This window comes from Lycorma delicatula, chromosome 5 (assembly GCF_047948215.1).
Source record: "Lycorma delicatula isolate Av1 chromosome 5, ASM4794821v1, whole genome shotgun sequence".
Classification (NCBI taxonomy): domain Eukaryota; kingdom Metazoa; phylum Arthropoda; class Insecta; order Hemiptera; family Fulgoridae; genus Lycorma; species Lycorma delicatula.
In genome coordinates this window covers 144708021-144852199 of record NC_134459.1, presented here as the reverse complement: position 1 = coordinate 144852199, position 144179 = coordinate 144708021, and the positions used below count along the sequence as shown (strand labels likewise).

Here is a 144179-nt window from a genome sequence, read left to right as displayed (position 1 = left end):
TTGCTGGGTGACCATGTCCACTGTTGCCAGGAGGCATGATCTAGCAATGCTACCATACACTATTCTGTCACACAAAAAATTACCCTAATTTTTGAAATTCCTACAAAACAGAAAAATTTGGGTTGCTCGACTTTACGATCATTCTGTGTGTGCGCACGTGTAATTAAAAAATATGTGGTAGAAAAAAAAATAGTTTCATTACTTAATTATTTTAGTCGAGTGTGGCCTCTTAAGGTCCACATTCGGCTAGGTCTAAGGATTATGCCCTCTATAGGGAAGAAAAAGCTATTTTAAAAATCTAAAAGCTATTTTAAAAATCTGTACCGGAAAGTTTCCTTTCCTGAGGCTTGTCGGGGAATATAAAAAATCCCTGAACATGAGGGATCCAGTGCAACCCGGTGCTGCTAGTTATGTAACAAAATAGAAGCAAAATAATTCATTTATTTGTGTAGTAATGAAACATAAATAGTAAGTTAGTAAGTAATAAAGTAGGATAGTCGGTGGATGATGAAAAATATGAAAATTAATTCCATAATTCTGAAAAGGTTCTTGCACACAGCAGTGTAAATTTCATACTAAACCATTGGCAAAATAAATGTTAGGTGTATAACCAAACTATAAGTTTTGTTACAAATCAATACAATAGGGATACAAGTCACTACTGAAACTGGCAGAGCCATTCCAAGATACTAGTATCCAGCGGCAAGCTTATCAGGAAGGTAAAGAAGAAAGTGGTTTCCTGTATACTTTTTTCACTGAAATAAACGTATCACTCCGTGAACGGAATAAGCGTGGTGCCCTACACCATTCGCTTGCGTGTTCCACTGATCAATTGTCTTATATTACTAAAATGGGTAGGCGCACTCAATCTCCATACTGAAATATATGACTTGTCAATAAATTTATTTCGTCAAGGACAGCAATTTGCTGCCACGCCTAGGTCGCTGAATGCCAGCAAGTACCAGTCCACCATATTACAGCACTCGGAGCTATATTTGACCGATGGCCAGCCATTTCTCGAGGGCTGGAGTCTCAGGTAACATCTGGAATTTTAGCTAGTAATGAGAGGTTGCTCCAAAATATAATAACCTGTTTAGAATCGTGGTGTAAAACGACTGGATTCACGTTTTCTCCGAAAGTAAAGACCCTCAAGTGTTTTTATATGGTGAACCAATTGAAGCATGCACACAGCTTAGATTTTTAGGAATGTCGTTTGGCCAACGACTAATGTGGTTAACACATTTAAAGGAATTGAAGGTTAAATTTTTAAAAATGCTGGACCTGCTGAGAGTTTTATCTAATAACTCGATGGGGAGTTGATTGAGTATGCATGTTGTGCTTCTACCGAGCTCTAGTCCGTCCCCGCTTGGACTACGGCTGTCTGATTTATTCGTTCACTCGGATCACCACCCTTAGAGTGCTAGATTCCATGCATCATTCATTTAGCCATCTTGCTATAGACGCTCTTCATTCAAGACCTGTAGTAAGTTTGCTGGTGGAGAGTGTTGAGCAATCCCTTTCCAACAGGAATCAAATGATCTGCACTTAGCTTGTATTAAAGTGCAACAAAATCATCCAATATTTGATGCGGTGTTCTCTAACCAACATCTGATTCGATACGAAAAACAGCCGAGATTCACTGCTCCACTAAGCATCAGAGCTCACCGCCTTTTCTCAATTAAAAATATAAAATTACCTCCAGTCCTTACTGTTGCATGATGTTATTTACTCCTTTTTGCAGCCTTATTTCGTTAATTACTGATTTAACCTTTGTCAGAATAATAAAAAGAACACTAATTTGCTTAACATACAAAACGAATTTTATAATATTATAAATAACATAAATCCTGAGTCTTCAGTTTATATGGACGGCTCTAGACTCGTTAATTCGGTTGGTTGTGGTTGGCAACGGAACATATATGTTTGGCTTTCCCAACATCACCAGTATTTTCATTGCAGAACTGTATGTCATTAATAAGACCTTACATTTGGTTAGCCCAAAATTTTGACATGTCCTTGTTTGCTCAGATTCCATGAATGCCTTACAGGCAGTTAGTGATGTGTACTTCAGACACCTTGTTGTTTGTGAGATTCAGTGTGTCATTTTGTAAATGACTAGATCTAATACAACAGTGAGCTTCTGCTTGATCCCCATCCATACAGGGATTTCATGCATTGAACACAACAGATAGAACAGCAATAGAGGCTTGTTTTCAGCTACTTTTACCAGTTGCATTGCTACTAACAATGTTGCCTGTTTCCTGAAAAGAAACATATAAAAGGGTGCCTGTTTCCAGATGCACCCTTTTGTGCTCGCTCTGACTGCCAACTAACAGTGCACCACATCCTTGTGGATTTTATCTGTTTTGCGGCATTGCATCATAAATATAAACTAGGAGCTAACATGCAAACTATTCTAGGTGATTATGAAATGAAGCTATCTTATGTTTTACGATTCTTTAGGGTCAACCATTTATATTCAAATATTTGAATTACTGTGTTTCAGCAATTTATGCAAAGCAGATTGTAATTTTATTACAGGTGTTTTTTTTTTCATTTTAAGATGGATTTTAATTGTTTTTAAAGATTTATTTGTTTTTAATTGTCAATTTTTAACACTTAGTTTTTTAAAACACATACATCATGTCTGGAAAATGATAACAAGTGTTTTTCACTCTGAAAAAAAGGGCAAAGTAGTGATAAAAATGTAACATCAACTGGTTGAATGAAAATAACAAGACAATTACATTCATCTGATGTTTATTATTTTGCTTCACTAGTGGTACACAATTTGGATAGTTCTTAGTAATTATTTCTTATGAATAAATATGATCTCTTTTTAGCAATTTATGAACAACCTTAGTTTCTGAATACAACATACTGATGTTAGGTAATTATGATTGGATTATTTAACATGAAGCTTAAATTATACATAATTTACGTATGTTTAAATTTATATAATTATATCATGAAATTTATTTGTTTGAAAAGCACCAAGATTTTATTATGTTGTTTAGATATAACATATTTTATAAAATTATATTAAATATTTTCAGCAAGATAGAAAAAACACCTGCTTTAATAAAACTGATAAAACATTAATCGGCCTTAGTGTAACAGTGCATGCCAACAGTTTAATATTTTTAAATTTAAACAACATAATGAAGTATAAAATGGGAGCAGAAATTGCTGATCATTATACACAAAATAAACAATCTTCTTTGCTATCTCGAGAGGTTGCTGATATTATAACCGATATATTTGGTAAAATTCTATGGTAAGTTTGAAAAAATAATTTGCAAAACTTATAAATAATTAGTAATGTGCTGATATCTATTAAATTATGAAAACAAATTTTAAATTAGTCACTTTGCCAGGTTTCAGATCTATCATGTAATACCTTCATTAGTTAAAATAGTTAACTGTGTAAGTATTTAGAGCTGTATTTTTTTTTAAATGCCTTTGAATAATTGTATAAAAACAATAGCCCACAATAAATAATAATTAGTTAACCATTGAAATCGACAATTTAAACAATGATAATTTCTAGAAACACTGAGTTCAGTGATGTCAGCTTGTAGCAATTGATGGCTCCTTCCACAACGTTTAGTTATATGTTGATCCTGAGCCATTAAAATCTGACAATTTTGAAGCAAATGATTATTATTTATTGAAAAAAGCTTCTATGAAAATGAATATGTTTGAATCACTAATTCCTCAAGATCTATTTTGTTGTAAAGTCATCCATTTGCTTTTTATGTATTTCTTTTCACTTGCCCCAGTATTTGAATGATTGTTTATAACAGTTTACAGAATACAAAAAATCACTGTCGACAAAAAAAAGTTTACAAGCATAAAAATCACTGTTGACTACCTTTATTTTTAATGTCATAAACATAAGTTTTTTGTGGTTGAACATTCAAAGAAATTAATCATTAATAATTTACATATATACAACACCACAAACACTACACAAATTACAACATACACCCTTACACAACAACATAACATCTTACACTTACATTCTGTGATGTTGCAACACCTTATGAAATGCAATTGTAACCCAAGTGGAAACAATTGTGCTGAAGGGTGGATGGCTCTATGTAGCGAGTTTCAAATGATGTCCTCTGGGTACCAGGGTGAACAAAGGTATATGCAGTCCTAGCTCCAATATATGTGGACTGTGCTGGAGTGGTTAATTAAATTGTCACTACTTGTGGGAACAAGTTTTTGGTCCCAAATAAATCTTTCAATGGCTATTGATCCACTTAGAAATATAGAAAAATCTTCGACTGATGTTGCTAGCCAAAGTAACACGTTGTCAGATATATTGGAAGATATGGAAACAAGAAATGTAACAGGGATTAATTGATACAAGGGAACATCCTAACATTTATCAGGGAAGTTTTCTCAGTTTTCGAGTTTGAGTTAAAAGATGGTATCTGAAAACTTTACACTAGAAAACTGAATTCCTCAGGGAAGTGTTACCTTATTTGCTGTAGCAATAAATACTATAACAAACTGGGTGCGAAACTTGTTATATGTTGTTTATCTGTTGATGATTTTCTCAATTTACGTAATATCTAGAACTTCAGCTAGAGCGAGAGGTTGCTCCAAAATATAATAACCTGTTTAGAATCGTGGTGTAAAATGGCTGAATTCACGTTTTCCCTGGAGAAAAGGAAATGCATTTGCTTTTCATGCTTCAGGGAGGAACATGTTGACCATCAACTGTTTCTACAAGGTGAATCAGTGGTTGGACTGATGCAAGCATGCATGGTGGTTGGACTTTTGAGATTGTGGTTTGACAAACGACTAACATTGATAACACATTTAAAGGAGCTGAATGTAAAACATCTAAAAATGCTAGACATGTTGAGAGTTCTATCTAATATTCGTTTGGGAGCTGATCGAGTATGCATTTTGTGCTTCTACCGAATTCTGGTCCATTCATAATTCCTGTAGCTGATCAGTTTCTGTACACTTCCATTATCTTGATTTTCCATACTTTGAGCACAATTTTAGCTTCTATCAAATAAAGAAGCCCTCATTTGTTCTGGAAGGAATATAAGTGTCAAAATTACTATAGGTTTTTATTAATATATACTCCTTTTGCAGTTTGTGATATGGTTAAATTTCATCACATTCTATGTTCCTTACACGTTCATAGTAGAAAATCACTGTTCAAATAGTTTAGTGTTTTAAATAGCTCAACAGTAACTGGATTGTAGCCTAAAGTTAATCACTTAGAAGAGCAGATGACTTTATTTATTATTACTACACTTATTCTACAACCTTATGGCCATATGTTTCTACCTAAAGGAAAAAGGTGTTACAGGATATGTAACAAGGTGAATGAAGAGGTACATATTTAGTGACAGTAGTTTATGAATAATAAAAAGAAATACTACAACCAACCCTGGCCACAGGGATTAGTACTTCTCCTACTTTCAAAAGTTAAGAGCCCTGAGGGGCATGAATATAGCATACTATAAATGAATATGATATAAATGAAGCATGTTTAAAATATAAGTTTATATGCAAAATTAACAGAACTTTTGATATAGGGTACAGGTACGTTTGATATAGCTTTCGTGAAATGTATTCATAACTATATAGTACTTATTGATTAATATTTCTTTAATGATGATAATGAGAATTCCAGTACGACTTCAGAGCAATGTCTCCTCAATTATCAGAGAAATATGAAATTAATCCAGACATATCATTTCAGTGAAACATTTATTTCCAAATCACATAATCACTACACATTGCATAATAAAATTGTCTACAAGATCACCTGATCTCACACATGTGGTATTTTTATTATGGAGTGATTATTATGTTTATTTTTGAGTGAAATGTTATGCGATCCAGACATAAAAAAATACTGAGGAACTGAAAGAAAGAATTTGTAACAAAGTTGTAATTTCTGTGGACATTTTGTAGCATGAATCTAGATTTGAAGAATAAATGGTGTGTTTGTTTCAAACATAATATTTAGAATATCTGAAAATAGTATAATTATTTTTTCTATCACTTTAGATAGTGATACTTCTTCAAGTAAAACATATTTATTGTGGAGAGTTATAACCAACTGAATTAAGAGTTAAACTTTGTTGTCTTGAGCGCAAGTGCAAGTGTCTTGAGTACAATTTGCTTTCAAATTTAATATACATAACATCTACAAATGTGTAGATTTAATATTTTACTTGTTAAAAGTTTATTTAAATACATCAAGGGTTATGATTTAGTGAGGAACGTAAATTTAGTGACCTTATTTGAAACTAACTTTTTATTTCCAGATTTCTCAATACTTTAAAACTACCTTTACTACAATCAAACAGAGTTTACTATGAGTAATTATTCTGATTAATTCTCTTTTCAATATTTTCAGGAATATAGTATCCAGTCCATATGTTCAACATGCTCTAGAAACTGGATATCCACCAATATACTATGAAGAATTTTTACAAAACAAAGAAAATGATAAGAGAATTGCTAAATGTCCACTTGATGTTACTAGACAAATATTTAGTAATATTATATCTCAGTTAGTGTCAGAATGTTTTATTAGATATTTACCATAATTTAAAAAAATAAGGAACTAAATATGTGTAAACAAAAATTTTTTGATGTAATTTATATTTAGGGTGCTGATTCACATTAAGTAATTAAGAACACTGTTTATTCATATTTCAATTATATTTTTATATAATATGTAAATGTTGAACAACAGTAAATATATCTATTTATATTGAAATAAAGAGGAGGAAATTTTTGGGACTGAACAAGTACATGTCAAAATTTTGTATACTCCATAAAAAAAACTATGTTGAAGCTAGAAGTCTGAATCTTTTCACATTTATTCAATGTGAATGCATACACATGAAGAATATTAGAAATCATACACATATTAGAAAATCTGTGTCTGGTTTATTTGTAACAATACATAATATATAATCGAATTATACAACCTGTATTTTGACAAAATGTATAACTAAATCAGAAATTTGAAGATCGCTGTGTTTATATAATTAACAAAACCACTGGTTGAATGACGAGTACAAAAATATGAAAAATTGATGGTCATGTAAGATCATCAATGTCTAGAAACAGTACAAGAATAGTAAAGAGAGACTGAAAGTTGCGGCATGCATTTATTTAAAACAGTCCTGGACTGTTTATATGAGATACAGACACAATTTGTTCTATCTTAGCAGCTACTTAGTGCAAATAGTGAAAAATCAACTTGCAAAACTTCTGTAAATATTTCCTTTGAGAACTGAGTAATCTTCTTTTTATATAAAACATTATCTGTAGAGGGAGATGGATGACTGCTAGTTTTCTGTTGTGAAAATTAGGAATTAAAAACTGCTAGTTAGCTATTTTCTCTGGTGGACAAACATAAACATAAACAAATCTTATGTAGATGAGTACAATCGGTTGTTCTGAGGAAAACAATACTGTGTTTGCAAATCATGTAAAATGTTACAGTACTTAACACACATTAAGAACATTTGATATCCATGTACTAGGTGTAATGAAAATGGATAAGTAGCTTTACCAACTTCATATCACAAACAAAAATTCATTAGAAAAAATTACCAGACATTAAAAATTGATTAAGCAGACTTTTAAATTGCTAGATACCATTTATGTTGGTATGACCTCTTCCACTTTTCACTTACTTGTTAGACTTCTGAGTATCAACTGTTTCTGAAAATACACTCGGTTGTTGAACAGAGCTTTCACAAAGGTGTTGCCTTATTTCCATAAAAATACAGAATGAACAATATGCATAATTTCATCATGCAGTATTTAAATCATATTGCAGAAAAAATATGTAAGATAACTACATAAAATGTATGTTTTCTGTAACTATGATTTTATAATGGTGTATAATATTCATTCAGGAAAAGGAGTGAAACCAAGATATGTTATTTTTTATTCACCTACTGACAAAAATAATTTTGTTTTTTCTTTTTTGGGAGGGGGAGTAACCTGTAGGCATTTCAACCATATTAGGCTTATTGTGCAGCCATGAACAAAGAAAGAAATCACATATGTGAAAACAAGTTGGACACAAAGTGATTAAAAAATTACTGAGGTGATTAGTTTTGAAGAATGTTGTTGATTTTAAATATTTTTCAAAATAACAATGTTTATATCAACAGCAAATAGTTAGAGGGAGTCTCCCTCTGACTATTAATTATCTCTCATAATTAATACTACTCTTAAATAAATTGATATTAACTACATCTTGATAGATGATATATAAAATAGTTCCATTGTTGTAGTATTCATCTATGTTAATGCTTGTAACATAAAAAGATGTTGGTCTAGTTAAAAAAAAGCTAAACTTCAGCTATTTATTGGACTGAATAAATGGTAATTTTGACAATTTTCAGGAGTAACTTTCAATTTGTAACCCCCAATATTGTTTTCATATTTTAAATATTATAATAGGAAAGTGGTTGTTCCCTATAGTTTATAACAGCCATAACTCACTGAGTGTATTTTCAATCAGTATACCGGTTTACAAAAACATAACTTACGACTGCTGTACTTACTGATAAGATGGGTTTTAATAGCACAAATAATGACAGTAACAAAAAAAAAACATTTATTAACATCAATCTATATATATATGTATATAACTTTATAAACTTTGACAAAAAATTGAACACATGTGGGAAAATTGCAACTAACATAAACACACACACATACATATATATATATATATATATATATATGTATATAATTTAATTAGTATTTTAAAAGTATATAAATAATTAAAATTACCCTAATATAAAATATTCAGCGAACATATATATTCATTGAATAAAAAAAAGAAAATTATGATGTTTAAATGGATAATTCTGATTACAAATAATTGTATTCATAGTCAATAACAATAATTCACTAAAATATCTTACTGTTTTTTCTTGTGTTAAAATAGAAATCAAAATAAGAGTATATATCACACATAAATATACTATTCACATAATGTTATGATTAATTATTCGTAGTTTATCGAAAAGGCCATGAAATATAATACAGTTATGAATATATCATATTGAATTTGGCAAATATGTATAAAATCTTGATGACTGTTAATAAGTTGCACTACTGATTAATGGAATTGAAATTATTTCATAAATCACATTTTAATTGTTATGAAATTGAAAATTATGTAAAATAATACTGTAACACAACATATATTTTAAAATAATGTTAATGTTAATCTTTAAAAATGATTATTTATTAATAATAAACATCAAGCAAACAAGTAATCTGTTATAATGTTGAAATAGCACTTACATCTAAGTGCTATTTTTAACATAATTATAAAAATTTAGCTGTTGCATTTTTGTCATTATTTAATGGATAACATCGATATAAAACTATTAAAAAATTAGTTTTATTAATTATAGAAAATATAAAACTAAAGAAGGCACAAAAATTAGCTAGTACTACTCATTAAAAGAACATTTCATCTTTTTGTAAAATAAGAGATGCAACATAACTGACCATTCTTTTGTAATTCGATGAGAATTTTTGATGAAAATTCACCTTGTTATTTGATGAGAATTTTTTCATACTGCAGTACAAAATAAAACCATCATTCACAAGTGTTCTGTAATAAATAACTGGTGACTTTTTTGGAGTAATGATTGAAATCAACAAAAAAGATCTATTTCAAAAGCAGTCTATAAAAAAAATGTTAATTACAGCCATGTATTGTAAATAAAAACTAATGCTTGCTTTGTATGATGCAACAAAATCTGATCAGTAAATATAAAATATACATGATCCTCAAAATCAATAGATATAACTTAAGGTTAGGCGCTGCACAATATCACAAGCCTGTGGGAGTACTACATTTGGATACATAAATGGATGTCTTAATTATGTTACATGGGATGAATAATCTTATTTTCAAAAGTCAATCCATATTTTCAATTAAAATGATACGTCATTTTAATTGAAAAAAATATTATTCATTATTATTCTTCCATAACATATCACAAACTAAAAAGTTTATAAAAAATATTTCTTTATTACCCAAATTTTCTAAAATGTATATTAATAAAACTTTGTTTAATTACCTAAAAATCTTTTTTTTTACTTTTAAATTATTGCGTAAAGATGATTACATACCAAATAAATAGTATGAGAAAGTCTACATGAACTAAACAAAAGAATGGTCTGAATTGCTATTACCAGCTACCCTAACATTAAATGTATTTGCTTTGTATTTCATGCATTTCACAGCAACAAAAATTATACACAGCACCTTTTAGTTGCAGATAATAAATAAAAATAATCCCTTATCAACATACAATTTTATGAAAGTAACTTTTAATGGCAACAAAAAATGACTCATCTGCAAGGGGCCATGACACACATTTTTCTTACAAATTTCATTTTAATTAAAATGGCATATTTAATTAAAATATGTAATCCATCAATCTAAAATATCTTTTTCATAACCTCTAACAAAATACCACCCATCTTTTTGGTTTTTGAATATTTACAATAAAAATAATAAATTGTTAACCATTTGATTACATGACTTTAATCAGCCTGACTTTTATATATTAGATTAATATTAGTTTTTGATTTTAAAAAAAACGACCCAAGAAAGCAGGTGCTATGGAAATTTTTATATAGAGTATAGAACATAATTTACAGAAATGGATGTAAGCTGTCTGAAAATACTTTTATATTATTCTTAAGTATTTTCAGACAGCTTACATCCATTTCTGTAAAAAGCATCTTTGTGATATATAACATGACAAAGGCAAACAGTTAATTAAATGTGCATTATTTATGAATGGTCTTAAAATAAGAAATACATAGATACTGCATAAATATTGAAATGAACATACATAAATAAATAAACATACATAAATTTTCCAACCAAATAGACCCAAACCAAGAAAACCCAGAATAGATAATGAAAACATTAACATATAATCAATAAAAGTATTTGACACGACTGAACAAAAAAGGTTTAGGCAAAGACTGGAACAAAATTTAAGAAACCCCCTACCAAGGCAACGAAAGGAATAGTGAGACCAATACTAAAAAACAACAAAGCACCAGAAGATAGTGTCATGGCAGAAATGTTAAAAAACCATTGCGAAGAAAATACACCAGATCTGAGAGGAGATCTGAAGGAGAAGATACCAGATGACTGAAAATATGTGCTCATACATCACTGCACAAGAAAGTTGAATGGACACCAACTATAGAGGAATATCACTTCTCCCTGTAACCTACAAAATCTTATCCAAGGTACTATTAAACGAAGTTACTATAATACTAACCAGCACCACCCTGCAAAGTTAAATTCAAGCAAACATAGGGCACATTAAAAGATTGGAATGGGTATGGAATTACACAAATTTCAGTCACAAAGGCTGGTAAGAATAGTTATATAGAAAGGAAAAATATAAAGGTTTTTTAGTAGAAATTTTTTAGTAGAATCTTGCGTGCCATATATGGCGATAAGATATATGATGTTTAGTCAACTTGGCAACAGAGGGATGTGAAAAGAGTAAACCTGCAAATGATAAAATTGTTATACATAAAAGAGATAAGTGTACAAAGTAATTAGGTTGAAATTAAAATTAGGTTAAAAGTTCATATTTTAACTAATATATTTAAATTAAAAAAAAAAAAAAAAAGCAGATGAAGTCTGATTCAGGCTTATTACTGCAGTTAAGAAAAAGTCCAAAATCCAAATATTTTTGGATTTTGGGCTTTTTTTGGACACGTTCGGTTCAGTGGACACGTTCTGCAATCAAAAGAGGAGGTGTACAAACTGTTGAATTATGACAACTCAAGGAAAAAGAAAAGGTTTTTATGCAATCACCTTGTTAATAAAATTATCATACATTAATGCTGTGCCTGTAATTTGGATTAGTTTTAATTTTTAATGTGAAGTCCTGAGCAGAACATATTATCTGGGTTTTACTGTATGATCACAAGAAATCTAAAATTTTACTATTAATGCATTATTAACTGAAGTTAAGTTGGCTAAGTTAATTATTTTCCTAAGAATGTAGATTTATGAAATTTGTTTATATTTACTTTGAAATAAATTTTACTGCACAAAATTATTATATGTTGTTTTAAATATCTGTCACTATAACATACAGCCTTAGTTATCTTCTTCACTGAACTGATAAATAGTAGATCCTCCTAATTAATGACTATTAACTTAATTTTTTAAATCTAGATAAATGAATGATCACACAAAGATTTTAGCTACTTATTAATATGGTCTTTCCCCTTATCCATAATTTACTTTATTACTTTACTTTAACCACTTATTAACTTATTTACTTTAACCACATATTTTCAATATGTTTTACCCTTCAGTACAATATTTTTACACTGCTGCCTGACCAGCATAGTGAACCCATTTCTCATATTTAAATTTAATTCAAATATCAGATCAGATGTGCTTGATGATAGCCATGCTTTCACATGCTTGTTCAGTAGTGTACATTATTTACAAAGTCCAAGCGTACCATAGCATGTCCTGCAGCCTTGCGGACGAGATTAGTGTCCAAAATTGATTACTTCTTGTATTGATACAAAGAAAATTATAAATTTAACTCTAGAAATTGATACTAAGGAATCGGGATTTTCTGCTAGTGATCAATACACTCCAGTGCCTACTTTATAGTCTTTACTTACTTTATACTTTACTTACTTTTAGCTGTACTAGTGCACAGGTTTGAGCATGTTTGGCGAAAGATCAGATCAGTACGTTTTACAGTGGGTGAGTGCAATAAAAAATATACGGCTATGTACCAGATGCGTTAAACAATGGGTACCACTGGGAACGAATAGGGCAGCGTCAAGGGAGGGGGCCAGAAATCCAGAGGACTAGGGATCAACTGTTTGAGATATTTGCGATTTTCATCTAAGAACAGATACTGTTCAACAAATTGGATTTTCCGCTCATGATCGCTACATTCCGGTGCTAAGCTAAGGGGATGCACACACAGACATACTTATAAATGCCATTTAGTAGTGTAGGATTAGGATAAACAGGAGTTCAATTGCTGATTATTATTATCCTAACAGAGGAATAATCTCCTTGACATTTAATGTAAATGAAATAGGATCTCATGTGGTAGCCATAAAAAAAATATGGCTGTCTGATAATAAACACTTCCGCTTCCTCCACCACAGGTATTTTCATATCATAGCCATAAAGTGACTAACATAAGTAACTATTAAATATTCTCCTTTCTATCAAGAAACAGGGTCTTACACAGATTACTTCAACTAAATATTTAAATACCTAAGAGAAAAATGAGATATTCAGCTACTTATTTAATAAATTAGTTGTACCAGTATGATCTACATTTCTTATTTAAGTGTGTCTTAAAGACACACAAACAAGACTTTAAAGACACATTAAAACATTTATATCTGGCAATAATGATCTGCTAGTTGCTTTCAGAAACATTTCTGGTCTTTAGTAATTATAGTAATGTGAATGCTGATGGCCTTATTGTACAACCCTGTGATGTTTAATAAAAATTTTTAATAAAACATCTATTAATAATGGCAAAGCTTTCCTTTGGCAACAGTTTTTTTTTTTGGATAAATTAAATTTTACATTACTTTTTCCAAAGGATGGGTGAAAATTGAATGCTATACATTACTACCAATAAAATTATAGTTAACTGGCAATCATAATCTAATTGTACAAAAAGAATAAATAAATTTAAAAATAATTGCAGTAAAAGGGCATGCATTATATTGTACAAAATACAATCAGAAGATATTCTACCATTTAGAAAAAAAAGTACAAAAAAAAAAAAAGATATGAACATCTTGATGCCAAAAAGCATATTTAATGTTGCTACATAAAAAAACCAAATACATATTTACATTAAAATACAAATAATCTATATAAATAAACTACCTACATAATTAACACTGAATTAAGGAAAATATTTTATGTATATACTGTACAAAATTTTTTTAATAGTAAAATTTGTTCCTAGATGATAGAAAGAACAATATTTATTTTAAATTTTACAGCATATAAAATTTTAAATTTTTTTTACAGCATAAAAAAGACAATGAATAGATTTACGTTAAATGATGAAAAGAATAGGACTTTCATTATAAAATAGGGAATTATGTTTAGAAACAAAGTTGTCTTTTATTAGTCACAATTTTATCTATCAATGCATCAACTAAAAAAATATGCAATTTTTTGAAGTTAAACTTCTTTTGGCACATTAGGAGAAACTGATCAGAGTGTATTTTCAGCAAGTAACAGAAGTTGCACACGCCGATGTAACACCATGAAGATTTGTGCAGGCACAAGTGGATCAGTTGGCATGCACATGCATGTAGTGTCTAATTCAATCAGTCAGTCGTTAAATGCAATTACATGATTAGCACATGTTGTAAACATAATAAATATTGAGTCTTAATAAATGTATAATTATATATACACATGGATTTCTGAAGATGGATATTTTAAACTGTGAATATTGTGTTCATATTCATAAAACTTTTTTATATTGCAGCATATATATATTTTTTTGTGAAAAAAGATTTGAGGTTATATTTATGCAAGTATTATTTTTTATGAGTAAAATTATATTTTTTAATAACATAGAAAATAGAATCAGATAAATTCTTGAGTTTGCATAAATAATTTTAATTTATCAAAAACAAAATTTGATAAAATACACTATTATAAAAGTGTATTTTGTATCATATTTTTCATATAAGCCACTGATAATCCTTATGCCTACTCAATCGTCATCCGAAGAATTAATGTTTAAAATTAACAGTCTTCAGAAATCCATGTATATAAATATATATTTATTACAACTCAATATATGTTATGTTTACAGCACATGCTTATCACTTAATTGCATTGAACGACTGACCAAATTAGACGCTACACTCATGTGCGTGCAAACTGATTTACTAGGGCCTGTTAAACTTCCATAACTTGCATTAAAATACACTCTTTATCAGTTTCTCCTAACGCGCCAAAAGTAACTTCAAAAAATATAAAAAATTGCTTTATTTTTTGCAATCTTAATAAAGCTTCCAATTTAGTTCTACACTTCTTAGAAACGAAAAATTTATGGAATTAACAATGGTATCCAAAATAAATTGTAGGTTCTACTTCAAACTGTAGAATTTGTAACTTCCCAGAATTGATCTCAGTCTCTTGCCATTAATACTTAATGATCTCCCTCAAAATACTAACCATTTACTGTTACAGTTTTTGGAGATTGTACAACTATTTTGCAAGACCAAACAATGTTGTTTCATTTTGATGCATCTTAATTATTAAAATCTATGTGAATTACTGCCTTGATTCTTTAAAAAACCAGGGTGGGTTTTCAGGATATAATAATAGGTTGTCAAATCTTTTTTGGCTAGTTATAATATTCAGAATTTTAACATTTAAATATTACAAATACGCAAAATAAAGTAATTCCTAAAAAAATAACATTTACTTGTCATAACACAACTGTTTTCATGTTACACAACCTAAAGACCTTATGCTATTTTTATTTTTAATAAATTAGATTTAAAATCTTTTATAATAAATTTCTTTAAAATTAAGTAAAAATTTCTCTTTTACAGAAAACAATATAACTTAGTTTTAATTTTAAGTAATAGCCAATAATAAGATAAAATTTAACTTTTTATACTCTTTGCTTAACATTTGAATACGTACACAAATGTCATCAACTTAAAAAAATTGTTATTTTATTGACTACCAATTTCATTTATTTATAAACATGATTTCATTAAAGTAATTATTTTTAGGAATCTATGTATCTTTTTATTTATCCTTTTTGTTGATTGTGGAAGAGTATTCCTGACATTTTGTATTTAATGTATGTATTCTTCTGTTATGATCTAAATAAGATAAATATACATTAATTATATTGTTCAATACATTAAGAAAGAGGAAGATCCAATGACAGCCTCAAAGTATACAAAAGCAGCAGAGGATAATTCAAAGAATAGAAACCATAGAAAGAAAAGGGGTATGAATAATTGTTTCTTAAACTATATATTTTAATTTTTAAGCACATATCTCTTAGATTTTCAGTTTCATATTTACTGGAAAAAATACTTATGGATCTAGTTATATAAATGTAACAGTTATTGTCTTTCCTAATCTTGTGAAAATGCTCAAAGTCATTTGAGTATAAATTTTTCATTTACTTTCCTCAAACATCTGAATGCATCTCCCATAACCAGAGTCTATGAGTAAATTCTTCTCAATAATTTTTGTTGGTAGCAAATTTTACTGTGCAATTAGTTTATTTATTAAATGTTAATCTTGTTATTCTGTGTGTGAATGTATGTGCGTTTTATTCTTCAAATAAGTTAGCTTTTTATCAATCATACATTATATGAGTTAATCGATGCTACTAGGTTCAGTTTTCCTGTATGATGCAATTAGTATGATCAATCATAGAAAAATTTTAATTAAAGTAGTTGGCTTTCGATTTTAATTTAAATTAATGATACAATTTAATTTATATATTACAGTTTCTTAATAAATAAACAATACTCAACATTTATAAATTAAATCTTCTTTGTAAACTATGTTATTTTTAAAGTAAAATAATTAAATTTCCCATTCTTATTTACATACTTTATATATGGCAGTATTACCTAATCCATTCATGAAAATCCAGGACCCATCCTTACCTGAAGCTATGTGGATTAGAAATTGTTTAAATACTCTTAGTTGGAAGGGAATGGGAATTTTATTTTTGAAAATTTCACACAAAATTTTACTTTGTTACTTTTTTATAAATTTAGTCCAGTTTAGGTTCTGATAAAATTTTTCAATTTCTCATTATACTTGGGTATAAAACTACGTTCACCCATGTTAAAAAGAATCAAATTTTAGGATTGAAAAATTTTGTTATATTTTAGGTATGATATTTTTTTAATTTATGAAATTCTTCACTCAATGGTTGTAGTTCAACAGACTAAATTATCACCTAGAAACATAAATTTCAATGTTAATAGAGCAAGTAGTTTATATAAATGATGTATAAAAATATAAATTCTTTAATGTACCATATAAATAATAATACAATTTATTCCCAATAACTTACAAAAAGCAGTGAACACATAAGACATATGAACAGTGTTGACAACCATTCATCATACATTTATAATAAAAAACAACAATAATTAAATAAAAAGGGCTAACGATCACAGGTGATTAATAATTTTAAATTATTTACTTTTCATGGCCGACAATAACTTTAAATTCTAAACATAACAAATATAATAAATTAAAAAATAAATAAAATATACAAAAGAGTCAACAAATCACAGTCAATATTTTAAATTTTAAAAATTAATATGTATAATTTTTTGATAAATTAATTTCAAAATAAACTAATAATACTTGTAATTTTAATAAAATAAATTTTTAATTTAAATTGTTTGCTAAAAAAATATAAATAATTGAAAACAATTATTTACATTTCGATTAATCTAAAAACAAAAAAAAAAAATTAACCTCTGAACTGGCTGTTACAATAACGCAGTATGATACAGATTTTAAACAAATAGTAAAAATAAAAATAAGAAAAACACAATAAAAAAAATTAATATTTATTTAAAACAGTTGGTCTCAAACTATTCTGCAGGCAAAATTTCAACTGTAATCAATTTTTAATGAACTAAAACAGTACAAACAAAATTAAAAAAAAAAAAATCAAGAGTAACAACTGCAAAGTATAAGCTACCCAGTAAAGAGGTTAAATTTTTAACAAAAATAATATAGTTTAAATAAATAATTATAACAAAATTACAAAATGACTAAATAATACTGAAATAATATACAATAAATATTATGGTATTAAATTCTTAAATTTAAATATAAAACAACTTTTAAGTAACAAAGATTACAGCAATATAATAGTGTTAATATAAATGTAAAATTACAATGTACAAAGGTGGCCCCAAGATAATTATTATTCATCATTCATTTTCAATTCCAGGATAATAAAAGACAAATATAAAAGATTACAAAATTACAGTGCCAGTACATAATGGTTTCATACTTGTGAGATATTTAAGAGCTGCTGTTGCATCTCTCTGGATGTCGCTTTCTGTGAATTTCCTACTAGCTACTTGTATAATAGTGTTTATGCACACAAACTCAGTAACAGCACATGATCTACCAATTTGGTTAACTTGTTAAAAAAAATTAACTAAATTTAAGATTATCATTATTTACAAAATTACCTCAATTTTTAAGAAAATAAGCTAAATTTTATTTTTAAATTTATTGCTAAAAGTAATTATTAAAATTTACTTTATTTTTATAAAAATTTGGAAAGGTCTGCAAAACATTATGATTTCCATTGCTTTATTTTCAATATCTCTTCTATTTTATTTAACTTTTACTGATATTTTTCAACTACTTATTTTGTATCAGTCCTTCTAAAAAAAGAAAAAAAATATTGGACATATATACCGAAATACTTTATAAAAGGAAATTAAAGGTTGTAATATTTCAATGAAGGTTATAGATTTTTGGTTTGTATGATGAACATGAAAATTAGAATTAACCTTAACTGCATTATTCATATCTGATTTTTTTGAGAAGTATTTTTTTATTAAATAAATCATCTTTAAGGTGCCAATAACACAATTGGTGTGAACAACTGATAATTTATGTAAAGTCCTAACCGAAAATGAGATGCACAGCCCGGCAAGCAGTAAACTAAAAAGCAAATGAAAAAAAAGATCCAAAAAAATTTTAAATAATTTTTATAAAAAGATAAAACAAATTGAAAAAAAATGTTAACTTAATTGAAATAAATAATGAGATAAAGTAATAATTTTTAAACACAAAATAAAGCATTATTCTGAGAGATTATTAAGACAATTTTTAAATATTAAATCTATTACATGTGATTTCTGTGAAAAAATGTTCAATCCATTTGATCCAATAGTTATCATTTACATGAGTATGTACTGTCTAATCTGTGTAGGAAACAAGCCACTCAATAATTAACCTAAATTTCAGGGCACTATGAAGAAAACTACAAAGATACTTTGATGCAAACAATAACTATAATACTGATAATTAAGTTAAGTTAAATTAATTATTTCAACATACAGAAAAATCAATGTATAACAAAATACAAATAAAATAAATAAATACATAAAACAAACATGCAATACATAAATTACTTGTTACTAATTCTACAGTTAATAACAAATTGTGTATAAGAAAGATGAAATGTAGTGTAGATGTAAATAAAAGTGAGAATGAATTTTTGAATGTTCTGAATGATAATTTAATTCAGCAACACACTAAGAGTTTAATGGTTTATATGCTTCTTTAAATAAAAAAAACACTCACATTAAAAAATACAACTTTTTTTGTTCAGACTGAACAAAATTTACAAAACCTGGCTTTTTATATAATTATAGTTTCATTTATACATAGTAAATATGTTAAACTACTTTTAAATATGTCTATTGCTTATTTATGGATATTATTAATATAAATTATAATTGCAGTCGCTAATCAACTTAATATTAGTAATTTACTATAATTTTTTAATATTATAAAAATTATATTAGCGATTACAAATATTATTTATTACTATTACTATTATTTCTATTAAAAATCTAAATGTTGGATGAATATATTTTATGGAGAAAAATGACAATAAAGAAAATTATTAACAAAAATACATTACAATATAATAATCTAGTATAGCTGTTTACTATTAACTGGTTGAAAAATTATGGCCAATAATGAAAAATATAAATGTAAAAAAATATTAACAAAAAATATAAATATATGTACATTACATATTAAAATATAATAGAAAAAATTAAATACAGATACAAAAATAGAAAATTATTATTATTTATTACTTTAGTGACAGAATTTTAATGAAACCAGATAAAGCCTGTTGCATGAAAAAACACACACGACTTTAACAAACAGTTACTGGCAATTTCTTTCATTAAAATGCAAACTTTAAGTATTACAGGATGATAATCCTTTTGGAAGAAAGAGATGTGGACCTCTCCTTTTGTGTGTCAAAATGTTTTATTTTTACAATTTTTCAGGTTTTTTTTTTATTATGGGTTTAGCATTTTAAAAAAATATTATTTCTTAGCATACATCATTTACATTATGCAGCTGCTGTTTATAAATCAGTTATATAAATAGAAAAAATTCTTTATACAAAGAGGTTAAAGTATTTTTAGTGAGGTAATTCTGTAATTAAATGTTCTTTTGTTTATTCCGATCAGGGCTATGAATAAAGTGGTTAAAGGAAAATATAAAGTATCGGCCGATCTCCGTGGTGGATTGTTAGCATCTCGGCCTTTCACCGAGGTCCCAGGTTCAAACCTCAGTCGGGCATGGAATTTTTCATGCACTACAAAATGTCTATTTCATATTCCTATGCACAAGGTTCAAGCTTATACGGTGGATTAACCATCAAAAAGAAAGTTCTGAAAAGAAGTGATTTCTTTCACATATCTTTGACGAAAATAACATTTCCCTAGATGAAGAAATGATTGTACTTTATATCTGAGGTTGCATTGGCTTAGCTGCTTTATGAATCTAGGATGAAATAGTAGGGAACTCAGTGATACAAAAAGAATAAATTTATGCAATTTAAAGGAATTTTAGAAATAGAAATACAAAAATGTCAACCATTAAATATTTAATATCCTTTTCAAGAAATTCTGAAAAATATGATGACACATTATGATACATTTTGACATATATAATCTCCTATTCATCTGGTTAAGGATTATCTCAAAAAGATCCTGATTTAATAATTTCAATGGTTGTGAAATTAGGCAGGTTTTCTGAGAAAAACTGTACTTTTAAGAATTTCTGAAAAATATATTCAAGGAAAGACTTTGAACAGCATAAGAATTGTTAAAAATCAGCCCAGTAGAACTTTACTGACAAGCATGTTTTAATAAAAAATATTATCATTATGATAATAGTTATATCACCCCTGTACTACAGTTAGACATTATATCAGTACGGAATCCATCCCTCATTAATACAGTAAGTAATTACGAGAGTGCATCCCATTCATCATTACTGAAATTACTACATACTACCATAGTTACAAAACAATATCAGAAGTTGTAGCAGAAAAATTGGCTTGAGATAATCACATGAAAAGAATATATTACTAGATTTTTAAAAATGTTAGATTAAGTAATCCTGGGTTAACATAATGTGAAAAATTTAATTCTGAGTCAGTAAATATTTTATAGAAAACTGAACATATAAAAAACTTATTTGTGACTTGTTAACAAACATTAACAATTAAAATATAAATCTTTCATCTTTTGGAATTCTTTATTTCCTAAAATTAAATCTTTTGAAAAGAAATAAATAAATACTTGGAAATAAAAAAAAAATAATCACAGCATTCTACCATTACAATCAATCAGTAGGCTTACCATACGTCTGGGATTAACCTGAACAGTACTGGCTTTTTAGTGCGATCCGGGGTTTGAGAATTTTATGACTGTCCAGGATTTTTTTAAATTTTTGACCTATATGTTTAGCATCAGGTATTTAAATAGCATCAGGTATTTAAATGCACTCTTATGGCCGTGCATTTCTCAGCTGACTTGGAGCAAGTGCTGACATCGATTTTAATAGAGGGGTGGCTACCGGGTTCTCGCCACAACGTTTTCTCAGTCATTTGGCAACACAACAGGGGGTAATGTGTTTATGTTGTTTTCGAGTGTGAAGTAACCCGTCTACACATTTTTTATCATTTTATCTTATTTGCTTTTTGTCACATCGTTTGGCAATAGGCAAAAGAAAATGTGTGTTTAATGTTAACCTGCAACAGGAATACAAATTTTTGAATTGTGTAATGACAGTAACAATGAATGTGTTTATTGCACGCTATGTACTGGAGAGTTTACTGTTGTACATAAAGGAAAGGGTGATATTGAAGACCACATCAAAACAGCTGAACACAGTAGTGCTATTAATGCTACTGCTTGAGCAAACATAAGAGATTTTTTTAAAGCCAAAGATGGGAAACATTAACAGTAATCTGGAGTGTGCTGCTAAAGAAGCTACATTTTCATACCACACTGCTAGACACAGACTCAGTTTCAAAACATCAGACTGCAAATCTAAACTGGCTAAAAAATTATATGACTCAAAACTTTCATCTGCTAGAACCAAAACAGAGGCAATTATTATAATGTTATTTCGCCATTTATACTTGATAATGTGTTGTGTTCTTTGGAAAACATTAATAATGTAACAGCAATGACGGATAGCTGAAACAAGTGAAGTAAAACTTGTTCCATTTGTTTTAAGATATTTCAGTCTGGAGGAGGGAATTAAAATTGAAGTGTCAGGTGAAAGTGTTCAAATTTTAACTCTGTATCTTTTGAAGTGTGTGAAAAAATGCAAACTTGAAGAAAAGTTGATTTTTATACTGTTGATAACTAAGCAATTTTGGTAGTGTGAAGAAAAAAGGGAACGAAAATGTATTCAGAAAAGTTAAAAGTGATTTAAATAGACTTGTTTTAGGAATTGGTTATTCAGCCCACATTGTACACAATTCAGTATAAACAGCAAGTGATTCTCTACCCCTGGACATAGAGATATTGTTATAAAAATTTATAAATATTTTCACATATATACAGTAAGAGTAACAAAAGTTAAGGGTTCTGTGAATTTGTAGAAACAGATTACAAACAAGTATTATCTCATAACAGAAACAATTCTTTCCATTTTTTATGGCCTAAAATCATACTTCTTATCTTGTGACAAAGGCCCAAAATTACTATTTGATTTTTTGAAAATCTAGAAAGAACTGTTTTTGAAATTTTTATATGGTAATCCACAGCAGTTATTTAATAATGTAGTTCTGAAATTGGATGCTAATTCTATCACAGCAACAGAAGCATTTCAGACATATTCTGAATTTGTCAACTTCAGGAAATAAAAACCCACAAATTTATACCATCTTCTGCCAAAGAATTGCATGATGTTCAGGAATAAAAATTCTTCTCAAAGGTAGGCAATTTTATAATTCTAGTATCCAGTACTTAAAGAGTTGTGAAGAACTAGTTTTGATAAAATTGGTAAGTTTCAGTGGATAAATCTACAAACTGAAATTGTCTAGTCTCTGGTTTAGAAGAGAGCACACAAGTTGTTAATGAAATTATAAAAGCTACCATAAATATTGATGACCTATGACCTATTTGATGAACATACATTGTTGAACCAGGTAATTCAAAACCAAAGAGTAGCTGGTTGTGGTTCAAGTTCTGAAAAAGAACCAGATATTATTGAAGAGAAGAGGAAAGCAATTTTTAAGGAGTTTCAAAAGACTGATATTTCATGTTGCAATATTTCTCAAATGGTTGAGTTTGCGATGTCTTTGCCTAGGACATCTGCTCTCTAGGAGCAGATGAGAGTTTTTCTTCAATTACGGGAACATTTGGTCTGCAGTAGGTACCTTCAGTACCTACTGTTAAACATCTGTTAAATGTTAAAATTAATTCTGAACTTTCTTGTTGTGAATTTTATGATGTAATTAAAACAAACAAACCATTTCTGAAAAAAGTCATGTCTAGTGAAAAATATAACTGAATAAATAAAGTTTAATGTTTCAAAATATGTCCTGGGTTGGACCCAAAAAAATATGATAAGCCTATGTTTAGAGGATCTCCCTAAATTGCAATATCTTGCAAAAATATTTTCTCATCTAAAAATGCTGCATTTTGCAAATGCTAATCTCTATTCTAATTAAAATTTATAATACAGTAATATTTAATTATTAAAATACTGTACTTTTATACTGAAATTCTAGAATATCTGATCTTTCCTAATAGAAACAACTACATGACAAATTACATTTTTAGATCTCTTTTCAACATTTTCCTAAACTTTACTAAAAATATTATTCCTATTATTGTTATTACACATCACACAAAATAATAAAGTTTTATTTACGTAGAATTAAATTTAAACACTCTAGAATAATAACTATTTAAAATATAGTAAACTTATGGAAATAATAAAATAATTAAAACAAATTTATAAAGATATACTGATAAAAAGTAATTCCTCTAAATAATTAATAAACTATTCTAATATATAACAAAATTAGCTGTGTTAATCATACAAATAAACCAAAAAGAAAAAAAGTACAACAAAATTAAATTAGTTTTTAATATAATCCAACAATAACTGAACTGCTTTGACATTTCATTTCACATACATACTTAAGATACTATGTTTCATAGTTTAACCGATCATTTTAAAAGAAAAATTAAAAAAATTTTTTAAATATTTTAGTTTAAGAATTTTCTAAACCCTAGTTGAGAATTGACCCAATTACCTTCAATGTAGCAGTAACCACACAACTAACTGAACCACCGAAGTTGTCAAAATGCCAAATTTATAAAAAATCTTAAAACAAGTTTTAAGATATTTAGAAAAAAATCAGTGAACTTGAATTTAATATTAGTTCAATAAAATAAATTCAATATTTCCACAAGTATAATTTTAAGACTGAATTTGATAGTAAAATGGCTAGGGCCAAATTTCTCATGGTGTTATTCTATATGGTGTTGTTTTCAATCTGTACAGTTTAGTGTATGAGGGGAGTAATAGCAATTATTTCAGTTACTGCTCTTAGGATTTGATTAACGGCAATCTGGTTAAAGAAATTTAGAAAAATTTAACTGTGAATGGATGATGAAAGTATCATAAGTTCACAGAAAAAATAAAACTGATCTTTTAAAAACTGATAAATATAAATTTTATTAATATTTTTAAAGTAAATTAATATTATTTTTACTTAAATTATCAGGAAAAATTGATAACAGTAGCAAGATGAAAAACAAGGAAAAGTAATTTTTCTCCAAAAATGTACATATATTTGTGTAAGTTTTGATATAAAAATGTAGCAAGTCTTGATTATCAGATTGTTAAGTCATAAGGATTGTAAGATGCTTAATCTTTTAATGACATACTGTCCTCTTTCTTGTATTCTTAACTTCAACTATATAATTTGCAATAAAAGCATTTGGTTTTAAAAAAAATATTATAAAGAAATAATTTTTTTATACATTTATTACTTCCTAATAAATAAATCTGGAGGAATCTCTTACTTTACACATTTCTTAACCTAAATCTTATGCAAAAAGATCTTTTTTATTACCTTTTCATCAATGTATTCATTACTATAGCCTACTGAATACTAGAAGCAATTTGTCAAGTAACTTTTTAACCATTGTTAAATTTAAGTTTATGCACTAAGTGACATTACAGCAGAGTGAGTATTTTTGTTCATCTGTTCGACAATTTTTGATCGACAAAGCTAACACCACACCTTTATATGGAATTGTATGCACTAGTGATTTTTTTGTTGCCATTCACCTGCCATTCTTTTGTTAGGCTCATCACATTACATTACACTAGTAAAAATATTTTTATCATTTGTACAGTAAAATTGTGATAAATGTAAAAATGATGGAATTTTTATAATTTTCCTTATTTTTTACAAGGTTAGAGCATCTAATTACAGCAACTTATTTTTGAATTGAAGACTTGACAGAGTCTTTTTGTCAGTTGTAAATAAATACTGAAAGTAAAATAATAGTAAATAATTAGTTATTTTTAAAATTATTACAAATTACTGACACAGCATAAAGTCAAAGTAACAGTTATAAAAATAAAATAAATACAAATAATATAATATAGACTCCAATTTGTAATAATTGAAATAAAAAAAATATTTACAGGATAATCCTGCAAAATATTTACAGGATAATCCTGCAAAATATTTACAGGATAATCCTGTAAATATTTTTTTTCATTTTAAATTATTTAATAAAATTACAGCAGGTCTCTGGGTGGAATTGATAACCAAATAATTGTTATGCCTTTCCTGTAAAAGGTATAACAGTACAGAAACGAGCAACATATGATAATATTATCACAGTAAATAGATTTTTGAGCAGAGCTATAGTAAAAAAACGACAGGAATAACATGAATGAGAGGAAGGAAAAAATGTAGTCTTATTAAAAAGAAATTATAGGAGAGAGCAACTACTGGATGATTGGAAAAGTGTACAATGCATATTTACATAATATAATGAATAAACATATAGAATATTGAAATTCATACGGAAACTGGTAAATAATAAAGAGACGAATGAATAAATTGATACATATGTTCCAGATATAACATCAACAAAAGAGAAGTAGAAAAATTCTTAAGTTGCAAAATATCCTAGAGGTTGAAGATATTTGTTAATATATGTAAAAAAAGGGGGGCTGAGAATATGAAAATTGGAAAAAATAAAGGAGAAAAGTGAGTAAGGAGATATGGCAGGGGGTAAGGTACAAGAGGGAAAAGCTGCTTGAGATTTGAGGGTAATCCTTAATTCATACTTAACACTTTTATTCAAAAGTATGTACAAGAAATCATTGATACGGATCAGCCCAATTGGTCAAAGTGAAATTGACTAAATGATGAAAGGCAAAAGTTTGTATAACCTAACCCCTAAGTAGTGGTGGTGGTGTTGAAAAACTGAAATAAATAAGGTAAAGCAAGTGGGGTAAGTGACATAATGAATGAAGAAAAAAAGCTGGAGGCAATACTATTGACAAATGGTAAACTGCTAACAACTCCCACTAAATGGGAGTGGTGCCTGTTATGGTTGTTAGCAAAATTATTATTCAAGAAGGGAGAAAGAACCACTAGTATGATTTCTGCTGTGCACAAAGTTTTCAACACAATAATAACCAGGAAGATAGACAGTTAGCTATAACCAATGATCAAACTAGGTTTAAAAAAAATTTTCCTAGACAACATTTTAGTTGCAAAGGAACCAATTAATTGCACATTTAAAGTTTTCAACTTGTTTGCTATTTCTTGATTCTGTTAAAGCTTTTAGTAGAATGAAGTTGGTTGCAATCATAAGATACCTTGGAAAATTATATATTTCAAAATATATTATATATTTTGATATGTTTTGAAATATGTACAGTAATGTCTGCTAACCTTATATTTGTGCTAAGTGATAAAAGTGAAGGGAAATTAAGTCAAGGATATATTCCATCAGCTAAGATTTTCAACACTATATTAGGCTGAAATTTGTAGGCAATGTGGGAGAGGTTTGGAGGAAGTATATGAAGTGAGGGAGGAACTATTAGGGGATGCTAAGAAATACAGTTTATAATAAATGTAAGGAAAATAAAAATTAATGCACAAGTGTAAAAGAGAAGGAAAAGTTAAGGTGAAAGGAAGAAGTAGAAAGTGTACAATACTTAGCATAGAGTATAGGAAGAGAAGGGCAGCTAATATAAGGCAGAAGAAAGACAATAAATATATATAAATATATATATATATATATATATATATATATATATATATATTTATATATATATATATAAATCGGGTGTAAAAATGAAAAATAAATAATTTTTTTTAATATGTGTGTGCTGCCAATGATTTACGGATGCAAAACATAAATGCTGATACAAAAAATAATACAGTAAGTAAGAAGTCAAGATCAATGATCAGCCGGCCTCCATGGCGCGAGTGGTAGCATCTCTGTTTTTCATCCGAAGGTCCCGGGTTCGAATCCGTCAGGCATGGCATTTTCACATGCAGCAAATCATTCATCTCATCCTCTGAAGTAATACCTTACAGTGGTCCTGGAGGTTAGAAAAAGAAAGATCAATGATCAGAAGTACCTAGGAAATTACAAAGTTGGATAGAAGAACTAAGAAATGGATTACAGGAAACAAAGTTTTTCAACATAGGGAAAATATTATTCAAGATAAAATGGAATCAGGTCGGCAAGATAAGGATGAAAGTTGATGCTGAAAATATTAAATTAATACCCAAGGTAGCTCAAGAGGAACAGGGAAAAACTGTTGTGCAGATGGGGCAAACAATTTAGGAGAATATGCGAAGGCGTGATAAGGCAGAGAGTGGCTCAAGAGAAAGAAAGGAAAAACATAATATGAATTACTTAGATATGTGTGAATAGATAGAAGATTAGTGTAATCAGAATTAGTTATGCACTTATAAAGTTTCTTTATTTTCAAATATGAAATCTTTTTAACCTTATACAGTTACTAAGTCTAATAGCAAAGTTGATGTTTTGTTCTTTAGGCAGAAAATTACTATATAATTGTAAAAGAAAGAAAAAGTATTAATGATTTATTTATCACTGGCTGGATGCTGGGAAATAAAATCTTAGAAATAACATTTTTCTGGCATGAAAACAGGCCTATATTAATGTTATTCATTTAACACGCGGATGTTACTGATGTCACTGCTTGAGTTAGGTTGGAACATGTAAATCAATTCTAATAAATTAATTTTTATTATTCTGATAAACAGAAATTCAGTTTACTGTTGTTCAATTATTAAGGCATAATGATAAAAAAGATTGACAAAGAATATGCTGGGTGGATGATCATAAATATAGCAAAGAGGGGTGGTATTGAAAAAGAAACGAAATTATGCAACTGGCAAGTAAATTTTAAGGGTTTATGAAATTCATGTTACATAATAGAGAACTGAATTTTCATTATTACAAAACCTGATAATGCATATTTAGCTTTGATCATTATTTAAATTATTATTGTTAAAGAATGTTTGCCACTCTTCTCTTGTGAAACATCATACAACAGATTATACCTCACTAACTTTAATGATATCAGTTATACTCGCATAAGAAGAATGAATTTTATAATTAAAAAAATAAAAATTGATTTTCCAATAACAAAAATAAAATCAAAAATAACTTTTGATAAATAAAATAATTTAACAACACCATGTTTAAAAAGTATATTCAGAAAATATTCAGTAGATTCTTAAATGAGTAGTTATATTTGAGTATTTCATTGTTGATTCTTAGCAAAAATTTTTCCTCATCAGTTATAAAATTATTTATAACTTCCAAAAATGTATCAACAAAATTGAGTATTTTTAACAAGTAACCCAAACAAATTTACAATACCTGAATTGAAGTAATAAGATACCTAAAATTATCACAGCATTACATTTTAATTTGCTGTTTTAAATAAATTACCAAAATGAATATAACTCTCATTTACAGTCATTAAGAGAGAGGGTAGAGAAGCACCAGTTTTAAAAGTGATTATTATGTTATTTACTTTTTTTTAATTAAAGCTGTGCAAATTCATCATTAAAATATTATACTATGATTTCTTATGATTGTTATCATAAATGAATTATTTTACAAAAGAAATCCCCCAAAAATTATTAAAATAACTATCTTTAATTTCTGCATATTCTAATGAAAAATTTTCATTCTTCCCAAAGAGAGCATCTGACTCCAGAGTCACAAGACTTTCAAGGAATACATTTTAAAACAAATTAAAAAAAATTTTGGTGAAAGTCAGAAAATAAGGTTTGGTATTCAATTTCTACTGATAGTTAATGTATAGTATGATGGTTCTTCGGTAAAAATAAGTTCAAATTTTGTAAAGAAACTAATTAACTCTCTATTCCTGTTGTAGATAGTTTAATAATGGTGACTTTTCTTTCAGTCTACACACAAGAAGAATGTTAAACCTATTTTTTGGTTTATTAGGGGTATAGGGATGGTACCAATTAAAATTCATTATGAATTTGAATCAATTTTAATTCTTAATGCCATTAGTGTAGAGCAAATGTGATATTTATGCCCAGAATTTTTTAATAAACAAATGTAATGGATCAATAAAGTACAAGTGTCCATCCATATCAGTAGATCTAATCCTAATAATCAAAGAATATTTTATTTGCATGGTGTTCACTGTATGATACTCAAGAAATTTTGAAGTGAAATTGCTCTTTCATTTGGCATTATCTGGGACCCACTTAACAATTGGTTATGCTACCGAATAATGCACAGCAGTGCTTCCCTTGACAAGTACAAAGCACACAAAAAATTTTATGGGTTTGTCCCACTCATCTTCTCTAGTTTAAAAATAATGAAAAATGAATTCTCAAAATGAAAAAAATAATTACTGGTGATGAAATAATGCATGGTTATTCTACTACTGTCATGAAAATCACCTATAAGAATGTAATTGTACCAATTACATTCATAAAGTGCAAATGTGATTGCATTTTCAATCCCATATTCTATCTACTTGCAAATTCTACATCTAGATAATGCCATCATCTAGATAATGAGGGTTGATGCACACTTGAAAAATTTGTTAGCGCTTTTAAAAGTAAATATCAAAAAAAAAAAGTGAGTTAGTAATAAACTTATTTTCTGACTTTTCATAATACAAGTTATTGAAAAATAAAATAAAATTAATACCCTGTTATCTTAAGTCTAATATGTAAATGGTAAAAATTCACAAAAAAAGAATTATATTAAATATAATATTGTAAATAGATGATTACATAAAAATTAAATATTTTCATAAAAATATGAATTAGTATTTTAAATATAGTATTTAAATATTAAACGCTAACAATAATTTATAATTTACATTATAAATATCATTTATTTTATAATACAATTTTTTTAATTACAATATCGAGTACGTTTTAAAATAAATATAAATAAAATTTCAAACTTAAAATTATTCTCTTTAAAAAAAATAATATTAAAATAAAAATAAATTAATGTTTGATACATTATACAAAAGTGATAATATGATCATAATATAATTAGACATGAATAAAAAAATAACAATTTGAGATCATTACAATGTGCGCAGCGTAATTGACATATCAGAATGTACCACATACTCAACTATGACCAGGATTTGTAGAACTTTCTGAAGGGATATCATCATTATTTATTTCATTGTCTTTATCTCTCTCTTGGTATAATATACTGTTTGATATCGCTTGATCTTCAACATTCCTAACGACAAGAAAACACAACACAATAATGATTTTTTTAAAATAACTTAAGACATCTAAACATGATAAATCACCCTGCTGCCAACTGCAAACTCATTCTACATATGACTATATAATATGTTTTATTATCCCTCTCAGTGACCTCTGTACAAATGGTGGTTCTTGCAGTACTTCTAAGCAATTAAAGACACATTCATGTGTTTCCCTGAAAACTAATTGTTTAGAAGAGTTTCCCTTTTTTTGATAGATGAGCTTTATAGTATTTAAATACATATTTTTTTCTAGTCTTCTATTCTTTTTAAAAAAACAAGTGTAATTCATTTAGCACTGCTTGTTTACAGGAACACAAATATACCAAGAGTTTTTACAAATACATTTTTTTTATGAAATTTGGAAAAAAATCATAAGACTGGGTTCATAACTTAAAATTTTATTCAAAGGGAAGGTAAATTTTGTCTTATAATTTTTTAGAAAGACTTCTGAATATCAGTCATTAACACCACTAAATTTATGGTAACAACTATCAAGGGAGTGGGTAGACACGGTTCGCATGCATCACCTATCTCAAAATTTCATTCACAGGAGAATCATTTTTTTCTGGAATTCTTTACTTGTTTGAGAGTGAAATCCTCAGTAGCCAGAGTTGCAACACGGGAAGTTATGGAACTTTGCGATTTTGGTCATATGACTACTAAATTAAAATTATTTTAGTATTACTAATATAAAATTAGTTTATAATTCTTCATCTATCTTTTACCTTTTTATAATCTACAGTAAAAATACTAATTGTTGCCAACTAGGAATGATAAAAATGTACGTACTTCTAATCAAAAATTCAACTAGTACTTTGTATAAAAATTAATTTCTTACAACTCTGCTAACATTTATCACATATTATTAAGTAATATTTTTTATTTATAATCTATATTTGAAACTTTTAAAAATAGATCCTAAGGAAATGTTTCCATCATAAGATATAAAGCAAACATGTAAAATATGATAAAAGTCATGAGATATTTTGGTTAATTTATTTTTATTTTAAGTCAGACAGAAGGATCAGCACTTTCAGTTTGCGTGAATTCTATTATGATAAAAAAAAATTTCAGAATGGCCCCATATAAATTTTAACCAAATCTGATGATAATCTTAGGAAAAATACCAAAAAACCAACGGCTCGACACCCTTAGACTCTGACTGCTTGCAAAGTACAAAAGGAGGAGACTTCATAAAATAATTTATAAAAAAAAAAATAAAACAAATTTCAACAAATAATAGTACTAAAAGTTAAAAATAATTATATTATAAATACTAGCTGTACCCGCCACGCTTCGCTGTGGCACATTGTGGTTGCATGGATGAGAAATGAGAAACAAAGCATATGTTTCATAGAAGTTTAATTTTGCAATACTTGTGGATATACAATATTTTTTGTTCTTCCACTGTCTGCATAGATATAAAGGCTATCTGGTTTGCCACACAGGAACACGCACATACGTCCATGTGAGAATCACGTCCATGTGAGAAGCAATCCGCATCTAAATCTAAACCACACAATTCTAAAGATTGACCTTGAGCTTTTTTGATTGTGATTGCAAATGCCAATCGAATTGGGAATTGCAATCTTTTAAATTCAAATGGTGTATCGGTTGGGATCATGGGTATTCGAGGAATGAGGACATCTTCACCTTTGACAGGCCCCCTTAAAATCGTTGCTTCCACTACGTTATTCAATTTCTTAACTGCAAGTCGCGTGCTATTGCAGAGTTTTGGCTGATTAATATTCCGCAACAGGATAATTTGCACACATATTTTCAATTTTAATATGTGTGGTGGCATCCCTGGCAGATCAATTGAGTTTAAAAATTCTGTTGGATAATTAACTACTTCATCTGCTTCCACAACGGTGTCTATCGACTTATGTAATTCCCTCACTTTGAATGCTGGATTGAATAACATTATTAAGTTGATAGACATCTTTATTCTTTGCAGCAAGGCTAGCTCGTTCACTGAGCTAATCGTGATTTCTATGATTAATTTGAAATATCAGGAAATACTTTTTCGATCAGTTCTTCTTTCGATGTTACTAAATTACAAAAATTATCAGGAAATGATAATCTCGTCTAGACATCTCATCGACTGGCAGCTGTCCGTTTGCAATGTCCAGTAATTGTCATGAAAATACCTCAGCTGATGGATCATTCTGCAACTGGACATGCATATTCGTAGTCAACTACAATGTACGTACGTGTCGCCACAGTGTTGAATATTTCAGGCAAGCATTTATTTCGTCTGCTGGTGTCGATCGAGAAATTACAGGCAATGTTTGCCTAAAATCTCCTGCGAGCAATATCAAACCATTCCCGAATGGTTGAACATTTCCACGCAAATCTCGTAACGATCGGTCAAGAGCTTTAAGCAATTTTTTATGTGCCATCTTGCATTCATCCCAAACAATGAGTTTACATTTTTGTAATACCTTTCCCATACAGGATATGCTTTGAAAATATTGTGGGAGTCTCGATGATTTGCATGTTTAATGGCAATTTCAGAGCTGAATGCGCAGTCCTTCCACTTGGTAACAATGTCGCAGCTTTCCAGACGAAGCAAGAGCTAAGGCTATGTCATTTTTTGATCGAACCGTTGCTAGAATCAATCTAATCAGGAATGTTTTCCCAGTTCCTCCTGGCGCATCCAAGAAGAAGGTCCCCCCAACTCTGTTATTTATCATTTGCATTATGCGATCATAAATGCCTTTCTGTTCACGCGTTAATTTGGGAATGTTTGATTAGACATACGACTGAAGATCACCAATGTTGTAACTTTGTTCTCGGCGTAAATCCACATCAAATGAAGCAATCGCAGCTCGGGTGGGTGCTGGCATTCCCAATTGACTAAGAACTTTATTTGCATTAGCTAAGCACTTGTCTTCAATATTTATCAATGCTTCGTTGTAAATGCCTTCTGTAAATTCAGACAAAAGTGAATATTTAACCTAACAAAGGCTTTTTGGTCATTATGTAGGGATATTATTTTCTGTGTATTTGGTTATTTCGACTTTTTTTGTTTGCATAGTGTTAAGTCTATCTGGGCTATAAGAAGGTTTGGTGTTTTAATTTATTTACTGTAAGTCATCGTTCTTGGTGGCTTTTCTTTTTGTTTTGGTGTTTTTTTTAATAATAAAATACAGATGTTTTAGCTGTTAAATATAATTCAAAGAAATTTGTTACTTCAATTGTGATTTTGTTTACATTGGCAACGGCCATATGGGCTGTTTGTGATTGGTCGTTGTGTTTGACAGCGGCCATCTTGCATTGATCTGATTGGTTTTCCTTTGTTTACATTTCCAAATTAAAAATAGATAGATAGATTTATTAAAAATAGATGAAAACAATCTTTGATGCGGGTTATATATCGTGCTAAAATTTGAGCTCAATCGGTGCAGAACATTTTGATTTTTTGAAGCGTACACAAACGAACTTAACATTTTTATATATATAGGTAATATATTATAATTATAATTTAAATTGAAGATAAAGTTATGTAAAGTTAGTACCTCAACTGACCACTAAGTGGCTAAACGGGGTTCCACACGTAAAATGGGATCTCAAGAGCATGTAAGAAAGAACGTTTCATCATCGACACTTCATCTTGAACTTGCTAAGGCATATATACATGATAATATATGTATAATAGGGTCATTCTAGCAAGAGGCTTTTTCCTCTACTTACAGCCGTACATCTAGTACCCTCTGCAAGCAGCTTGCTGTAAATGCTTGGCTACACCTAAGCATCTATAAGTATTCTTATATCATATTCTTCTAAGTTACATTTTATTCTTATAATTTTTAGATCTCATTTTATTGTAGTAAAACTTCTATTACCAATTTTGCATTTTATTATACACATCATAGGTTCTTTTTTTGTTTGCCAGCCAAACTTGTGTTTGGCTGACACAGACTCAAAAATAGGTATTTGTTGTAAATACTTTTACTTCAGTTAATAAATAAAAATATAATTATTTGTAACTTTTAGCACTATTATTTTTTGAAGTCAGTTTTATTTTTTATAAATTATTTTATATAAAAAAATATAAAAATGAAAATTTGTAGACTATAAGGACATTTTAAGATAGATTCTTCAAATGCTTTATAATCTGGGGAAACAGCAGCAAGCAACAGCCTTCCCTTTTTAACATAATTAACCCTAGATGATTGCAGATTTAATAATTAAATCTCCCTGTTCATCCCACAACAGGCTTTATTCAGAGAACTAGAGTAAGTTAGCTTGAAAGAAATCCTCAAATTAATACCAACCATTCTCATATCATGAGCAGAAAGAATCACCATCCAAAATGCTTATCACTGACTGTCAGCAAAAACTTGATTCCTAGTCAATTATCAATCATGACATCAAAAACTTACAGGTGGTTGTGAGATAAACTTGAAACAATTCTCTTCATAAACTTAACACACTTTTCAAGTCAGACAGAAGGATCAAATCAAGTACGCTTTTTATAAAGCATTAATCTTAAATCTACAAATGAAATTAAATTCTTAATCCTTAAATTTTTGCAAGCTTAAAAATTTAACAGGTGATGTATTTGCAGTCAAATTCTTGTATACTTCTCAATTAAGGACCACTCAAATCAAAGGAATGGGCAGTTTCATGATTTCCACTCACTTGAAATAGGACTATAAAATAGAGAAATAAATAGGACTCTATAAAATACTGTAGTCAACAGATGTTATACAAATGGAAATACAGATTTTTTGTTCTGTCCATTTCTAATTTATGTATTACATTCTTATTTGAGAAGGGATTCTTCATTCTTTATCTTCTGCAAATAAAGAATGAGACTGTATAAATCATCATATGAATGTTATAATATTTATTAAATCAGTGTCATACACAATGGTGACAACTCCACGCACAGTTCAAACTAAAAATTTTATACTCATTTAAAATTAAATGTTTTCATAAATCTGGGTATTTGAAGGAAACACAAATTTTGATGTAAACATGTTATATGACCTTGATGTTTATAAATGTGTAAAATACCCTAAGTAACTAAGTCGAAGGAAATACATTTTATTTACATTAACAGTAAACTGAGTTAAAGTGTAAATTATATTTTTAATTTTATTCCTAACATTTTGTAACAGAATGACAAAAATATTTTTTTAATCTATTACGTGTTACACACTTTGGTGAAAGATGTGCAACAGAAATAATTGACATTTTCTTCGGCTAAAAAATATATCAAATAATGTTTGTTTTAAAATAATTATACTCATTTTTAACTTTCAGCGTTTTTTAATGAGTTAAAACATGTTGTGCAATACAATTTTTATTCCAAGAGATTTATTGCAGAACATAAAGGCCATTTTTTTTTTTTTTTTTTTTTTTGAAAATAGGGCTGGCCTGCTAACTACTAGATGACATTAACTTTGCTACATAATAACTAGATGTTTTCACACATGACTGAAAGTGCCTGATTTAAACAGGACAGATATATGTAGCATATTGAATATTGACATCAACTGTATGACTATTTAATTTAAAAAATTCACAATGCATCACATGCTATATCAAACACCATTCAAAATGGCAATAAAAAACCGCAATAATGTGTGCATGAGACAGAGCTCACCTGTAAGATGTCATCTTCAAGAAATAAACTTTTTGTATATTAGTTTATGCGATACATTCTATACTATTATATATCACGAATAAATTTATTATCAATATACATAAAAATTTCCAATTTCATTGAGATATCTGTATTTCATTTATTTTTAGAATACAGTGTAGAGATATAAATTTTTTTATTAACACTAGAACAGTACTAAAATATTTTTTCAAAACCTTCCAATAAACTACAGATACCTTCAAACAGCATATAAGAGATTTTTTCTGGCCTCAAAACTGTAAAGAAGCTTGTCATTAAATGTTAGATTTAAAAAATATTTATAACTAAATACATATAGTAAGAGGCTTTAAAAATTAAATCATTTAAAATATTCTTACTTCTGGGGGTGACAATTTTCATCAGACTGACTCACATTATGAGCCAGTTTCTCTCTAGCTCGTTTTCTCTGCACAACAGCCCAGATATCTTTAAGTTCACCAGTTAGATCTCGATTATTCAAAACAACAAATCGTCTTGTAAATTGAATATCAGGATTCATAGCTTCAACAAATTCGAGCATTAAATCTATAAGAGTATCTCTGTCCTGAAATAAAGACAAAATATTTTTAAATTAAAAATGTTCCAGTGACAAAAACAATACACAATGGTCATCTAGAATTAATAAATTTATCTGTGATAAGTTTAAATTAACTGTAAAAAATTTGATCTTCCCAAGTGGGCTGTTAAGGTAGGAAAGCCTTACATTTTTGTAATGCTAATTTATGTTTAAGTAGAAGTACTATAACTCTTAGACAGATCAACAGATTGATCTGTTTGGGGGAAAAAAATAAAATTTTTTTCCCCCAAACATAATAACACAACAGAATATGTACATAAACATAATTTAAGAACATGTTTAATTCTGGTATTAAAACAAAAACTAAAAAATAAAATAACAGGCAATAAGATATTAAATTAATATATATTAAATTAACATTTAATGAGAAAACGATATTATACAATGTGTTTACTCATCTCTGATGTTTGGTACTGGACTCTATGGTTCACATTTCTGCCTTTAATTCAGTAGTTTCTATGACTTAAATCCCAGTAAACTAATAAATCCCAGTAAACAATAGTGAATGCTATATGAGAATGGAATTTGCTGCACTGAAAACAGGAGGAGATTAATTAGATCACCCATATTTTTTTAGTACAAACAGGGTTTTTTTTTAGTTTAGTCAATTATATAGTAAATAGAGATAAGTAATTTTGATTAATAATATTTTATTAATTCATTACAAAATTCATTTCTGAAATTAGATAAATTTTTTCTTATAATGTGTATTTCTATAATAATATATTGTAGAGTGGTCACAAGAAAAAAATTAAATTTGAAAAGTTACATTTCATGTACAAGTAGGTGGAAAAAAATTTGTTTTATACTATGAGATCTTTTACTTTTTGCATTAGTCTTCAGTTTAAATTTATTTGAAGAAACACTGAAAATCAGGGTAAATTACATATAAAAAATTCAATTTTTTATCAGTTTTGTGGTAATGCATTTTTAAAGTTCATTAAAAAATTATATAAAAAATTACTTTTTCTAATTTTTAAGGAAAGAATGTTGTCTGTTGTTAATAAATTTAAAAAAAAATTCTCTAATGTTCTGTATCAATTATAATAGATCTATTTTAAATAAACTTCAATGTGGTACCAGAGAAATTTTGGATTCTATCTTTGCAAATTTTTGAGATTTGAAGGTAATAAATGAATATAATTTAATACTACCAATCAATCTATACATTTGTTATGTTAATTTAAAGTACAGCTTTTACAACTTTTTTTTGAATGAATCAAATAATTCTTTTATTCATGATTCATATTTTTACCTTCTGTTATTATATCAGTTAAAAGTAACGAAAAGATTTGAATCAACCTTTTTTTTGTGTGGTTGAGAATTTATAGTTTCCTTAAACTAATAAAACATGTTTGAAATTCTAATATTAAAAATATTACTGCTAAACTGATAGGGAAGAAATTGTACAATTTTAATTTCTAAAAAGTAAAATGAAAAACCATTTTACAAGGAAAACTTTAAATTATCCAAGGTTTTTAAAACATGCTTTCTTTCATGTCAGAAAGATAAGTATATGTATTATTATTTATTCATATATTAAAGATAAGAATGAGTCTATAAATAAAAATTATAAAGTTAGAAAATCAAATTATCATTGTGATTTGTTGTTTTAGATATTAGGATTCAAAATATTTTATTGAAAGCTTTTAACAGAAAAAATGAGATCTACCATGCTGGGACTATTGATATCCTGGTCTGTACCTCATACGTCAATAGTTAATAGGTTACCGTCTTTAAGCCAGTTACTGTCTATATATTATATATAATTAGTTTTTATAACAATAAAAATATATACCACCTTATACTGAGTTGACAAGAATGTAATTTTTGTTTTGTAGTGTGAAATAAAACTCAATTTTTTTGTACAAAGAATGAACTTAAATCAATTATGTATTTCCATTTTGTCAAAAAATACATTTTTTGTCTCAGGAAGAAAAATATGTGATTATGGTAGTATTTTTTCTCCTGAATTCAAATACGATATCGGTTTTCCCCATCATGCAAGTTTTCCGAGAGACAGACATTTATAATTTCCAACATTTTAATACTTTCTACATTCTTAACTGCACAATATTCAAACATTTGACTCACCCAGAACATAAGAAATTACGATTTCCTGCTATACTTCTTGATGTTCCAACAATGATCGGTCAGCATATTAGGATTCCATTTGCCTTGATACCTTTTTCCATAGCTGAAATCTCCTGATGAAAATGCTTTCCATGCTCATTGCTCACTACACCAAGATTCTCCAGGAAGAAATCTAGGTGCAAGTGCAGGAAGTGTACTTTTAAGAACATATTACAACCCAAATTTTTATAAGATGTTATGGGATCATTGACAGTATCATGGTAATTTTCTGCCTTTCCATATCCCAAAACACTCCAAGTAAAATTTTTGAATGCTTGCCCAGGTGCTTCCTCCACTGGATTCAATAGTTCCTCAAACTTTTCATCAGGCATGAGTGATAGAGTTTGTAGACCCACAAATATTCCTTCTTTAATTTTTGCATTGCTAATTTAGGTAACTTCTGTTTTAAGTACATGAATCCAGGAGTATTGTCCATGGCCTTAACGAAATTATTCATTAATCCTAGTTTGATAAATAGAAGTAAGTACACTTTCTTAGGATTACACAATGGGTCATGTTTTGATTCGCGTTTAGGCCATTCTTTTCTAATGAAATGATTTTTTCTATCCCTGCAGACCGAGAATAAGTGTAGTTCCCTTCAAATCACCACAAATATTCCATTCATACACTGCATATTATATTGAAGCTTTTTATAAATTTAAAATTTTCATATGTTTCTTTCATAATAGCAGAGTGAGCCACAGGTATTGGTGGGAATTTATTGCCATTATGCAGAAGTACAGCTTTTAAACTAGGAATCAATGAACAAGCGCTATTCTGTTGATTATGTTCATTAAAAAGTGTCTCAAGAAGAAATGTCATTACAAAACACTTAGCCATTTTCTTCAGAAAATAGTCTTTAAAATCAGAGTGAAGATTACGATAAGTACATATCTTTGTATTCTTTTGAAGAAGGTTCCATCCGTTTAGCTGGGAAGCAAGCATTTCAGACTGTTTTTTGGATAACTTTAAATCTTTTTACTGACTTTTTCTTAAGTCAGTAAATGAGGCTCAGATGAACTGCTTTGTTCAAAAATTATATCACCAGAATCTGTTTCTTTTTCTTCCTTACTTCCATCAGACTCTGAGCTTTCTTCATCTAATGTCACATGTTCTGGAGGCTTTGGTATGGGCAATTCTTTGCAGTGTAAAACTGGTCTCATTGCAGATTGCAAGTTAGGGTACACCACTGGATGTTTTGATTTTGAGATAATCCCTTTTATGTTTGTTAAGCAGAAATACCAGTCAGAAGAGTGATCTTTGGATTCCCTCCAAATCATAGGGATAGAAAATGGAATGTGACATGTCATTTTTCCATGCAGTGAGAAGCCTATAATATGATAAACAACAGATATGTGGGGTCCAGGCCCTTGTTTGGTCCCAGAATTTATACCCAAAATAAAGTTCATAATACTTTTTTTACTAATGGAGTAAGGTTTTGCCTTTGGGACTTTAGCATCACTTCACTACATACATAACAAAAATTGTTAGATGATTTAAACAAACTCTAGACAACTTGTAACTAACGACTAATTAAAAGAAATAATGTTGTAAATATGTAATACACAATAATCAAACACACAAAGCACTCACAATGACATATCTACAGTTCACTACTATCTCACAACTGGTATTGTTCTGATGAATGTGTGCTACCCTAGATCATGTTTGTACATGTCGATACCATGTCTGAACCTGCACAACAGTAGCAATGCTATCCTTTGAGTTAGCTCACTTGGTTCCATCATATTTACGATGGTCTATGAGATTTCACTTGACAATGGACAAATGAACAAAAAACATTTTAAAATATTTAAAGAAATGAAAATAAAAACACTGTGGGTTATGGAGAAACTTATATTTGAAAACAGGATAAAAACTGCATTAAGTACATTATTTATTGGTACTCATGAGACAAAAATCATGTTGACAAAAACTGAACTGATTGAAATTTCAGGTCATCTTCATTAGTGAAAATTTTACCATTAAAAGAGTTTTGCAAACTTCAAAATAAATAGTAATCTGATGGTGCAAGATGAGGCCTATATGGAGGAATGAGACTTCACTTCCCAAGCAAAGTTGTAACAATTTACTGAAGTGAGGCCTTGTATGTCTAAGTAGAAGGCCTGATGATTCCTTTGTGATTTGCCAATTCTGGCCATTTTATTTTGATTGCTTCCTCCAGTTTCATTAGTTGTTGTAATAATCATGATTGTGTTCAATTGATGTCATCGTAGACAATCCATTTTTCCACCGGTTATGATTCGTTTCAAAAAAGGACCAACTTCATTGGGTTTGAGATTCATATCGCAAATATTAATTTGTTGTGTTATATGAATTTCTTTCAATTCACGCAGAACCCAAATATCACACTTTTTATCAAGTCCAAGACATTTGATGTAACTTTGAATTGGTGTGTGTGATGATGATCAGATTCAATTATGGCTTTGATCTGCTTTTCATCAACTTCAGTAGGTTGAAAAGAATCTTGGACATCTTTGAGTGAAAAATTTCCCAAATGGAATTTTTTAAACCAACTCTGACACACATGTTCTACTAGACAACTGACACCATAAACTTCAAAATATCTCTTTGTGAGTCTCAGCAGCTTTCTTACTTTTATGGAAATAAAAATGTAAAATATGCAAAAAATGTTCATTTTTGCACTCTATGATAAAACTGAACATAAACTAACAAGGAGCACACAAAATTATGCATAATTTGTTTCCAATGTATTTAAAAATGAGAGCTATCAAATGCAAGATAAATAAATTATAACACTGACATAAGTCTTTCAAAACAAACATAAAACTACCTATTCATGAAAACCAAAATTTCTTTTTATCAAACTAAAATTTCCAAAAGTTTGCCTTTGCACTCTTTTTGTAAATATATGTATTCCTGTAAAAGTTCAGCAAGTTATTTATTTAATTCTATTCATTAATGCTAATAAATACTTTGAAAATAAAAATTTGACTTCATTCTGTTCTTTCAAGAGTAATTGTTATAAATGTCCTATATCAAACCAATTTTCAATTAAACATTAAAATTGGTATGATTCCGTGTACTATCGGATCACCCATTACATGATCAGGAGTACCAATGCTTGTTTAAAAGTTTGAGGAAACAACACACATCCAACAAAAGATCATTTCTATATTTAATTTATTTTCTATCCATTTGAATATTATGTTTAATTGTGATTTTTTTAATTTAAAATATTGGTGGAACAATTCTATTTGGACACTAAAGTAATTCAGTAATATTCTAATTGGTTTGAAAGGTTAAATAAACAATAATTTTTAGTTTATTACAATTTTTTTCTGAAGAAATAATTTAATAATAAAATACATTACTCTAGAATGAAAAAGACCCATGATTCTTACGTTAGTTCAATATATATTAAATATTAACAATAATTCAGTGAATTGAATTTTACCTGTAAGTTCTGAGCAGTTTTTCCATTTTTCTTCAGTATTTCTGGATTTGCCATAACAGCAAAAACAATTGGTTTCTGTTTTATATTATTGCACGATTTATCATTGTAGGGTACTTGCATGCCTCCGTATAAAGGTATTGGTGCATCAGGGCGTAAAGGCAACCCTACCCTACTCCATGACATTACATTTATGTAACATGGAATGTGTGAATCCTGCAATATAAAGGCTCATAAGACTAATAACTGCTGAAAAAGGTAATATTTTTGCAAATAATACATTCTAATTTTCAGTCATCAAGTTGGCTCACACAGAAAGTTAGGCTAACAAAGGTGGTGGTGAGCTTGCAATGTTATTTATTAATGCTATTTAGTAGGATAGTATGAAGGGGGTTTTTCCTTTCCTTTTTTAAATACAGATTGGCAGCTTTTCAAGTAGCTTATTTGCAAACCTGCTGTCACAATGTTGACAATAGCTGAGTTGCAATCATTCCAGTCTCAGAACTGAGAAAGAAGTCTTGCGATTTTTTTGTAACATTTCTTTTTTTCACATTTACACCAACACAGATTTTGATATAATATAAAGTATTTATAATAATTAAATATCTAAAAGAATGTATGAAAAAACTGTATGAATTTCATATCTGTTGATCATTACTTTTATTTGAATACGTAACTTCAAATACGTAACTTAAAAATTTTTATGACCATGCTGGAATAGAGCCCAAATGGGGAATGAAAGATTAACAAAGAGATTTTGTTTTATAAAACTTGAAAAAATTAAATTAATTATTTTAACTATTACATAGCTTGCCTATTACAAATCCTCAGATTGATAATTCAAATTAAACATACATATAAAAATAAATATAAAATGAAACATGACAAAAACGAAACAAATATTTTTGACACCAAGAACAATAAATTGATGCATGTAAATGTTTTTGACTATTGCAGATTTAAAAAAAAATTCCTTAAAGTAAAAAGAAGTAACAAGTCAATCACTAGATACAAAGAATAGTAACAACAATTTTTGTATATTGTAATAAATATTATATATTATAACATTATACATATCATTATTATTAATCTAATATTAATTAATATCATTGTTCTTAGTACTGAAAATATTTATTTATGTTAATTTTTTTGATAATTATATCATCCTATGAAATGTAACAGGCAAGTTAGAAAATAAAATAAATATTTTTCTAGTTCTATAAAACAAAATCTACTTGTTGACTATTTCTTAACTTTTCAATCCCCATGTGGCACCAATTTCTATACCTTCATAAAAATATTTAGGTTAATAATTATTATTTCAAATAAAACAGTAATCAGCAAACATGAAATTCATAGTTATTTTATAGATTTATAAATATTATTATTATAAAAATTATGTCATAATAAATAATCTGCATTACTGACATGCAAAAAAAAAAGTTAAAAAAAAATTGACATGGAGGTTTGAACCAGAGATATCTTAATTATGAGTTCTGGAATGCTTGCTTATTGGCTGCTGCAGCTCCTTTGAGTGAATGTATACAAATAAGTTACTTAAATTATTGCTTGAAAATCTTTGGGATAGAGTTTCCTCTAAAATGGGGCCAAGTTGCAAGCTACCATTCTAGATTTAATAGACAGATATCCTCCTACCACCCTGCAAAAGGGCATCAATAAATTCAGTTGTAAGCTGAATATACTGGCCTTGTAAGTATGCTTTGCTGCACCACATTATTATTTTTTTTTAGCAATGGTTGTGGTAACTTTCAATCTCAGACTTTCATGCTTTTTAATAGTACAAGTTTATAATGCGTCTTGGAACATGATAAAATTTTAGTGCAATGCTGGTAACAGATACAGCATTGGATTGTTGAAAAATCACAAACAATTAAATTAAATACATATAATTTGCACGCGCACATACACACACTCATGTATATAAAATTTGTGAATTTAAATGTATTTTTCTTTTGTGAAAAATGCTTAAGTAATGAGAAATGATGAAGAGTCTGTAAACATCTAGTAATTATCTTTCTTAAAATTTAATTCATACTTTATTTTAGGGTAAATTTTGTTGGAATGATGATTTAACTTTAATATTTATTTTATTATTAAATTAAGAAATCTTAGGAATAACAGCTTTATGTTCATAATGGTATATCTAAGGTTGCTTTATTTTACTGAATGACTGCACTGACGAATGACTGATGATATAAGATATAAATGTTTCTATCGATAGATTAATTTGTTTCTGATATAGGTATCGAACTAAAAATTTCTGTGGATTAGATTTTAGAGTTGATAGTTTGTTCTGTCTATAAAATTTTATATATATATATATATATATATATATATATATGATCTTATTTTTATGTTTTATTATTTTAATTTCAATTTTATAATTTGGTCATACATCTTATGTTTCAAGTCTTAGTCCCTGTAGTTCAGTATAGGAATTAAACATGGAATGACAACACTTTCTTTATAAAAACAATACATTTTTGATAATATGTCATATCAAAATTACTAAATTTCATGGAAGCAGAGCAGAAATAATAATGAATTTGGGAGATAAAACAGGAACCGTAATAGCTTAGCTTTCTGTGTAATCCAGCCTAAAGGCTGTTTTTTTGTTTTTATGTTAATGATGAAACAAATACATTCTCATTAATAGACCTTAAATAAATTTTTTTTTGGGTTGAGTGATAATAGGTTTAATTATTTTTATTAATAAAAAAAATAATTTCTTTCTAATATAATAAATAAAAGGAGAATAAAAATTCTGAGAAATAGAGTACAGGAATACCAGATGAAGGCTGTGAAATAAAATAAATCGGGTACAATTTCTACGAACCAATATACTAATAGAAAGTTAGCATGTCAGGTGTCAATGTCAATTTATAACTGAAAGGTAAATTAATGAATATTGATTTTTTTCAATAACAATGAGGAAAATCTTTATTATTTTTCCTGGTTAAATACACCAGTAAAATATATTTTAATACTAAGGAAAGTTTTATATTTACAAGAAGTTTCTTTACTTCATAATAAATTTTTGGTATACATATAAAAAAAGTATTTTTTAATAGAATACAACACAACTATATTATAAATGCACACATATAATACAAATGATACAATAATTTATGTTACTTAACATTCTATATCACAAATTCAATTTTTTTTTATTATTGAAATGAATTTGATATCAAAATTTTTCCTTTATCTGCGATTCAAAATTTGTGCTGATACTAAGCAAGAAGATTGCAAGCTAAATAGATTCAATTTCTCAAAAGAACAGAAGAGAAAAAAGCTTAAAAACAAAAAAATTGAATTTCTCTAGATGCCAGACACACTTACTTAATATCACAAGAACAACAAAAACACTACCTTTGGTCATGAACTTGAAAAAGGATGGATGAAATAAGCTAATATTTAGGCCTAACAATAACATATAACATAGGCTTAATCACATATAACATCATATCTTCACATAGTGATATATCTAAGGATAAATCTGATCATGCCAACACAAACTAAAATACAACGTTTACATGCTCCGTTATTAATTTTTTGTAATATTTTTTTTTCATTCAGTTTCTATGAAGTAGGTTTCTATTCACACTCTATGAAAGAGTGTGAATTCTGTAGATATAATTTTTCTTGTGTCATTCTTTATAATTAAATTTTTCTTGTAGAGGGGGATGCTATTTTTTGAGTATTTTGGTGTTAAAGCTACATTACAACCTTAATTACAAATGTTACAAATTACAAAGAATAAGTAAATTTATTGATATTTTGCAACCCTGATCTGCTGCATTGACAAAACCAGAATTGATGCCTCTGATGCTTTCTGTCTTACATCCAACATGTAGGACATTCTTGTGGCTTCATGAGAAGTTCTGATTTATCTGGAATATTCTGGAACGACTGTACAAACGTGTATAAATGCTGCACCTCGTTCAATTCCAGCCAGTCAAGTTGATCCTTCTTTTGCTAAAATCTATCATGTATGTCTATGTTGTAATTTGTGTGTTAATTGCAATTCATGGCAGTAGATTTATACAGAACCATGGATACATTTTTATGTGGCCGTAAACGAGCATTAGATGATAGTGAAGCATCAACAAATGTGCAGACAAGCACGATTCTGAAAATAAAATCAAAAAAATATTCTAAAGAATTCTTAAATTTTGAGTTTACCAGTACTGAAGTAAATAAAGAAGAAACGCCCCAGTGTGTCATTTGCCCAAAACTTTTGGCACCAGACAGCATGAAATTCAATTATCTGGAAACACTTCATAGAGAGTATGTTAGCAAACCCTGAGAATTCTTTGAATTAAAATTAAAAGAAAAGAAAACATTTAAAAAAAAAAACTTTGTGAATGAGAAAGCTTTACTTGTCTCTTACAAAGTTTAACATATATTAGCCAGATGTAAAAAGCCTCACACCATTGGTGTAGGGCTTATTTTACCAGCTGCAACTGAGATTGTAGAAATTACAATTGGAGATAATTTTCAGGAAGTTACAAGAAAAACTGTTTTCAATTCAGCTAGATGAGGCAACAGATAGCAATAAAGATGTTCATTTCATTGCCTATGCTCGATTTTGTGATGGTATGTCAGCAGTAGAAGAACTCAGTTTCTCAGTAGTATTATTTCCATTTGTCATTCAACATCAAAAGTATAAGTGGGGTGGTTAGCTTGACCCTTACATGATTCTGAAAAAGAACAATTTTTTTTGCTCAATATGAGGTGATTTATCCCTCTTCTATTTTTTCTTGCGATTTTATCTCTATCTTTCCATCAATGGCACTCTGGTATGACCATGCAAGTGTGCATTTTTATATCTGATGGATTGTAGATGATTGGAGATTCCTGATTTGCTGAATTGAGTCATAATTGGTTGACCTATTATCCAATTATTCTAAATATTGTGAGTCTGATTTGCTGAGTCGAGTCATAATTGATTGACCAAATTATTCTAAGTGGTTGTCAGGATTTATTTATTGCATGCCACTGAAAAAAATAGTGAATCTCCATGTTGTCTGTAGTTCAACCGGTTACTAGAGTAATTTAATGATATTAGCAGTTGACAATGGCTTCCTCCAATAGGATAAATGGACTATGAGCATCATACTTTAATTTTATAATATACTGAATAAATTATATTGGACATTAAACAAGAAAAATAACGTAAAATGTTGAATAAATCAGAGAAAGAACTATATAATAAAAATGTAACGCAATATACAAAATTATTAATATTAGCAAAAGTAATTTCATTTTACAATTATTTTAATAACTAAAAATTTTCTCTACATAAATCAGACAATTATTACCTGTAAGGTAGCATGAATGCACATATGAGGTTGAGGTGGGCTACGAAACAAGCGAGGTGATTGTTTTGTTGGTGTTCTGTTACCTAATGGTGCTAATATGTAGTCTTCATTGTTCATCATCACAGCTTGAGTCATGTTGAAGAAAGGTTATACCAGTGCTTATGATAAGTTTACCAGCGTCTACTTAATCTAAACAAAAATAAAACAAAGGGAGTGTTACAATTATATAGATGTCTGTCGGTTATGTGCTACAACAAATGGTTAAAGGCAAAACAAACAAGTCATTCTTAAAAAACGATCATTCTCATGAACAACAAAAACTACGTCAGGGTTACTGGATAAAGTAAAGAGTGAAGTACTTTCCATTGCTTTCACTGAGCTGAATATATTTTTTCACATCAGTAAGCCATTTCACTGAAATGCAGGTGATATTCAGCCCTGGAAGTAATACCTATACAATGTATCTACTTTAACATCTACAAAATTAACAACATAAATCCTTGAAAAATCAGTTCAGACTGGTGTCTCTAATATCTTTTAAAACATATGAAATGCTTTATAACAATAAGAAAGCATGTGACTGATAGTGCAAGCAACAGATTACTATATTTTCTTCAAATGAGAAATAATACAAAAAATTCATCTTCTCAGCAGATAAAAACCATAGTCACATACATCAGTATGTGACTATGGTTTTTAAAATTATTTTAAAAACCAGTATGTGACTTGCTTAAAAATTACCTTAGCTGTAAAAAAACATATCCATAATGGTAGATAGCATATTATTAAATGTAGTTGTAACTCACCTGCAATAAAATTCAACTGTCCCTTAAAATAGAATGACTCAAAGTCCATCAAACATATAAAATAATTACAATCAAAAAATACTAAATTGCACCATATTAAAGTGAAAGAGAACTCTTCAATTGAGAACTGTTAAGGAAACTGCATGCATGTAACTGCTACATGTCAGTAGTAGCAAAAATGGTTCAGTCAACATAAGAAAAGGTTCTCAGTGTTAGAATATATGAAAACCACAACCATTGTGATGCTTGGAGAATTATGAATAGAATTCCTTTATACTACAATATGATGAGATAAGTACAAGGAGTAACAGTACAAGGTGAAAAGATAAAGATGCTACGATTTGCTGATGATATAGTAATTCTAGCCGAGAGTAAAAAGGATTTAGAAGAAACAATGAATGGCATAGATGAAGTCCTACGCAAGAACTATCGCATGAAAATAAACAAGTACAAAACAAAAGTAATGAAATGTAGTAGAAATAACAAAGATGGACCACTGAATGTGAAAATAGGAGGAGAAAAGATTATGGAGGTAGAAGAATTTTGTTATTTGGGAAGTAGAATTACTAAAGATGGACGAAGCAGGAGCGATATAAAATGCAGAACAGTACAAGCGAAACGAGCCTTCAGTCAGAAATATAATTTGTTTACATCAAAAATTAATTTAAATGTCAGGAAAAGATTTTTGAAAGTGTATGTTTGGAGTGTCGCTTTATATACAAGTGAAACTTGGACGATCAGAGTATCTGAGAAGAAAAGATTAGCTTTTGAAATGTGGTGCTATAGGAGAATGTTAAAAATCAGATGGGTGGATAAAGTGACAAATGAAGAGGTATTGCGGCAAATAGATGAAGAAAGAAGCATTTGGAAAAATATAGTTAAAAGAAGAGACAGACTTATAGGCCACATACTAAGACATCCTGGAATAGTCGCTTTAATGTTGGAAGGACAGGTAGAAGGAAAAAATTGTGTAGGCAGGCCACGTTTGGAATATGTAAAACAAATTGTTAGGGATGTAGGATGTAGAGGGTATACTGAAATGAAACGACTAGCACTAGATAGGGAATCTTGGGAGAGCTGCATCAAACCAGTCAAATGACTGAAGACAAAAAAAAAATGATTATAATGAAAAATTTTGGAATGAAGGCTGTTGCTACATAGCTCCTAGGACAAATGTCCAGGTCAAGTGAGAGACTGCGTATACTGTTAGAATGGTTCTACATAACCCTCACAAATCTACTACACATAAACGCTTATAATTCTAGATATTTTTCAACTGATAGTTTGGAATATTTAAAGAGATTGCAGATTAAATCCTACAATATAAGCTTTAGCTGATGAAAGATTTCTGTACCGATAAGGAACTGCATTTAAAGTGCTGAAGAGGTCTGAGGTCAATGATTTGTAGAATCACTACCTTTGGTGATGTGTATGTCTGTGGATTAACATAACGTGTAAATACAGAGAATGAAAATCCTCTAAAAGTTACCGAATACATGCAAGCCTAAGGTAAAAGTGCTTAGTGCAGTTTCAAAGGCCAAAGAAACAAATTATTTTTCTCTGCACTATTTACTATGGCAAGGATATTGTTTTAAGATAATACTGCATTCTAGGTAAACTGGCTGATATCACAACTTAATGAAGCTAAGAATGATTACATCTACCAAGCTGCCTCTCCTACTATCATAATGAGTTCTGACATCTCTATGTAAACTTTCCATAATATTGAATAGGATTTAAGCCTGTGCAATTATTTTAGAGAACTTTTTGATCTCACAGAATTTCCAAACTATAATACTGCATGTTAATACTGATCAACTTAATATTATTTCCACACTTGTATGAGATGAAGTGGAGTAACATTAATATTGATACACAAAAAACAATCACAGAGTTTACCTTATATTTATGAAATACAACTGAGAATCTATTTAGTAATTTGTTAACAATAATTAATTTAAATGTTTCACACTTTTAATGTCAAATACCAAGTCATTCACACAAAACTGGTGCTAGGTCAGGCTTGGAAGGCTTATTATATAATTTTTTTATTAATAATGTGGTTTGCATGCGGCTTAACCAAACAGTGTTTCTACTATACTATCTTTTACACATATTCAACTTTTTTGCTGGTAATGTATTGTTAATATATAATCAAATGTTACATGTAACATCACACCATAAAGAGCTTGTTTACAGCACTGGGTGTTGTAATCTGTTTTCATTATTAGTCTATTCCATGCAGATAAAAGCTCATTATTAATGTAAAGGCAACTTAAGTTTTTTTAAGATATTTGATTAAAATTATTATAAGTGATGAAGCAGATAAATAATTATACAATAGTTAAAACTTTATAAATGTGTGACGGTTACCATAACAAAGTTTCTAGGTGGTGACAAAATAAGAGTTACAAGTCACTTCCAAAAATCTATTTTTAAGAATAATCAGTATACTAACCCAAATCTACTTGGGAAAAAGAGGAGAGTGAATTAGTTTACCAGTATCTGGGGCACTTATACACTGCTGCTTAATAGCATATCTAGCCTACCAAAATTCACTAGCTACTTGTCGTCTGCTACTGGCAACTTTTTTCTGCATGCTTTATAGTGGTAATAAAGTTTTGGAAACAGTAATGCAAGAAATTATGGAACTCCTTACTGCTGTAAAGGAGTATTTACTGTCTTGACTCTACAGAGTGAGAATAAATAATGATAGATTTTAACAAAATAAAAAAAAATAAGAAATTTTCATTACAATTTATAGGAAAAGTTCCATACTGTACATACAATTTAAAAAAAGATAAATAAAATTGTAGTTCCTACCTTTTGACACAAAAATTTGAACAACCAAAACAATTTTAAACAAATCAAAGTAAATTTCTACAAATAATTAGAACTGGCTACTATACTAAAAATAATAATTTATTCTTTAATGCTCTAAAATACTCACTTTATATTATGATTTTTGCTAACTGTAGTTCAAACTGTCAGATAGTAAAATACAAGGTCACAAAACATATGATAAAAGCAAAATACATTCTTCCCGCAGAATATAATTAAATAATATTTTTAATGAAAAATAATAAAACTCGGAAATTTGAACATTGTTTTTAACACAGGAGTTCTTGAAAAAAAGTTCAATCATTACAGTTGCAATAAAAATACTGAAATTAATATCGGTATATAAAATAATTCATTTTTTCAATAAAAAAAATTGTAACATCCCATTCACTTTTATTATTATAAACAATTAATATGTTTATTAAAATAATACAGACAACCAATCATAAAAATACCTAAATTAAATTACTAGTATGAATAGTTAAAACCGATTTATAAAAAAAATATTTGTTCATGTATTTGTCAGTAAAAGTCATCAACTTTACAAAATAAAAACCTACTGGTAATAATAAAAAAAAAAAAAATTACTAATTAAAAACAAAAGAAATTTCCAATGACGAAAAATTTTAGTCACTTGTTAGAGCTGATCAGCTGTTTTGGATGAAAGCAATAATACAAGTAAAGTCTAGTGAAAAATCACTAAGATAAAATATACAAAAAAATAACTCACCAATCACAGCTAAATGTAAATCATTTTACTAGTAACAAAATGTTTAGCAAATACTAAGTGGGCCATTAACTCGAACAGCATATATTTCACACAAAGAAATCATAGACAGAACCTTCTTATTGTTTGTTTTGAATCGATTAGATACCATTACCAACTTATGACAGCTAGTTTATTGCGTAAATGAATGTGAAAAAACGAAAGTTATATGTCACTTAAGATTTATTTATTAAAGTGAGAAAGATTTTTTATATTTTGTTCATTTTTTGTAAACATTTAATTCAATTCAATATAAGTTATACATAGTAAGAAATGAAATTTCGAATAACGGAAAAACTGGTAGATCTAGCAATCATGCTGTGTCGTGCTGCACTCTAATACTCAATGTGATAACTAGTTCGCCCATAATATTAATTTAGTAACATTCCGATGATTTAAAAAAGTTATCTTTTTTACTACAAGTAAGTTTTTTTTCATTAAAGTTCGAACTACAAATTAACTTAATAATTAGCATACATATCTGGGTTTTCTTTTAATTTGTATTATTTAAAAAATTCATCGACGGAACAATGTTTCTATAAACGAAAATAGTTTAACTGTATTTTAAGAAAATTCGAGAAAATGTTTTTCCTAGTGATTCGTAATTTTTTAAAAATGACAACAGAAGCAAAGAATGCACTTTCTCGTTACCCTAACTAATTACGTTGAGTTATACGAAAATAGTTGTCTGCTTTGATAAAGGTGGATTTTATATTTAAGAATAACAGACCAATCTTTTTAGCAGATTGCTCATTCAGAAATATAAAGAAGGGTAAGTTAACATCTAATTTTCTTAATATCGGTCTGAAAGATTTATACTTTTGAACGCCAGATAATGTTCTGATGGCATATTTTTTAATGTTTAAAACTTGTTCTGATTTTTTGGGGAAGCTGAAACGACTTTATTTGGCTATATGTTTAGGTATAATAAATATTTACTAATAATGACAAGTTCAGCCATTTATTACGTAAATTCAGAGAATAACAGTACATATTAATTTTATGTACGAAATCAATTTCATCATCGAGACTTGTCATCTTTTAAAATACTCAGAAATTTTGCTTTGTGGTTATGTAATCACGCATAATTACTGGATTAATCATATTAACCTATTTTATAACCTGTATATTAACTATATTTAACCTATAATTAACAATAGTTGACTATTAACTATTGTACTTAAATATTGTAACAACTATTTTTCAGTTTTTGAAAAATATTTTAAATTTTGTAGATAACAAAAAGATCTTTTGTCATCCAGTATCTAATTTAGTTTTACATTTTCTAATATTTTTTTAAAAAACTTACTAGCAATGATATCAGTGGGAGATGCTTACCAATTGTAAACAAGTAGTTGAAATTTAATTTTCTGATCAGAATACATATGTAATAAATTTTGGGTAAATATTGTTTTACAGGTGGCTGAAGTCCTTGTTGTTCTAGTTCACTGGTAAATATTTAGACCTGCAAACTCAAACTGAGTTGATGTTTCATTTGTTACAGGACTAGAATTGTCTGGAAAACTAACATTTAATTTCCCACATACTATGATACTGATATTTAGAAATTTTAAAGAGTCTGTTTATGTAGAAAGGATTCAAAAGAACCAGGAGGAGATCTATAAATTACCATCAATATAAATTTTAATGTAATAATTCCACAGCATTTGCAATTAATTTCTTCTGTGATTGTATAGTAAGTTTCAACCTTATTAAAATGGTAGTTTTTAATAAAAATTGAGACCCCAATTTTTATTTACGGTTCTATAACAAACTTGAAATGAATGAGCTCAAAAATTATCTTGCTTCTATGTTTGTCAACTAATGTTCTGAAAAACATGAAAAATCTGGTGACTGAAAAAAATATTTTGACTTTTTCTGTTTTATTTTTAAGCATTGAATATTTACATGGGAAATCTGAATGTTAGTGTGGTTAAAATTATTCTGAGAGGAGAAATCGAAGACAGAAAAAGGATCACCTTATAATTTATAAATAATAATTTCTCAGAATTTCCAGCAATAGGAAAATAAGTTATTTTTATGTTTATTTCCTTTTTTTGTTGTATATTCAAGCTTTATCTTTTACTAAATCTATACTGATTTTGTTTAGGAATTACTCCCAAACTTTGTCCAGTAGGTTTCTTCCTAGATAGCTTAAATAGAATATATATTTATCAAATTTTTGATGAGTTAATGGATGAAATAGAAGCAGCAATTTTTAAATCTAAACTTATATATGCAGTAAAAGAAGCAGCTAATGGAAAAGCTGATAGATAATAGATGATCTGCCGATAGAGGTGATTAAATGTCTTAATCAAGAAATATTACAAGTGGTGATGAAATTTTGTTAAGTGATCTACAGTATAAAGATTATGGTCAGACAATTTTCTTAAAACATCTATGATTTCAGTTTCAATCGATTAAAATCAAAAGGGGAGGTGCACAACTAGATGTTATAGCAGTCCTAAATCCAAAATTTCAACCGACTATGACTAATCGTTTTTGAGTTATACATATGTACATACAAATGTCATGCCAAAACTAGTCAAAATGGATATTTCTGTTGAAATCTGAAAACCAAAGTTTTTGGTTTTGGAAGTAAAAATAAAGAAGTAAAAAAATAAAAGCTTGATCAGAACAATTCAAAATAGGAAAGCTAATTGGCTGGAAGATATCTTAAGAAGAGAAGAATTCATTAATATAGTGGTTAGAAGGATCAGAAGATACATAAAAAAGAGGCTGGAAAAAATAAAAATTTCAGATAATTTAAAAAAATGGAAATTGTTAGCTCAGATTACAGGAATAATGAATATGATCATAGCACAAAGACCTGCTTAATGGCAAATAATTGTATGATGATGAGGAGGAATGAATTAGAAGCAGTAAGTAGTACAGATTTGTTCTGAGGAAGTTATTGAAATAATAAAATTATACTGATTAGATGAAGAGGAAACATCTGTGCAGTTTTTCCTGAAAGATCTAAGGATTAAAATATTTACCATAATCACTTCTATGAAAATTAACAAAATTAAGTACGGACTGTAGATTAATATTTACTTACTTATTCATATTCGGCTGAAATTTGTTATATTCAATATTTTGCGTAGGTAATCTCATACTTGTCATTTTCCATAATTATGTATTTGCAACATCACAAATTTTAAGAGATTACAACAGTTCATCATCCTGCATAAATACAAAAGATTTTTCCAGGAAGCCCGGTTTCTATAGATTCTCTGAACTATTTATTTTGAACTATCATTTCATTCTGAAAACTCTGTAATACTACAACCATTTATTCTGTATTATGATTGAATAATTAACTGAAAAACTTGTGGAGTAAAACTCAATTATTATATAAGTTAGGTTAATTATAAAATAGATTTTTAAATATTGTTTTATGTAGTGTATAAAAATATTACATGTTTTTGTATAAATTTGACATAAATTATTAGGTAAGATAAATATAATGTATTTGTTTATTTGAATTTTTTTTTGTCTTTAGTCATTTGAGTGGTTTGATGCAGCTCTCAAAGATTCCCTATCTAGTGCTAGTCGTTTCATTTCGGTATACCCCCTACATCCTACATCCCTAACAATTTGTTTTACATACTCCAAACATTGGCTGCCTGCACAATTTTTTCCTTATAACTGTCCCTCCAATATTAAAGCGACTATTCCAGTTTGCCTTAATATGTGGCCTATAAGTCTGCCTCTTCTTTTAACTATATTTTTCCAAATGCTTCTTTCTTCATCTACTTGCCACAATACCTCTTCATTTGTCACTTTATCCACCCATCTGATTTTTAACATTCTCCTATAGCACCACATTTCAAAAGCTTCTAATTTTTTCTTCTCAGGTACTCAGATTGGCTAAGTTTCACTTCCATACAAAGCTACACTCCAAACATATACTTTCAAAAATCTTTTCCTTACATTTAAATTAATTTTTGATATAAACAAATTTTATTTCTGACTGAAGGCTCGTTTTGCCTGTGCTATTTGGCATTTTATATAGCTCCTGCTTCATCCATCTTTAGTAATTCTACTTCCCAAGTAACAAAATTCTTCTACTTCCATCATCTTTTCTCTTCCTATTTTTACATTCAGTGGTCTATCTTCGTTATTTCTACTACATTTCATTACTTTCTTTTTCTTGTTTATTTTCATGCAGTAGTTCTTGTCTAGGACTTCATCCATGCTCTTCATTGTAAATCCTTTTTACTCTCAGCTAGAATTACTATATCATCAGAAAATTGTAGCATCTTTATCTTTTCACCTTGTACTGTTACTCCAGATTGACGAATTGATTTCTAAATCTTTACTTAACTATGGTATAATCTATCTGATACCTTGCAATATCACCTGGCTTTTTCCATGTGTATATTACTCTGTTTTATTTTTAAACTGGGTGTTGGCAATTACTAAATTATACTTTGTGCAAAACTCTGTAAGTCGGTCCCTTTTTCATTCCTTTTGCTCTCAGCCTGTATTCACCCACTATATTTCCTTCCTTGCCTTTTCCAATGCTTGCATTCCAATCGCCAACTAAAATTAAATTTTCATCTCCTTTTATGTGTTCAATTTCTTCGTATGCACACTCTACTTCATCATCATTATGGGCACTTGTAGACATATAGAAGTTAACAATCGTTGTCGGTTTAGGTTTCGATTTTATCCTTATTATAATGATTCTGTTGCTATGCATTTTGAAATACTCTACTCTTCTTGTTCATTACGAAACCTACTCCTGCCTGCCCATTATTTGAAGCTGAGTTAACTATTATAAAATCACCTGACCAAAAATCATTTTCCTTTTCCCACCGAACCTTGCTAATTCCTATTATATCTACATTTATCCTATCCATTTCCCTCCTTAAATTTTCTAACCTACCAACCTTTTTTAGACTTCTAACATTCCATGCTCCGACTCGTAGAATGTTATTTTTTAATTTTCTGGTGACCCCTTCCTTAGTGGTCCCCACCCAGAGATCTAAACGGGGGACTAGTTTACTTCTGGAATATTTTACCAAGGAAGGCGCCTCCATCATTTTTATATGAAAATGCAGGGAGCTACATTTTCTTTGAAAAAAAGCAGCTGTAGTTTTCCATTGCTTTCAGCTACGCAGTACTCAGAGGATTTAGTGATGTTAATATGGCTATTTAAGTAATCCTAACCTACACCCTTAATAACTACTGAAAGAGTTGCTGCCCTCTTTCAGGAATCATTCCTTAGTCTGGCTCTCAACAGATACCTCTCCGATATGGTTGCACCTTTGGTCCAGCTATTCTGTATCACTGAGCACTCAAGCCCCCTCACCAACGGCAAGGTCTCAGGATTCATAGAGAGCGATTTGAATAATAATCATTATTTAAATAAATAATTCTTAATTTTAGCAGATTTTATTAGTAATTGTACCATAGTACACAAGTAAAATCTATTCATAAGATCTTGGCACATATCGTAAGTGTCTCTTCCCTGGTAAAATTTTTATGAAGATAATTCAGCTAATAGCAATAACACAAAAATATGATAATGTCATAATTTTTTAAGTTGTCAAAATGAAAAATCTGTTATTAAGAGAGCATTAATTAATTAGTTAATTTTTTTTGGTATAGTAGAGCTGTAAGGAGACAAACCTCCTCCTGGTTGGACAACATTAAGGATTGGACTGGTATCCAAGGGACAGAAGCACTTATGCGTAGTGCTCAGAACAGAGAGGAATACACCATCTTTATAGACGTCAGGGGGACCTGAAGTGACACTTTAAGAAGAAGAATACATACTTTAAAAAAATAATAAAGGTAATTTTGTGTTATTTTATAATAATTATATCCTTTTTATTATTTGTTTTTAAAATCCATATTAGTATTAATAATTCATGTATATTAATTACCTGTAAGCATTTCAGTACTTTTTCTTGTCTATAATGAACATATGTTACATTTTTCAAAATTCATTATTTTCTGTAGAAAAGTTTTTCAAAACCTGCTACTGGTTATCTTAGTGAAAGTTATCAAAATTTTGCCTATGTTGGAGCTACAACATAGCTCCAATATGTCCATTGTGTCTCTGAAGAAACTAACTTGAGCAGAAGGTAGATCAGACATAGATAAAGCTTTTATAACTTTCATCTTAAAATAATATTTATAATTTTAAAAATATTTTTGAATTATAATATTTATCATTGCATAACAAAAATTTTATTTTCCAATTGTTAGAAGTGGAACATGTGGAATAAGTATTTTATTGATTTCCAAAAAATGGGAAGGTCTACTACATGAATTTGTTTCTTATTTCTGAATATGTTAATTCAGAGTTTGTGAACTTGATTAATTTTAATGAAGGTTTGATATCATGTTGGCCCCATAAGAAAATCTTTAAAGAAACTTAAATTCATATACACTGAGAGTTAAATTTTAATCATTATTAACCAAGTATATTTATTGAAGTTATTGGTGACTAGTCTATTGTATGAGAGTCAAACAAGTCTACGAACAGAATTTATTAAGCAAATAAGATGAATATCAATTAAAAATTACTGTGAAAAATCTTCTAATCTTTCTCTTTTACATATTTTGAAGTTTTGAAATCCCAATACAGGTGTGGTGTACAAAAATAAATTTAAATTATGTTGTTCAATATGAATAATATTGTAATTTCTTATAACTTTTAGAGACATCCTCACTCCTTTTTAAAACTAAAGATGTTTTGCTGGGAGTAGTTAACAAGATTTCTATGCTGGGTATATAAAAATAGTTGATGCAATATTTTGCAGTTTCTCACATTGTATAAAAAAAATGTAAATAGCCTGAATTCATATGTCTCAAGTAGAGCATTCTTATAATAGGTTGTTTTTTTACAGTTATATTCTGCTTAAAAAGGAATATTTGGAGACAGAATGTTATAAAAAGTTATAGAGAAATCTATACTATAACGAGAAAGACCATATGACTATCCCTACCATATAGTCTGTGTATTGACAAATACGTTGTCCACATCAATGACAGAATAGTAGTATTTCAGATTTTTAATCCAGAAAGTCTTATGTTCAAATCCTAATCAGGCGTGGCACTTTTCATATATAACAAACTTCCATTCCATATTCCTATGCACAAGCTTTTAGCTTATATGGTGAATTATTTGTAAAAAATTCCATGTACGAGTGAAAAATGTCTTTATGTCTGAAATAACTTTTCAATCTAGTACAATAATGAACAACAAATTCATACAGAAAAATTAAATTAATATTTTTCTTCTCAAGTATAAGTCAAGATCAATCCTTCCGTCTTTTATCTTTGAAAACTGGTCTCTCCATCTTTTCATTGGCTGGCCCAGGCTTTTTCTACCCTTTGGACTACACTTCTCATACATGGAATTATTGTTAGACTCATGTGCCTTACATGATTTAATCACTTCCCTTTATAGTCCCTAATGCTGTACATGATTTAATCACTTACCTTTATAGTCCCTAACCTTCGTTAAAGTGCATATACCCAACTTCCCATGAAAATCCTCATTCCTTTTCCTATCAAGTCTGTTATACCCAGCAACCTACCTTAGAAATCTCTTCTCAGTACCTTGCAGCCTACACTCATCAACACTTGATAATGTCAAGTTTCCCCACTGTACAAACAACTAGACACTGATAACACTCTATAGAACTTCAATAACATCTCTATTCTCTCTCTATTCCGTGAAGTATATTTGAGCCTATTAAATCTTTCAATTTTACTGTAAATATATATATAAATATATACAGTACATATATATGTACAATAAAAAAAGATTGAATTTAGTAAAATTCAATCTTTTTTTATTGTATTTGTCTATATCTTCCTCTGTACTACTAATTATATCAAAAACAAAAGTAAAACCTAGTTTTCCAACAGCAGTACAGAATCTAACAATGTTTCTTACCTTATCTTATTTTTTCTCCAATTTTTACATTAAACGCACTTTCAAGGGGTTCCCTCATCATCAGTTAATCAAAATTGTATAAAAAATTACACATTAGAATTAAAACATTAAAAATTGTCACACGTTGTAAAATATGTAGCAACATTATGTAATTTAATGTGTAATTTAAAAATAGTAGGATATTTTTGCCTGGTAGGCATTCATAATTAATTTAGTAAAAATAAATCTTTTTGTATTGTATTTATCCATAATAAAAATTTTGATTAACTGACGAGGGAAACCCTTGAAAGTGGATTTAATGTAAAAATTGGAGAAACAATAAGATGAAACATTGAAACAATAAGAAAATAAGGCAAGAAACATTGTTTGATTCTGTACTGCTGGTGAAAAGGTAGGCATGTGTAATATCATACCTCGAGGTTATGGTATAATACATCCCAAAAAATTAAATGATGACACCTGTTCTATTATGTGTCTTTAAGAACAATCTTTGATCTTATGGGGACATGTTTCACAAAATGCCATTACTCTTTAGATTTTTCAACTGAAATCATTAGATTGTCAGTAGATTGTCATGAGCTTAGCCACCCTTTCAAGCTCATCAAAGCAGCTGCAGAGTCTCTTCTTTATCTGATAATGATAACCTGGTCATATACAAAAAGCAAAGTATGGCTTCCTCTTTTTCCAAAATCCAAACCATAGCAAGGTAAATATGTAATCCACTCGCGTAACATCTCATCTGTGTACAAATTAAACACCACCAGAGACAGGCTACATCCCGGTCTTAATCCTATATTCACAACATCCAACTTAGTATTTTTCCCTGCCATAGATACTCATATGTTCGAATACATGTACATTTAATTACTCCTATTAAGTGTTTTGGAATTCCTCTTCTTTTTAAAATATCTAACATAAATGTTCTACGCACCATATCAAATGCCTTAATATAATTTACAAAAAGCAAATGGGTCTCTATTAAATTTCCTGTTTTTCTCAATAATTTGTTTCTGAGCAAATATGTTATCTAAACAAGATCACCCTGCTCTCAAGCCAGATGCTCCTCCACTAAAACCACTTCAGTTAAAGGCCTCAATCTCATATCAGTCACAATGCTAGAAAATATCTCATATGCCACATTCAGCAGACTTATTCCTTTTTAGTTCTCACAATCTGATCTTCCTTTTTTAAAAACAGTAATTGCCACCGACCAATCTGATTGCATACTCTTTTGTTTCCACATATATTAATGAACCTAAAAAATCTCAGTTTAAAAGTTTGTGATGCACTTTTAAACATCTCAGCCTTTAACCCATCATTTCCTCAAGCTTTTCCTACTCCAAATAAATTTAGGGCTTCCTTCAATTATCCATACTGGATGTTATCAACAAATGAAAAATCACGTGAATTCTTGGTATTTACAGTTCCCATTTCCTCTTCATCCATCCATAATTTATTGAAATACTATAGAAAGGCTTTCCTACTAATAATATTCAAATCAGCCAGATCTTTTGTATGTGTGTTCAAATGTCTCATTACCTTAAATGCCATTTCCTGATTTCCGTGTATATCATTTTGCCACCTTTGTACCTACTCTCTTGCTGGGCGTTTTACTCTCCAAAACATTAGCTAGTCTGCGATATTCCTGCCTTGCAGGAATATCTGTTTTCATCTGTTTTAGCAACTACAAGGTGTTTATAAGCAATGTTTTTCTTCTTAACTGCCTCCTTCATTATTGCCTATTCCATATACAATTCCTCCTTTGTTTTCCTTTCTGGCTCTTCCCAAATAACTCCAAGGCAGCTCTTTCCAAAATAGATTTCATATTATACCACTCTTCTTCCACTCCATCACTCAGATCAAAGAACCCATCATGCACATTCAATTGCTGCTGATATAATTGCCTCGCTGAGTAATACTGCAACAAATTCACCTTCCATGTCAACCTTTCCCCCTATGTCCTTTCATGTCTTTACATCAATCTCAAGCTTTCAAATAACATGAAATGCACACTACCAATATCACATCCTCAATAAACCTGGGCAATTATAAACAAGTTAAACACTTTCGATTTGCAAGGAAATAGTCAATTGTACTCCTATTCTTTCTGGCAGTCCATGTATTATTTTTATGGATTTCCTATCCTTAATCCATTAAGAGAAGCAAAATCTCACAAGGCTCTTCCATCTAAATTATATACATTCTCATTAGGCTTCCCATCAATTGATTTACATCCACTGTAGCATTCAAATCACCATAATAAAATTATTATTAGAGCTATTTATTATTAGAGTATTTTGCATATCCCATAAAAATCCTCTTTTCCTTCTTCCGTCTTTCCTCTGGTGCAGAGACACATAAAAAAACTATATATCCTCTCTCAATTCTACATTATACCCGCATAATTTTATCTGAAACCCACTCATATAAAAGTGAATTTTATCTTTTCACTTTTTATTCAGAATAATGGCCACTCCTGATGTTGCATGAGCCTATATCTCAACACCACTACAAAATACCCAAATCATAAAAACCTCTCAGTTTCTTCTTAGTTTCACTTATCACTAAAATTTATGTTCCTGGCTTCCATGATCTTTACAAGCTCCACCTCCTTCCCCAATGACCATACATTCCACGTACACATATTTAATTTTTGCTGTAGTCCAAAAGCCCTTTACTCTTTAAAAAGTTCCCCATCAACGCTAACCTTAATTTCAGTCCAACTTTTCGTCTTTGGATGAGGAAAAGTTGGAGGGAAAAAAATGAGGAAAAAATACTAACCTGATTGCGGGTAAGGTGGGGCTGCCACCTTAGACCCTCTGGTCATGTGTCTGAGTTTCAATCGGAAGCCAATTCCTGCTCTGTTCTACCTTCTCTGCCGTTGGGTAAATCTTCCTCTTCTGCCGTCAAGGCTGTTAGATGGTTGCCACCTGTAACCCTAAGCTGGGACCTACGACTGGGTGTTACCATCCGGTTCCAGATGGACCCAGGTTTTTTACAAGATAATTACTCCTCTCCCTCCACTCTTCCCTATCATCTTGGAAGATGGCCCGGACTTAGGATCAGCTTGCGGCTGTGTTGAAATATAATATTCTATAAAAAAGTGTATAATGGGAACATAGTTTAATGAAAAGTAGGATTAGTTACTACAGAAAGTATACATGACCAAATCTTTCAAAAATTATTCAAATAAGTACAGATTAACTGTCCAATTTAAAGCTGCTGATGTGAGATGAATTTTTATATCCTGTGAAAAATGTCAAAACAACCTGACTGGAATTTGAATCCAAGACCTGTTGGGTGATTAGCAGAGATGCTACCACTCCTTGATATCAACCATGAATAGCAGTGATGTCTACGACAGAGGTCAGCAGACTTCTTTGGTGGACAAAGTAAATATATTGTAACAAGACCGGCATAATGAACCTGACTAATGAATTATTGCCAATTAAGAAGAAAGTAGTAGAAAATACAATAATAGGAGGAATCCAGAAAGGGGCTAAAAGGAATCCTTTTAGTAAAGGTAACAGGTCTGTTTAACAATTGTTTTTTGTAATACTGCCCACTTGAGACACACCTAAACAATTTTTGCTCTGTGAGAAGAGCTACTGGATCCAGGCTAAAAATGCATGGGAATGAAAGGGCTCAGTTGATTGTTCTCACACTCAACTGGGGTTTCGTCTACAGTGTTAGTTCTGTGAATCAGGAGTGAATTTTGAATGCAGGTATGAGGCAGCTAAGGTGACGCCATGAGTAACTCTAGTATATAAAAACAAGAAATGGGTCTGCGACTATAAGTGAAAGATATAATTTATTAAATTTCATTCACAAACTGTTAGGGTATTTGTGAACAGCAAATGTATTTGCAGTGAAATAACTTTATAACCTGTCTTATCTGTTGTACTATTGTTGTTAATACAAGACTAGTTGTTAAAAGTGTTAAGAATAGCGGTTATGTCTTTTATCAATGGGATTTAATTCTGGTTTTCATTATTTATCTACCTGTGAATAAATCCTGGTATTTACTTTAAATTATATTTTGTGTGTAATCTCTGTTTATTATTATTATTATTGACATTTATGATTATTTGTTTGTTATTGACTTTTAATATTATTATAGTTTACTGTTGTCACTATTGTCATTATTCTAATTATTATTGTGAGATTTTTTTATTGGTCTGTTATTAGTATTATCATTATTAATATTGATTTATCTTGTTCTGCTTATGCTCTTTAACTAATAAATTGTAATTATATAAAAAATTTCATTTCTCTCAATATCCTGAACAAGCTGTGAACATGCGACAATATATATTTTATTTACATTTTACTCAAAACTAATAAAAACTTATTTTATAAACCTTCTCTAAATTATTATTTAGTTTTTAATATCAGTAATAAAGTGTATGCACTTTATTTTTATATAATTTGTTTTTTTTATAATTACATTATAAAATTACTTTTGATTTAATTAAGTTGGCATATATCCACTAAACAGAAGATTTTTTGTGTTTCAAACCACTTTGTTCTCATTTCAATTTCTTCAAGTGCTTTTTGGAGTGAAGAACATCAACTTCTTCATTTTCACAATTTTCAGTATCTTACTTGTTTTCTTGAATCACATCTTTTGTATTATTTGTTTGACATATAGGCTGATATCATCCTTTGCACTACCAGAGGTTCGCTTAAAACGATTAATTTTTGTTAATAAACAGTATCTGTTTCTTTATTCTTCTTTGTGGTAGGCAAAAAAAAAAAAAAAAGCTGACACTAAGGTGAAAGCAACAGATAAAGATGGTGTTCAAGAGGAACTGAAATATTATGCCAAGAAATGTTTTTTTTTTTGCCTTAGTTAAAAGCTTATTGTCTTTTGACTATAAATTACTTTAACATTAAAATTAAAGTTTTATCTTTACTAAAAATAAAAATTACTGAATTGCTTCGAATTTAATGATCATATTAATATACAACATACTTTTGTCACTTAAGTAATGGGCCCTAATTGATTTTTGGTAATAGTATTTTATTTGCGTTTAATTGATAAAAGATTTTAATAAGATCGGCACAGCACATAGATTACAAGCATAATTAAAATAGAAGTAAATCTCAGATTTGTACCTTGTTAGGTACAAAGAAAGTTATTTATAGTGGTTTTTGGTAGTTTACAAGAGATCGGGGTTGTGAAAATATGTTTGTTATTGTCAATTTTCTGGGCGTTTTCTAATTTTATTTTTGTTAATTCCTTCTGTGACCAGTGAAGTCAGGAAAATTTGTTTGTTATACTCATATTCAGCTGTTATTTTTAATTTGTGTTTTTTTTTATTTTTGTAAATAGTAGTCTTGATAAATCTTGAATAGTAGTGTTGTCTTGATAAATCATGATGGTATCAGCATATTTGTGCCAGTATATTGTTTGTTAGCATGTTCTTGTTGTTAAATTTGTACATTTGTTGTAGATATATTTCTGTTAGTATACTGAAAATTGGAGAGCCATAGGGAGACCATCAAATTGTGTGTAACATTGTTTTGAAATGTAAAGTAATTTTGTATTGTAATTATGTTTATTATTTTTAAATAGTGGTAAGTAGCTTATACAATTATGACTTTTTTCCAAATAAAATGGTTATACTAGTTTTTTTTTTTAGCAATCAATCCTTTTTTTTTTAAAGTCTTCAGTCAGCTCACTATAATATTTTCATGTCAACATAATTAATATATACCCATCATCCTCAGTTATTTTAAATATATTAATATTACCTTTCTCAATAATTTTTACCATCTATTGCATAACTGACTGAACCTTAATGTCTGTGTATAAGATCATTCGATCTGATTTGTCTATTTACAAGATTCTGCCATAAATTCCTTTCCTCTTGTATTTATCTTTTTATTTTGTGCTTTATCATCCATCTAATTATCAACATCACTTGTAAAACTAAAGAAAGACTTCTGTTTTTTTACTCTTTGCTTTACCTGTTTTCCATGTTTCATTACTGATTCACTCTACACAAATATTTTTTTACATAATAGTACACAAATATTTTAATATTTAAGATAATTTTAATATATATTATTAGTTAGGCTGGTCATATTGTTTATTTAAAAGAAGATAGGTGAAGCAAAAAGGTGCTGGGTTGGAGGCTTATGGAACCAATCAAAAAAAGAGAAAGGTGTAAGTGACATCAGAAGATGAAAAGTGTTGAATTATTATATGGAAAAGAGTGGCTATGGATTGAATAGATTAGAAGAGAGTTACTGATGTGAACACTGAAGTATGACCACTGCTTGAGCTAGCAAGTAATAGATTCTGTAATATGATAGGCAGAGGTCAATGATAAATGGAATACTAAATTTAAATAATCTGGGAAAATAATAATAAACGATGTAAGTAAGATCTAATGATGTAATATCTTAAGTTTTGCAAAGTAGAATGTTGTAGTAGTATTGCTATGTAAATCAGATACCTTCATAATATGTATGTAAATCAGATACCTAAGATGCCACAGTTTAGCAAAATTTAATGTTTGTTTTGATTTTATAGGTACTACTGTGTATCAAAGAAAAAAAGGGTTTATAATCACACATTAATAAAATGGCATATAAATTCTTACTTAGATTTATGTTATAATAATAATAATAATAAAAGAATTAGTAAAAAAAAGAAATCTAAATAATTTTCTTCAGAGAATATATCTGTAAAAAACCGTTGCTTCTGAATAAAAATTAATTATTCATTTTTTAGTTTCTTTTTAATGGAAAAAAATTAACTTTGATTAAAAATAATGTGTGTACCCCTCACAGAAGTTTTGAATTTGTTAATGGTATGTTTAGCAGATTTATTTATTTTCTTTTTTAACAATAATAATCCACTGCTTTATAACCAATCCCCATGTATAATAATGATTTTTGCTGTGTATGAAAAATTCCACACTTGACCAGATCTTAACCTGGAACCTCTAGATGAATGCAGAGACACTACCACTCTGTCCTGGAGATTGATGAGCAGTCCTTATGATATTGAAATATTCATTTTTTGTTCTAAATTAAATTCCTGATAATAAATTCTGCAGTAAATTCTGTTTGTTAGAACAGGTTTGAAAATGATTTTGATTCATTGACCAAATAAATTTTTTTCTAATAGTAAATATTGTGTAGGGTAAAGCAAGGACAGAATGCCCACTTTTCAAATATATGAAAATAATTAATATTTCAACTACCTTTAAGTTAGTTAGTAATAATGTTGTGAGTACATTGGTATGGACATTTTCTAAACATATATACAATCACCATTTTATAAATCCTACTTAACATTTCTCGAACATATTAGAAACAGTATTTTTGGACCACTTCTCTTAATAGGGTTGGTGAGATAGCCTAAATGGTGTAGGAGAGATGGCATAGTAAAAAATTATTGACTTATTGTGGTTTTTTTCAGTAAAACATTTGTAGTCGCATCATAATAGTTTTTATTATCAAATATTACTTAGAATACTTTCACAAATATTAACAATTTAAGACAAAATATTACTTAAAAAAATATTTTTAAAATTTAAATTTCAAACAAAGAAGACTAATTATATAAGATTAAGAAATGATAAAACTTATTTTTTTAAGATTTTATTATTTCTTTTGTGAGTGTTTACTCTTCTGATTTCCTTTCTTTTGAGTAAAGCACACTTGTCTTTGTAAATCAAACAATCTTCATGAAGCCACCTTGAACAAACCACATACATTATCCAATCACAAGATATTTATATAATAGTCTTCTCAACACTCCATGCATTCATTGATGTCAAAATCTTCACTTTCATGATCTTTAAGAAGATTAATTTCAATTTTGTCCTCTGAGGTAAAAGAGAAATCTTCAAATTTCTTGCCAATACTTACTTGCTTTCTAATGTTGTTTTTCACCTTCAGCATGTTTTCCTTTTTAATCTGATGTTTGGTTTTTACTTTGCTCATTTTTATCCTCGTGCCCTAATTTCTTTTTTTTATTCAGCATATTCCCTCTCATTGTCAGGTTTTGGGAACTTTGCTTTTGTTTTGATAGAGATGGCTTGAGGCCATTTGGAAATCTGTTTCAAAACTCTAGTAGGCGTTAGGAGACATTGTATGATCAATGGTCTTTGTAGGTTGTGACCAATTATTCGAAAGCTTATAAGGAGAATTATTAAACGTAATAAGTGGGAAACTTTGAGAGGGAAGAAAGAGAGGAATCGCTTATAACATTATGTTTTGGCACTTTATGAATGGGCTCTTGATTTAACAGAAAAGCATGATCGGGTATTTGCGTCCTTTTTGAGAGGATAGACACCTGTTGAACAAATGCAGTAATACTGTTTTCCCTGAAAGTTTGTTTTTCATTATATTGTTACGTGCTTCATTAAACATTCACTTAAAAGGTCCAAAAAATGCATGGTCTAAGAGCTACAGGAGTGAATAGTGTAAATCTGTGAACATAGTATAATGACATTATTTTCTCTGGTCAATTCAAGCTCCTCGATACTCATATCAGCTACATTCCAATTAAAAAATTAATTACAGCCTGTTTCTTGGCAAAAAATGGCTCAGAAATCATACTTTAAAAAAGATCAGTGTTTACATATGGACTTTCTCATTTTAATGACTGTACTTGGTGGAGCACTATATAAATATATTTGTTTTGAGTAAATGCCTTTGAAAATGCAATAAGGAGGAATGAAAATCCCGTTGCACTGCAATACCTAATTGTTTCCTCCTTTTTGCCAGACGTTATTACCCTAACTGTTTTTTCCCCTTTCCCTGACAATCTCTCATTGGGTCATTATTCAAGTGCACACCAGATTCAGTGCACTTCCATATAAACCAGGTTTATCAAAGAGGTCGTTACAGTAAATAACTTGTTTAAATTCCTCCACTTTTCTAATAGAAATATCTTTATTTCTTCTTAGAAATAACTGGAGCCAGACCTTTCCGGCTTTTTGTTTGCTGATGAATGCTTGAATTTTACCTAAAAATTCCACCAGATTGTAGGCTATACTTCTAACATTAGACCTAGTTGTCGCAAATCCGACTGACTGCAGTTGTTTCGTAACTTTTTTCTTCGTCACCTAGTTGGCTTGAAGGAGCCATAGATTACTTTTGTTAATTAGTAGATGTTATGTAAGATAGTCTATGGTATTCTGTAGAATTTCAAGGCTTTACCTTAAACTAATTTCCATATTTTTAACAGAATTCATAACAAATGTAAGATTTTCTTCTGACCACTTCTTCTTTAACAAAGAAACCATTTCTTATGCAAATATATCTAATGTAAGCGAACTCTACTAAACTGGTAGGAGACATGGCCCACTTGTTTGTGCCAAATGAAGATTGTCAGTTAATAACTGGGACTGAGCACATGGTTTAAGATCTTCTTAATTTGTAAATTTGAGTTCGGATGCCACTAATTTAACAATTAAATTATGCTACATAAAATTTGTAACGCTACTACAAAAAACCAAAGTAAATCCGACTAAAAATGTAGAAAAACAATTACTATTCATAATACAAACACTCACAAACTGAACTAGCGACTCAGACTGGGATGCTTGACCTTCACAGCTGGTATCCAAAACATTCGAACTCCCACCACACCTAAACATGCAGGGGTGCCAATTCTTCTTCCTAAAAACAAAAATCCTGAGGAATGAATCTTAATGTATCGAATCTATTCTTTCCTGTTAACCTGTATGCATTTTATTTGCAATATTCAGAAGTGAACAGTTAGTTTCATTTAAGTGAAGAATTTCATTTCACTCTGTATCCTTTGTTTCTGCATTATGTCTTCCAAACATTTTTAATCAAGTTATTTTTGAACGTTTTTTATCTTATAAGATTTTACTTTATCATGTTTTTATATCCTTTATCTATTCCTCTGTTTTTCTTTTTTTCTTTCCATCGAATATTTTTGATTGTACCATAATTTTCAAAAGAAAAGATTATTATCAAACACTTGTGTTTTTGCCAAATTTATTCGTATACCTATTAAAATAAGTAGGAGTTCATAACGTTCTCATTTTTTAGGCTGAGTTTTCCAAAAAAATGATTTGATAAAACTGTATTATTATTATTCCAATTATTTTCATGTGTCTCTGTGTTGCGATCAGTTTAAAGTCGTATCAGCTACTTAAGTCGTTAGGGCTTATGTTTTAGTCGATCAATATTAATTTTTCTAGACCTACTCGGGAATCAAATCATAGACTTTGGGTTTAGCATTTAATCACGCTACTGTCTGTTCTGTTAAGACATCTCTGTGTGGTGCTATGTTGTATAGATTGATATTTTCAAACTAGATTTAGGAAAACGATTAAATTAATTCGATCGTTTAAGTAAATCGAATTAAGTTAATTATTTATTTAAATCGTAAATTATTTAGCTAAGTATATGTATGTTCGTATTTGTGGATTAAAACAAAAAATAATATTACCCGTATTCGTAATTTTTTTTTGTTACGAATGAAAGTATATACGAAATTCATCGATATATTGATTTTTGTTTATTTCATTATTGTCTGTACATTAAATGAAAGACGTGACGATATCGACTGTTTAAATATATACTTGTGTTGTGCAATGAGCACCTGAGCACCTGACATGCTATGTCTCGCCTACCCCGTACTTTCATGTACAACCCTACTCTACAAAAATCGGATATCTCTCGTATGTCCAATTACGAAAATAGTCGGTCATCTGTAGCCTATCGAGTCGAGTCGATTCGGGTAGTTAAGTGCATCGAACACTTAAAACGTGTTTTCTCATCACGTACGAGTACCGCACCGAACAACATGTAACAACAATAACTATCAATTTTTGTAAATAAATTAATAATTATAAACCTATAGGCTACGTACTCTTATAATATTTTGACATATCTTACTATTATATTTCATATTATTATTGTTCAGTGTAATAATTATTATATAATAAATGTGAAGGCAATAATTATTAAATATCATTCGTATCCCGATATTTCATAACCAATCCTTTTACGAACGTAATGAATGTTATATTGGTTTATAGGAAATGTTAAAAAAAATTGCTTTTAGAAATCGTATTTATGTAAAAGTCATTTCCTTAATTTGTCTTCTATCCTTGATTCGAACCAGATTCTTTATGAACTAGAAAATTGACGTGACGTTTCTGCTTTCGTAGGTAATAATACTTTTCTCCAATATATCTATCTGCTAAAGTGTTATCGATAAATAAATTTTTTTTTCCTTAAAATATTTCAAAAAACTAGATTTTCTAAACGGTTGAAACTTTAATCGCGATTTGTGGTTTACAATAGGATACCGGTAATCTAGCTCGACCTCTGAGAATTTGTAACCGGAAAATTGGATATTTTATTTTTATATTAAAAATCACGTGTTGGATTCGTTAACGCATGGCTTTTTCCATTTCAATATCTTTTTAGGAAATTTTACTCGAATGTAAGAAAAGAAGAAATGTTTAAAATCTTCGTGAGAATCGGTTAGCAGTTATGAGTAAAAAAATGAAGAAAGAAATTAGACTAGTATATATAAATAGTTTGTCGTCTAGGAATTAATCTTTTATATAAAATAAATAATAAAGCAACTAAAGGATAAATTTGCTGAGACTATATAAGAAAATCGCCGATAACGTTGTTCTTTTGGTAGAAACCAAAGATAAATATCATATGGTTTTTAAATTTAGAAAATATTCTAAATTTCTTCAATTCTAACATATTTTCAAATTAAATTTTTTTCCAAACAATAAATTTAGAATTATCTGTTAACTTTTCCAGTAAGATGAAATATTGACTCATCAGTAAATACAATAAATCAAGAAAGTCGGCATCTTCATGCTGCAACATTTCGTATATATATATATATATATATCTCACAGTTTCATTAAAACATTCCGTGTTTATCACCGTCATTGTTAGTTTGCGACTGACCTTCTTAACAGATTTTTTTATTAGGCAGGAAAGACTTAATGAAAACGTCCAGCATTTTATTCATACACCCTCAGTCGTCCCGTATGTACATTCGATTTACACGTCATACAAACCGATTATGCTATCGACGACTCTTATTGCCACATGAAGGATCACAATTAAAATTTCTACAGAACGCACGTTGAACTGTAACTATAAATTCACATTTAGAAAACTGCAAAACACAGAAGGCTTTATGTTCAAGAGGCGCCATATTTGCTAGTGGAGCTGTCAAGCGAAAAGATAAGGAATCAATCTACGGCCATTCGCCCAATTAAAACTGCTCTTTTTGCTCTTGTATTATAGCATTAAATCAACACCGTGTACCTCACTCAAGGTCAGAACAGATTATTACCTCATTAACAGATTAAAACCCCGGCATTATTTTTTGTACACCCGGTGTAAAACAGATAACTGAAAATTTAGCAATTATGTTGAAGTTAAAAGATCAACGTAAAACAAAAGGAATGAAAAATAGCATCGAACAAGTTAAATAATGATTACAAAAATATCTAAAATTAAAAAACTAAGTGAATTTTAAAAATTAAAAAAAAATATTGCAGTTTGAAAAACATACTGCAATTATAAAATACGAGCACAATTTATTTCGGTGAAAGCCTGGTGATTTATAAAAATCGATTCGTAAAAATGAAAACGAGCTTTCTTTTAATAGCATTTTCAGAACGAGTCTATAATTAATGGCTGAAATAATAAAAAAAAAAAAAAAAAAAAAAAAAAATACTTCTTGAACCATATTACTTTTTTAATAGAGAAAGTCTGTAATGGGCACTTGCTTTAGATTTGGTATTCTTTTATATACTGTTATATTTTTGCAGCCGGTGAACGAAGATTGAAATTTATATTTTTGATAAATGCATCTAAAAGATTTTTTTCTTTTAGTCAAGCTTGTTAATATCCCGTCGGTATTTACGTGCTTTTGTTTTTCGTTTAAAAAAATAACCTTAGGAATTCGCTTATGTAGGCCTAACCTATGATTTTCCAAACACACAAAAATATCGTCATTTCAACTATAAAAAGTAATGTTATTAAATTTTAAAGTACTTATAAATTTAAAGATTTTGTATTTTTTTTTTAAATTAGATTTAAATTACACATATATTATAAGTGATCCAGATTATTGGATAAATGTACGCATAAATCTTGCGCCCGAAAAATGTTTTTTTTCTCCCGTGTATTACTGTAGTTTTACTTTTCATATTCAAACTAGGAATGATAAGCTAAATTTGCTAAATAGGAAAAAATAAAGATTTATTAAATAAAGAAATAATTTTGGGAGAAATTGTTTGGGGTATTAGTAATTTGCTAATTTCCACTTTTAGTTAGCTAAAGTAGTATGCCGACTAATTGTTTTTGCGACGTTAAAGTGCGTTTCATTTTGTCAATTTGTTTTAACTACATTTAAATATAGTTGTAATCTTTAATATGAATTTAACTGATAACAGGAGAAATCGAATATTTTCACAATTTTTATAGTAAAATAATCTTGCAGCGTAAGATATACTGTTCATAAAATAATAAGTTAAATCTTCAGATGAGTTATGGCATATATGCAAATAGACTAGTTCATAGTTTTCAATTTTTATTTTTTTATGAATTTAGGAACAGCATTTTTATTTTTCTTATCACTTCGTACAGGAAGGAGTTTAGATTTTTTAGTTTTACTTTTACTTAAAACATGTAAAAACTCTGGTCGCATTAGGAAAAAAATCGTTCAAAAGAAACGTAAACACCAATAATAAGGAAATAAACGTTTTATTAAAAATAAGAAAAAGATATGCAAAAGTGATGAAAAGGAACGAACCTTCACTACTGAGTCTGAGCTAAGGTTCTCTAAAATGATACAATGTGTTTTCATATTCCTTAAACTATAAGAGTCGATTTTAAAACTTCTTCCACATTTGTTAAGTTAATTATAATTTGTTAAAACGCAGCTTTTTACGATGATGTAATTACTACAAATATTGCCAACTGAAGCGATGCAAATTATCTGTTATGAATAAAGGAAATTTATCCTAATACGATCTATCTATTAATGAAATAGTGTAGTAACAGGTATTCTAATTGTGTTCATTTTATAAGTTAGAAAAGGAGCTGTAAATCAGTTATCACTCAACTACTGCTGCTTGCTATTCCAGAACGATCTTATCGGAGATATTTTAATAAATAAAATTTTATTTAAAGAAAAATTAAAAAATATTTTATAATATTTTTCTTTTTTACTTCTTTTTACGACATAAAGGAAGCAGTGTAATCGAGAAAAATATCGGTTTTGAGATTTCAACGGACATATCCATTTTGACCATCCTTGAATTCATTTTAACTAGTTTCGGCGTGACTTCTGTCTGTAAGTTTGTATCTCGCATAACTCAAAAACGGTTAGCCTTAGAATGTTGAAATTTTGAATTTAGGCTGTTGTAACATTCTCAGACTGGATCAAAAGTGTCCAAAAAAGCCCAGTAATAAAAACTGGTAGTAGTAAGCTCTCAAGCTTACTACTGCAGTTTTTATTACTAAAAGCTCTCAATGAGTTGAGAGCTTATATCAACGATGTATCATAAGTGGTACTTATTTTCATTGGTGCCAGAGTTAGCCAAATGAAATTTTAATTAATGAAATTTTTGAATCTTACAAGAGAAAGGCACATCGTTTCGTATCAGACTTCATTCCCTTTTTTATTAACTTTTTTTTTTTAATTTAAATATATTGATCTATTATCAATATATTAACCTCCGAAAAAATAAAATATTTAAACTATTTTAAATTAATAAAATATTTTTCAATCGGTGGTTAAAATATTTTAACCTCCGATTGAAAAATGTGAAATAATCAGACGTTATTAGTGAAATAAAATTATGAACTTTTCATTTTAATTCAAAATTTTTTACAGAGGTTAATAAACCAATATATTTAAATTAAAAAAAAAGTTACAAAAAAATATGTATATGAAGTCGGATTCGAACCCCGATGTGTGCATGGTTACGGATCCGACACATTCTCACTTACACCACATAACTACTTGAGCGACGTGAAACAAAATTAATATATTAAGTAATATAAAATGCTGATACCGCACCACAAAAAAATGTGATGCATGTGGTGTCCACCGCAATGCAATTGTGTAACTGTCCACATATTAAAGAATTGGAAGATCGTATCTCACTTTCAAATGAAATAAATTTAAATGAAGTGCAGCAAAAATATGTGTATGTAATTTAATAGATATACAAGGAAGTCAGGTGGTATAAACAACAGATTTTTATTCTAAAAGTTCCTTAGGTGTAATCTTGTCGATCTCGATTGAGTTTTTCTTCATCATATAAATCTAAAAGCCTTTTGTAAATTTAATAAACCCGAATTAGGTTTAAATTAATATTGTTGAACTTTTTTTATAAATTAATTTTTTTCAAAAATCATTCTGTTGATTACATAATTATAAGGCGTGCTTTTTATTCGTGCTTAAAAAAAATTATAATGATGTATAAATAAATAAACATTGACGTAACGTTTTAATAAAGCGATATAGCTATAAATTCCCATCGGATATATGTCTTTGTAACTGTTTCTTCTAGAATTTTGATTCCATAAAACAAAAAATATATAATTTATTAATATTGTAAATGATGGAAACTGTTATAAAAATTAAAAAACACGAATGCCAAAAAATAAATAAATCGAACTAAAAAAAAAAAAAGAAAAAAACAATGTATGGAAATAAAGGACTAAACATCGTTATGCAGTATTTAATTAATTATATAATGGGTGACCAATCAACTTTCAGACAGTTTTAATTTGTTTATATTTTTAATGTTGTAGAAATAACAGGCATTTAAGATTATTGTAATGATTAAGTTCTCACCAGGTCTTACATCGATAAGAAAATTTTGTCCAACGAAAAGTTTTGAATGCAATCGAGGATAATATTTTAGTATAGGATAATTACTCTTAGATCTCCTTAATATAGGACAATTATATTCACAGCACCCCGAATATATTTAAATATTTCCGTACCATATTTTTAGTTCGTTGTCGTTTTTTGTTCAATTTATTTATATTTAAAAAATATTTTTGGCAATAAAAATAATTTTTTTAAAATTATTTAATACAATTTAGTGATCACCAAGAAAAATTTACGATTTGAAAACTTATGATATAATGTATTAACGTTTATATAACTTTCAGTTTATTTAACTGGCATATATCAATCCTGCAGTTTTCTCAAGCGGTTGAGTTCCTGGAGGAGATACTTTTTATCGTGTGGATCATACGAAAATTTTCTGGGATCCAAACTTTCCAATTGTCTCGCACTACTCAGCGCTAGGCCTGCCCTTGGCAAAGAGTGAGTGCTCAGATCTACGACAGCTCTATCTAGGGTAGTCCGTTGTAGTTTCTGCACCGTCATAGACCAGCGCAATATTAGTGGCAGCATACGCCGTTCTCTCCTTTACCCTGTCCCCCTAAAGCATCAAATTCGATAATGGTGAGCTCTATCCGATGCCGGCAGCATTACTTGTAATCATACTGTCATCAAACTCTTCAAAGATCGTTTGTCGGAGCTCACCGGGCTCAAACTGTTCTGGGCGTAGCGCAGCAGGCCGCTCGATTTTTGAAGAATATCAGTTAATCTTTTTTCTGGTTTGGTTCCATCGCGATTTTGTATTGTACAAGCAAATATTCCGTTTGAACTTTGAAAATCGGTAGATCGATTGCGAAGATATAACAAAATTTTTGAATAATCGTGATCTGTTAGATCGAGAGTGTACCTGATGTATGCAAAGGTTAGCCGCCTTTGCAACCTACTAACAAATATCCGGTTTGAATTTTAAAAAACGGACGATTTTTTGCAGAGGTATTATAAGAACACCCATTGTACCTCCCAAAACAGCGTCCCAGAGGCACCCCGTTTGTTACCAGTTGATCGTGATGATTGTTCTAGCTTCGCACGAAGTGCTCACATCATCTCACCACTCTAGCCTCATACGCAGTCCCCACGGGAAGCCCATTATTATTAAACAGACATTTTTTAAATTTATTTAATATTTTATTTTATTTTAACGTAAATTTAATTCTATTATTTTATTCATTCTATTGATTTGATTCATTCACTTCAAATCCAGCTAACACAGTGACAGAGGATTACACAGTTTACAGTTCATTAATTCAATTCATTAAAGTCTGTGCTGCAACCGGCAGTCCCGGAAACGTAAGCATTCCAACGCGGGATCATACATCTAAATCCAGTTCGGCCGTTGAGTTGCTACGGTGGAACATACATACAGACTCCCTAAAAAATTACACTGTTTTTTGCGTATTTGTGTAAAAAACTGAGAAATTGGTATTTTAATTGAAATATAATCATCATTAATTAATACGCGTTATTTAACATTTTTACACCATTAAAATTACTTGACTACTTCAGACAGGATAAAATAAAAACTTAGTTACCGTACTGAATTAGAGCTGTTCAGATATTTGTTAAGAAATGAAAATAACATTCGGATCGATATGTTTCCTTTTCCCTTTATAATTTTAATTTTTAAAAGCGGAAAATTTTTTCACACTTGTTTGCCCGTCTGCTTTTTTTAAATGCTTCATCAAGTTTCACGTTTTACCTTTCATGTTTTACACCATTTTTTTACCGCAGCATATGACACTTTTTTGAAATATAATATTAGTCTATTTTTTCTATAATTTTTTTCCTATAAAGTGATCTCACTCATAAAACTAAATGCTATTACTGAATCCTTATTTTGATGTTGAACATTTCTATGTGATATAATTTTCATTAATATTTTTAAAAACAAAGAGGGTAAATATTGATTTTATTCGATAAATAAAACTATTCATGTATTTACGAGTAGAATAATTATTTTACCTAATTCTCGCGTGATTATACGGAATTAAGCTCTTGCCTAAAAATCTACTCGTATATTTTTATACTGATGCCTAAAATATTGTTAATAGAAAGTAATTATTTTTTTTGGTTCTGTCTTCGTTATCTAATATCATACAATAAAGCTAAAGAAATTTTCCGGTATTCTGAAACGATTATTAATCGTTTTTGGAAGAAAATTGAAACTAGTAATTCGGTTAGATTCTGAATTAGTACACATAATGTGTTCTAAAGTACACATAAATAAAAAAAAATATACTTTAACATCCTTTACGAGTGATAAAATTAGAAAAAAAGTAAAAATACTTTCTCCAATATCGGTAGATTTTTTTCTGTGTGAATCCATTGTAGTAAAGTAAAATCGAATGTTATTAAAAGTATATTCAAGCCGTGCCATTATACTGACTGTACGCCCACGATCTTGTTTTTGCTTTTATTACCCGAACTATAACTTCTTGCTCGAAGATTGGATTTAATGGAGATTAAATTATTTTGCCTCAAATATCTTGAATCGGGACTCAAATTCAGAGAATTAAGAAATAAATTATGTTTCGCTGTGCTAAAAAGAGATGTGGTAAAAGAGATGTGCGGCTTATGTTAATAGGTAGGCGGATTTGCATTTCGTGATGGAGTATGCTGTTTGTATTCGATAAGCGTATAATAAGGTGTTTATAAAGATAGTTTTGTGGCAGAGATGTAGATTCTTCTTATGAAGTTATAATTAATCCGGTGTTTAAAGTATAATACATACTTGGATGAAGGTATACATTTTACTTGTTTAATTAAAAATGGAATTTTTATATAATTACATTTTTTTTCCGAAATGTTAAAAAATTTTCATAATCTTGTATCGCTGGAAACCCTTTACTAATGTGAAAAGCAAATCTCTATTTTTAAACCTACGAGTATATATTTAAAAAAATGTATGTAGACATTATAATGAACATCGTCTTAAACTCTAATGTAAGCCACTGTTGCCAGAGCTTACGAAAGAAAACATTCTTTAGAGCTGTGGAACTGTCTTTTAAGTACGAAACTTCGTTTATCTTCATTCCTGAAACGCGTTTGAAAGAATACGTACAGAACAAGCGGACAGCTAAGCGGGGTATTACATGCATCATATTATTGGACACTATCTAATGCGAGGCTGAACGTTACACAAATTCTATAAATGTTTTTAGACGACAATTTCTGTACGGGAACAAGCTTATAAACTAGTGTATATGCAAAAAAAAAGATGTTCTACTCAATATATATTACCTTACCGGTTAAGGGTTCACTCGATAAGCACTTTCAGGACTTTCTATGGGCCGTCAGAAGCCTAAAGAATATCCTGTTGTGCACGTAATACCCCTACGATTACGTTTTATGGAGGTGAGCCGAAGAAGAGTTTTATCGGATGAAATCTAAGACGCTAGATAAGCTTGAAAATAGAATCCAAGTCATATCCGATGTTTCTCCCCGTTTCTAACGAAAACCAGGAGAAAATATAACTGTTTGTTTATGAAAATATATGCAAAATACTAAAAGTTCATCAAGTTGTAACTTTGAGAGAATTAATAGCAATTACTACTGTAAAGCACGTTACAACAATTTCCTTTGCCGAATTGCTTATTTAATGGAGAGAAATAACCTTTTGAAATTAAAGTGATTTTACACCCACTCTGTAGTTCGAAATCGCTAATGTATAAAAAAGAATATTATCACAAAATATTATTGTTAAAAATTAAATTCATAAACGTTATCATAGATAATTAATTTATTTAACATAAATATTATAAATTTTGTTTTTTACATTTTTTAATGAGACGTTCCAGACAGCTAATACAGTTTGACTGTACGAAGTTGATATTGTAACAAAGAGAATTTAAAGAAATTACGAATCTACTTTTATGCTGAACATACAAGAAATATAAAAAAAAAATCATTTTTAATATCATTAAAGAAAGAGTATCGGAAACCTTTTATTGTGATATTTATCACAGACTAAAAAATATTTCTACAACATACTCTCACGGACAGATTTCAATATTATATGATGGTGGGTTAAGTATTTAAAAAAATAAAAATAATAAAAAATACCTAAAATAGATTTAAATCTATCTTCTCTGTCTTTTATCTTTTGATGCATATTTTATACATTATGAGGTCGTCTCAAAGTAATGAAATGTAGTAGAAATAATGTAGTTGGAAACATTAAAAATAAAATAGGAACAGAAAAAATTATGGAGTTAGAAGAATTTTGTTATTCGGAAAATACATTTACTATAAAGATGGACGAAACAAGAGGGATATAAAATGCCGAATAGCACAGGCGAAACAAGCTTTCAGTCAGAAATATAATTTGCTTACATTAAAAATTAATTTAAATATCAGGAAAACATTTGAAAGTATATGTGTGGAGCATAGCTTTATACGGAAGTGGAACTTGGACGATCGGAGTGACCTGAGAAGAAAAAATTAGAAGCTTTTGAAATGCGGTGCTATAGGAGAGGTTAAAAATCAGATGGATGGATAAAGTGACAAATGAATAAGGGACTACGGCAAATTGATGAAGAAAGAAGCATTTGTAAAAATATAGTTAAAAGAAGAGGCAGACTGGAATAGTCGCTTTAATATTGGAGGGACAGGTATAAGGAAAAAATTGTGCTGGCAGGCAATGTTTGAAGTATATAAAACAAATTGTTATCGATGTAGGAGGTATACCGAAAAAAACGACTAGCACTAGATGGGGAATCTTGGAGAGCTGCATCAAACCAGTCAAATGACTGAAGACAAAAAAAAAACAAAGGTCGTTTATCTTTTACGTGGGGTCCTAAAAATAATCAACACACATATACAGTCAGGTACGAGTGCGCGACGCAGTCGAAGATTGTTCAGGTATAAATGGTCGAAAAATATTCCCCGATTATAAATTCGTCGTTTCGGTAATATTTCGTTCAATAAAGTGCACGGTTTTGGTAGCCGTTAAATGAGCATAGACTTAAAAAAAAATTAATTAATGCGAACATTTATTAATTTGATAAGTACAGAATTATTATTACTTGTTGAATTACAATCCTTACTTATATTTTATTATTATCGTTATTCACCCAGTAATAAATTAAAACATGTTTTTAAAACGTGTCTGAATGATACGTAAATTATTATACATATCTAATCTGTCAAAGAGTGGTGATATAGGTCTGTCTATATAGATAAAGAAAAAAAGTATCCTTAAGATCTATGATAAGAAATAGGGATATATAAAAGGGTAAAATGTACAGATAGTATAAAGAAAAGATAAAAATTAAGAAAAAAAGAAAGAGAAAGAAAAAGTTATCACACCAGGTGTTTTAGACACGAGAACAGCAGATTAACTGAAGAGCAGCGTGAAAAACTGCTCCCGGCCATGTTACTCTATACTACCTACTTATATAACATATAACCCAGTCAACCTTTTCTAACAAGCATCTTTTCACACGGTCTATAAAATAAAAATTAAAAAAAAATTCACCAAGCTTTACAAAAATAATATTACGCAAGTCTGCATACTAAAGCTAATGATAGTAATTATTGAAATAGTAAAAAATATAATTTGTACGTCGATAATTATTGTAATTTTTTCAATTACATGTCTTTAAACGTCAGTCTTAAGTTTATTTATTGCTTAACAGAATCGTGCATACGAAATAACAAATTTAAAAATTTTGCGGTATTTTATAAGAATGATTTATATTCTACTTGCTAAAGACTGAAATAAGCTAATTTATAATACTTATATACATATAAATGATCCTTGAAAAATTGATTTTGATAACAAAAGTGTGTAAGCCCCGGCGGTATCCAGAAAAAATTCACTCGCTCTCTAGCAAGACTCTCCGACACTCTCTCCGCTCAGGACAGTCGTCATCATCAGGGACAGGAAGCAGCAAGGATACCGATGACATTCAAAGATCGTCCGCCTGCACAATTCCATCATCATTCCTGACTGATTTCGACCGGCGGCTATCAGGACGATGATGATTCAAGCCTGACACGATTTTTATCTGAACTGATACAGATAATTATATTTTTTTATTATCAAAAAAAGGTTCACATAATTTCATCGCTAATATTTTTATAATTCTGGGAGCAGGATTTTCCGGTCGACCACTAGAAGCTACTCGCATCTTAATCTTCCATTAATCTATCTTTATCTTTAAAAATGTCAAAACTTAAAAAAAATTTATGATATTTCTTTTTCACTAAGTGTTAGGATCATAATTTAATTTCCTTTTCTTTTCAAAATGTAACTTCTTTGATTTATATTTATATTCTTTTTTGATTCAATAAACTTGTAATATTTGATATTTCATATCATCTGGCACAACAATTTCTTTCTTTAATTAATATTTTTACTTCGAATCCCGTCATATCTATCTATGCAAAAGTATGTGAAATTTAATAACACTAATGATGAAATTTCATACTGTTTATGTATGTAATACACTTATATAATTGTAAACGTTTGCGGATCTGTTTGTTTGCAACAGCATCAAGCGAGAACCAACTGAGCGATTGCTTTTCAATTTTAAAGATACTTTCGTTTTATCCTAGGGAAGGTTGTTGTTATATCATGGATCCAGGCCCTAGCTCCCGTGGGGTTTAAGATATTGAAGATATTGATTAAAGAAACAAAAATTAATCTTTTTACTTCATCATATTTCTGTCACCATGGCAACAAAAATATAATTAAGTAAAATGACTAATTTTATTTTTTTAATGAATGTATCTAAAATATTTAATATTCTCACAACTTTGACGAACGCGTCGGGATCCAGGGAGCGGGGTTCAGGGTGCGGAGCCCTGATGGGCTAGCACCCAGTATAGCTGGCACCCAGTAGCATGTATATATATATATATATATATATATATATACATGTTACTACTATATATATATATATATATATACATACATACATACTTTGTAAGTTATAAACGAAAAAATAAGAAATAATATTAATTGGTATCTAAACAGTATTTATGAAAAACTGCAAAATATTTGATGATTTGATGTGGAACCACATGACATCCTTGTACGCCTATTAAATTACATACACATATTTTTTTTTTTAAATTAAAAGTACATAAAATTTTATTTCAATAATAATTTCTGTTATTTTTTCATATATATTTTTTTATTATTATTGATACTGAATTATTATTTATCGTAAAACTTTTCTTACAATCAGAGGTTAATAATTATTAATAAATCAATATATTTAAATTTAAAAAAAACGTTGTAAGATCTAAATATACATTATTTAAAATTTTATTTGGCTATTATTCTGGAACCAATGAAAATATGTACTACTTAGGAAATATCGTTGAAAAGCTGTCAATGAGAGCTTGTTACTGCAGTTAAAGTCCAAAATCCAAATTTTTTGGACTTTTTGTCCACCTTTTTAGACACTTTTGGTTCAATCGATTCAATCGAAAGGGGAGGTACACAACTAGATGTTACAACAGTCTTAAATCCAAAATTTCAACATCCTACGGCTAATCGTTTTTGAGTTATGCGAGATACGTACACAGACGTCACGCTGGAACTAGTCAAAATGGATTCAGGGATGATCAAAATAAATTGTGAAAATTGAAATTTTTCGTGAACACAACTCTTTCTTTACTACGTACAAGGAAGTAAAAATGGCCATTTTGAGCGGAAAGGGCAAGTTTATCAAAAAAATATTCAAATCACTGAAATCTTCCCTTCAAATTGCCCGCCATGACCTTCTCATGCACGCTTCTTTTGCAAGACGGATAGCTGAAATTTTATCACAAGAAAGATAAAATAGCAGTGTAAACCGTAAACTAGTCACAGTCGCTGAGATCTTCCCTCCCATGAAAATTTAAAACAAGAGTTTTCTTAAAAGATAAAGAGTTCTTTAATCATAAAAAACCGTTAACCTTCTTACGATTAAAACCTTTAGTAAAAAGTGTAAAATTCATAAAAGGTATTGGATTGGATATTAGTACCCATCGTTGTTCAGTGATGAAGTTTCTGCAACACTACTGATAAAGAAAATTTTCCTGATATTTAATTCCTGTTTATTACGTGCAGTTTTGAAACTATTATTTTTAATATTCTAATTTTATGATCAGTTTTCAGGAAATCCTGGGGTAGAGCCGGTTTTTCTGGTCTTGTATATTTATATTGATCCAAATGATCCTTTATTTTAATTTTAATTTTTCTTTTAGTTTTCCTTACTTATAACTTGAAATCATTGTTTTTAAAATCAATTTATAAATGCCGTCCACTCTTTATATTAATTCAATTTTATTTTTATAATTTCCGAAGACAGAGCCAGTTTTCTTGACGTAACAGTAAAGTTGTCATTTAATTAATTAATTAATTTTTTTTTTTTATTTGATAATTAATTTTTTTTTTTCAATAAATGTTTAGTAGTTCTTTGATTATGTTATTTTTTACACTGAATAATTATTCTTAATTTTTGTTGTTGAAGGGACACCGAAATTTGTGACAGTTGGAGCCATGTAATCTTTCTTACTCGTACATTCATAATTATTCTGTTTATCGCTATGTTTTTACACAAAGGAATAAATAAAGTATATTAAAAGAAAAAATGAATTTTGAAGTCTGTTTCGGTTTATAAAAGCGAACAACTACTAACAATTTACTAATTTTTATTTTGGGACAGATTTCAAAAAATCTACGTTTTAAGAAAAATTGAAGGTTTGCATTTTTTTTATTGTTTAAAGCTGATTTTTTCTGTTGACAGCCACAATATTAATGTATTTATTTATTTATTAATAAAATTAAACCCAAAGGTAATGTAAAATAAGAAAGATTATAAATCGTGTTTAAACAAAAAAATTGAGTAAAAAAACAATTTAATTACTTTTAAGATTTCGAATTTTTGAAGCCTGTACTAAATTAAATGCAACCAGCTATCTACTTACAATTTAATTGTCTAAAAAAAAAGAAATTTAAAGAATTAAATAGTAATTTTTAATACTGTTCAGTTAAATTTTAAGTAAATAAAAATAATTTTGTTGAAAATAATAAGGTAGATGAAATTAATTCTATTTTTTCAAATTTTTAATTTATTAAATTTGCTTCGTTGAAAGTAATTTACTCTCATTTTAATACACATTTCCATGAACTGATCTTATTTTAATAATTTCAAACGTGAAACTTCAATATTTTTATAAAAATACGAAGTTTTTTTATTTAAATTATGTATTTAAAATTATTTATAACGTAAATCCTTAGTTTACAATTACTTACTATTAAATCTTTTTCTATGAAACAGCGGGTATCACAGCTTTGGTCATTAGCTCGATAGAAATTGGTAGCCTATGAAAAGATGCTTGACCGATACTCGACTCGGGACCTCTTCACGAAGTAGTATTAAATTCTATATTCTCTATATTTCTTGTTATACTATAATAATTAGCGACGAGTTTTTTTTCACCACTGATCTTTAGCTGTTTCTTTTTTACATAACTTACATTTTTTGTTGGAACTGGTAAAAATACGTTACTACCGAAGATCGAATTTATAAACCTTTGATATTACTTAAAACAAGGTAGTCCCGGTCCTGTTAGGCTTGGCATTTTCACACGCTACAAAATTGCCATTTCCTCTCGTTCACTGAAGCAATACCTAACGGTGGTCTCGGAGGCTAAAAAAAAAAAAGTTGTTATAACTGAGTAAATTCATGCAAACGTTGTTAGATATTCATTTTTTACATGTGTCGCAGAATAATTTTCAAAGTATTATTACGATTTCATAACGTGATTCTCTGTGTTGTTTTGTCGTTGGCGGCTGGATCCCGAATAGTAAAATAAACAAGATAATAAATATTATCTTTATCTTATTTCCATCTTTTTTATATATCTTTTTTTTTTTATTCTTTCCTAAACGTGTAGGTGTATGTGTTATGGAGGCAAGCTTTAAATGGATAAATAAATGTTTATTTGTTTCGGTTTAATTTATTATAATTCTCCTTACAATTTATTATTTTATTCCGTCAAGAATTTATTATTTGTAATTAAAGTAATTTAATTGAATTCGCTTATCTGTAAAGTTGCTCCTTTTTCAAAAATTTTCACCTTAGAAAAGCTGTTAATTAGGTTAAATATATAACAAATTATTTATTTCATAATGATTATCCCTCCATAGATTCAGCTGATTAATACACTTTTAATTTATTGTAGTACAGGTTTATTATTTTTTTCCACACATTCCTAATACATTAATTGAATCGCTTTTACGTACACATGTGTGCACGATTACCTGAGAGAGGAAATTAGCACATTACAAATTATCGTTAACTGCTCGTCCATAATTTTCTGTAGGTTATATATAAGCATTAAACGTTGTAAAAATGAGGTTTTCTTCGTTTTTACTTGTACATTAGTTACAGCAAATAGCGTTAAATTATTATTTTTTTTATATATTTTACGATAAAAACTGCCAAACCCCTAGACTTTAGCCGGGATCAAACTTCTTCAAAACTTTCTGTTACGTGTTAATCTCATCACAAACTCTGTACCCATGTTAAATCGTTTACGTCATTAAGAAGGAACATCCATATTCTTATTTTTTAAGAGTAAACACGCTGGCTAATGTTTAACTTACAACTTTTGAATACTGCAATGACTACAAATGATTTGAGGAAAACTACAACCGGTAATTGTGCATTCTAGTAAATATTTTATTTTCCATTTCTTGCTAGTCTCAACACAGTTTGTAAATGTTACGAAAATGAACTAACACTACTTTTTATGTAGTCAATTAACTGTGTCGTGTTATATTTGTTTTCCCTCATTGCTACTGTATACTTTTCCTTCTAATAAAGGATTCTAAAACTTCTTTTCATGTTCTTAAATAATTTTCACTTTTGATCATACCAATCACCCTTTCTAAATTTTGGTGTTCTTTTATGATATACTTAAAATATTTATAATTTTTTGTCGTTTTAGATTTAAACGTTTTTCAAGTATTGCAGTCTTAACTGGCAAATTATGATCGGCTAGCCGGCCAAAAAATATGATCGGCTAGCCGGCCAAACTGTACTTCGTGTTTTTTTCGATTTATGTCCGGTATTGGATCCTCTTCCCACAGTAATCTTCTGTGCATTCATAATTGTGATTTATCTTATTTATGCCCGTTTACAACGTTTTCGATATTAGAATTAACATCTTTAGTAAATTTTTAATTTTTGAGACATAGGCGTCTCAAGTCACAGCATAATAATACGTAGTCCTTGTTACTAAAAACATTTTACGTTAACCACCGATGAAATAATTTTAAAAATCTTTTCGATAATTTCTGTTTTGTTTATCCGTGTAGCATATTTTGAACAATAATATAGATAAATAACAAATGGTTGTTTTATGTTTTTATAATTTTGTTGTGTTGCGAAATTCATCAGTTCCTTATTATCCAGTATTTTCTTGTAAGTAATAATCCGTTATATTCTATTTAACGTTTATTAAATATTATTTTTTCTAAATTTTCTTTCCAGTCAATGCGTCAGTAATCCTTAATTTTTTTCGATTAATTAGTACGCATGTCACGTTGTTTCTTTGCCGATAAGATCGAAGTATAATTTATTTTATAGTAACTGTTAAAAGTCTGGCGATCTTGTTTTCCTCGATCACCTCTCTTAATCCTCAGAATTTCATTTTATTATTGATATTTTTCTTCATAAAACTGGAATATAAAATAAAGTAATCTTTAACCACCTTTTCACCGAATTTAGATTTACTTTCCATGAAATTTATTAAAATAATTACAATAAATTTTACATTAATTGCCTATTGCGTAGTTAACAGGTAAAACCTACGCGATTTAACATAAGTAAAAACTAATAAATTTGGAAGGTTTTGGATCAAGTTATCCATCTAGTTATCATCTGATTTTCAAGTAATAGTTATTTCTGTCGATAACTATTTTTAAAAATTAAGAAGACATCCTGGAATGTTTGTTTGTAAATCGAAAAAGAAAATGCGAGTAGCAATGAAAAAAAGTACCACTATTAAAATGATCTTTAATTTCAGTAGAGAGATTATTTTCTAAAAAATTAATTAAATTAAATTCTGAGTACAGGAAAAAGTACTGTGGTGATAATGTATATGTTTTTATACTTTATAAATATTTAATATAATGTTTAAAATTTTTACTGTTTACAAATAACTTCTTCGTGATATAGCGGTCGTTTTTAATTTTACTATATTAATGTTACCAAAACATAAATGCTATGAAATTTTTTATTTTTTTGCCAAATATGATGAGATGAAAATTGATTATTAAGAAGATAATAAGGCAGTATATTTATTTTAAGTATAATTTTTACGCCTTTCAAATGGGCATGATCGATCAAGATTGAAATGTATAGATTAAGGATTAAAATAATTTTATATCTTGATTCTTTATTACGGTTATGAAGTAAGTTACTAAACTTCATACTCAGGGGCGATGGTAAATGCGACTAGCTAGCATGCTTTTATTCGTTTCTGTAGTTTATATTTTTATTCGTAAATTGTTTTTATTTCAATGATGTAAAACGTTATTTAACCCTAAATTAAAAAGGAGCGGACTGTTATTACGTTTCATATCAGTTTCGTTGTTCGTTCTTTAGAATCATGAGTTATTATCCAAATAGTATAAGATTATTCGATTATTAAAATTAATATTATCAAAACACATATACTACGAGCTTATTTTATTTATAATAATATTTAACGATTTAATATCGCTGATAAATATAATTTTTGTTTCCTAACATGCGATACATGATTTTAATCTATTTTTTTGGTGCTGAAAACGAATATGAACTAAGAATCTTCATTTTTATCGTATAATTAGCATTTTAAGCTCCTATATTGTATTTTGTTAGCTCATTTTTTATTGTTTAACTTTAACATAATTTGTTAGCTATAAGTAAACAATACTAGGCAAAGAATTACATCGTATCATAATCGCATATTATGACATATCTAATACTGAAGACTGAGCCTTCATGAACAATATTAATCATGTTTGTGCAGATCAAAACATGTAGCTGAAAACACAGCTATGTTGTTTGTATTAAGCACTAGATTTAGGAATGAATTAATTTTGTTCATTCTTATTGCTGTCTTAAGTTTGTTAACAGCGCAGTGTCATAATGCCTCGAAATTGTGTAAATGATGTGGATGCCTTTTGTTATGTATGTGGTGAGTTTACTGTAAAATCAAATACAAAAAAAAAAACATTACACTTTTAATTAAAAAAGCAAATCATTTGTACTGTCAGTGTAAAATTGGTGATCAGGATAAGACGTGTGCTCCTGATTATAGTATGCACTAATTGTACTGTATATTTAAGAGGATGGCTGAAAGTTAAACTGAAGGCATTGGCATTTGTTGTACGTATGGTTTGGCGTGAACTAAAAGATCACGTAACCGATTGTTACTTTTGTTTAACAAGTGTGTCTGGAATTTCTAAAAAATCTAAACATCTGTAAAGTATCCTTCATTGCAATCTGCAATCACGCCTGTGCTTACAGTAAAGTTATTCCACTTCCCGAGCCACCTGTGAATGTATGCTTCGAAAGCAGCGATGAAGGATCAGGCAGTACTGAAGAAGACAACAATGATTTTGATTTTGAATTATCTTCCAATAAGCCTTATCTTATATCACAAGGTGAATTAAATGATCGGGTTAGGGATTTAAATTTATTAAAAAATCAAGCTGAACTGTTAGGATTAAAACTGAAAGATTGGAATTTATTTTTAAAAAATACAAAAATTTCGGGCTTTCGAAGGCGGCAAAAAGAACTTTATCAGTACTTTATTGATGAAAATAATTTGGTTTATTGCACAAATATTGATGAGCTTATGTTGCACTTAGGACAAGTTCATAAACCTGAGGACTGTTGCCTTTTCACAGATTTGTCAAAGTACAGTTTAAAAGTGATTCTACTACACAACGGTAATATCCTTCTATACCAATCGCTTATGGTATTAATTTGAAAAAGACATACATGTGATGAAAGACATTCTGGAGAAATTATAAAAAAGAAAGAAATTACAAAAAACATAGCTGGAACATATGTGGCGATTGAAAATTATAGCTATTTTGTTAGGCTATACTAAGTACATGTGTTTTCTTTGCGAATGGGACAGCCGAGCTAGGGATAAACATTATGTTACCAAAGAGTGGAAGAAAGGAGACAACTTAACTCCAAATGGGAAACATATTATTCATGAGCCCTTAGTTGAACCCAAAAAATAAATATATTTTTAACCCCTCACCATATCAAGCTAGGAGTAATGAAAAAATTTGTTAAAGCAATGAAGAAGGATAAAACTATTTTTTTTTGTACATCAGGCAGAAATTTTCAAATGTAAATGAAGGAAAAATTAAAGAAGGAATATTTGTTGTTCCTCATATAAGAGAGTTGGTCAAAGATGATGTATTTAACTCGATGTTAAATAATGTAGAAAGTGCAGCTTGGGCTTCATTTGAAGACGTTTGCAAACATTTTCTCGACAAACAAAAATCCGACAATTACCACGATATTGTTAATCAACGTCTTACGTAATACAGAGCTATGGGATGTAATTATATGTCTTTGAAAATACATTTCCTCCACTCACATCTTGATTTTTTCCCGGACAACCTTGGAGACCTAAGTGACCAACACGGTGAACGTTGGACATTTCGGTGATGAAAAGCCGCTATAAAGGGAAATTGAATACTAACATGCTAACCGATTACTGTTGAACATTAATTCGGGATGTGCCTGAGGCTAATTATAAGAGAAAAGCATCAGCGAAATCATTCTAACATAGTTATGGTCATGCAAAATTATAAATTTTACAAATTTTAAATACATTTTCCATTAATTTTTTTTTTTAACGTAATTTATTTAAAAATAAGAGTGATAGAACAATTGCATTAATAGATTTGTACTGTACGCAAAAAAAAAAAAAAAAACAATTCAAGAAATGATATCACGATTAGAGAAACATTAGAAAAATGTTTTTTTGCTATCAGTGTACTTAATTATTTGAGGGCTGCAGATTAGTTGATTTGTACACGGATGATTCTATTTTAATATTTATTGTTATTTTAAATAGTTTTATAACTTTATGGAATCAAAAGAATTTAATCCAGAGTTTTAATTTTTATTAAACTTCTTGTTTTATACATTTTTGTCTGCATTATACAATTTTTGAAATTAATATTAGCCAAATTATTATGAAAAGTTCAGTCTGATTGATAGTGTCATCAGTATAATTTTGTCAAATTTGTTGTTTTTTGTTTTTATTTAAATAAAATGAAAACTTTTTTCAATTATATATTTAAAAAGTATGATGTTACATAAAAAAAGAACGAATTTTAATGTTTTTAGAACTGTTAGTATACGGGCTACGTGAAATAATAAGGGACTAGAAAGGGATTATTAATGTCAAATAAATCAAACGCTAATCTGAGCTACCGCCTCCATTTGGTAATTATTATACTACTCTTATGTTATATTAAATATTCACGTAATTATCTAACTAATTTGAAAATGGAATTTCACTTGAGACCGCTTGCCTTCTCCCTTTTAAACCCATAGGCTATACACAAGGCCTGACTTGTCTTAGATCTCACCTTTGATTTATCTTGTCTTACAGATTTGCCGCCCATCAAATTTTGAATAGCATAACATATCTTTTCCGTATATATATATTATATATATATTCCTGGACATATATAATATGAGTGATGGAACCGATAGCAACATAAACTATAGCATATCGTTTATACAGTCACACCTTATATAAAATTACCACATTTTAATATGATAACAATTTAAATTCCATTAAATAGTAATTTTTTTTTAAATTGTTTTTTCATGGATATTGAAGTAATATATATATATATATATATTATTTATATTTATTTATTGTATCTTTTAAAGTTATATTGAAATTAAGATTGAAAGAATGGTTTTCAAAAAATATGTTTAAATTAGTTATAAAAAATTAATAATTATATGGAAATCATGAAATTATTCACTTTACAATCGTGTCAGATGTCTGATGTATTAAATACCCCTTTTCATTAACAAAGTCAGCCATTTTTCTGTTCAAAATATTTCTCTTTTAATATTTATAGCTGCTTATGCATAATTTCCAAATCCATATTGTTCGATTATGATTACTACTTTTCCTTGTTCGTCTCAGATTTCTTTTATCGTTGTCTTTTTTCTTTTTTCTAAAGTTTTTTCTTCTGTTTAATCTTATATCGAACGATAAGTCTATCGGGTCGATTCTATAATTTCTTAATATTGTACTCTTATTGTACGAGGCACTGAATATTATAATGTCTGCAGGACATTAAATTACAATTATAACTTCCAACTGAAAATGATTTCCTTCGATGAAAGGGAATCAAAATTATATTTGAAGGGGTTTTCTTTTCCGCTGCGGAGACAAGCGGTAGACAAATTTCAAAGTGTAAAAGAATAATATAATCCGTATAATAATAATGTAATAATAATATAATAATATAATCTTATAATAATATAATAATATAATATAAGATCCAGAATTTTGAGTAAGAGGTAGATTTTAGTGTTTAAATTTGTAAATGATTAGGAGATCCGGCTTAAGTATTACAGATTCATGGAGTAACTCCCGAACAAAAAAGGCAGTCTCCGATTCGGCCTACTGACAGTTTCCCATACCAAATAACTGAAAAGCTGTTGCAGGTTGCCATATCCTCAGCATGAAGAATCTTTGAGAGTTAGAACGACACCGAAAGGAACGATAAGGAAAACGGGTGGTGTGAAAATGGTTTATATACACTCAGATGCACCTTCTAAAAACCCAGATGAAAGTTCGAGGTTCCTTCCGGGAAGCAAGTATTCATCCATTTTATAAATTCTTCAGGTGATTGAGGCATTTTTACCGGGATTGAAAATTAAATTCGGTTTATTATGATTTACTGATTTTATGATTTTATTATTGATAATATGATGGTGATAAGCTGAAAAACAAAATTTAGTTAAAATTTCAGATCTTTAGATTTCACATAGCTCTTTAGCTGTACAAAAACATGTATAGATTTTCTATAAGAACAAACTTATCCATTTTCCGTATTTTTGTGCGTGAATACGATCGAAGAAGTTAACTGTTCGATCAAAATGTGGGTTACTTGAGAGAATAATTTTTTTTATTTTCTAGTAATAATGATAATAAATTTTGTTTTGTGGGCGGAGGAAGGTGGAAATGCAATTTACGCACAGAGTGCCGAGGCTCCCGCTGGCGGCAAATTACCGGCTAAAACCACTCCTCTTTCTACCGGACGCGGCCCGGAACCGTTTTACACATTACTTCGGGTCGAGACCTCCTACTCTAGCCTGAAAAAGTCGCTACCTAGTTTCCACCTGGCTCAGGACGATGCAGGTCGACCTTCTTGATCCTGACGATGTCCCCGACGAATCGAACCGCACTCTCCCAGTTGCTCAGATCATATTACCGTAGCCACATTCTGAGAGCACAGTGCACTGAGATCCACCACTGATCGAGCACGTCCCATCGACGCCCGTTCATGGGGCGTCGTCCCGTACATCAGATCAATGAAAGAAGTCTGGGGACGGCTTTTTCCCAATAGCATGGAGGTAAGCGTGGAAGTACCCGTGACTCATTAAAAACTGGATTATGTAGAACTCCACATCGCCATACCGCCGCTCTGTCCACGGTCTGACCAGAGGAATAAACCTTGTGGTCCATCGTTTTCTGGTCTCTCGGTTCCAGGTCTCTTGCCAGGCGAGGAACGTGCAAATATATTCCTCCCCGGCGATGGTCTCCCCATGTTCGCCTGCCTGCCATCTTCTGTAGGCTGCCTGGCGCTCCCTTGCCAAAAATTGCAATGGTATGACATAACCCAAAGGGAAGACACCCGCCTTGTGACAGATCTCTCACCACTCCGTCCGTACCAAGCCCTGAGGGCTTCTACCGGAGGTCATCCTCAAAGGTTTCGGGACATATTCAATCTTGCCTCAGTCAGGATGCCACCGATACGAATTCCGCATGCGTCATTCCCATTGGTGTACAACGCCTACACCAGATTCTACTACTAACCGCTAAGTCTTAAAATAAGACCTTACCGATTGAGCTGCTCCGCAAACCCACCCTACGGCAGAGCGAGCCCAACACGTAATGCCAACGAGCTTATAACTAAACAACCAACATACACTAACACCAATAAAACTAAAATCTAAAGATTTATACAAAACGCAAAACTACAAAACACCATACATTTACAAAAACATAAACATCAAGACAGAACACAATAAATGCTGAGATTAAAAACTTAAAACCACTAAAACTGCAAAACTACCCACTCATTATTTATCAAAACAGTACTTGAGTAATAAGAACGATAATATTAATGCAAACACTATAAATCAAGAAAAAACACTAACATCCCAAAACCCCAAAGAATAACAAAGATTAAAACAATTCATTCAAGGCTAAATAACAATAACCAAAACTGCTAATAATAGTAACCCTATATAAAAATAAAATAACGAAACAAACATAATGACATTAAAAACATAAATTCCACTTCAAAAAAAAAAAAAAAAACAAAACGGAAGACTAGTTGAAACCTCTAGTGAAATGTAAATCATAAACAAAACAAATAGTATACTCAAACAGGAAATTCCAGAAGACCTAACCCATGATCCACGTAATTGTGAAAATCTAAACATACGCGGCATATCCCGCACGCAAACGTACGTGGGACATTCATCCGATCAGCAATCGTGTGACGCCTACCTCCCACCTCAAGAACAATAAATACAGAGTGGAGACCTCCCTTTCTGCTTGGTCAGACAATCCCGCACATGATGATCCTTACTACCGCAGCAAGAACAAAGCTCCTTTCCTTTACATACCTTTGCTACATGCCCTAAACCATTGCACCGAAAGCACCTACTCACTCTCAAATAATCCTTAACCTTGCATGAATAATAATTTATAAAAGCTTGACGAAAACACTTGTCTACTTCTGTAATATAATTCACAGTGCTAATATCCCTCTTACCTTCCCGAAATATAATCTTAAATGCATTATTAAACTCATTAGAAGTGGTGTAACCAGTATTTTGTTCTGGTGGCGACCACCAGAACAACAGGCTCGAAAACCGTCCTGTACATGAAAGTGACTCGTAAGACAGCGGTGCGTTGTAGCTACGCGAGCCGCTACCGGTTTCTCTTAAATCTTAGCGCCTGGGCTCTCACTTCCCCTCTGTATAACATATCGGAATGCACCATGAACATCAGCAACTACATTCGCCAAGAGCCGGCTGAGAGCGGTTATGGCCTTCGCGGCTTTTTCAGCCGCTCTCCGTAGCCGCTCAACAAAGTTGAGTTTCCGGTAAATTATCATACCGAAGTATTTCACTGCCGGCTTGGCATCGACAACCTCATCCGCAATCAGCAAGCAGAGGAGAACCACGATCCCCATCTTGCCGAGGGCTAGAGACAACCCAAGGTCGTCCAGCCAGGCGCTGACTGTGTGCCTCGCTAGTATGAGTCGCAGTTGGGCGCACACCACATCACTTGGTCTGCGACAAGAAGCACGTCGTCAGCGTACCCAACCAAGGCCGACTTTTCCGTATTTCCAGTCTCAGTAAGCCGTTATTCCAAAGGTGTCGGGGCTGAGGATCGATTCTGCGCCTCCCCCGACGTGATAATAATTATAATAACAATAATACTAGTAATAATAATAATAATAATAATTCGATTTGAAAGAAATACCTGGACAGTTCAAAGGTGTTATTTTTTTATTTATGTTAAAAGATGTGCAGATTTCTATTAAATTTTTCAGAAAAGATGAGGTTTCTAATTAGAGGGGTATCTATAATTATCGGTACGTGTATATCGTTTGCATTAAGATGATGTCTTATACAGAAGTAGTCTTGGGATGTGGGTGGTCTTAGGAAAGGGATTTTCACTATATATATATATATATACACATGAAGAAAGAGAAAGAGACAATGTATATAATTATATAACGGGTATGATGCACGTGATTTTTTTTTTACCCTCCTCTTCACACAAATAGATTTACTAAACATTTTACAGATAGTTAAATGTGATATATTTAATATTTAGTATGTGTGTGTAAGTATTTATAGATGTGTGTTTGTGTTTTTTGTTTAAATGGGTGTGGTAGGAGGTTTTCATTGAAAAGAAAATAATAAATTTAATAAAATCTTGTTACAGTGATGGACTATCAATCGATTATAAGGTGCACCATCTATCGTGTTTGAGGTAAGTGTACTGTACGTGGTACTACCTATCAATTATTCTAAACATTTTTGTTAATAGTGTTGAAGCGACTGAAAGGATATATTATCTTATATTATTAGCTAGTCTATAATCCGTGTAGACAAAACCGAACGGTATTAAGTATTATGGGTGTTAGTGGGCGGAGCGTTATGGAGTGGTTTTATTCTTTTTATTTTTAACCAAACAATTTTTTTCTCTTTTGGATTTATTTACATACAGCTGAACTAATAATAGTGATAGGTTACGTAGAAAACGATTTCAAAATATTCTTTTGCTATGAAATTTTATTACAGTAAAATAGTAATTTCTCCCTCGTTTAAGTGTTTTACATAATAGGAGCGCATACATTTTCTGAAATTTGTAATAACATATCTTAAGATTAGTTTTGCAATATTTTTAATCAAGAAAAGCAGTTATTGTTAATAAAAGTACCTGATTTCAACCGTTAAAATTCAACCGATATAAAAATAGAAATAAAACATTTAAAATAAATAAATTTAAAAAAAAAGAAAAAAGAGCTTTTTATATTCGGCACACCCCCGCAGCTAGAGAGTGGGTTGCCCTGCCGGGCGGCTTCTCGGAATGAGATTTAGGTATCAAAAATTGATTACTTCTTGTGTAAATAATGGTTTTTTGAATGATGAGAATTGATATAACGAAAGTTAAATTAGAAATTTAACTCTAGAAATTCATACTAACGAATCGGGATTTTCCGATAGTGATCGGTACATTCTGGTGCCTACTTTTTATTATAGTTCATTGTTTTATGAAGAAAAACTATCACATAAATAAAAAAAAAAATATTAATATATATATATATTAATAATATTATATAATAATATTATAATAATATAATATATAATATAATATATTATATAATATATTATTATAATAATATTATATATAATATTATATATATATATATATACACTTTTCCTGTTTATCCTCCGGGAATTACCGTTCAGGTATTACTTCAGAGGTTGAATGAGGATGATATGTATGAGTGTAAATGAAGTGTAGTCTTGTACAGTCTCAGTTCGACCATTCCTGAGATGTGTAGTTAATTGAAACCCAACCACCAAGGAACACCGGTATCCACGATCTAGTATTCAAATCCGTATAAAAATAACTGACTTTACTAGGACTTGAACGCTGGAACTCTCGACTTCCAAATCAGCTGATTTGGGAAGATGCATTCACCACTAGAACAATCCGGTGGGTAATAAGTATACTCCTCACCACCATGAGGCATGTACTAACGAATCGGGATTTTCCGCTAGTGATGGGTACGTTCCGATATAGTGGTGCGTTCCGACACACACACACACACACACACACACACACCACTACCCCCATACACATACAAATATAACAGTAAAATAAATATTGTTAGGTAAAAATACAAAATGAATCATTCATATTGCAAAACATTTTCTGAAAGTAATTTGATAGAGTAGGGATTAGAATTGTAAATGCCAGTTGCAATGCTAATGAGACAAGTTTGATGAGACGACTAATAGTTGAGCGATAAATTAGACCGCCTGGACAAGTAAAAATAGTAAATATTACCTCACAATAAACCAAGTATTTAAAAATCGAATGATTTTAGCAATTCAGGACAGTTATAACGAGTTAATAGTAAATTGTATGTGTAAAGAGGATCAACTCTTTCTGTAGCAGTTTCTAAAATAGGTATCATTAATAAATTAGAAATATCTACAAAATTGTTATCAGAATAATGCATCAGGTAATCAGTTCTAAATGCCGAGTAACGTAAAAAAAAAAATGACGAGGTTTTTCAAGTAGTTATTTTTGGACCGTAGTGTGTGGACGCCATGCAACACAACAATAAGTAAGAATGAATTAAAAAAATAAATAATAAGTGTCCGAAATAATCAATATCTTTAGAAAATCTTTTGGTAAAATTAATTTTTTTTGTAGCACTTGATACAGTTAATTCGATGTTAATTTGAAAAGATAATTTATCAAAATTAACACCTAAATCCGTGATATTTGAAATACCTGAAACAATATTCTCTGAATTATAATTAAAATGTGAAGTATCTCTAACAAAATATATGTAAAACAGCCAATTGGGCTGGTCTAGTGGTTAACTTGTCACAAATCAGTTGAACAGCTGATTTTCGAAATCGGAAGGTTCTGAAGTTCAAATCCTAGTAAAAGTTAGTTGCTTTTATACGGATTTAAATACTAGACAGTGGATATCGGTGTACATTGATAGTCGGGGTTCAATTAACCACACGTCTCAGGAATGGTCGTCCTGAGTCTGTGCAAGACTAAACCTCATTTCATCCTCATCTCATTGGGCCGTGGGGGATTGTTTTATTGTTTAATAATTGAACAGATTACAACATACATATTAGGAAAGAAGAAAAGATATGTGAAAGCATTTATTAAAGTTCAATAAAATTCTATTTTCTCTACACCATTCAACTAAATAATCTAAATCAATTTGTAACAACTGTCGATCAGTGATATAATCTGCTTATAAATTTTCACATCATCGCCAAGTAGTTCTTTTAAAATGTTTTAACTTTTTGACAAGAATCTTTGTATAAATAATGAAAACGTTTGGACCAAGATGTGTACCTTGACCGACACCTGAAGTAACTTTTATTGGATCGGAAATAGAATGATTAATTTTAGCTTATAGAATTCTATTAATAAGAAACAGGAAAACCGGTTGAATAAATTACCATGTATAACAAAAGAATCTAACTTTCTTACAAGTACATCATATCAGAGTCAGTATAAATTGAATTCAGATTATGTCGGTAACCAAGTCAACAGTAGCTTCAATATATATGCTTAGATTCATTCGAGTAGATTTTCCGACAAGAAACAAATGCTTTTGTAGTGCAATGAATTTCGATATATGTGATTAATTTAGAAAAAATTACATTATTAAGAGTTATAAATGAAAATTTCCAACATTCATAGAATATTCCAGTTGAGAGAAATAAATTAAATAGTTCTGTTAAAAATGGTACAAAAAGAATATTTTTAATAAATGTTGGATGGATATTATCCGAACCGGCACCACACTTAAATTAAAACTAGAAACCTTTTATTCTTATTTCCAATGACTCGTGTAGTTGTCTCCAAGCTTTAGATGATTTGTATTGTAAAACTTGCTCTCGTTACAGAGATCTATAAAACAGTCGCCGAGTTGAACCACCGGAACACACAAGTGGGTTTCTGCTGGATCCCTAGCCTTGGGAATTCCGGGTACTGAACGTGCAGATTCCGCCGCTAAAGACGCATGTAGTCAACCTTCCTTCCCCGTTCGCATTACTACATCTGACTGAATTGTATAAAACACATACTGTTCGTGCAGAATGGCAAGGTGACAGGACTGCTATAGTTTATAGCAAACTTTGATATCAAAGATACTGTGTTGCCATAAGACTCCTCATGCAGAAAAGTTCGCCGAGAGGAAGTGGACCTCTGCCGACTGCGGTTGGAACATACGAGAGGTACTCACGAGTTTTTGACAGGAGAAAAAACATGTGCATACGATGCGTCAACCACTTGACTATGCGTCACATCCTTGTAAATTTAAGTTATTCGGCCTTGCGTCTTAAATACAAATTGCCCAGAAACATTGACGAATCCTGGGCAACGATAAGAAAATTATAAACCTGGTGTTGCTATTTCTTAAGCCGTTCGTTTATACTCGGATATTCTATTTACTGTAGTGTGTTTTCATGTTAATTGCCTTCTAGCAGTTGGAAGCTTATTATTCTAATTAAAACTAAAATGTAAACCTCCTTGTTTATTGCAACAAATGTGTCGTATCCGGGCGATAACGCCGAAGCGTTCTTAGCCCAGAAAACCGCTTCCTTTGTTAAAATTATGTCACTGAGACAATCGTTCTGATAAAAATCCAATTTTGTTGAATTCAAATCATTAAAAGTGTAGACTTTTCTAAATTTCGTAGCAAAAAAGTTAAATTATTTGGTAATAAATTCTTTGCCCATAATTAAATATAAAACTTCTCATCATTTTAATTTAGTAACTTAAAGTGTGCGTGCATTGTGAAATAACTGTGTAGTAATAATTTGAATTATAAATCTAATATAATCTTAAGATTTTGATAAGATATTTGGAGAGCCAGATTGGAAATTTATCGTCAATAACCGCTTTTAGTACATGCTTAGTAATTAGGTTTACAATAGCAAATTGGATAAGACTCACTAAGATCATTAATTGTTGCAAAATATATATAATAATATATCCATTTCTCAAACACGGTTACCTCTGATATATTTAATAAATTATTAAAAAAATTATTAAAAGATGAAAAATCCACCTTACCAGCAAATTAGGTGCGACTCAAGATCTTTCGGTTTATTTCAAAACCATTATCAGGAGTTAAAAATATTATATTAAGTTAAAAGATTAAAATAATGTCAAAGGTTAAAATACTTAGTCATGACTGTATGCATTCTAATAGTATACTGCTACTATGTATGAATGCATACAGTCATGACTGTGTAAGTACTTTAACCTTTGGCGTTATTCTAATTTTTATTAATATTTTTAATTCCTGAGGATGGTTTTAAAATAAACTGAAAGTCACACTTAATTTGCTGGTAAGGTGGATTTTTCTTTTTTTTAATAATTTTTTTATAGTATATATATATATATATATATATATATATATATATATATATATATATATATATGTATATGTATATATGTATATATATATATATATATATATATGTATATGTATATATGTATATGTATATATGTATATATATATATATATATATATATATGTATATGTATATATGTATATGTATATATGTATATGTATATATGTATATGTATATATGTATATGTATATATGTATATGTATATATGTATATATATATATATGTATATATATACAACTATTCAATTCTTGTGTAACGTTATTATTAAAGTAAAAAAAAAAAAAAATAATAATAATAATAATCAGTAGATGACTACTTATCACTAGAAAGATACGTAAATTAATTTTTAAAGCTGTAGGAAAAGAATCATATTCAAAAATTGCATCAGAAAAATGTGTAACAACGATATTTTTAATATTAGAAAATATAAGATCTAAAATATTACATTTACAGTTTTTGATAAATTATGTTGTATTAATGAGCAAGTTAACAAAAATTTTATAAAGCAAAGGCAACATTTCGTATCTCTGCATCCAATGAAAACCGAAAACAGTTGATGTTGCACCATTTATCCACGTGTAGCCGGGTAAATTAATATATCCAAGCAGAATCAATTTAACTGAACCAGAAATATTTCAATGTTGCAAAACAGATTGAGTAACGCAATCTATAAAACCATTGCAGTAATTGCAAGACATACCTGGTGGAATATACTACGCATAAAATTACATTATCTTTGTTGAATGATATATTGATCTATACACATTCAAAAGAATTATCGATTAGTTGAATAAGCTTGTAAATGAAATGATTTTTTAAAGCGATTAAAACACCACTTGTACGTTTCTTTTCATTTGTAAATAATGAGCGATCACATCTAATCGCATTGTAATTTGTAAAATCGATTTCAGATTACTACTAATCTCATCGTATAGCCACGTCTCTGATAGCACAATAATAACATAATCACATAAGGTTATCGATTTTTGTCAAAATTCTGAAATGCGTCTTCGAACACTTCTGATGTTTGATAGAAAATATTTATGGAACCATTTGTTTCTGATCGCTATTTAGGTTTCTTAGTTGCTACGTATGAATTATGATTGGAATAGGCAATAAATAGATACTTTTAACCTTTAATTTCATATTTAAGTCCAGCCTTTAGTGTTGGAGCCATTTCTTAAATTCCTCTTATTTGTGAAAACCCAGTTTGTAGTTTCCGGAGATTTAGATATATATCTATTATTTATATGTTCTCTTTATTAATTTCATAAGTTTCTTCTAATATCCCAGTTCTATCCTCGACAGTGTCCAATTGTCTAGATTGTCTTGACAAATTCGAAAATTATCTGTGTAATTATCAGTCTTCCTACCAAATGAATAAAGTCAATTATCAGTTCAACTGAAACACTTATTTATCAAAATCTATAGTTGTTGTAAATCTGGATCGAGGTTTTCAACAGCCTCCTTCTCAAATTCCAAAGAATGATCAGTTGAAGTAGTAACGAAGTACTAAAGAATACTAAGAATAGTTGAAGTACTAAAGAATAATCAGTTGAAGTAATGATCAGTTTGTGCTATTAACGTTTTTATTTTTTGGCGATACAACTTTTACAGTTTCGCAGCAGGGATTAAAATTACGATTAGAATTTAATGAAACTCTTTCAGAGCATGCTTTATGAAAGTAAGTGTGCCACAATCCTCACATTGCATACTACATTACAACACTAATGTGTACCATCCTTCGTTTTATATAAAGAAAACACCATACAGTGAACGATCAGATACGCTGAAGTGCAGTAGAGATTTATAACAAGTACATTGTTGATCGAGGTTATAAATCGATAGTAATCTTTTTAAAACTTTTAGTTAAAAACATAGAAGTGTTCAAAACTGCTTTCCATGTAATGAAAAGTTACGTACAAGAAATTCAAAGACAAGAAACTTGGTGCTTTCAAAAAAATAACGAAATTAATGGAGAGTAACGATATGAAGAAACTGCTACTGAGCGTCGCTAAGGATCTCTAAAATAATAATATGCATTATTTTCTTTATCCTAAATTTTCCAACTAATTTTCTTTAATTTTCTCTCAAAAATACTTTAAATACCATAATGATATCAGTTTACATATAATTTCAGAACTAATCGCTGGTGAAAAAGAAATGTAAAGACTCTTCTACACGGTAGACTGTTTAATTTTTCATTAAAATAATGTTCTACATACATTTTCTGAAAAAGCTTAAAACAGTTAAAAGATAAATGCTTCTACAAAGTAAAAAAGAAAGAATCTCAGTTTGGTAAAGAGTAAGGAAAATGAAGCATAATATATGTCGAGAGCCGTATCAAAATGTATAGGTAGAATTAAAGTTCGTTTGTTGAAGTCATTTAAAAATTGTTCGAAAAACAAAATTATTGCGTTTTAGGAGAAAATGATTTATTTATAGGGTTTTCAGTACTACGATATAAACTGTTTATAGTCTTCTACGATACAGAAGCGATTCCTATACATCTTTTCAACACGGTTTCTTCTCGATTACCACCCGTTCTAAAACGTATTAAGGAACTGCGAAATGTAGATTCAATCGCTTGCAAACGTATGGTTGGAGAAAGGTTTGCAATTACAGCAGATATTTTCCGTTGAGGTTCATTTATCTTTTTCTGTTGCCTTATCAAATTTCTTGGATATTTTGTCGGTCCAATAATTTGTTTTTTCTCTGTTTTTTTTTTTCACATTGTAGTCTTTATGCGATGAAATAAGTACATATAATTTAACTTCAATAGACATAAACGTAATTTTATCATTAAAGACTAAAAATTATAAAATCGTACCGATTCAAGATATAAATCCCAAATATTCATAAAAAAATTAATATTAAAAACTAACTAAATAAATTTAAAACAGGAATTCTAAATCTTTCCAAGATTTATAAATATATATTATCTTTTAATAACCGAACACGTTGTTTTAATATAACTATATCTGTAAACAGTAATAAGAGTTATTGAATAACATATCGATAATCGATTTGTATTTGCAATTTAGTCTCTTGGGAATGGGGAAGGGGCGAACGACTATATACACGCGTAATGTAGAATTTCAATAGCAAGCAAACTGAATTTAAGGCAAAATTCAAGAACGTCAGATTACATCAGGAACAAGAAAGAGGTTAAACATGTTCTACGTCGTACGTAGCGATAAAAGTCGTACAGGGTTAAAATTTGTTGTTCGAAAAGGCCATAAAAATAATTAACGACCGACATATCTATTCTAGAAAAGTTTCGTTTAGGAAATCTCAGATTGAAACAACGGATCGGCAATCCATCTCGCTGGAAATAGACTGAGATAGGGATAAACGATGGGATGCTGTCGAACGCAAAGAAATTTATTATCGAATAAACCTCTTCATAATGAGTAGTAAAATAATAAAATGTTTTCCTATGGAATTATTAAATTACCTGTTGACTAACTGTATATGTTTGTCAAAAAAAAGTAATTAGTAGAAATAGGTAAAAATTAAAAATTGAAATTAAGTGCTGAATCTTAGCCTTATTTTAAGAAAAACATTTTTTTATTAAATTAAATTCATAGTAAGTGACATCATGTAACAAGAGGCAACGTCGTTATAATAAATCTTTTGCCAACGGTAACCTCATACGTAACTATTACTCTTTTTTACCGGACCGTTAACCATCAACCCCAAGGAGGTTTCATTCATATTGGTTAAACTAACACTGTTTATTTGTTATCGAATCAGTCTCGTTCACCGTAACAAAGCTGTTTTCTTTGTCGTTACGTGCATCTTGGAAATTATGCTAAGGAACAATGATTAAATAAAAATTAAAAAAATTCTTTTTTAGCTGTTTTCTTTTAATTCGTAATTTTTTTTCAGCATGATTGGCTCGTTAGCTATAATATTACATATAATAGAAATCTTAATTTACGACCGCTGTTATTTTAATTAAGATTAAAATCGTCGCTTAAATTATGACATTCATCGCTTATACAATTAACATTTTTGTCATCTGTCATTTTTTTAAGTTTATTTAAGCGTGTTTATGATTTAAATTGCTAAGCTGAGAATAGTAATTTAGGGCATACGATTAATTAGCCTATCGTTTATGAACTAAAAAGAATTAATCGTATCTAAAGCGATAGAAATCTCAGTACTTTATTTTTTATAAGTCGATAAAACATACGAATCGTACTCAGCACTCGATTAATTAATTGGTATGAAAATTATTAATTAAAACTCCCTTTTGGTTATTATGAGAAAATATTTAATAAATTATACATATAAATATAATAAAATATGAATTAAAAAATTAAATTAAATATAAACGAGTGAAAAAAACTAAAAATTTGAAAACCCCACAAAGCCGTCTTGAAGAAAACTATTATCTACAGCAGCGCCACCTGGTGGCCTATAACCGTAAAACATGTCTAAGAACCTTTTCTGAAGTGATACATACGTAATAAAAAGTAGCATCAAAATCGGTCCACTAGTTTTTGAGGAAATGGTAACGTAAAGATACACAAAACCTCATATAATTTATTTTTAATTAAATTAAATTATTTAATTTATTTTTTTTCATGGATAAAAATAAAATTATACATATTATTTTTTATTATTAACAATAAAAATTATAATAAAAAAATTATATTATTTCTATATTGTGCCATTGTATTGTAGTAGTTTTGATTTTGATTACAGTATATATGTGGTGAATAATAAATAATAAAAATTAATACATAATTCACATATATAATGTAAGTGTTTTTGCCGGGAAAATCGACGACAATCTAAATACAAATATACAAAATAATTGTATATTTTTTAAAATTTATTTTATGCTATCATACGTATACATCATGACGAAAATTATTTTAACCAAAATAACTGATACACAACCTCAAAAAAAAAAAAAACAGTTTCATTTTAAAAGTGTTCGTGAGAATATCCTTATGACAAAAACATTATGAAATTAAATGGTGAATAATACAAATTATTATCACCTTACAGCGTGAAGGTATCCTTTAAAAAACATGTTTTATCACGAATCCGAAAAAAATTGAGATTTTTATACTGGAAAAGTTTAGTCGCCTTAGGGCTGTTTCAAAACAAAATAAATGGTTTAGAAAAAACACGAAAAAAACATGCTAGCTACCCAATCGTTAAGAGCAACAACTATATAGAATAATGATAGTTTGCTATTAATTATTTTGTATTTAAAAAGCCTTGTTGGGAATGAAACTTTATAATTTTAAAAATATCAATTTTTTTTCGGATTCGGGACAAATAATTGTTTTTTGAGGGATAAATTAACACTGTATTGTATTACTGTTTGTATTATTTACCATTTTTACTTGTACGAAGTAAAGGAAGTATTGTGATCCCGAAAAATTTCGGTTTTCAGATTTCAACGAAAATTTCCATTTTGACCATCCCTGAATCCATTTTGACTAGTTTCGGCGTGACATCTGTACGTAAATACTGTATGTATGTACATACGTACGTATATATCTCGCATAAGTCATAAACGATTAGCCATAGGATGTTGAAATTTTGGAACACCTAGAACACAAGGTGTTCTAGGGAACGACTTCCCTTCCTACAAAACCTTCTCTTTTGCTTGCAATCAACTGAACCAAAATCCCCAAAAATTTGGCCTTTTTACTTTCTCTTAAGTGCAGTAATAAGCACTTATTGAGAAATTTTCAACGATATATCATAAGTGGAACTTATTTTTATTGGTTTCAAAGTTAGAGCCAAATAAAATTTTAATCAATGAAATATTTTGGAGCTTACAAGGGAAGACACATCGGTTAGAATCAGTCTTCATGTCAATATGTCTTCAATTTAAATATATTGATTTATTAATAGTTATTAAACCGTGATTGTAAAAAGAACGTTTTACAATAAATAATTATTCAATAATATCAAAAAAAAAAATATGAAGTCAGAATATTTAGTGAAAAAAATGTTCTTTTAAAAATGTGTATATGCAATTAAGGCAATATTACATATGTGTATATGTAATAGATTTGGGATTATTTACTATTAAATGAAAATTATAATTTAGAATCGTATTATTTTTGGATTTTCTAGTTTAATTTTATTTAATTATTCTAGATTTCTGTTTAATTTTATCGACGTTAAATCGTAATTACAGAGCGACTGAAAAATAGACCCTCACAATAACAACACATACACTGAGGCATATATGCCCGATCTTTAATAAATCGTAAAAAATTCTTATCTTTTAGTTCATTACTCCCTAAGTCGGATCATCATTTAGTCTATTTGTTTTTGGTTGCCAATCATTTAATCGCTCTTTGGTTTGTTATAATTCTCCTGATCTTAATTTGTGTACACGTTTTCCAGTCTATAAATTCTCTCTCTTTATATTCATCATCCTCTCTTAATTTTTTATTCTTTTCTTGGTCTTAGTATTTTCTTTTTCTTTATATTTATCATCTTCTGTTTTGTTTTTTTTTTTAGCTACATCTCTTCATGTTATCTTTCTTTTTCCTGTGTGGTTGTTTCTTTTACATTTCTCATTATTCACCAAATACGAGTAATCCAAAAACTGAATATTTTACACTGTAAGGCTGAAATTAACATTTTTAACCGGTATACAACAGTTCACTAAACGGAATAGTTTAATTTAATTAAACTTTTATTTATACGACACACCAGAAATCTGAAACTTTTGTTAATCACCAACTAACAAAGATACGAATAATATGATCTAATAATGCGAGTAATAAAGGGATGTTACTCTATTCTAATATTTCATGTAAGGTTGTTGAATTAATAGTTGTATAAATATTTGATGTTAATAAAAATAATATTTCAGCAATTATGTAACTGTCCACTTCATTAAATAATTGGAGGGTCGTATCTCACGTTTAAATGAAATGTAATGTAAATGTAATAGGTGTACAAGGAAGTCATGTGATGTCCACATCAGATTTTTTTGATTTCATATGTTTTTGTCATAAGGAGATTTCACTATCACTTTTACAATGAAATTTTTTTATGGTTGTGATAAAAAATAAGAAGTCTTTTGTTGTTGTTATTTTGTAATTAACTTATTTCTGCATAACCTTCTTTTGTAGTTGCGGTCATTGTTGTTCTTGATTAGTAATCGGTAGAGTTTATGACAATTAGTTTTGATTCTTTCTTACTATAAACTTGTGACTGAAATATATAGCGATGCAATTAAAGTATGATTATTACTGCCTATTTGATCGTATATGGTTGTATGTTTTAAGGATTAGTTATCGAATTAACTAAAATTACTGTCGATATAGGACAATTATAAGAATTTGGACTTCTTTAGAACTTAGAAAAACAGCTATTGCATTTAATAGAATTTGATTATTTAGATATGCTCAGTCGTAAAAATTATTGTAATATTTAAAAAAAAAATAACACGTAAAAAAAGCATAATAATAATAAATAAAAAAAAAGACCGAATGAAATTTAGGGCGCATCAGTCTTAGGCATATCATAAAAAATTTTAAAACCCGGAAATCTGGATCGTAACGATTTAAATATTTTCAACACAGGTGCATCGTTAAAAAAAAAGTAATGCGTTCCACCATTTTATTTTATATACTTTTTCTAAAATTGATATTATCGGTTTTACATAATTTATTTAAACGGTACAGTTCAAGCGGTGACCAAATTATTCGAGTTATCGTAAATACTAAACAAACTCGCACTCTCTCAACACCACAACAACAACAACAACAACAACAACAACAACAACAACAACAACAACAACAACAACAACAACAACAACATCAAACACACACAGCGTGTTTTATTCGAAAAAACTGTAGTTGATTTTTATTTCAGTGACCTCAAACATATATAATAGATAAAATAACATAAAATAGATTATACTACATTACAGTCGATCTGGAAAATTATGTTAATATACTTGTCTAACGTGTAAATAAGTAGTATCTGAAAAGAACACAATAAAATTGGCACACCCCGCCTCTATCATGTTGTTTATACCAAAACAATTTATATTTAATGTTAATCTAAAGAGTTAGCAAATAATTTAAATTTTGTTGGCTAAAAAGGGTGTAGTAGTTCTTTCATAATAATTTCATAGTAGAAATGTTGTTAAAAAAATGGAGCAGTTGATCGGATGTTAATTGATTTAAAACAATTGGATATATTTCCATAAAATAAAAGCCAAACGATTCTATTAAATTCAGAAATTGAGAGAAGATTAAAAATAAAAAAAATAATCATTTAAAATAAAATTAAAATTTATCGTATCCGGATTTTACACGAATAGTACTTTGTATAGAAAACCCTATATTTGGCTCATTTGCTGCAGTGTGTGTGTGTGTTTGCGCGTGTGCGCGTGTGTATATGCTGTTCTAACGGTGTAAGTGTACACTAAGAAATTATTTTTTAAAATTTCGAGTTTAATAAGTTAAAATGGAGTAAAAATGAAATTTACAATTTCTCGGTAACAAATGATGATATCAACTTGATTTTTGGTATGTATAATCTTCAACTGAATATCTAAAAACGATTTCTTGATTTTTCGAAATTCGACATTGAAAAGGTGTTAAAACGTTCAGCTTTAATTGCTTTTCCTGAAGAATCTATAAAGTCCTTCAATTTCGTTTTCAGTGGTGAATATTCTTTTATGTCTTCTTGTGCTAGTTTCTTTCACTTTCTCTAATCCAGTTGTAATTGGTGTGGGAACTTTTAAATGTTTGGATTTTCCCTAAGGATTTCCCTGTATTGAATTTCGTTTGAGACCGAAGTTGATTCGATTTGTTAACAGTTTTTCTGTTTTAAAAGAATTTGAATATTTTCTTTGTAAATTTATTTTCTTCGTTTTTGAAAGATGCCTGCAAAATAATAATATTTTCTTTCCAATGGAATAGGAAAATGTTTTTTTTTTAATATTTTAAAATTATTTTTAATTCTTCAGGTTTTGTTCTAGTTTGTGGGTCGTAAAATGTTTAGCTAATATATTTCTTTTACAACAACAAAAAAAATTATACATCATATATAATTTGAAATTTTTCATTAAGAGTGATCTCCATTTTTTCAATCTCTGGTGACTAAAAACTGTATAGTACAATGATAAAATAAAACTCCTGATTTTATAGTTAATGCAGTTGAATAAAAAAGCATATATTAAATTTGGAAATAAAATTAAAAACCTAGCTGTTTTCAAATATTTCTTCAGGCATATTCCAAATTCGGTGCTTTTTCTGCTAGCGGGTGTTAAACTGTCTTTCAATTTCAGCTCTGATTGTCGTTTTTTATCACGTTAAAAGCAACCGGTGACAAAAAAAAGTAGAAGAATGTTCACAGACGGAAAAAATTCCAAGAAAAGTTCTTTTAAACGGATAATTTATTTTTGGATGAACGGATAAACTATTCATCATTTTTCTTGATAACCTTTTATTAAACTATATTGAATTTATACTTTTTATTTGTACAAGTAAAGGTATGAAAAATATATATTTTTATTTTATTTTTTTATATTGTTCTTTAATAGATAATGATGTATAATATTTATTGGATTCTTTTTTCATTACGCATACACGGTTGTTATAATTGATTTGATTTGTTTATTCTTTCTTCTAAAATGATTTATTATGAAAGGTAACGCGGACCGTTTGTTGATTGGATTGTATCAAATAGCTTTTCTACTAGTACTATTTTTAGTGCTGTATTTAATTTTCTTTATTGATTGGATTTGTTTTTCGGATCGACCGAAGAAAGAAATCGACTGAGGATAAGCGAGATAAAGATAGGTCATATGAAAGTTGCAAAATAATGAACGCGTTGAAATCAGATAATGAATGAGAACACAGAGCATTCCAGGTGTGATTATAACAGATGACTGGAAGGGTGGAACCGATAGCGCATCTGAATTATTCAACACCTCAGCAGTTTATCAAATTCTATTACCGTTTTTCTTTATTGGGACCCAATAGACACATGTTACTATGATCATTTGCATCTTAAACAGCCTCTTCGACTCGTCCTCTCTACCTATCCATTCTTCTGTTCTTTATACTTTTCTTCTTTTATTCTTATTGTTTTATTATTACTATTTTTATTTTGTATTTATTCAATCTTTTTTCTCTTCCGTTTTTTATCATAAGTGTTGTTTTAATATGTAATTTGTTAATATATGTAAATTTTAACGATATACAGTTGATGAATAGCGTTAATAAATGTTATAATAAATATTTTTATAATTGTAATACAGAAAAATTATATATTAATGATTTCCTGTTTTTAACACATTTTACGATACAATATATATCTACGGTGAATAACTTTCAATTAAATATTGATAACTTATCGCTGCAGTTGGTGCTTAAAATTAATACATTGTTAGAACAATTTATTTATTATATAAAATTGTTTACTTTTTAATTACCTCGATATGACATAATTTACGCAACTTTTTATAGATATACATTAATATATAAGTTTTTAATAAGTGCACAAAATAGGAGTTTATTTAATAAAGTTAAAAAAAAAAATGATTCTTCAGTTCTTATTAAAATTTTAACTTTGTTAAACTGTTGTCAAATTAGAACGGATTAATTATCTGTCCGTTAATTTTGAACAGACTTCAGAGTCAAATTTAAAGAACTGAATACGTATTAGATATTTCATAGGTTTTTTATGCATCATTAAAAATTTATTTATTTTTCGCTTTTGGCTAATCGAGGAACACGTCAAGCAAAATTTGTATTAATTTCTCTTTCCTTTAGACTTTTTCTTCACCAACCTTCTAATAGTTCTTAATTCTAGTTCTTTATTGCTTTTCGTCTTCTCTCTCTCTCTCTCATGGAAACCCTTAATATTATGTTAATCTTCTACCTGTTTTCTGAACGTTGAATTATTTTTTTCATATATTTTCATTTCTTTTAGAACTTTTTGAACCCAATTGGGAAGACACCCTCTATGGCTTTACGGATAGAACCACTCCCCTCCCCCTCCGTACCTAACCCTGAAAGGCTTTACCGGAGGTCGTCTTCAGTACCTCAACAACAGGCATCTTCTAGTCTTGATTTCCTCAGTCAGGATGCCACTGATGCTAATGCCATAAATGACATTCCCGTCGATGTGCTACACTGGCCTAGTTAACCCTACAAATACTTTTATAGTCTTAAGTAAGAACGTCCCGATTGAGCTGATAACTACCCGAAAACGGGAAAAAACGAGTCCCACACCCAACACCTAGCGAGACATTTAAAACAACAAACTATAAAGTAACAAAACAAAAACAAAACCTACAAACATAAATTTAAAATCCAATAAAACATAAAAACATACAATAAAATAACAATAATTATTAAATTAACACTAAAACCAAAACATTATCGTAAACAAAAACACATACTCAAATATAAATAAATAAAAACATACACGAATAAAATCATAAATATGTAAATAAACCTAAACACAAAACAAAATCAAAAAAGATTCTTTGATGATGTTGCCCGGCGGCTGTCGCGTTGTGTCGCTTACACCGATGACGGGCTGCTGCTGGTCGAAGGATGTTCGTGAAATGAGGTTGAACTCCACACCTCTTGAGCATGCAGGATACTTGAGCTGTGGGCCGTCAATATAAGATTGCATTCAGCTCGGGTAAAACCAAGATAATATTGATGAAGGGCCGTTTAGCTGTGATGCGGCGAGTCCGTGTTTCAATGTCAGGCCATCGAACTCTATATGTTCGGGTTCAGAAGTTCAGTACGTCGCAAAGAAGACCAGTAGTCCCTTCTTTGGTATTCAACTTACGGTTAATCCGGATTGGGATCTGAATTTTAAGAATATGAGTATCCTTTATAAGAGCGTGTGTGAGGCAATTATGTTTTATGTCGCACCTGTTTGGGCGGATAGACTAAAATTTAAAACTTATAGGAACATTATGTTGAGGGCCCAGCGCCTTTTGTTGTTAACGGTGACAGGTAGTTAACGTACAATTTCTGTTGAGGCTGTCCTGGTGATTGCTGGAGTAAAGCCAATTGATGTTGTTGCGCTTGAGGGTCAACAACGCTATTTCGAAAAGAAGTTGGGTCGACTATTTTCTGTTAGAATTAGAAAGATTGAGAATGATGAATTTCAATTGTGGCAGAGTAGGTGGGATGAGACGGCTGATGGGCAGTACACACAGACACATGATCTTTTTCACTATTGTGAGTAGTCTGCGTGACGCCTCTTGAGTGACCCCTAACAAGTATATAACTGAGTTTCTTTCGAGCTATGGTGTTTTTAGGGATAGTTTAGCTCGTTTCGGCCAGGCCGATTCGGGTCTGTATCCACGGTGTGGCATATTTAATGATGCCTTTTTCATGTTTAATGTCTGTCGTCGGTATGATGAAAGACGATTTGAGGTAGTGAGGCAGCTCAGGGATATTTGGTCTAGCTTAGATTTAAATATTAACTGGAAAAACCGGGCCGAACGGTCAATTGTGGAGAACTTCATGAAATATTTGGTATTTCAGAGAGTTGCAGACGGCGTATACGATGAGGAGTTCTAGTATGTTAATGTATTAATCCTTTTACTTCATATTATATTTCTGTCACCATGGCAACAGAAATGTATAATTAAGTAAAACTAATATATTTTTCTTTAATGAATATCTGTAAAATACTTAATATTCTCACATATATTCGAGGGACCCTTCAGGGGACGGAGCCGTCTGGCTAATTAATAATTAGTATTAATTATTTTAGAAAACTTTGTATGCGAGAGCTGTTGTAAAATTCAATACTGGTCTGACTGGATTGTTTTGTTTGTGAATTTTGATGGCTGGTTTAAGCAGTGGAGGTTTGGGGTTGTTATTCATTGTATAGTGTTTGAAGGTGTCTCGAATAATAATAATAATAATAATAATAATAATAATAATAATAAAAATAATAAAAATGCCTTTAATAATAATCTTGTTATATTATTATGTAATGGTGAATATGCTACTATTAGAATTGTGCAACATTTCCTACTAGATTAAAGTTTTATGTTTGTTTACAATACAATTTTATCACAGGTGAAATAATCTATTTTGTAATTATTCATTTTAAAATAATATAGTCATATTTTTTGTATGCTTGGGTGTAATTTAGGCCATGTCGATTCTAATTATCGATTAAGAATGTAGTTTTAACCGACAAGTAAAAATAAACAACCTAGACGGTTTGTTTTCCATTATAAAAATAAATAATCTATTCGACTAAAATAAATTAAATCTATCCAAGATACAAATAATTTTCAATGAAATTATTGTGTATTTTTTATTAGGGTTGAGTATAAGTCTAGATGGATGTATAAAAGGATCGGCCTTAGTAAGGATCTGTCTTAGGTTTTGGGTTTTAGTAATAAGTATAGTATTTCCTTTATGTAAACCGAGGTTATTTTTAAAAATATTTTTTTCCGGAAAGGGAAATGATAGTACCTTATCGTTCGACAGAATATTAAAATTAAACGCCGGAATTTAATAAGATTTTGTTATCCCGAACGACTTTCCTGTAAAAGTTCACCACACTGTAACTTATAATATACAAGATTGACTGGCCTCAGGTAGGTGTTTTGCACACAGCACGCTTTTCGCTTTTGATGATAAAATTATTTTAGTGTAATAAATTAACCGTATGCAATGAGCGAAGGCAGGTGAAACGATCTGAAACGTGTAATTTGAACATAACCGGCATACCGGACATAAATCCACAGTCGTTAACTGGCTGCGATATTGCTCACGCCTTTTAATGCCGGCTAACATAGGTTTAACTCTGCGATCAGGGCTAGTCTCACACACAAGGTACTACGAGCCCGTCGCACCGCACCGCACCACACCGCCTTACCGCTGACCAAGCCTGTTGTCGCTCATCAAAAAACAACTTTCATTTAAGCCGTCATTATTGTCGATGATAGGGCTCTGCGATTAATGTGACATTAAACACGATTCTTATTCGACTTTACTCTTCCTTAATATCCTTAAATTAATATTATTATTCTTTCCTCGATCTATTGTACACCCTAATTCATGCATTTTTAAAACGAAACAAAATTTATATCTTTTACATTTAGCTGTACGTTATTATTACTATTATAATATTAATATTAGGATCTTATTACCGCTTTTTATAAGTTTATTGAAAATTAGTTAAGATAATTTAATATTTATATCGATAGTTTATTGTTATCATCATTATTATTACCACCATCATTATTTTGTAACCGCGTTAAGATTTTCGTGATATAAATTTTAATCTTCTTAATTTATTATATAGTTTTTTTTTTTTAATAATGCATTAACGTATTATCCTAGCTTATATTAAATATTTATAAATTAGTATTTTTGTATTAAAAGAAGATTATATATGTACACATTTAGTGAGATATTGTCAGTTGCGAATTTTGCATTGCATTGAAAGTAAGTTATTAATACGATTAAAAATGTTAAAAATTTAATTTTATCGTTTAATAATTAATTATATCTGTTAATTTAAAAAATTATAGTATTTTAATTTATTCAAAGTAAAAGATTAAATGTACAGTAGATTATAAAATAAGAAAATCTAAAACTTAATTATAAACATAAAATATAAAACTACATGCTGTTTTGATCGTTTAACGATCATCATCGGCAGATACTAAAAAATTAGTTTATGTAAGAAAATATAAGATCTAAGGTATTATTATTTTAATTTTATTTTTTTCTTTATTTATTAAAAAAATTATTTCCTCAATCTTTGCGAAAATAATTGTTTTACAATGGCCGACTAGTTTTTTTAATTTTATGTAAAATTTTTATAAACAGTTTTTGAAGTTTTTTCTTGTTTTTTTTTATTTCGATAACCGATTAAGCGCAGAACATTTTTGTATAAAATATAATAATAAATATTATTTAATTAAATTTATTTTTGAAAATTAAGATAAAAACCGGCGTTAATTTAAAGATTATAATTTTTTCCGATATGAATAATGAAAAAATACTAAAGGTTTTAACATGCTTTTCTAAAAAAAATAAAACAATTCGTGCTAAAAAGTAAAACATAATTTGTTTTCAAGAAATTCAATTTTGAAAAGAATTTTCTATTAATGCATGACTAAAAAGAAAATCTTGAGATGCGCTCTCATGTACAACCACTTTATAATTAGAGCGCGCCCCATGCTTTCTACCTGCTCTACTCATACTGAATCGACATTCAAAATCAATCTGATCGTTACCTACGTCTTATAGACTCTCAGTTCCTTTCCTGAAGATCGTCCGCTTGTATTTTATATATATATATATAATATAATAATAATGGAATAATGTATTGCACCTGACTCATGTCGCCATGTAAAATTTTACTAATGTATGACGTCGGAAAATGATTTTAATTGAGATTGCAAGATTTAAGGACACGATTGAACCATTGTAAAATTAAACAAAATCATGCAAAAAGAGATGATTTTCCTTATACATTATCATTATTTCAATACGAATATGTTTATGTACGGGAAATCACTCATTTCTATAAACTTTAATGTATAAATCAAATTGTGTGTATCTGTGTGTGTATTTTTATTTTTCTTACGGTTGTTTGGTTAAGACTCAGGAACCTCTGCACCGATCTAAAATTATTCTATTTCTGTAGAGATTATTTATTGATTTTTTTTTTTAATTCTTTTATTGAACTTTGAGAATTATTTTAGGCTTAAATCTATCCAGATAAATTTATTACCGAGCAACAGTAAGCCTTAAACAGAGATGGTATTATCTTTTTGTAGTAATACATTTTATGTTAGGCGTCATAAGCGTAATGGTTCTAGAAGATTTGAATTGTGTCATAGTCATAAGAAATCAATCTCCCGAAAATTTGAAACAATTTTCTCCTGTCTGTATAAAATTTTTTTTTTTAAATTTTATTCTTATTATTCCCTACTGGATAATGAATAAAATCTGGTACCGAGTAGTTTTGGTTGTTATTTATCGAGATCAACATGAAGAAAATTTTTTATTAAAAATTTACAATTGTTTAGTCGCATAACTACTGTAATCAATTTTGAGATCCTAATGAATAATCTTAACATTACCTAAGTATCAGATCACTTAAGTATCATATAAATTAATAAGATACGATATAATTTTTTATGTATTGGGTGTACTACAGTGAGTTATTCCGTTACGCAAAAAATTGAACTATAAATAATTTTTACTTCCTTGTACAAATTAAAAGAAGTATTGTGATGGCGAAAAATGTTGGTTTTTAGATTTCAACGGAAATAGAGTAAATCATTATGAAGAATCCTATGAAATCTTGCTTTCGGCAAACGTATTAAAAAATTAAATTGAATGCAGATCGTTTGGAGCTTCATAGAGATGCAGCTGTCTTGGCGACTGTTCTCAGATGTACGTATGTCCTTTCTTTTAAAGGAAAGACTTGTTTACCGGTTAACCAGTTTTTTCAAAATTCTGCACCCCGTTAATGAGACAGGTTGAAGGTACTGAATCATTCTGATGGACATATAAGTGTTTGCTGAAAGAAGTGTACAGCCGTAAAACTATCACCGTTCTAGGAAAATTCTCTAATCGGATACGCACACTAAACACTCGTCTCAGTATGTGAGACGCCGTCTCAGTGATGCATAAACATAGGAGGATTGCTAAGAAAGACTAAGATTGCTAAAAAGAATTGCTATGGGTTGTTGAGCCGTCAAATGTACATGGTGTATCGAGTAGTCTTCGAAAACATGACCTCATATCGGAGCCCGTTTGGGCGCATAGGTTGGATATGAATAGAGCACTTAATACGGCTACCATTGTATTGGGAAAGGCTCTCCCAATCGATTTAGTGGTGAAAGTTTGGGCAGCCATGTGGAGATTACGAAGAGGACGGGAGGCCGAGGTATTTGAGATGCGGTTTCAAGCCGGCCCAGTACCGGAGCGGAACGGTGATCACAATGCACCGGATCTAAATTTCGTTCAGTTGTCCATCTCCTGCCTGCGGAAGAGGCTGCAGAGCCTCGCGATGGAACCATGGCTGCTGGAATGGGATACCACGACTAAGGGAAGGTTCTTGTATAAGTTTATACAGGATCTGGGGGAAAGGTATGCCTTGAGCTCGTTCTTAAGGGCAACGGGTGCCCGGGTGCTCACCAACCATGTTATTTTAAACCAATATCTGTTTCGGTTCCGCCTGGCAACTAATGAGCTGTGCGTCTGTAGGTAGGTCCAGTCAAATGAACACCTGATGTTTGACTGACTTCCTCTTGAGGCCAGAGACCGGGCCACTCTGGAACTTAAGAGGTCAAGGGGAAGATTGGCCATTCACAAGCGGGGAGTCAACGTAGCGAGAGCTGCATTGTCGGATCGTTTGGGAGTTCCTTGATGCGGTAGCTATGTTCAACCGACATCAGTAGTTTACGTAAGGGAAAAAAATTCCTGCCGCACTGCTGTATGAAGCTAACCTAGAAATATATAAGGCTGACCACCAGCCAATTAAGGCTCCAGGCGCTTTAATATAGTGGACAGGTTCTTGTCCATTCAGCGACCTAGGCGTGGCAGAGAATTATTGTCCTTGATAAATTTTAATTTATTGACAAGTCATATATTTTAGCATGTCGACGGGGTGTGCCTACCCATTTCAGCAATATATGACAAGTGAGCGGTGGGTCACGCAAGCGAGTGGTGTAGGGCACCACGCTTATTCCCCTCCCGCAGTTAGGTAAACTGTAGGAGTTATTTAGGATATCGGTCGCTAAACTGTTTCGAGGCTCAGTAGCCGTTTGTGGCACAGACATTGTCTTATGCGTTAGGGCGACCGAATGTGATGTGGCGTTAGATGCCAACCAAACCAAATTTTTGGAACATTTTTCCTTGAAACTTGGAATAAAAATGATTAAATTGGCAATGAGATACTTATTTTAAAAAAATAGATCTTTAAAGCCTTTTAAAAAAAAAACTGCTGGTTTAAAATAAGAGAACAAAATTTACAATAAGAAAATAGATTTACAAATTTATTGAAAATAAAAATAAATATATTTATTTATTATATAAAAAAACAAATAGTCTTTTTATCTAAAAAAAAGTCTTGTAAAAATATGAGTGTACATTATTTTTCTACAATTTGTATTTGTGTTTTACAAGATTCATGTTCGACGTAATAAGATGTCCTTTGAACTAATTTACAAAAAGCATTTTTATAAAGTCAATAACCTTTACTTTCATGAGAAAAAAGTTGAAATAAAATTGTATATGATTTAACATAATTTCTTTCGTTACTCATATGCTAGTTACATAAGACGTTTTTGTTTAGTGTAGATTTTTAATAGTTAAAAACTTGTATAAATATAAATGCTGTAAGTGTGTTTTTTTATAGTACGCCTTCACTTAGTTGAAGATATATTATTGCAACAACTAGTTTAATTCTACTGATGGGGGTGAGATTAGGTTGTAACTATTTCAATATAAAATATCGTTTGAAATAAAAGACAAATCGTTTTATTTTTTAGTATTTACATTTTTACATTTACTGGATCAGATTAGGTACTATGTATTTCATTAGCTCTTACTCGTAGACAAAAGTACTAAATGATTTATAATATTCTTTGCAGTATTTTAAAGGAACAAGCTTTACAGTGTAAGTTTAAATCCAGTGAACGTTGAAATTCGAGAAAACCAAAAATTCCAGACGCGTTGTCATTTTTTTATCACAGGGTCATGGAGCTTTTTGCTATAGAGATGTACAGAGTGTTTCTAAAATGGTAGGCTGGCTAATTTTTTCGTATTCTACTAGAAAAACTAAACAAAAGATATCCTTAGGAAGCATGGTAATTTCTTCTTCCTTCTTCTCCTGTCCGCCATTTTCTTATTTTTATATAAAAATCTATACAAGTTCGAATAGACGAATCACATTAATATTTGGTAACCGTCTTGGTAGTGGTTTTAAAATTATTTTAAAAAATCAGAAATTAAATATCTTAGCAAATTACAAAATTGCGGCCATGTTTATTTTTCAATCCATTATATCTCTGTAAATATTAGTTTTATCAAAATATATGATATTTGCTAAGGTATTATATTTTGAATAAAATTACATTTTATTTTTTTTTTAATCTGTTAACAAATAACCCAGTTATGGCAGAAAGTTGATGTAATTTTGTGTCTGTTTTCATGTTATCCACTTTTGTTAAATTCGAGTAAATAGTAATTGTTTTTATTTATTGTTATAGTATTGCAAATTAGGATCAAATTAAGCAATAATTTTTTCACAATAATAGATATAATTAAAAAAATAAAACAACTACCTGTAATATAATATAATATAATCAATTATATATAATAATATAATCTAACGTTAATTATTGTAGAACATCAGGTGTACTTAAACAGTGCCCACCATTAGTAATTAACACAAGTCTCCAGTCTTTTTCTGAGAGATTGTCTTAAACGTTCAAAAATTCCGGAAGTCCTCCTAATTTCTTGAAATTCATTTTGGGTTCTTTGTTGAATGATCTTCAATGTTGAGTTTAATAAACAATAATATGTTTATAATGGCTCCACAGGTGGAAGTGAAGAGGGTTTAAGTCAGGTGATCGGGCAGGCCAGGGCACTGGCCCTCCGCGGCGTATCCATTTTTCATGGAAAGTTTCATGCAGGAAATCTAATACTAACTGACTGAAATGTGCTGGAGCTCCATCGTGGTGAAACCACATATTTCCTGTTAACAGTAGTGGTAGGTCTTCCAAAAAATGTGGAAGATTTTCGGTTAAATGAGCGAGATACTTTTTTCCACTTAAACGATTTGGTAGAACGACAGGATCCAAAAAATAGTCATTAAAAATACCTGCCCATATGTTAAGGGAAGATCTTTGATGATGGCTACTTTGGAAGGTACCATGAGGATTCTTGTCGCTCCAGAACACTGGTTATGTCTGAAAACCATCGTGTTGAAAGAACTTCTCTTTACATTGTTAACATGATCAACAGTAATAGTGTCGCTGTGTAAAATTATTCAGAGGTGAAAAATTAATATCATTTGTTTTATTATTTAATACTAAATTTTATTGTGAGAAAATTATTACTTAATCTGATAATAATTTACAATACTATAATTAACAATAAATAAAAGCATATTCATATTTATAAAAAAAAACATATTCATTAAAATATATATATTTGCTGTTATAAGTAGCTTTATTTTATCTAAAATAGCATTGTTAATTACTTCAAACAATTTAAAAAGTTTTGTAATAGCGTTTTCTGAGTCTGTTTTAACAAATATGCGTTTTTGTGGGGACAAACTCCCGCCGTCGACATTCTAATGAACGGTTTGTTGTATTTTTTTTAATGAGCTCAACCTGACGAAAAAAATAATTTTTCGAAATATCATGACCCCTGAGCCACCAAATGATTAATATTTAATCAAATTGAATGTAAAGTAGAGGACATGAAAACAAACACAAAATTACATCAATTTTCTGACATAACTCGGCTATTTTTTAACAGATTTAAAAAAATAAAATGTAATTTTGTTCAAAATAAAAGGCTTAATATTTTAGCAATATCATAAATTTTGATAAAAGTAATATTTACGGAGATATAACGGATTGAAAAATAAACGTGGCTGCTATTTTGTAATTTGCGAAGGTATTTAATTATTGATTTTTTTATGATTTTAAAACTTTGTTACCAAGACGTTTACCAAATATTAGTGTGATTCGTCTATTCAAACTCGAGATATAAATTTGTATTTAAAAATAACTATATGTTTGATGGGGGAGAAGGAAGGAAGGAGATTTCGCCATTTTTCCTAAGGATATTTTTTGTTTAGTTTTACAAGTAGAATCTGAAAAAGTATAGCTAGCCCACCATTTTAGAAACGCTCTGTACATACAAAACTTTGGATTTAAGTCTCCACCGGTGGTAAACGAGAAGCATCTCCACACGGAAAAACAGAGAAAAGCCAACACTTTCTTTCTGCTTTCCAATCGTTCATTCCAGAGAGAGTGAAGTGTGAATATCAAAAATAATTGGTTCTTGTAAATTGATTCAGCCCGATGTCTAACTCGCAAGAGGAGTCTTAACATAACCGATAGTTGTCTTAACAAAGTGTTAAAAACTGTCATCTGAGCTTAATCGAGGACGTTGAACCAATTACCAAGACGCTAATAGCAGTAATAAACGGTGAGCAACATGACAGATCCGACCTATCACTTAGCAGGGAAAATAATGGAAGAACTCGGACATTTTCTACACTTGAGGATTCTAACTCGTCTCTAGAAAATCGATTACTTAAAATTGTAGCAAATAGATATTTCCAATTATAAAGCCTACAGTTGGGACTCCCAACCCTAGATAACTATTAGTTGTCAGGTCTAGTTAACCCTAGGTTATATAGTTGTCAGAAATTTGCTAAAAATCTTTAGCCAGTCCTACGAGGAAGTAACTGATGAAAAAAACTGTCGATTGATTTTTTTCACTTAAAGGGAAGGAACGGTTATTTTCGATAAATGAAAACAATAGAATCTTTATCATCTTAAAACTATACTTCGATATCATAACTTATTTGTTACGAGTATGTTCTATCAGGAGACTCATTTTAGAGGAAAAAATAAATTAACATTAAAAATTACCAGTCTTTGTAATATGCAATCTCCAGATACGAATAGAAACCATGAGGGAATGAATTTACTTATGTTATCAGGCAATTAATTTTCTACCGTAATTTCATTTCGGTTGTCGATTGATGTTCATAAACAGATTTCTTTTTCGTTGTACATTAGAAATTTCCATATCTTCTCCAAATTCTGATTTAATTGAATTGATTTAATTTAATCGAATTATATCTTCATGATTTGTTATAAGTTCCATTTTAAAATGGAATTATTAGTTTAGCGTCTGCTGTCTCGATTTTTGTTACAACATGAATCGTCAATCACATGTCCTCAAGTACGGTCGATGACATGTATTTTATATATGTTTGTGTCTTCTCAAAGATGACACATCCATCCACTTTCCTCTCGTCCTTTGGAAAGTGGACAAACGACGACAACACGTTATTAAGTTCTGCTATCTATCCACCACTTGCCATAATTTATATTAACATGATCACAATACTCTGTTGGTCGTTTGCTTATAATGTCATCTACGGAGAGTTTAAGAAGTTCGTAAATAAGCTCTTAGAGCTTCTGTGAAGTTATTACCGTTTAATATTGTCATGTATAATTTTATTCTGCCCTCACGAAAAATTGTTCAACTGATGATTCTTTATTGTTTTTCTTTTGGCAGATCTTTTAAAGATGAAAATTTTATTCTGTTCCCCCCGGTTTCTTTCTGGACATGGTACTTTTCAAGATAGATTGGTCAGATATGATTTGATTAATTTAAGCTTGTATCCGGAGTGTAGGGCTACTGATGATGTGCGCCATGTCTTTATCTGCCGCAGGTACATAGCCAAACGAACCAAAGTAGCCAGAGATCTTGTGAGGAACAATTGTGGTTTTAATCTGGAAGTTAATTGGAAAAACGGAAGGAATGGAACATAGTTGTTGGCTTTCTTAGATTCTTAGTCTTGTGGAGGATGGCTGAAGGGGTCTGATGCTGTTATAAAAATAGAATATGAATGCGGGTGGCTAGGGCCCGCCCGGATGGTTACTTTGCAAAAATATCGAGCTCCGAGCTCCAGTTAGCATCGAGCTCCAGTTAGCTAAATATTCGCTGTTACGATGTGATAGATATGTGGAGGAGAAATCTGTGATGGAGCTGCGGTGCGGGAGGGGATTAGGCATTGATCTTGCTCTCGAAAGCGGACCAGGGCAGAGACAGATAGGGTATGTTTTCATTATATTAAATTTGTAAATCTGTTTCTTGATTATTAAGTAAATCAAGAAGATTTTGAGTAAATTGAATTCTAGGACAAAATTGTTGTTATTGCGATCAACACTTGTTTTGTGAGGATAGTATTTTTATTTTTGGTGTTTAAAGATTAAATCGAGTAATGATCGAAGTACAAAATATAATTGAAGAAGCGTTTTTGTGTGAATTCTTCGGTGTTACAGGAAGCGCGGAGATCGCGCTTCCGCGAATAGTTTATTTGATAGTTGAGTATTGTATGTTACGGTAGGTGGTCGTGGTATGGTAGTAAGTTGTGTAAATACACATGGGAATATCCTGTCGAGGGATTTGCATCGGTGGCAACCTGACAGAGGCCAAACCGATAACTGTGTTGTGTTATCAAGTTTAGAGGGTCTAAAAGACGAGCTCCGGTAAAGCCCATCACGTCTTGAACGGAGGGGGTGGTGTGGAGACCGGGATCGTCACAAGGCTGTTGTCTTTCCGTAAGGGGGTCAGGATGTTCTACGTTTTACTGTTCACAATACTTTAAATATTGTTCACAATACTTTAAATATTGTTCACAATTTTACCCGAAAATAAAAATAATAGTCAATAATTATGCCGCCCGCCCAAAGTTCGGGCTTTGTAATACTTTTCAAAATTATTTACAATTAAAAGAAAAAGCTATTTTTAATTAAAACTGTTATTATTTTGTCGTCGTTGTAATAATTATTTTTTAAAATTATGATTCTATTCCGTAATAATACTATTGCATTATTATGTTATAGACACGTTCCTTGAGGTTTATTAGAGGCAGATTAGTAGAAAGATTAAGAACAAAGGTGGTAACTGAAACTAATTTTAAAACCAACATTCTGATGATTTTTTTCGAGTATAAAGTCGAATAATCAAACTGTACGGATCTAAGTGTTGTAATACATTATTTTTGACCGGTGATTCAATTTCATATCAGTTGAATTAAATTCACGATACTTACCTTACCGCCTATTAAATAAACGCCGTTATTTACGTATCATTAATTCTGCGAGAACGGATGGATTGTTCGGTTATTTCTTGTTTTTTTTCTTTGTTAAAAAATATTTTTAAGGATTGTAACAAGATATTATACACATGACTCGGTAAAAGTTAAGCGCTTAGACTATATTATAAGTACTTTTGTTGTGTTGTTTAAAGCGCGTTGCACTGTTTGTTGTATCGGTGATACGGCGATAATGATGAAACTTTGATGATAGGGTCACGCCTTAGTCGAGCAAAACAAACTGAAAACTTCTTAAGATTCACAGATTAATAATAATGGCTTGAAAGGAATCTTTCAATCAGGGCAGTTATCACGTTTTTATTGAAATAATTATTGTTAGCCGGCTGAGGCTATCGTGTCCAGGTGATCAGCAAACAGGCCTGAAGCGGGTAACAACTTCCATTAGCTTAAGTTAAGTGTTAACTGTTTTTTAGTCAAGTCGGTTAAGGCGAGGTACCGGTATATATATATATATATATATATATATATATATATATATATATATATATTGTATTATACTGTATATGTATATATGTGTAAGCTTCACTCATAATATTAAAGGATATAAACTGGATGTACCGTCATTGGACAACAAAACGATTATCGGTTGAAGTTTATATATTTATTTTTTATAAAAATTTAACAATTTTTCCCTTTGATATTTATTATGTTAAAAATGTTATTGAGTTTCAAATTTCTGACAAATTTTAAATATTTTCTGGCCGGACCAGTAATGAAAATGCAATTTTTTATTATCAGGATGAAAATAAATTTTTTCCAATTCTTAAAAAAAATTTCTGAACTGGTATGTTTAAAAATAATTTCCTGCCTCATTGTGCCAAATAATGTATTATTATTATTTTCTGCTTTAAACTTTTTTTTAACATGAATTCTTCGTACCTATTGATTTAACCACTTTCTCTCCTCTCTTTCAGTTTCTCTCTTGCTCACATACACAAGCACCAAGTCTTATACTAAATAAATAAATATAGTTCATTAAGTAGCATATTTATATTACACAAAATTATAGAAAATTATCTTTTACACAAAGCTGCAAACCACCCGCTGTTTCTGCAAGTACTAGATCTTTTTTATTAACTGTAGAAAAAGTCAAAATTAAAAAAAATAGGTAATTTTATGTTCCCCCCCCCGCCAGAAGTTTGCAAGTTTTTCACCTAGACAGAACTCAAAATAGCAGGAAATGTTGATATTAACAATAACCAGATTGGAGAAATAACCCAATAACCTAATATAACCATTTATATCTATTTATTTTACAAATATAGTCCAATCAAATTTAACCTACGCTTGCTTCGCTCATTAACCTTGACTAATTAACAGTAGTAATACTTTGAGTATTTAAATAATAGATTCAGTAATTAATGCAATTTTTTTACTATTTAAATTATCAAAATATTACTGTTAAATAGTCGAGGTTAACGAGTGAAGCGAGCGTATGTTATTTGATTAGCGTCTCGGCCTTTAATCCGGAGGTCCCGGGTTCGAATTCCGGTCAGGCATAGCATTTTCACACACGCTACAAATCATTCATCTCATCCTCTGAAGAATGCCTGACGGTGGATCCGGAGGTTCGGTTAGATTATATCTATATAACCTACCGGGTTGGTCTAGTAGTGAATGCTTTTCGAAAAATCAGATAATTTCGAAGTCGAGAGTTCCAGCGTTCAGGTCCTAGAAAAGAGTTACTTTTATACGGATTTGAATACTATATGGTGGATAACGGTGTTCTTTGGTGGTTGGGTTTCAATTAACCACACATCTCAGAAATGGTCGACCTGAGGCTGTACAAGACCACAATTCACTTACACTCGTACATATCATCCTCATTCATTCTCTGAAGTAATAACTGACTGTGATTCCCGGAGGCTAATCAGAAAATTTATATGTATAATTTTAAGCAATAATGCTTATATTTTTAATATGTAAAATATTTTAGTATAAAATAAATATAGTTATGTTATCGGGTGATTTCTCGGACAGAGTTATTGTTAATATCAATATTTTCTGCTCTCTTGAGTTATTTCCAGGCGGAAGATTTGCTAACTTTGGGAGGGGGAGAAACGAAAAAGTACCAAATATATATACATTTGCAAAAAAATTCTTTTAAATTCTCTTTTTAATTTTTCCTGAATCTTTTTACTAAAACATTCATAGCGAATAAATCATCACACAAAAACAATCCTCAGAAAGGAACAAAGAAGAAATCTTTGTTTGTAATGTCAAAAAAAGGTTTTGTGAAGCTTCTTTTTGTTGTGAAATTTGTTAATTTTTTTTGGCATTAAATTTTTTGTTAAAAAATCTCACCCTGTTCTTCGTAATTAAAAAAAAAAAAATTACCTAAATAGGAAGGATTTAAATGTTCGTTCTTTTTATTATTAAAAAAATAAATAATACATATTGCAAATATTTTAATCGTTTATATTCTGAAATTTATTTGATTGTCATTCATATATACAAGCCCAAAACTAACAACAACATTCAAAAACAGTAAAACAAACAAAAATCAAGATAATGAATACATGTTGAAGAAAACAAAGCCGTAAAGTAGAACTTCTTAACCCCTTTTGGTTTAGTTCTGTACGAAATTTAAAAATAATACGGGAATAAAATATATTGCAACTTTTATTTATAATTTTATTTTTTTTTTATGGATAACTTTATACGAGAGTCAATCAGTAATTACAGACACAAATTGCTCTGGAGCTAAAACGGTTTATTTCATCTATATGACTTTTTTTGATTGTTTAGTATAATCTCCAGCAACATTAATACACTTTTCCAATTTTTCAATCAGCTTATTTATGCCTGCAGAAAAGAATGTCGGAGCCAATTTAGCACATTTTTTTAATGCCATCATTGCCAGTAAACATCTTACCACGTAGTTCCTCCTTGATTGGAACAACCAGTGGAAATCCGATAGGATCGAGTTAGGACTGTATGAAGGATGTGGTTATACTTCCTGATACAATTTGTCGATGGTTTCTCGAGTTACAAGCTACAAGAGGCGGGGGCGTTACCGTGAAGTAGAATGATACATTTTTGCTGAGATCCAGGGCGATTTTCAGCACTACTAGCCTCCATTAGAGTCTCCATTAGAATGTGATTGTCCACTAGAAAATTGAAAAAACATCGGGCCTTTTGCATCCTAAAAGATTGTCATAATGAATTTTCCTGCTGATGGTTGGGTTCGGAATTTTACTTTCCCGTCTAGCGCTACAGCAGAGCTATAGTTTTAGAAGGAAAAGTATTGTAATCTATCAAATTTGGGAGTATCTAGATTTCATGTAATCTTGATTTTTTGATACCGAAGGAACCCAAAAAACCGGATGGAGTTTTCCGGATGTTTGTATGTACGTGTGCATATTTGGTCTTGCACTCTTTCTATCTCCAGAACTAATGGACCGATTTTGACCAAAGTTTGTCAGAGTACTTATATAATATGGGACATTAATGTTATTAAATAACTTAAAAGGTCAAGGGGATGAGGCTAGGGTAACCCTCAGTATCTGGAAATTTCTCCCAATTAACGTCTTATTTTTCTTAGGCATATTTGTTAACAATTAAAAAATAGTAATATTTCTAAATAGAGGTTTTTGCAAAATAGCACCTCTACCTCAAAAAATGTTCGAAGTAAGCTAGCGGCTAATTGGGTATACTGCCTCAATAGTACCCCGTCTCATCACAAGGAGCGGTAGTGTAGCTCTGACATACAGCTGTTGTAGTCTTCTGCTATGTTGTGACGTTAAAGGTGAGCGGCAGAATTAAATAAATGAATAATATTTAAGGTAAAAACAATATTTAAAGAGGCCGCTAGTACCACCGTATCTGCGCGAATGAAATACGATATGCGCGCGCACTTATATGCAACAAAAATTATATTTAAATAAAATGATAAATATTTTAAATTAAGTTGTGTGCGTAAGCCGTGCATCAGAAAAAAGCCGCGTAACTGGAAAGTCCTACAACTGTGTTTTCAGCTTTTTTCTTGACAGGTGAACTTTTGTGCTTTCACTCCATACTATGTTTTATCTTTCTTTTTGATTCCGGTTCATAACAGCAAATCTATGTCTCATCGTAGATCAAATATTGGACAAAAAAGCATCATATTCCTGCTGATATCGTTGTTTCTGTTTTATGTACATTCGAAGTCATACACCTTATGGTGATCTGTCAATTCTCTTGGAACCCACCTTGCATTTATTTTACGGTACTTGAATTGGTTAGTAATGTTTGGAGTGTTCCGAGATTTACTTGTAATTTTTCAGCTTTAATCTTAACTGTAATGCGTCAATCTTCTTGGATGAGTGAGGATTTAAGCACGGGAGTTAAAAACTTCAATTGAACGTCTGGAACGGTGCTTATCAATACACTAAAGTTTGACCGCTTAAAACATTTCTGTGATTCATACTTCTGTACGTTTTATTTGGTCATACGGGAATAAATGTTAATCGGGTCTTTAGCTTAGAAAAGAAAAAAAAAACACGCATCTCTGCAAGCTGTTCAACTAATTTGAAGACTTCAATAGGACTCGCTATCGTAAATTGAGATTTTGAGGTTTAAAAAAACAGTTTTACTCGGCTGATAAAAATCATCACAGAGTTTCCGACTTACTGCCTAAAAGTATTATAACCCTCTTTTCAACTTCTTTTGCATCAACAGCTATTTGTGTATTTAAATATTGATTAACTCTTGTATATTTAATATATAGTACGTAATCGTAATATAATAAAATCGTCAATTAATTTGCTGATAGATTGAAAAAAATTTACAGTTTCATTTTGATAAAAGTGAAATACTAACAGTACACTTGTTTTTTTTGTTTTTTTTATTATAGTCGCATATATTATATATTGCAACTACTAAAATCAACTATAAATGTAACGGAAAATGTGTAGTCTTGGAACAGACCCAGGCCAAACATCCTGAGACGTTAGGTTCATTGAACCCTAATCACCAAAAAACACGATCCTGGATTCAAATCCGAAAAAAAACAACTACTTTTACTAGGGTTTGAATCTAAGAACCCTCAGCTTTGAAATTTTTGATGACGAGTTTTACCACTAAACCAACCTAGTTGGTTTAGAACACTCTTTTTTTACATTTCACTTAGCGGGAACCATATAGCTAAACCTGCAGAACGGATTTAGTCCGCGTATAAAAATACAATTAACGAAAAATGACGTTATAAAAATGATATCTTTTTTCGATTAAGGTTTATCGTTAATGGAGTTATTTGAATAAATTTACGACTAAAAAATTGTTTTCAAAATTTAATGAAATTTTTATTGGTAAAAAGCACTTACAGCGAGCTCTCAGTGGTTTTTAAATTTTAATCGGATGAAATTTCAAGTAATCATGAAATATTGTGATTTATTTATGAAGATAAATTTGTTGTTTGTATTGTTTTTTCTCAAGATTTTAAAAACAACTTAAAAATTGTAATTTAGTGTTACTATAACGCGCTTCTATCCTTTATCTTATCACCGGACTAAAAGAAATCCGACATTAGAATAATAGTTGCACTTTTTTTTTCTCATACAAGCAAATTATTTATTTTCTCTTACAATAGATGTGTTGACATAATTATAATACCAACCGGCATTGTGTACTATACCCTTTTGCCATGTGTAAGAGGAACAAAAAAAAGTAAAGTACTGTAAACGTTTTTGGAAAAAAAGGACTAAAACTTTTATGAAGATCAGATTACGTTCTAATTAAAATCCTAACACGGGCGATTTATGTGTAACAGGAAAAAATAAAATAGTATGGCTTCATTCTGTATTCGGAATGGAACCAGAGACCATTAAATAAATTAATCTGAGAAAAAAATTTTAACCTAAACCTGAGGTTTAATAAATTTTAGTTCGGTTAATAATCCATATCTCTCCTACACTTTTCATACAAAAAATTTGGAAGAATTATTGTAATTCTGTAAATGTGTGATAATAGTGAGTACAAAAATTCAGAGAATAGTTTATTTTTTTCTAACCAATTATCTGTATAAATAAAAATGTAAATGTTTATTTGTTCGAAATCTTAAATCTCTGAAAGTTTTTCACAGATTGCTTTGAAATTTTGACTCAACGTTGCATTCGAATACGCGCGTGATTTTATATAACTACTGTTATATAGATGTCACACTTGACAGGTAAAAACATGCTTTTTATGAAAAACAGCGATATCTGTTAGACGTAAAAGCAACACACGCTTTTACGATTCCATTTCAATGTTTCCGATATGCGTGTCCGCTATAGACTAAAAAACTACTGAACCGATTTACGCGCGGGGGAAAAGGGGAAAATTGGAAAGGCAAATCGAAAAAGGTAAAAGGAAAGAAGGGGAAAATTGAAAAAAGAAAAACTGAGAAAAGGAAATTGAAAGGGGAAGGAGACAAAAGAAAGGGGGAAACGGAAGGGGAAAATGGAAATAAGGAAAAGAGGAATGCGGAGAACGGGTGAAATGGGAGAAAGGGAAAGGGAAATAGGGGAAAAGGAAAAGGGGAAGAAAAAAATGAAACGGAAAGGTTAAATTTTGCGAAGTTCCATAATGTTCATTTTGTTAATGTTTTACATACTTCCATATTACGCATTAAACATTTTCCAGTGATATAGTTTTAAAACATCTATATACATCTGTGAAGAGATTATCTCAATAATTCACAATGATTAAAATTCACACTACTAATTTGATGATTTATTTGCCGAGTTATGAATTCCACAAACAGTTGAATCTAATACAACTTTTAGTTTTATTATAGTACAATTCGTTGTGAGTTCATAGCTTATGTATGCTTAATATCAGTAATTATTCATTCTGTATTTTAAAAGAAAAAAAAGAAAATTATATACTGAAATACGAATTAATTTATGTTATTGTTTTTCAATTTAAATCACGTAAAAAATAAACTTTCATTTTGTCTTATTTTGTGTGGTTTATTAAAATAAGAGTATTTTATTTTTCTTTTTAGAACTTTCGAATCTTGAAAAAAAGGTTTTTTTAAGGTAGGTGTTTAATAATTAGGATTCGTTGATTACATGAATAATAGAGAAAGTAAGGATTCGCATGCACAAATCCTGACCGGCATTCGAACCCAGACCTTCAAATGAAACACTTGCTATTCCAAGAGGTTGATAAATATATATTCCTATTATAAATATATAACTCCCCAAATTTATATATATATAATATTATATATATAAATATTATATTCTATATAAATGTAGTTAGTTCCTTTTAATTAAAGCAATGAAAATTGAAAGTTTTTAATTTTTATTCAAAAAATATATGTTCAAACCGAGCATATTGTTTAATGAAATAATTTAAAAAATATATATCAATAAATACCGTATTTACTCGCGTAATTTACGCACCTGAATTTTTAAAACTATTCAAAGATAAAATGTTTAGTCAAATATCATTTCTCACTGATTTTAATATTTTAGATTCGTTATAAACCTATGTAAAATCGCTTCCTCACGTAAATCACGCGCCTACTTTTAAATAAAAAATGTTGGTGTGCGTGAATTACGCGAGTAAATACGATGTAAATTTAATACTATTATTTACTTTACTGTGAAAACAAATTTAAAAAAATTGTTACAAGGAATAGGTACAGATGTTAGACTACCGAAATGCGTTAAAAGGTAGTCGCATCAATCTGGAGGTGGGTTTTTAAAAAGGCTATTTTTTTTAGTAAAGTAATATTCAAACGAGAAAAAAATTAACAAAATAGGCATTACATTTTTTTAAAATTAACAAATAGCGAAATGTTATTCCTGACTAAGAGGAGTATGTTCCGACTCAACAAAATAGAGACGTTTTTCACTTCCTTGTACAAATTAAAGGAAGTATTGTGATCGCGAAAAATTTCGGTTTTCAAATTTCAACAGAAATACCCATTTTGACAATCCTGAATCCATTTTGACTAGTTTAGGCGTGACGTCTGTATGTACATTACGTATGTATCTCGCATAACTGGTAGCCGTAGGATGTTGAAATATTGGATTTAGGAGAGTTATAACCCCTAATTTTGCATCTCCCTTTTTGATTGCAATCGACTGGACCAAAATTGTCGGGAAAAACTAAAAAAAAAAAAAAAATTGAATTTTGTACTTTTTCTTAACAGCAGTAATAAGCCCTCATTGAGAGATTTTCAACGATATATCATAAGCGGTACTTATTTTCATTGGTTCCAGAGTTATAGCCAAATAAAATTTTAATTAATGAAATATTTCGATCTTATAAGGGGGAAGGAACATCGGTTCGAATCTGACTTCATCTCCTTTTTTTTAATTTAAATATATTGATTTATTAATAATTATTAACCTCTGATTGTAAAAAAAGAATTACAATAAATAATAACAATAAAGAAAAATAAAAAATGAAAAAATATCAGAAGTTATTAATGAAATAAAATTTTATGTACTTTTCAGTTTAAAAAAATATCTATATATAATTTAATAGACGTACAAGGAGGTCGTGTGGAGTCCACATCAGAATTTTTAAAATTTAAATATAAGCAATACTTTTTTTTTTAAATAGTTGATTTTAATTACCATTAATTAGTGGAAAATTTCAATACAAGGAACAAGTTTTTGGATGTAATACAATATAATTTTTCAACTGTTTAATTGTATTTATGGACTCTATAATAAAAACAGTAGATATAGAATTAAACTTTGATGTTATAAATACGAAATAATAAATGTTTTAAAAAGGGCTGAAACATATAATATAAAAAGGCAGGCAAAAAAAAAAAAAAATCAGGACCACCTGGTAATAGGTCGATATAATAAACGAACGACCGACCGAAGTATTATATATACTCTAGTAAATACAATACGGAAAGCTAACGTTAAGCGGGAATAAGCAATGAAACATTGGCCAGAAGTCAGTCGACTGCCTCCGGCTGGTATGTCCATCGGAGGTGCTCGGTTGATTTGTGGTCCTAAGTAACTCCATTCATCAACGCCTTTTCAGAGTGTAATTAAATTTCGCCCGCTTACCTCGCGTCGTTCAACTGTAATTGAATATCTGCCTTTTGTTTAACAGTTTAACATTTATTTTAAACTGTCTGACTTCACTCGGAAACACATTAAAGAATCATTTAAATTTTTATTTATTTTTGTACAGCTACGATATAGTAATCATTATTTAAGACGTAAAACGGCACGCAGAACAAATCTTTTTCATTCTTAGTTTATCATTCTGATGCCTGTTTATTTATTACGATTTTCAACAACGTTTTGGTGAGTATACGGGATGTTTGTTAAAACATTATGTTAAATTTCTTTTTTATTAGTATATTTCTTATTGAAATACGTTTGAATTTATAGTTACGAATTTAGGTCGTTTATAATTTAGTGTATAAAAAAATGCATGCTATAAGTTAAGATGTAGTTTTGCTATGAGCATGAACTACATTTTTCATTATTGTAAAAAACTACATTAAAAAATTTTAAATATAAAAAAAAAAAAAAACTGACAAAGCAGAATTTTTCCAGTCGTAATTCTATAACAGATATTCATAAATCGATCGGTGATTTTTCTTTCCTGGCAATATGTCTCTAGAGCAGTGATCTCTAAACATTTATATGTGTGTGTGTGTGTGTGTAGTCAAAAATAAAACTACTTATTTGGTGTATCACATTACCCCAAGCATCACATTGCGTACCCCACTTTGGAGACCGCTGCTCTAGAGCTATAATGTAAGAAGGAAAGTAGTATTTAGTCAAAAAAGGGGTGGGTTTTCTTTTCTCTTCTCGACGTTTCATGACCCGGGAACCCCAAAAAACAAAAAAAGTGAGAAGTAACATTCGTACGTACATATAACCTTTAACTGGATAAACAGATTTCGTTGAAATTTTGTATAGAGTGTCGCCGAATGGCTTCGACGGCACGTAATTCATAACTTTGTGGTAGCCCTGAAAACGGCCGTTTTTTGTGTTAGCTCTGAGAAGAACTGTTGGGTCCGGAAGCTGGTCTCTGGAGAAGTCGGGAAGTTGCGGCTCGGCTATTGAAATCCGACCGGGCTTTCCCTCGGCGGCAGTTGGGTTCCCATTACAGCGTGGTAGTGATGGCCCCCAGAGCCCCGCAGTGTCGGGTTGACGTCGGCCGAGGCGGTACTCCCCGAGCGATTCCACGTTGGGCCGGCTGCTGCTGCTGAGTCCGCCGCGGCCAGGGCGATTGAAGTCCGGCGAACTGGAGTTGGAGTGGGAAGGTAGCGTCCGCGTTCAGCGGCTCCCTCGGCGAGCCGGCCAGGCCTGCTGCTTCGGCGGGGATGTTAGCATCCGTCGGGGGTTCCATGTTGAGCCAGCCGGGGAACTTCTGTCTTCTTCCAGCTTCTTCTTCTTGGTCTTCTGCAGGTGGTGGTGGACGATGAATTGCTTCACTGGAATGGAATGGAATGCAAAGTTGGTGGGAGTTTATAGATTCTCCCTACGGATCGCAGAACCTGGACAGTGTCCCTTGCTGCTGGATGATTCTATCGGACGTGTTTTTAAAGGTTCTCCCGAGGAGTCGCAATTGCTGATTTAAGTTAATTTAAATGTAAGTTTTAAAAGGAGAGGTTGAGTAGAAGCTGCAGCCACTTCTGTGATGGCTGCCTTTCGGGACGCATCTCTGCTGGGCTCTTTTCCGGACTACTGTCCGTGATGTTGGGTCGAGTAGAAGGTTCTTCTTCTTCATCTTCTTCCTCTTCTTCTTCCGATGACCTCTTCATTCTTCTTTGGCCTACACCTTCCGAGAATTGGCAGTAACCGAAGTTACATACCATTAACCTTAGTGTTCCCGTGGCCCCGAAGGGCTGAACGGCTGAAAGTGCAGGTTTCTTCTTTCTTCCATGCTGTCAGTGGCTGCTGGGCAGGTGGCTGCTGGACAGGTGACTGCTGGGCTGATGGCTGCTGGACAGGTGACTGCTGGGCTGATGGCTGCTGGGCTCGTTCCCTCATTCTTCTTCCTTGAAAGGAAAGGGAATAGGGAACTTACAAATTTAGTGATTTAGCGGTTTTGGGCGGCGATCGACTTTTCAGAAGAAGTAAATAGAAGTTCTTTACGCTACATAATATTAATCTCCAGACACACGTGTGTCTGGGAAGGGTTTGGGTGGACCACGTGGCCGCAGTGAAGAAACCATGTTTGTTTGTTGTGGTGGCTGCTGTGAGTATCTGTAACAAAAGAAACAGAACACACACACACACGAAAAAAAAAGAAAAAAAAGGAATTTATATTTTCTTTCTATTTTGGGATGACGGGATTAAAGGAAAGGCGTTTCCCTCTCTATTTCGGCGAGTGCTTAGCCAAAGACCAAGACGGCACGACGAGTCGCTCCACACCTACGTCTCTCACGTTTCTGAAACAAGAGAAACAAAACACACGCACGAAAAAAAAAATGGCGTTTTTGCTCTTACCCTCAATATTGTTGTGGCAGAGTTCCACGTTTGCAGAGCGAAAGTTGTGTCTGAAAAAAAAACACAACTTACCGCATTTTGTTGTCCTGAGACCGTATAACTCGCTGACTTGTACAGTTTACACTTGAAAAACATTCACTCGCGACCCCGGAAACGTTTCTGACGCGTTTTTCCGTTTGTGGCTCATGCGATATGGAGGCCCCTAAGCCTGGTTTGTCGATTTTCGGCTCCCGCACCGCACCATCACGGTGGTTCGTCCAGTACGGCGTGAGGCCGCTTTCTTACGGGGTTGGGTCCTCTCGGCATATGTCCCGAAGATGACTGTGTTCGGACACAGCCGCTCTCCCGAACAGTCTGCGCGCCTGCGCCACCCCCACCTCATACACGGATTGCAATCTCGCATCGGATCGGAGAGTGGCGTTCAATTGCTTCACTCTCGTGGTGCACGCTCTTTTATTGGAGCTTGTGAGTGGTGGGACTGCAGCGCCGCTATGGTGGGAGATCTGCGCGGCGGTAGTGATGCTGGTAGCAGCAGTGCGTCCGTATACTGTGCGGCAGTTCACATCTGAGTTACTATACCGTTTGCCAGCCGATATTAAATTAGGCATCTATGAGGCTCGTGTATATGGGGAAATTTGTTGGTAAAATTTTGGGGTCAATATCTCCAGTGGTTTTTAGAGTAAATTTTCTCAAACTTTTGCAAATATAACATTACTTTATATTAAGCACTTTTATCAGTACATTCAAGCACGCTTATCTCACCATTTAAAAAAAAAAAAATTTTCCCCATAATTACCCCTTCCCCAAAATCGAAAAAAGCTATATTTTTATGTATCGCATATCTTTTACAAAATTTTTGTATTTCTTCCTAGGCATAGTAGTTGTGCAAGTAACTCCAAAAAAATACTTTAGGGACAATACTGGGATGGAGAAGCCGATCAAAGTTTAAAAATATAGATTTTTTAAAACTTTTTTTGGTTTATTTAAACTTTTAATATTATTAAGAGTTATTTTACTATAAGGTTAAGGAACTTTTAATATTATTAAAACTTTAAATAGTAAACATTTAATAACAAAATTTCGTCATAATTCAACTCCTATCCCCAAAAAAATAAGTCTTGGGTAACTTTGTTGGGGTGTATATTTTTTAGTGGATTTTTTTAGTTTCTCCATTAAAGATGGTAAACGTAGAAAAATCAAAAAGTATTCTTGGAATGTGATTTTGGTGGCGGGGAGCATAAAAAATCGATTTTACTTTATATTTTTTACTTTATTTAAACTTATAACGATAATTTTATAATAAAACTTCTACATAAATTACCAATAACAAAAAAAAAATTAGGTTACTTTTTTCATGTATCAAAAACATCTATCCACTACATAAGAATAAATAACCAAACCCAGGAAAGTATTTTAACTTTACATTTTTTTTCTATGTTTAAATTAAAAAATCCCTTTCGGCACGTCGGAAGGGGGAGATAGATTTCACCAGTGCTAAGTAGGGGATAAAAAAGATTTTCATCTAAAAGTTAAGAAAAACTACGCCTATTCGATTTCGTACACACATTTTTTTAAAATGAAACGTACATAATATTTTATTTTATTAATAACTTCTGATATTTTTTTTCATTTTTTATTTTTATTTATTATTATTATTATTGTAATTTTGTACAATAAGCGGTTAATAATTATAAATAAATCAATATATTTAAATTTAAAAAATGAGATGAAGTCGGATTCAAACCGATGTGCCTTCCTCTTGTAAGATTCAAATATTTCATTAATTAAAATTTCATTTGGATATAACTGGAACCAATGAAAATAATTACCACTTATATTTATCGTTGAAAAGCTCTCAATGAGGGCTTATTACTGGAGTTAAGAAAAAGAAAAAAAAAATTTTTTTCGGATTTTGGACTTTTTTGGACACTTGGGATTCAGTTAATTGCAATCGAAAGGCGTGGTGCACAACTGGATTTTTCAACAGTTCTAAATCCAACATTTCAACCCTACGCCTAATCGTTTTTGAGTTATGCGAAGATACATACATACGTACGTACAGACGTTACGCCGAAACCAGTCAAAATGGATTCAGGGATAGTCAAAATGGATATTTCCATTGAAATTTGTAAACCGAAATTTTTCACCATCACAATATTTCCTTTACTTCGTACAAGGATTTAAAAATTATCCTTGAAATAAATATCGCGTCAGAACTTAGATAGAGGGCCTTATTACATCTATAATCTCATTATCTGAAAAGGATTTTAAAAACGTAATTTTATATATGGATGGCCCTCTCTCTTTTCTTCTGTAAGAATAATTTTTCGGCCCGTAATTGAAATTGTCATCACTAAACCGTATTTTATTAATTTCTATTTTATTAATTTTCTAGATCATTATAATTAAATGTCAAACGAATAAAGAGGTCGAATATCTTTTTTTTATACAAGAATATTACTGTTTTTTTCGCTTAACTAGCAACGGTATCTTTTTTTGTGATTTAAAGTAGTCGACTAGTATTAAAAGAATTTCTACCTCACAATTTAAAAAAAAATAACTTTCTTTACAGCACCTGAATTAATATTATCCCAATGAATAAGTTGGCATACCGACAAGTATTGCACGTGAATTCTGTTGTATAGTTACTGCTATACTGTTGTATATTACTGCTATACTCACGCCTTTTTCACACGTATCATTTTGAATAACATAATACGAGTATTATAATTGAAGCGGCCGGCTAATAAACAAGCCGCCCCGCATTATACGGTAATAATATACTTCATCTTACTCCCACTAATTTCATTTCTTCTGTTCCTCTTTTTCGTTTTCCATTAAACCAAAACCAAGAGTCGATCCGATCGTGCTTCCCATTTAATTTTGATACGACCTCGTCATGTCTCATGTAGTAGAAAAATATATTCATAAATTACATTGTCAAGTTTTGCGGAAACGACTAAAACTATTAAACTAGCGGTATCTTATACCGTAGATCGTTTATTATTAATCGTGAATACTTCCTAATATTATTTTTTTATTAATTATTTAAGAGATTATTGTTTTTATTAGTTTTAAAGATGTAATATAATAATCAAGTTTTTTTCACTCTTCCAACAGACTGAAGAAAGTTTTTCAGTTTTGAATTGTATTAAGCACGTTAGTTTTATGAATTGTATGTTTTAGTTGGTTAATTTTTAAATAATAAATGTGAGCAACAGTAACAATTGTAAAAAAAAAATAGAAATGAATGTATATTATAAATCCATTATACGAAAAACGATACTGCAAATAACACTCTCTCTTTACATTTTACTGTTTTATAATAATGAAGTAATTCGGATAAATTTAAGCCTATAACTCTCATGAAAGTTCAATAACATACTTTCAATGAAAATAATAAGAGGTTTTAAGAGAATAATATTAAGAGATTTAAAATAATAATTGAATAATAAGAGGCATTTCAGCTTTCGTCTCGTTCATCACGACAGTTGTATTTTGTGTATTGTCTTTTTTTTTTAGTAGGTAAGTCATACGTCACTTAGTAATTTATTTCTGTTAATCGTAACTAAAATTAAGTGATGTACGAAATTTATTTAAATCTCGCGACCCAATAAGTACTGATTATTTAACCCATTAATTACCTGATTTTTTGATGATTGACTCATCATTGTGCCGGATTTTTTTTGAAGAATTTTTTTGCAAACTTTTTTACGCTATATGTATTAAAATTAATTTAAAGAAATAAAAAACTCAACTGATATCCATAAGTAATAAAAATAATATATAAAAAATAATACGAGAGGTTACCTCTAAAGTAAAGACCCTTTCATTATAAAAAAGTTTATTTTGAAAACTTTATAAATATTTTTTGTTTCTCTTAAACTACGTACCTTATACTTTTCTATATAATCGCCACATGAATTAAGATATTTATCGTAGCGATACACCAGCTTCAATATACCGTCGTCGTATTCTTCTGCCACCAGTCTGTTTAGCCACTGATTAACAGCATTTTTAAGTTCATCGTCACCCGCTAATGGCTTTCCGCTGAAAAATTGTTTTAATTTCCTAAAAAAACGGTAATCAGAAGAAGCTTAGTTTAGCTTAAAATATTACCGACATTACGAGTGATTCTTTTTTTTTATTGTAAGAATTTTATATTTAGAACTGTATCGTAAATCAACATACACGGAAATATTAATTGACATTCTATTTTGTTATTATTTTATATATGTTTTCTTTAAAGTTAGGATTAGGTTTAGTATAATAGAATGGAAACAGAATAGGATGTTCATTGTAGGCGGAATTAAATAAGGATAACAGTCAATTTTATTATCAACCCCATGCACTTTATGCGTATGTGTGTCTGTATGTATGTTTGTGTGTGTGTGTGTGTGTGTGTGTGTGTGTGTGTGTGTTTTTTATTACTACGGCGTGGATGATGATAGTAACGTTAATAATTGTAATTAGGGGGTTAGAAGAGGGTGAGTATCCTATTCAAAAAGCACCCGGTAACCACCCCTCAATTTAATTCCCCAACATATATATTTACTGCTTGGAGTTGAATGATGCTAGTTTATATGTTAAAATTATTTAATTTTTCTAACTTCCATTTTGTTTCTTTTATGTTTTTTTCTTTTCTTTTTTTTGTAATAACAATAATAAAATAATATTCATTCGGAATTAATCATTTTCATATTTCTTGATACCTCTATTTATGGTAATTGTTATTTAAATTTATTGAGTTATTAACAATAATAACATAGTACAGAAAAAATAACATGTAAATGTTATGTGCACAATGATATGTTTTATACCTGAACATAATAGTAGATTACGATCTATTTATTTTCTCTCCGGTAACTCCAAGATCACCCCTTATTAGAGGTTTCATATTCACTCTTTCTTTATAATAATAAATTAATATTTTGTAACTTGTAAAAAAAATGCCAAGTGTGAGCGGAATTCGAACCCAAAATTTTCCGGATGGAAGGTAAAATCTCCGTCACGGAAATCATCGCATTGATGATATAATTTCAGTGTTTATTTAAAATTGTTATATTATTTAAATCGATGATTCAAGGAAAAACTGTTGTAAAAACCTTAATCCAGTGTTTCTCAACCTGTGGGGTGCGCCCCCCTGGCTGGGCGCAATAACACTAAATGGGGGGGCGCGAGAATATCGAAAGAAAAATATTGAAAATTTATTAATTTACTGAAAGGAAAGCAAAACAAAATACATTCTGACATAAATAATAAATTACAACTGATATAATACAGTTATAAATAGGATTGTATCAGTACTGCACAATGTGATTAAGAGTTAACTTATCAATACTAAACTAAAAACAAATTTAATAATTATTAGACACTCTTGGGCCTGTCTTGTAGAGCAAGGTTTTTCGAAAGAAGGTTTAATATTAGAAATAGACGCTCTGAATTATTTTTCTATATTTCGCTGAGATCTATATTTTGTCTTCAAAGCAATCACCGCAGAAAATTCAGTTTCGCAAAGGTAGGACGTTAAAAACGGTAATAGTTCACGAAAATGTGAACTATTAAAATGTGAAACAAGATACCTGCATTTTTTCAATAAATTTGAGAACGCTTTGTTCTTTTTAATAGCATCCTACACAGATAAATTAAGAGAATGAGCCACATACGGATGGTAATGCAAATTTAAATGTTAATTAATCGAATTTTTTATATTACTTCCATTGTCTGCAACTACTGTCGTCACTATTTTGTAGGCGATATTCCATTCTTCGAAAATTGTTTTTAAGATAGAGCCGATTGTCATTCCCGTATGAGCAACTAATATTTCGCGAGTTGCGAATACGGTCAAATGCAGTTTGTTATTGTGTATAAAATGCATTTGCATTTTCAATGTAAAAATTCATTATCCTCCTCTGCCCAAAATTCATAAGAGTGATTTTTTACTAAATTGTCGTTTGATTTCGCCACTTACCGTGAAGTCTATGAAGATTTCTTCTTGGCAGTTGAGAGTCCTTCGAGAATATTTTGAAATGGATCCCTAACCTACTCGTAACTTGCTACCAAGTTATCGTCAGCAAGAAAATACCTTTTAAAATTTTTTGCCAGCATGGCTACATGATTTTCCATGTTTACAAAAACAACTTTCAAATGTTGTTCTTCAGCCTTGTAAGTTTATCACATTCATACACATTTGCAAACATTGTTAGGTATTTTGCTTTAAATATCTGCACCACAATTACATTTTTTTTACAAAAAGAATTAACTTTATCACTCGTATTCGACATATGTGTATTTTCTGCTTCGAGTTGAAGATTCAAGAGCATTTTAATTTCTCGAATATGTCGAACAAGTAGCTCAATTCCAACACAAATAAATCATTTCGAAACTTCTCGGCTTCCGGTCGGTTTTCCTCTTCTAGAAAAATGGCGATTTCTCTTAATTCATAAACATGTTGCAAAGATTTCCCATGTGATAACTATATTGCTTCGCAATAAAATAATAACGCTGAATGTACTGCACTCATGTATTTACAAAGTGTAGAAAAGATTTTTGATTTAGGGATTCTCATTTTTATATAATTTACTACGGTTGCAACCATTGTTAGCACAATATTCAGACCAGGACTCATTTCTTTGAAAGCCAGCTCTATGCTCTATGGATCACGCAATGTGTCCAGACATACTGAGGAGATTTTTGTTTCAGAAGTGCTTGTATACTTTGAAGAAGTACTTGTAAGAGGCATGTAAAACTTTCTCATTCACAGTTTTAATTTTTTTAATTATGTTTACTTTTCATATGATTTTAATTTTAATTCGAAGAATTCTCGGGGTTTGTTAACGTACTCACTATGTAGCGTTTCCAAATGTCGTTTACTTTAATTAGATTTTATGTTGTCTGCTGCCAACAGTTTTGAGCAAATGACACACAGGAGCTTTCTTCATTTACTTCAGTACTGGTAAACCCAAAATTTAAGTATTCTTGGAAATATTTTATTGATTTTATTTTCAGAACCACACTCGTCTGTGCTCTTCTTCATGCATCACTATCATCTAATTGTCGCCTACGCCCAATTAAAAATTTATCCATGATTCTGTATAAATCTACTGCCGTGAATATTTATACCGTGAATTGCAATTAACACGAAAATTACGACATAAATGTTCGCGATAAATTAGATAGCGATAGAAGGATCGACTCGACTGAGACTGAGAGGGGAACGTGATGAAAATTGAGTTGTAAATACTGAGAGGTTGAGAAACGCTGCCTTAATCAGTGCCTTACAAAAAATGATATCTTTATTTATAAAATCAAAAATAGGAACGGTTAAAGATCATTTTACTAATTAAAAATAAATAAATTAAATAATATGAAATTAAACATGTGAACAGATAAAATAATTACAAAAAATAACCGTTTAAATGTGCTAATGAAAATGATTTTAGCATATATTTACATACAGTTAAACGACGATACAAAAAATTCAGGCTATTTTAAATTTGGTATTATTTAAAAACTCA

General features: G+C 30.0%; 2 protein-coding genes and 1 long non-coding RNA gene across 4 annotated transcripts; 2 read left to right on the top strand and 1 right to left on the bottom strand.

Moving 5' to 3' along the window:
* The first annotated feature begins 3081 nt into the window (after nt 1-3081).
* Nucleotides 3082-6590, top strand: LOC142325758 (uncharacterized). The gene is made up of 2 exons (XM_075367789.1): nt 3082-3277; nt 6398-6590. The coding sequence occupies exons 1-2, from the start codon at nt 3162-3164 to the stop codon at nt 6588-6590; spliced, it is 309 nt and encodes a 102-aa protein (XP_075223904.1). The 5' UTR covers nt 3082-3161.
* A 24127-nt stretch (nt 6591-30717) lies between these two features.
* On the bottom strand, nt 30718-52636 carry LOC142324557 (uncharacterized). 2 transcript variants are annotated; one of them, XM_075365399.1, is made up of 5 exons: nt 52501-52636; nt 48124-48312; nt 42782-42994; nt 36971-37176; nt 30718-30945 (listed from the first exon to the last, which is right to left on the bottom strand). In XM_075365399.1, exons 2-5 carry the CDS (start codon nt 48256-48258, stop codon nt 30828-30830), a joined length of 672 nt encoding a protein of 223 aa, XP_075221514.1. In that variant the 5' UTR covers nt 48259-48312; nt 52501-52636; the 3' UTR covers nt 30718-30827. The 2 variants fall into 2 exon arrangements, with proteins under 2 accessions (XP_075221514.1, XP_075221515.1); XM_075365400.1 differs by lacking the exon at nt 52501-52636 and adding an exon at nt 51880-51935.
* Nucleotides 52637-53120: 484 nt separating this feature from the next.
* LOC142324706 (uncharacterized) lies at nt 53121-96640 on the top strand. Its single transcript, XR_012756364.1, has 3 exons — nt 53121-53308; nt 58156-58341; nt 96609-96640. It is a non-coding gene; the product is annotated as an uncharacterized LOC142324706 (long non-coding RNA).
* The last annotated feature ends 47539 nt before the right edge of the window (nt 96641-144179 follow it).

Coding starts and splice junctions, on each gene's coding strand:
- LOC142325758 (XM_075367789.1), top strand. CDS start 3,162: ATGAAGTATAAAATGGGAGCAGAAATTGCTGATCATTATACACAAAAT. Junction 3,278..6,397: donor ATATTTGGTAAAATTCTATG/GTAAGTTTGAAA, acceptor CAATATTTTCAG/GAATATAGTATCCAGTCCAT.
- LOC142324557 (XM_075365399.1), bottom strand. CDS start 48,258: ATGACTCAAGCTGTGATGATGAACAATGAAGACTACATATTAGCACCA. Junction 42,995..48,123: donor GCATTCATGCTACCTTACAG/GTAATAATTGTC, acceptor TTTATATTGCAG/GATTCACACATTCCATGTTA. Junction 30,946..36,970: donor GAAAATTGTCACCCCCAGAA/GTAAGAATATTT, acceptor TCTTGTCGTTAG/GAATGTTGAAGATCAAGCGA.